At 37.3% G+C, this 144,179-nt stretch overlaps 1 long non-coding RNA gene and 1 pseudogene across 1 annotated transcript; one reads left to right on the top strand and one right to left on the bottom strand.

Annotated features, from left to right (window-relative positions):
- The first annotated feature begins 62,869 nt into the window (after positions 1-62,869).
- On the top strand, positions 62,870-125,589 carry LOC113920827. Its single transcript, XR_003519383.2, has 3 exons — positions 62,870-63,066; positions 84,964-85,124; positions 125,412-125,589. It is a non-coding gene; the product is annotated as an uncharacterized LOC113920827 (long non-coding RNA).
- Positions 118,821-118,953, bottom strand: LOC113921075 (annotated as a pseudogene).
- Positions 125,590-144,179: the final 18,590 nt, after the last annotated feature.

Raw genomic sequence — 144,179 nt, 5'->3', positions numbered from 1 at the left:
TGAGTACAATTGACACACAATGTGACATTGGTTTCAGGTGTACAACTTAGTGATTTGACAATTCTATAAGTTATACTATGCTCACCACAAGAGTAGCTACCATCCTTTGAGGATGTATTCAATTCTTATCTCATGACTTCCATTCTTTCGTAGATAGAACTACTAATAGTACTACTATTAATAATAATTTTGTCATATTGTCACGGTATTTAGTTATATATATATAATATATATATAATATAGTTATATATATATAATATATATACATATATAATATATGTAATCATGTAAATCATATATAAGATCTATATGTATATAAACCATATATTATATATAATGATTAAAGCTTACAACTCCATTTAAAGGTGAGACTTTCCTCTCTAGAGCCTTGGGAAGAACCTGCCTTCAGAAGGAGTAGTGATTGGTTCTGCCTCTTTCTTTCTCCTCTCCTTCCCTACTGACTGGCTGCTATTTCCAACACAGCAGGGAGAACTAGGGGCAGAACTCGGTGGGAAGCAGAGGGATGTCTGCCTTGTCTAAAACAATTTTAGCCAGGTTTGGGCCTTCAGAGCCTGGTAAGTTTCGTTCTCTCTCTCTCTCTCTTTTCTCTCTCTCCCTACTCCCTTGTGCATTCTTTGATGAGCTCTGATCTGATCTTTGGAGCTTCTGACTTGCAATTCTGATCCCGGTGAGTGCCTCCTCTTCAGACTGCTAGTCCATGTGCAGACCCTAGGAATCTTGACGTTCACCTCCAGCTTCTGTGGCAATTAACATCTCTTCTCCAGAAGTCCTTTCTGAGAGAGTCCACTGCAAACACACGTTCTTTCCCTGACCTATCTTAGTGTGGCCATGACTGCTCTGCTGTCTACCCCTGCATCTCTCCCCTCTTTGTATCTGGATTTCCCAGGCAGGGTCAGTTAGGTGTCCACCCTGTCTCATAACCTTAGGGATCATATAAAATCTCCCTGAAGCCAAGGAGAAAATTCTCTTCATTTGAGTTGCAGGGGAAAAACATCTCTTCCCAAAGAAATCCTCTCAAAAATCTTCCTTTTGAATGTATGTCTTCTTAGAACCATAATATGTTGCTGTCCCATATTTGCTTTGAAAGTACAAAAACTGGTCTGGAGTTTCACATCTTTGTGCCTTGGTTTCTCAGAAACTTCTGGTTAATATCTTACTTCATATTATATGTGTGCATGTGTTTATGTCTCTGTATGTATGTGTGCATAATCAAAATTGCAAGTGTCTAAATAAAACAAATTACCTTTCTATTTTATACATTAGTTAAGGAAAAAATTACCTATGCAAAATAAATCCTATTGATAATAGAATAGACATTTCTTATCTAGTTACTGTCTGATTTGTACACAGAGGTCCCATCCCTTCTAGTTCGTAAGTAGAATCACTGGTGAGGTCTTGCAATAAAACTGGTGTGGAGAGAGGCCAATGTTAAAACTGAAGTTTACCCCAATTGTTACAGTTGAAGCAAAAAGAAGAATGAGCTCTTGTTAACCTTCAGCAAATTTTATCTCCGTAGTATTATAGTCTGCGGTAATTCTCATGTTTATTCACAAAAATGTCAAAAATATATATAAAGTGAATATGCACCTTGCATTCCACCATGACCAATATCTTTTAACCTAAATGAAAATATGTTCTCTGCAAAATATACAGATTTCTTTTTAGAAAATCCTGTTTTATTCCAAATACAGCTTTCTGTGTCAAAGTTATATTAATTCAAATTTTTAAGTAGCAGAAATTGTTCTATGATCAGATAAGAATAGGGCTCTTTGTAAGAAATAATGAGGGAAAGTTTAAAAAAAAAAGAACAAAGACAAGGAAAAAAAGGAGAGGAGTAGATGAGAATGTCAAATAGAAACCCTGATTAAGTGATGGAAGATTAAAGATATGTTTAAAAAATATGCAACTACTAACTCTCTTTGGCTGATATTGTAGACATCATTAATGCAAGAGACAAAGAGAGAACAACAGGTTACTAATCCCCATTATTTGTAGTAATTTGTGTAAGTCCATGAACTGACCTCCAAAGGTCTACTGTTCAAGGTCTCTTAGCTTTCTAGTGTCTTTAAGGAAACTGGAATCCAGAGCTTATTGTACAATATTTACAGTTTGCTTTGCTTTGCTTTGTTTCTTTTGTTTCATTTATTTTGAAGTGGAGGGCTGGAGAGAGTGATTTTTAAGAACTCTGTCTGGGTGGAAATCATACTAATATTATGAAACGGTATTTGCCCCATGCAAGTAATCCATAGGTGCCAGATAAAATAGGGGTATTCACTGAAATGTTCTTTTCACCCCAATTTTTTCCCTGCATAGTAGTCCTGGGGAGGACAAAAACAAGTTCTAGGTCAGAAAATATGTCCTTGCTACTGTATTCATGAAAGCTTTTCCAGAACGGGTGGTTCATGTTCTGTCTGGTTGGCCGTCAGAATTGGTCTGTGTATCCTACCTGCATTTTCCACCATGAGGAGGAGTGCTTTTTAAGTCCAAAGAGCAATGTTCTGGAGATCAGAGAAATTGTTTGCTTTTTCAACACTCTGCACAAAGCGTCCTGGGGCATTTAATCAGAGCAGCCTGGCACCGCCAATTTTAGCTGACTGGATACTCCCTTGCTTGACAAAGCTTTTTAACACCTTTGGTTTTAAATCCAGATACGTTTTTCCACAAACACCTGTACTGTAAATGAGAGCATTTTTTTTTTCCCGTAACCGTTTAATAGTCAATGGCTGAGAACACATGAACTAAGATAGATCCTGTATTAAGTGGAGAGGTATATATGACTCTCCCAGTCACCCTTTCGTATGATGGATCTATTTGTGATCTCTGCCATTTTGAGGGGTCAGCATTTGCGAGGAAACGGAGTTTTAACACCAGGAAACGATACTTTTGTATTTTTCCTCAAATATGTGACGTGGAAGCAGGTTTTTGGGTGTTACCATATGTAGTTGTGATTATTTAAGATGACTACCAAAATAGAGGCTGTGTGAAGCACTTTATCGTGGGAGTGATAGTTGGAGAATAAAAAAGCAACTTTTGGGGACTCACAGTGAAAAAAGAATAATAGTTATGAACACCACATCTGGTTCAGTAGGTTTTTCTCATTACAGTAACAAGATATTGAAGGTTGGCTTTTTCCACGGTCCTTCCAATTACTCCAGACTTGATCGTTTTCTAAGATGTGGTTCTATTACAATTTTCGTGGAGATGTCCCGCCTCCAGCCATCTCACTGTGTCTTACCTGAACTCACATTTCTTACTGTAGAGTGTTCACTTAGCAATTAATCTTATTTTGTCTTGTGAATTTATTTTTTATTTGATATCTGGCATTCTGAGTTAATTCCTCCCCACTCCCCAAGCACTTAAGTTTCTTTGTTTGAATCAGAAACGAAGTATTTTTGAGGAGAAGGGCTGTCTTAATAATCCTAAATACCCTTAGTAGTACTTTGCATATGGAAGGATTTTAACAAGGATTGTTTTTTAATGTCACTGATTTGGATAAAAATTAATCATCTGCTGGGCATCTTGTAGATGTATCTTAAAGGAGTCACTTTATTAGCCATTGAGGACATGATAGTTGTTATTTCCAGAATGTGAGAAGTGGACTATGTGTGGAACCAGGAATCACACATAATTTACAAAGTTATTTAATTTAGAGGATGACCATCTGAAAGAAAGTGTTCAGCAAATACAGCTTGTGAATAATCATAGGGAATCAAAGCTACCATTATTTTCACGATATAGGATATACCAGAAGTCCATTAAAGGTATAAAATATACTCAAGAAACTTGCTCTTATAACTCATTCTCAATTGATACAGTTGATCTTTTGCTGATATATATATGTGTGTGTGTGTGTGTGTGTGTGTGTGTGTATCTATGTATATGATATATATGTATATGCAAGTTACTACTTATATATATGTATATATATATATGGTATGTATTATATATATATATATATATATATATATATATATGCAAGTTACTACTCTTTGTGGTGCTCTTTCTGGACCTCTGCAGAGGTTTTGTTTACAATTTTAATAACTTCAATTTAAATTTTCATTGCATTATCAAATTGTAACAAAAGAAACTTGATTTTTACTTCTTATTAATTTAACATGAATACTCTATTTGAAAGAGGACCTAGTTGTCACCTTAACTACCTCAGTCTGTACTTTCTAATTAAATTCTTCTTTGCAGCTTATCTTTTAAGTTAGGCAAAGACCCTGTGGGCAAAGCATCCCATGATGGGAACCAAAGCTACCCCCTCTAGCAATAAGGACTGCTCTGATACCAGCTAGACCCTGCGTGATTGACCTCAGAACAATGATTGGCCTGATCTTTTTCTGCTCTGATGCATGTACCCACATATCTTTGTCCCATTTTCTCCTTATATAAACCTATAAGTATTTTTAGCACTTTGGAGATGGCCTTGGGACACTAGCCCGCTATCTTCCCGGTATTGGTCTCACTGAAATAAATCCCTTTCTTGTTTTGCCACCACTCCTCTCTGCCTTTGGATTTTGTTAGTGGCGAGTGGCCAAACTTCATCTGTTTGGGACCCCTGGAGCCAGGTGCTTGTGTACCCTTGGGCCCCAGTAACATATTTAATCTAATATTTTTCAGGTACCACTAAAAGCACTTCCAAGCAATTATGACTTATTCAGTTTCCAAATAGTATTCTTCATTCACAAAGACCAAGGTATCAAATAAATTCCTAATAAAATATAATTGTATTATTTTGTAAGTCTATGATAAATATTCTTGGCATTCATACCATTTATATATAGTTAACCTAATTTAGAAAATAATCTATTTGAGTTTTAAGTTTACAACAAAATTAATAGGAAGATTCAGAGATTTCTAAAGATTTTTTATTTTTATTTATTTATTTGAGAGAGAGAATGAGATAGAGAGAGAACATGAGAGGGGAGAGGGTCAGAGGGAGAAGCAGACTCCCTGCTGAGCAGGGAGCCCGATGTGGGACTCGATCCCAGGACTCCAGAATCATGACCTGAGCTGAAGGCAGTTGCTTAACCAACTGAGCCACCCAGGCACCCAAGATTCAGAGATTTCTTATATACCACCTACCCCTATACATGCAGAGCCGCCCCATTATCAACATCACTCACCAGAATGCTACATTTTTTTTTTTTTTTACAAAGGATAATCCTACATTGACATATCATAATAACACAAGATCCATAGTTTACCTTGGGGTTCACTCTGGTGTTGTATATTCTATGTATCTAGTTATTTTTGATGCCATCTATCATTTCATAATTCTCTTAACAAAATATTTGAAAATGATCTATTTCTTATATAATAAGAATTTTTACAGTATGACAAACAAAATAATGTTTTACTACAGTTGCTGGTTTATTTGCATGAATTTGGTAGTCCTCAGATATAAATGATTTGATAAAGATGAATGATATGCAATAATAGTCACATTTTCACTTATGCTTGCATAAGGTTCGCCATTCAGGAGTTCTCAAAAAGACAAAAGAAGAAGAAGGGAAACAGCATAAAAAAAAAAAAAAGGTAATCCCTCCAGGGAATTTCTTTGGTGTTGCAGCCACATACAGGTTTTCATTTCAAAGGTACTCATCAGGAACAGGATGTCTCTCTTAAATGCAGATTTAGATGAGTATAACAACTAAAAAAATATCTAGTCACAGTTGTCAATTTGTTATGGAAATGTTTAAACTCTGAAGGGTTTTGAAATTATTGAGTTATGTTATATTGCTATTTACTGTATAAAAATAAGTGAACACATTTAAAATAAAAGGAATGTGAATCAATAAAATGTTGCCAGAAAGAAATTACAGATTTAATCCTAAGGGAGAGAGTTCTAATACTAGGAACATATGGATATCTATCTGGCCATGGAAGTAGTCCTCACACAAATGACTTTTCAAATCAAACAATTTTTTGTGCTTTTTTTTTGATTAATCTATGATATTCTATGAATCAGCTTTACATTCTAAATGTACCTTTTGCTTTCCAGACTCATGAGTATAACACCAGTGAACTCACCCTTTTCTTCTCTTAAGCTTAACTAAGCCTTAAAGGAAACTGAGTAGATGACCCAATAGGAAGTTGATGAAAAAAACATCTATGGAGAAAAGTAGCAGTGAAAACATTCTCATCTGTAATTGAACAATGTAAAATTACTAGGCTAAAATCTATGCTATCTGCTCACCAAATAATTTTCTTTTTCTCCTGGGCACACAGCCAAATTACACTTCTAGTCTCCTTGTAGTGATTTGTGACCATGTGACTGAACACTGACCAATGAATGTGGGCAGTCACCATGTTTGCCACTCTCACTGGGCTCTCCTTCCCACTCTCCATTTGCTCAGTGGATGGCCAGATGCTAACATTCTAGTAGAGGACTCCAGAGTCCTCCAGGATTCTGAGGTCGGGAATGGCAGAGCCATAGAGGGAAGTAGTCTGAAATCCTGAGTCATTTCATGGTGAAAGCTGTCCACAAACACTACTCAAACTAAATAGTCTGCACTGGATGTTTGTGAATAAAAAATAAAAATAGGCTAGTATCCAAAATCTATAAAGAACTTATCAAACTCAACACCCAAAGAACAAATAATCCAATCACGAAATGGGCAGAAGACATGAACAGACATTTTTCCAAAGAAGACATCCAAATGGCCAACAGGCACATGAAAAAGTGCTCAACATCACTTGGCATCAGAGAAATCCAAATCAAAACCTCAATGAAATACCACCTCACACCAGTCAGAATGGCTAAAATTAACAAGTCAGGAAACAACAGATGTTGGCGGGGATGCGGAGAAAGGGGAACCCTCCCACACTGTTGGTGGGAATGGAAGCTGGTGCAACCACTCTGGAAAAAAGTATGGAGGTTCCTCAAGCAGTTGAAAATAGAGCTACCATACGATCCAGCAATTGCACTACTGGGTATTTACCCCAAAGATACAAATGTAGGGATCCGAAGCACCCCAATGTTTATAGCAGCAATGTCCACAATGACCAAACTGTGGAAAGAGCCAAGATGTTCATCGACAGATGAATGGGTAAAGAAGATGTGGTATATGTATACAATGGAATATTACGCAGCCATCAAAAGGAATGAGATCTTGCCATTTGCAACGACATGGATGGAACTGGAGGGTGTTATGCTGAGTGAAATAAGTCAACCAGAGAAAGACATGTATCATATGACCTCACTGATATGAGGAATTGTTAATCTCAGGAAACAAACTGGGGGTTGCTGGAGTGGGGGTGGGGTGGGAGGGATGGGGTGGCTGGGTGATAGACATTGGGGAGGGTATGTGCTATGGTGAGCGCTGTGAATTATGCAAGACTGTTGAATCACAGATCTGTACCTCTGAAACAAATAATGCAACATATGTTAAGAAGAATAAAAAGAAGAAGAAGATAGCAGGAGGGGAAGAATAAAAGGGTGGAAATCGCAGGGGGAGATGAACCATGAAAGATGAAGGACTCTGAGAAACAAACTGAGGGTTCTAGAGGGGAGGGGGGTGGGGGAATGGGTTAGCCTGGTTATGGGTATTAAAGAGGGCACGTTCTGCGTGGAGCACTGGGTGTTATGCACAAACAATGAATCATGGAACACTACATCAAAAACTAATGATGTAATGTATGGTGATTAACATAACAATAAAAAGAAAAAAATTAACACAATGTTAACTGCAAAAATAAAAAATAAAAAAAATAAAAATAAACTATTAACCATGTTAAGTGTTATTGGGTTTGTTACAGGGGTAAGTCAATACAATAGTAGTAATTTCTTTTTGATGTCTTGAAATATTCACAAGAATGGGTCAACTTTAGGAAGAAGGTAGAGGTATGTATTATCTCAAATGGCATGAATGAAATGGGGAGAAATGTACATGTATGTGTATTTTTATTTAATACAAGCCTGCTAGTCTTACAGATCTTCTTCTGAAATCGTTCCTCAACTTTGAAAAGGCTTAGCTTATAAAATGAGACCAGTTTTGGTTTGACACTACAGTTCAATTGTAACTATGTTTACACACTGCTAAATCAGAGTGTCAATAAGGTGCAAAATAGGAGTACTAGTTGGATGACTTAATCAGTTATTTTTAAGGAAGCAGTCTGTGCACTGGTGGAGGTTTATACCCAATTACCAAATAATACAAAGGAACTGCTTCCCTTCTCTATAATTCTATGTCTGCCACAATTTTAAACTATCCTGGCAGTGGCATGGTGATCACTTGAATTAATTAATGAAAGTATCCTAATAAAGTTCTCAAACATTCTAGCATCTGCCACCCATATTTGTAACAATTGTGGCAGAATTCAGTAGATAATAAGCTGCCCACATCATTTCGTGTCTCACAGCAAATAAGATTTGATGTATTTTTCATTTTTAACCACTTAATTCCTAAAATATTTTGTGGTGGCAAGTATGTCTAGGGAAATCCTCTTGTACTGGATACTAGCGATTAGCTCACATGGCTGAGGCTTTATCTATGTGGGGGGCATGGCTCATCTCAAGAAGTGTAGAGCAAGGTTGTTTAAACGTAGGCTTGGGTTTCCTAATAGCAAAACCAGGACTCCTTGGGGAGGGGTTTTTGTGACATATGCTCCCTGAATCCATCAGGGCAACCTTGACTGAGGGGAAATTTCTGGTTGAAATGAATAGCTCTTACGTGGATAATGAATGCAGCTGCTGTGGTCTTTTAGCCCTGGTGGTTGGGGCTCCTCATTCAGTGACTAGGAGTGTAAAACCTGCTGGTCTGGCCACCGTTAGCCTTCAGTGCAGATGTATCATGTTACTGCCTGCCTGGGGACTTCTACAGAGGTCTTGAAGCCAAAGCTGTTACAATCCAATTAGAAGTTAAGGGTGTTATCTCCTTTTCCTTCTGTCTCTTGTTTAAATCACTAAACCACTTCCTTTAAAATATGTTTTTGTATATAATATGCATATAATTTCCCCCTTCATAATTTAACAAGATACTTCACATTTACAATAATTATACATTACCTTATATTGTTACCTTAGCACATCTTTTCTTGTTGGTTAGATTTATAATTCTTTTAGACAAGGAACTATTGTGTGCACATATATATTATATATATGTAATATTATATATTATATTATTATTTGATGATAAATTAATAATTAGTATAGATTCTGATATTGGAGTCCATGTAGCAGAAATAATTAAGAAATTTCCAATTTAAAAGAAATAAAGAATTTGTTTCATCTATCGTATATGAATTTAATACACAGTTTTGAAAAGAGACGAAATACATTTGGTCAGAGCTTAAAGAGAATGGTCATAGATGTTTGGTAGCTTGATAATTAAGTATTCTCTACTCTGATTTTCTTTAATTTCTTTTTTTGAATGCCTAATAGAGAATTTATATCTGAAAAAAAAATTCTTGCTTGCTTTTAGTCAGTTGATGAAGGTGTCAATAGAATCTAAGGATCATATCTAGGAGTAAGGGATTGATATTGAGAAGGACATGTGTGTGTTTTGGAAACCTATTTCTTTTTTTTTTTTAAGATTTTATTTATTTATTTGAGAGGGAGAGAATGAGAGAGAGAGCACGAGAAGGAAGAGGGTCAGAGGTTGAGGCATACCCCCCACTGAGCAGGGAACCTGATGTGGGACTCGATCCCGGGACTCCAGGATAATGACCTGAGCCAAAGGCAGTCGCTTAACCAACTGAGCCACCCAGGTGCCCTGGAAACCTATTTCTATGTAGGATATATGCTTTATATGCTGTAGCCTTCTTTTTAGGTAAGGAAAATATTGTTTAGAAGTGTGCCTGCTAATGTTTAAAAACGTTCAGTCTGAATAAGACTTACCTTATGTCATATAATAGTTTTGCTTTTCTGAATGAAATCAGCAAAACTTCTGTAACCATCCATTGGATACTCCCGAACAAAATACCCTGTCCTTGCCCACTTATTTTCCTATGGTTATACATCTCTTTGCTGTCATTATCCCCTATTGAAAAATTGTTCCCTAAATTTAAGATTTTTAAAAATTAACTAGAGTATTAGCTGTTGCAAAGATTTTAGAAATTATTAATGAAGAAATAAGAGTTTCCTCTATCAAAAAAAATGTTTAAAGTCCACTTAAAACTTCAAGTAGCTCAAGGACTCCCACTTGACTCAACCATTTAAAACACACTCTTCTCTGAGTGAATCATAACTGTACACCATATGTCTTTGCCATTCCTCTCAGTAAGATGACAGTTCCCAGGTCTGGCAAATTCTTTGCATGTAGGGGTAACAGAAGCATGATCCATCAACTTTTAAAAGAATAAACATGAGTCTGAGGGTTTGAGTAAAAAATATCCTTAAAAATCTTAATTAAATGGAGGAAATAATTTTCTACTTTTTTTTAAAACATCCTGATGCAATTTCAACATAAACTTTTCCTTAATTGCCTTAGAGTATGCATGCATGTGTGAATGAAGACATATTTTAAGGTACTCTTAAAACTAGAACTTCCAGAGCAAGGTATAGAATGATTTAAAAAGGAACAAGTGACTATACTTACTGTGGTGATCATTTCTCAATATATGCAAATATTGAATCATCATTTACACATGAAACAAGTATTATATGTCAATTATACCTCATCTTTTTTAAAAAGAGGCAATAGGTAGTCTCTCTTATCTCCAAAAGCTCCTCACCAAAGTAATTCATTGAGATGGATTTTTAACTCATTAATATTCAAGTTTTTGTGACTTCTCCTTCAACAAAGACAAAGCAGATTAGTGACAAGCTGTTTTTCCTCCTATAAAAAAAAAGCAAAAGATTAATTATCAACATCACATTTTGAAACACATTGGAGAGGTGTGAAAACAAAGAAGACTAAGTAGATAAAAGTTTCAGAGAAGGAAGGGTCCTTCCTATTCGTGAACTGAGATTGTTGATTCTGTAATTTGGCTGAGGATTAGGCTTGTCCTAAACAATAGGGCTCTATTAGGGCAAAGCGAAACCAGTGGAGCCTCTGACAATCACACATGCTGGTATTGACAGATCAAAATATAGAGAAGCTTCAAACATAAGACCAATTTTTCTTGTGAGAGTTTTCCTGAGTTTGAGACAGAGTGAGAGATAAAATCTGAGGCAGAAATTCTCAGGCGTGAAACCTCCTGAGGTCTGTCAGTGCTTAAGAGACAAAATCACTCTATAGGAAGGTGTTTGTAACAAGTAAAAGTTAAGTTTCTCCTAAGACAGTTGCCATATTTCAAATCTATGTCAGACAAAATACTAAACAACTAAACTCTGAAGCTTCAAAGAGCAGAAATTTCATAGAGAAATAGAGAGAAAGCCCCTTAAACAAAAAACCTGGAGGGCTGGTCCCAACTATGGGAATGAGCTAAAAAGGCAAAGTGATAGATCTTGGACTTCAGACATTTGGAAAAAAGAATGGAAAGGTTCTAACTAAAGTTATAAGCCAACCCCAACCCCACTTAAAATTCTAACTGAATTTTGATCAACTTTACATTATCTACCTAACAGAGGGAAGAGTGAACTCTCTCTTGGAAAAATATAATATCATTTTAAGTCTGTCTAGTTATACACAAAGTCCAAAATAAAATAAAAATTGACACATACAAAGGGCCAAGAATGTGCTGATAAGAGAAAATGCAAACATTAGAAGCAGACATGCAATGAGGCAAATAAATGTGATTGATAATCAAGAGTAAAAATGGACTTTGAGGCAGATGATCCAAATGTAGAAATCAGCAAACAAGACCTTTATAAATATTTTAAAGAACATAAAGGAAAAATTTAACATATAATGGATTTCAATATAAAATTAAAGTCTATAAAAATAATCAGATGGATATTCTATAATTGAAAATACAATGTTTAAAATTAAAGAAAATAAATTGCTGAAGACAATTTTAAGATCAGAGTTTAAAAGGAAATATTCAGAATGAAACATGGAGAAATAAAAAGACGAAAAATATAAAAGAGAAGGTAAGATTAGATATAAGGCACATTAGTCATGTTTAACATAATTTAATCAAAGTGTCAGGAAGAGAAGAAGAGAGAATATTTGAAGTAATAATGGCTGAAATTGTTCTTGAAATGGGTAATGCATCAACTCACATATATGACTGACCCAAAAGGATTAAAGTAAAGAAAGTCAAACTTATATAGAATTGTTGAATCACTATATTGTACACCAGAAACTAATATAAAACTGTATGTTAATTATATTGGAATTGAAAAAATTAATTAATCATAAAAAAAGAAGGAAAGTCAAAGTTAGACACACCATAGTGAAACAGGAAAAAACCAAGTTAATCAAAAACTCATATGAGCAGCTGGGGAAAAGAATATGACATTTAAAGGAACAATCTTAGAACTCTGTAACAAACAATACTACCTTCACCAATAAAAAGTAAATAAAGACACTTTTTGACAAATAAAACCTATGAGAGCTTGCTGCGAGCAGATCCATGCTAAATAAAATTTTCAAAGTTTTCTTTAGGCAGAAGGAAAATAAAATTCCTGATGAAAGGTAAGATGCAGAAAAGAATGAAGATCAATGAAATGGTATTTATGTGTGTAAAAGGAACATTGATTATTTAAATATTTAAATCAAATACACACAAAAATAGCAATTAAATTTATTTGATGGCAAAGATATTTTAAATATTATAAAGTCTTTGCAGTATCTGGTAAAAGTAATTATGAACATTGATTTTGATAAGTCATGAACACATGCTATAATATTTAAACAATCATTAAAAGAACAGAACAATAAAGGCACAGCACAGGGAATATAGTCAATGCTATTGTAATAGATTTATATGGTGACAGGTGGGAGCTACATTTGTGGAGAACATAGCACAACATATAAAGAAGTTGAATCACTATGTTGTACACCTGAAACTAATGTAAAATTGTGTGTCAACTATATTCCAGTTAAAAAAAATTTTAAGAAAGAAACTAGAAAGTACAGAAGAATAAAACAAGTTAATAAATATGCTATTTATTTTCAATGTGAAAATGGAACAAAGGTAAAGGAAAAGTACTCAAAACTGCCCATGCAAATAGAAAGCATATATGGTATTATAGTAAATTTAAACTCAAATATGTATGTATATATATATATATATACACACACACACACATATGTTATATATGTTTACATATATATGTTATATATAGAAAGAGTGGTAGAGAGATAAAGGGATAATATGTTCTTTGTAATAGGGGTAGAGGGATAATATGCTCATTGTAAAAGACAAAGATTGTCACAATGAATATTTTTTTAATGCCTAGCTACATGATAAGCATATGACAATGTCATCTAATATCTAATTCTAGGGGCGCCTGGGTGGCTCCCGTCCTTAAGCATCTGCTTTCAGGTCAGGTCATGATCCTAGGGTCCTGGGATTGAGCTCCGCATCAGGCTCTCTGCTCAGTGGGGAGCTTGCTTCTCCTCTCACTTCCCTTGCTTGTGTTCCCTCTTTCACTGTGTCTCTCTCTGTCAAATAAATATATAAAATTAAAAAAAAAAGTAATGCTAGAAAGGTTAAAAATAAATAAGAAATATATACCATGCAAATATTGCCCCCCCCAAAAAAACCAAAAAACACTTGTATAATGGTTGTTCCAAAAGAATAGTCTTGAATGCCATAAGCATTAGTAGGGACAAAAAGTGTATTTGCATATTGTAAAAGTTGTATATTTATATGCTCTTAAAAGCAAGGCCTTATAATCTATAAAACATAAAACAAAAAACAGGATTGAATCCACATTTATATTGGGAGATTTTAGTAGATCTCTTTCAAGCATATAATAAAAAATGGTAAGGAGTGAGCAGGTTTTAACATTATGATTAAAATTAACTTACTGGCAGAGGGGAGGAGCAAGATGGTGGAGGAGTAAGAGACCCAAATTTTGTCTATTCCCAGTAATTCAGTTAGATAGGGATCAAAGCATGCTGAACACCTACAAACTCAACAGGAGATCGAAGAAAAGAATAGCAGCAACTCTCTGAACAGAAAAGCGACCACTTTCTGGAAGGTAGGACCTGTGGAGAAGTGAATCCGAGGTGATACTCAGGAAGATAGATGGTGGGGGAGGATGCCTCCATCAGCTACTACCAGCAAGTGATAGAGCAGCGGAGCACAAAATCGGAACTTTTAGAAGTCGGCTCTGCTGAGGGATGTCGCTCCAGTGGCTAAGCGGGGGGTGGAATTCTGGCTGGGACAGTGTGGCCTCGGGACCTTCGGGGTCACAGAAGGACTGGGGGTGCCTGAGAGTGGCAGAGCTCCCAGGTATCGGAGCGGGAAAGCCGGCTGCAGAGACGGAGCCAAGGTGCAGTCTCTCAGCTCGGGTTTGCCATAAACCGTGATCCACAGCACAGTTGGGCTGCTGCTCTTCCAGCAGGGACCCAACAAGCGGCAGACTGGGGGAGACTCCCCTTCCTCCCCCAGGAGGAGTGGCGCGGGAGTGCACCACAGGGATCTGCTGGGTTTGGAGACTCCACACGGGTCGGGTGCCAGAGATAGAAATGCTCGGTCACAGGCCAGGTGAGCATGGAGTGTGGCCAGAGACTGGGGAGATGGGAGTGATTGACTGTTTTTCTCTGGGTGTGCACTGAGGAGTAGCGCCCTGGGTTCTCGGCTACTCTGGGGCAGAGATTGGGGGACCACCATTTTCACTCTTGTCCTCCAAAGCTGTATGGAAAGCTTGCAGGGAAAAAAGCTCCCAAGAGCAAACCCGAGCAGATGACTTAGCCCAGACCAGCAAGGGCAGGGCAATTCCACCTGCAAAGACATTTGAGAACCACGGCAACAGACCCCTCCCCCAGAAGATCAGCAAGAACAGTTTACCGATCAATGAGAACGGCAGAACTCCAGTGCTAGGTGAATACAGCACATAGAATTCATGGCTTTTTCCCCCATGATTCTTTAGTCCTCAAAGTTAACTTTTTTAATTTTCTTTTTTTTTAATTTTTCTTTTTCCCTTTTTCAACCAACATCTTATCAATCCTTTTATAAAAATCTTTTTTATTTTTCATTTTTAGAGTCATATTCTATCCCTTCATAGTAGTTAACCTTATTTTTGGTATATATATAAGTTGTCCTCTCTTTAAAATTTTGGGATACAGTTTCTTCTAACAGACCAAAATATACCCTAAATCTCTAGTGTATGGCTTTGTTCTAGTTTCCTGCCTGATCACATTCTCTTCCCCCCCCTTTTTTTTTAATTTCTCTTCTTTCTTTTTTCAACCATCTTCTTATCAATTCCTTTTATAAAATCTTTTATAATTTTCATCTTTGCAGTCATATTCCATCCCTTCATCATATTTACCCTTATCTTTGTACATATATAAGCTTTTCTTTCTTTAAAATTTTGGGAGGCAGTTTCTCCTAACAGACCAAAATACGCCCAAAATCTAGTGTGTGGCACTGATCTATTCACCAGCCTAATCATATTTGATCATATTCTTTTTTTTTCAATCCTTTTCTTTTTCTTTTTTCTTTCTTTCCCTTTCTTTTGCCCTGATTTGTTTAGTGCATATTTTTCTGGGGTGGTTGTTACCCTGTTAACATTTTATTCTCTCATTCATCTATTCTTCTGTGGACAAAATGACAAGATGGAAAAACTCACCTCAGAAAAAAGAACAAGAGGCAGTACCAACTGCCAGGGACTCAATCAATACACACATTAGTAAGATGTCAGAACTAGAGTTCAAAATGACGATTTTAAAGATACTAGCTGGGCTTGAAAAAAGCATGGAAGTTATTAGAGAAACCCTTTCTGGAGAAATAAAAGAACTAAAATCTAACCATGTCGAAATCAAAAAGGCTATTAATGAGGTGCAATCGAAAATGGGGGCACTAACTGCTAGGATAAATGAGGAAGAGAGAATTAGTGATATAGAAGACCAAGTGATGGAGAATAAAGAAGCTGAGAAAAAGAGATAAACAACTACTGGATCACGAGGGAAGAATTCGAGAGATAAGTTATACCATAAGATGAAACAATATTGGAATAATTGGGATCCCAGAAGAAGAAGAAAGAGAGAGAGGGGCAGAAGGTATATTGCAGCAAATTATAGCAGAGAACTTCGCTAATTTGGGGAAGGAAACAGGCATCAAAATCCAGGAGGCACAGAGAACCCCCCTCAAAATCAATAAAAATAGGTCAATACCCCGACATCTAATGTAAAACTTACCAGTCTCAGAGACAAAGAGGAAATCCTGAAAGCAGCTCGGCACAAGAGATCTGTAAACTACAATGGTAGAAACATTAGATTGGCAACAGACCCATTCACAGAGACCTGGCAAGAAAGAAAGGACTGGCATGATATATTCAGAGCACTAAATGAGAAAAATATGCAGCCATGAATACTAGCTAGGCTGTCATTGAAATAGAAGGAGAGATAAAAAGGTTCCAGGACAAACAGAAACTAAAAGAATTTGCAAACACGAAACCAGCCCTCCAAGAAATATTGAAAGGGGTCCTCTAAGCAAAGAGAGACCCTGAAAGTAACATAGACCAGAAAGGAACAGAGACAATATACAGTAAGAGTTACCTTACAGGCAATACAATGGCACTAAACTCATATCTTTCAATAGTTACCCTGAATTTAAATGGGCTAAATGATCCAATCAAAAGACATAGGTATTAGATTGGATAAAAAAAAACAAGACCCATTGATATAGTGTCTGCAAGAGACTCATTTTAGACCCAAAGACATCTCCAGATTGAAAGTGAGGGGGTGGAAAACAATTTACCATGCTAATGGACATCAAAAGAAAGCTGGGTGGCAATCCTTATATCAGACAAATTAGATTTTAAACCACAGAGTGTAATAAGAGATGAAGAAGGACACTATATCATCCTTAAAGCGTCTATCCAACAAGAAGATCTAACAATTATAAATATCTATGCCCCTAACATGGGCGCAGCCAATTATATGAGGCAATTAATAATAAAAGGAATGAAACACATCGACAGCAATACAATAATAGTGGGAGACTTTAATACCCCCCCTCACCGAAATGGACAGATCATCTAAGCAAAACATCAGCAAGTAAATAAAGACTTTAAATGACACACTGGACCAAATGGTCTTCACAGATATATTCAGAACATTCCATCCCAAAGCAACGGAATACACATTCTTCTCTAGGGCCCATGGAACATTCTCCAGAATAGATCACATCCTAGGTCACAAATCAGGTCTCACCCGGTACCAAAGGATTGGGATCATTCCCTGCATATTTTTGGATCACAATGCTTTGAAACTAGAACTTAATCACAAGAGGAAAGTCAGAAAGAACTCAAATACATGAAGCTAAAGAGCATCCTACTGAAGAATGAATAGGTCAACCAGGAAATTAAAGCAGAATTTAAAAAATTCATGGAAACAAATGAAAAGGAAAACACAACTGCTCAAAATTTTGGGGATGCAGCAAAGGCAGTTTAAGAGGAAAGTATATAGCAATACAAGCCTTTCTCAAGAAACAAGAAAGGTCTCAAATACACAACCTAACCTTACACCTAAAGGAAGTGGAGAAAGAACAGCAAATAAAGCCTAAACCCAGCAGGAGAAGAGAAATAATAAAGATCAGAGCAGAAATCAATGAAATAGAAACCAAAAGAACAGTAGAACAGATACACGAAACTAGGAGCTGGTTCTTTGAAAGAATTAACAAGATTGATAAACCCCTGGCCAGACTTACCAAAAAGAAAAGAGAAATGACCCAAATAAACGAAATTATGAATGAAAGAGGAGAGATCACAACCAACACCAAAGTAATACAAACAATTATAAGAACATATTATGAGCAACTATATGCCACCAAATTAGATAATCTGGAAGAAATGGATGCATTCCTAGAGATGTATAAAATACCAAAACTGAACCAGGAAGAAACAGAAAACCTGAACAAACCCATAACCACTAAGGAAATTGAAGCAGTAATCAAAAATCTCCCAACAAACAAGAGCCCAGGGCCAGATGGCTTCCCAGGGGAATTCTACCAAACATTTCAAGAAGAATTAATACCTATTCTTCTGAAACTGTTCTAAAAAATAGAAATGGAAGGAAAACTTCCAAACTCATTTTATGAGGCCACCATTACTTTGATCCCAAAATCAAACAAAGACCCCATCAAAAAGGAGAATTACAGACCGATATCCTTGATGAATATGGATGCAAAAAATCTCATCAACATACTAGCCAATAGGATCCAACAGTACATTAAAAGCATTATTCACCATGACCGAGTGAGATTTATCCCTGGGCTACAAGGTTGGTTCAACATCCACAAATCAATCAATATTAAACAATACATTAATAAAAGAAAAAACAAGAACCATATGATCCTCTCAATAGATGCAGAAAAAGCATTTGACAAAGTACAGCATCGTTTCTTGATCAAAACTCTTCAGAGTATAGGGATAGACCATACATACCTCAATATCATAAAAGCCATCTATGAAAAACCCACAGAGAATATTCTCAATGGGGAAAAACTGAGAGATTTCCCCCCAAGGTCAGGAACATGGCAGGGATGTCTACTATCACTACTGCTATTCAACATAGTATTAAAAGTCCTAGCCACAGCAATCAGACAACAAAAAGAAAGAAAAGGCATGTGAATCAGCAACGAAGAAGTCAAACCCTCACTCTTTGCAGATGATATCATGCTTTATGTGGAAAACCCAAAAGACTCCACCCCAAAACTGCTAGAACTCATACAGGAATTCAGTAAATTGGCAGGATATAAAATCAATGCACAGAAATCAGTGGCATTCCTATACACCAACAACAAGACAGAAGAGAGAGAAATTAAGGAGTCGATCCCATTTACAATTGCACCCAAAACCATAAGATACCTAGGAATAAATCTCACCAAAGAGGCAAAGGATCTGTACTCAGAAAACTATAAAATACTCATGAAAGCAATTGAAGAAGACACAAAGAAATGGAAAAATGTTCCATGCTCATGGATTGGAAGAACAAATATTGTGAAGATGTCAATGCTACCTAGAGCAATCTACACATTTACTGAAATCCCTATCAAAATACCACCAAGTTTTCTCAAAAAGATGGAGCAAATAATCCTAAAATTTGTATGGAACCAGAAAAGACCCCAAATACCCAGAGGAATGTTGAAAAAGAAAAGCAAAGCTGGGGGCATCACAATTCCGGACTTCAAGATGTATTACAAACCTGTTATCATCAAGACAGTATGGCCCTAGTACAAAAACAGACAGATCAATGGAACAGAATAGAGAGCCCAGAAATGGACCCTCACCTCTATGGTCAACTAATATTTGACAAAGAAGGTAAGAATGTCCAATGGAGAGAAGACAGTCTCTTCAACAAATGGTGTTGGGGAAATTGGATAGCCACATGCAGAAGAATGAAACTGGACCATTTCCTTACACCACACACAAAAATAGAGTCAAAATCAATGAAAGACCTAAATATGAGACAGGAGTCCATCAAAATCCTAGAGGAGAACACAGGCAGCAACTTCTTCGACCTCAGTCTCAGCAACTTTTTCCTAGGAACATCGCCAAAGGCAAGGGAAGCAAGGGCATAAATGAACTATTGGGACTTCATCGAGATACAAAGCTCTTGCACAGCAAAGGAAACAGTCAACAAAACCAAAAGACAACCGCCAGAATGGGAAAAGATATTTGCAAATGACATATCAGATAAAGGGCTAGTATCCAAAATCTATAAAGAACTTATCAAACTCAACACCCAAAGAACAAATAATCCAATCACGAAATGGGCAGAAGACATGAACAGATATTTTTCCATTGAAGACATCCAAATGGCCAGCAGACACATGAAAAAGTGCTCAACATCGCCTGGCATCAGGGAAATCCAAATCAAAACCTCAGTGAGATACCACCTCACACCAGTCAGAATGGCTAAAATTAACAAGTCAGGAAAGGACAGATTTTGGCGAGGATGTGGAGAAAGGTGAACCCTCCTACACTGTTGGTGGGAATACAAGCTTGTGCAGTGACTCTGGGAAACAGTATGGAGGTTCCTCAAAAAGTTGAAAATAGACCTGCCGTATGATCCAGCAATTGCAGTACTGGGTATTTACCCCAAAGATACAAATGTAGTGATCCAAAGGGGTATGTGCACCCCAATGTTTATAGCACAATGTCCACAATAGCCAAACTATGGAAAGAGCCAAGATGTCCATCGACAGACAAATGGATAAAGAAGATGTGGTATATATATATACAATGGAATATCATCCAGCCATCAGAAAAAAACGATATCTTGCCATTTGCAACGACTTGGATGGAACTAGAGGGTATTATGCTAAGCGAAATAAGTCAATCAGAGAAGGACATATATCATATGATCTCACTGATATGAGGAATTCTTAATCTCAGGAATCAAAATGAGGGTTGCTGGAGTGGTGGGGGTGGGAGGTTTGGAGTGGCTGCGTGATAGACATTGGGGAGGTTATGTGCTATGGTGAGCACTGTGAATTTTGTAAGACTGTTGAATCACAGACCTATACCTCTGAAACAAATAATACATTACATGTTAAAAAAAAAAAAGAAGATAATAGGATGGGAAAAATGAAGCGGGGGAGGGGGAGAGGAACCATGAGAGACTATGGACTCTGAGAAACAAACTGAATGTTCTAGAGGGGAGGGGTGTGGAGGGATGGGTTAGCCTGGTGATGGTTATTAAAGAGGGCACGTATTGAATGGAGCACTGGGTGTTATATGCAAACAATGTATCATGGAACACTACATCAAAAACTAATGATGTAATGTATGATGATTAACATAACATAATCAAATTTAAAAAAAAGAAACTAGAAGCAGTGACTTAAAAAATAAAAATTAACTTACTGGCCTTTTATAATACCACGCACCAAAATGTGTAATCCACATTTTTTTCCCCAAGTATACCCAATTTAAAAAATTATCTGTCTTTTGTGTGCTAAACTCCCTCCAAATTTCACAAAATTGAAACCATATAGATTAAATTCTTTGATCATGATTTAAGTATACTCCAAATTTATAACAAAAAGATAATTAGACAATATCCATATTCCTGTCAAATGAGAAATGTACTATTTAGAACCCAGGTATCAGGAGAGATTGACAGATTTAGGATCTCCACTGTCTGCTCCCCAGTGAACCTTGTGAAAACAATTTTTAAAAAAGAACCAATATTTAAAATCTCTGGAAATTGTCCTAAATTTAATAACAAATTAAGAAACATCTGCAAAATTCAGGAAGAAAGGTAAGACTCAATGGCATTTAAACAAATACTGCTCCCTCCTTCTACTTTTTCAGCTCAGTTAGGTGGGAATTCCACCCCAGACTGCTCTAGCAAAGGCTTCCCTCTCTCCCTAGCTCTGAGCAGGGGCTTTCTTCCTAGAAGGAGAAGGGTGCCAGTGGTTTTCAGCCTCTCTCTAGCTACCTGTTGTGTAGTCCTGGATGAGTGTCATTGTGGAGGTGGAGAAGTGGAGGCTTGCTGCAGCCTCCTGCAGCCTCCACTTACAGAATGGTGGCTCTATCCTGGGTGTAACGTGCAGGGAGTACTGCAGCCCTGATCACCCTTTTTCAGGCTGATGAGGTAGTAGGTGTCCACAGGAGAGGTAAGCAGAGAGGATCCCAGAGAAGGTGCAGAAGATATATTCAAAGAAATGATGGTTGAGAATTTCCTCAATTTTTGAAAGATAACAAATTACACATCCAGGAAGCTCACAGAACTCCCCGTAAGAGAAACACAAAGAAGCCTATCAACAGACAGATAAAAGTGAAAAATACTGACAGTCAAAAACAAGGAAGAAATCTTGGAAGCAGCAAGAGAAAAATTAATTATTACTTACAAAGGAACTCCAGTAAGATTAACAGCTGACTTCTCAGCACAAACAATGGAGTCAGAATAGAGTTGGATAACATAGTCAAAGTACTCAAAGAAAAACAACTATCAACCATGAATTCTATATCCATCAAAGTTATCTTTCTAAAAAAAAAGTGGGAAATAAAGCCTTTCCCAGATAAACAAATATTGCAAGAATTTATTGCTGGCAGATCTACCTTACAAGTAATACTAAAGGAAATTCTTCAGGGTTAAAGCAAGTTACCAGAGACATTAATTCAAACCCACACGAAAACACAAAGAGCACCAGTAAGTTAATTATATAATTATCAAAGACAACAAAAATGCACATTTTCCTTCTTTCTTCTCTTTATTTTTAAAAGCAATTATATACTATAATATGTATATAATGTGTTATTGGGCCCATAACATATAGAAATGTAATATATGTGTAACATTTTCAAATAACTGTAAAAAAGCAGTATACACTGTTTTGGGCTATGGAAATAACTATAGGTGGTAAAAATAATAATTATGATAATACATTGTTTGATTTATAACATCAATAGATAATAGATAGAAGAGGAAAAAGGGGATAAATCTATGTAGAAGCAAAATCAAGAATTGGATGCCTAATTGACTGAGCCACCCAGGTGCCCCTTTGCTTTTATTTTTCAAATGAGGGACTACATCCATATAGAAAAGTATATAAAGTGGACTATTCTTCATTATATAGCTAGATGGGTTTTTAAAATTTGTATAGTCTCATGTAAACATAACATGACCAGAATATAAAACATTTATTTACTATAGAAAGTCCTTTTGCTCCTTCTCAATCAATATCCATGTCTGCAAAAGTAACAGTATTTTGCTCTCTACACCATCAATTAATTTGCCTGTAATTGACCTTTCTATAAATGAACACTTTTCATTATGTATTGTATCAGTTAAGATTCAATTAGAGAAGCAGAATCAGGGTGTTGGCAGGATTGTTTCTCATACCTACAGGACTGAGGTCCCTCTTTCCTGGCTGCTGGCTGGAGGCCATGCTCATCTTTTTTTTTTCTTAAATTTTTTATAAGTAAATTTAAATTTATTATGGACTATATGAAAAATTCTTCCTGTCCACTTGAAATGTTTTGCTAGTAGAATATGACAATATCATTCTTGATAAATATACTAAATATCACTTTTTTAATAGCATTTTATGTCAGACTCTATTATAATTATCAATAATTAGCATATACAAACATAACACCATAATTCCATGACTTTAATCAAGTCCCTACTTGTGGCCCACCCAATAGCCACTTTAAAACAAACTTCCTCCATCTTAAAAAATCATGTGTTTTATTTTATTTTTTCTGGCATATAAGATTTATTTTATTTTTTAATTTTTTAATTTTTAAATAATTAACATAAAATGTATTATTTGTTTCAGGGGTACAGGGCTGTGATCATCAGTCTTACACAATATGCACTGCTCACCACAATGCATACCCTCCCCAATGTCCATCACCCAGCCACCCCATTCTCCTACTCCCCTCCCCTCCAGCAGGCTATGCTCATCTTTTAAAGACCATATATGTTCCTCACCCTGTGGCATTCTCCTCTTCATATCCTTCACATGCCTCTACTGTCTCCACTTCTTTCCTGCCACCAGCCTGAAAAAACTGCTAGCTTTTCACAGTATCATTGATTGGGTTGTACCCACCCCAAAATCTCCATATTTTATGGAAGAGAAATGCTTGCATTACATCTGCAATATCCTCTCAAAGTGGTACCCAGATTAGTGCTTGACTGGAAGGTATGGGGAGCTTGGGAGCTATCTCTAAAATTCTGCCTAACATGGATAGGAAAAATCACTTTTTCAGAGAAATATATTTAAAGAAGATGCAACTATTAAGTTTTCACCACAAGAATCTCTAAAGGTTATAATCTTCAGGAAAAAGAAAACTAAACCCAGTTGGGAGCCTGGAGGTAAAAGCAAGGCGGATGAACAAAGAAACAGGGAAACAGGAGTAAATTTAAATAAGCAAGGACTAAATGAAACAATAAAAAAATAATAACATTAACTAATTGATGAAGGGAATAAAAAATAGTGAAAGTGAATTAATGGATAAAAATAATATGTAAGAGAAGATAGTGGTGAAGAGATGAAAAGCATTTTAAATACTTTGTGTAGGAGGAAGATAGAGATATTAATTATCTTTGGACTCAGGAAATCAATGATGCATGTTAAAAAAATTTAGGATTAGTCTGTAAAATAATAGAATTAAAATATATAACTTCCCTAAAAATAATTATAATAGCAATATAAAAGTTCAATGAATCCAAAAGAAGGTAGGAAAAGAGCTGGAAGGGCCTAGAAATAGAAAGATAAAAAAAGAGCATTAAAATGTGTGTAAAAATTATCACTGATATATGAAGAATTTCAATAAATGTATGTAGACCCAACTCCTAAGCCAGAAGACAAAAATTTATTGCAGTAGATTTATAAAAATGCATCTATATGTTGTTTTCAAGAGAGCCACTTAAAACAGAGAAACTAAAAATAAGTGGTGGTGGTTACATTGATCTATGCATGTATTAATATAGACAGATTATTGATAGAACAGTATCACAAAAGAAAAAGTCAATTTTACCGTATGATCATTTAAGCATAATGTAAAAAAATATTTAAAGGACTAAAACAGAAAAAGAGAGACAGCAAGAGAGAATGAAAAGGCAAAAATAAAAAGGAAAAGGGCCCAAATTATATATCAGAAAATACAAATAAGCTTATATAACCATATCAATATTAGATAACAATCTTTAATGCAAAAAATATTCCATGAAGGATAAAAAAAAGTCATTGCATAATGGTAAATCATCATAATCATCCCAGTTTAAATCACCAGGAAATTTTCACATACTATCCTAGAATGTATATCATTATACAGCTTAAAAATATATAAAATAAAATAGAATTAAGGAGATACTAACAAATCCACTATACACCTGGGATACAGAGTAAGACAAAAATTAGGAAGGATACAGAATATTTATATTATATGATTAACAAGCTTTAGCTTATGTGAATGTACAAAATACTTGAAAATATCATTAGAAAAATATCCTTAGAAAATATCATTAGAATGCTTATCTGGAAAGACTTTAGTGGAGACTCATCAGTGGGTTTTATTTCTTAAGTCAATGTTGGGTCATCAGGGGTTTATCAGTTCATTCTCTGACTCTCTTTTTCTCAGTTTTGTTCATGGCGTCTTTTATACGACAGATATTTGCAAATTTATATAGTTTAATTTTATCCTTATGGTAACTAGGTTTTGTGGGAAGCATAATAATTTACTCTTTTTAATAATTTTAAGGACTTTTAGTATTTCATTTGATTATGAAATTTCCAGAATTGGGAAATCTCTGAAGTATCAGCTGGTTATGTGCATCTGTACATGTATTAATATTTACAGTATTGATGGGACAGTATGACCAAAAGTAGTCAATTTTACTATATAATTTAAACACAGAATAAAAACTAAATTAAAAGGATCAAAATTATATGCCAGAACATACAAAAACAGTTTAGATAGCCATATTAATACTTAATTCTATTAAAGAGATATTAATAGGATTATTAGGAGAAGAGATTATGAAATATGTTTCAAATATATATTTCAAATATTTCATAATCTAATGAAACATTAAAGGTCCTTAAAACTATTAAATGAGTAAATTATTATATTTTGCATAAAACCCAGTAACATAAGGATAAAATTAAGCTATGTAAATTTTCAAATAGAAAGAGACACTATGAACAAAATTAAATAGAGAGAAATATTATCTGGGAAAGAAAAGTTTGTTTATTCATTTTAAATACAGATCTTGGATACAAGACAATGATAATAAAATCATAGCTAATGTGAACATGTATTCAGTGTTTATTTTGCACCTCCATTTTGTATAGATGTTATTTAATCCTGATTCCAATCCAATGAAATAAGTAATACTTATATTCTGTTTTTTAGAAGAGCAATTGGAGGTTAAGAAAGATCAAGGTCATGAAAGTAGCAAGGGACAGAGGTTGAATTCAAACCGTATAATTCTGATTCCAGGGTCCCTGCAGCATAAGACCTCTACACTATATGTCCTTTCTGGGGGGGAAAGAAAGGAAAAATGCAATTCAAAAATTAAAAACCAAACAAAAAAGGTACAAGAAACAATATAGGAAATGTAAATAGGAAATGTTTAAACACATGCTCAAAGTCACTAGCAAATAAAATGCATATTAAAACAAAAAGGATGCATTTTTATTCACCAGACTTAAAACAAGTCACTAGATGTCCAGTGTTGGTGACACTGAGGGGAAGTAGATACTTTCAGGTACTTTTGGTGAAAATTTTGTATAGCTTTTTAGAGTGCAATTTGGCACTGTTTATGAAAATACATAATGATTAACTCTTTATCTCATCAAACTATTAGCAAGGATTCAGGAAAATAATATTAGGAGGATGGTTATTGCAATGTTGTTTAAACTGAAATATTCCCCCAAGTTGGGGATAGAACACCGGTAAAGTAGCTCAATGTTTGGAAGAGGGATTGGAAGAAAGCTTTGGAAGTTACAAAATTCAAAGGAGCCTACTTCACAGCTTTGAGGACCATGCAGAATCACATAATCTTTCTCCAAATGTCACTAAAATGGCAATATGGAGACAGATGAACTCTCCATGCATGCCTATTTTCAAGAATTTCTAGAAGTGTATCTGCCTTACCATCAAAGTTTTTCCCTTAGAAGTGTTTGCCTAGCCTTCAGGGGGTAATCTTTACAGACACTAATCAAAACTCTGATAATGATTTCCTAAGAGAAGTTTTCAATTTATATGCACATCTTAGCAACCATTATTCATTGTAATTCTAGTTTCTTTCTTTAGAAGCACGACTGTGTAGATTAAAATCTGGCAGAGGTACCGATGATGTTAGGTCAGAGTGGTGACACAGTGACCTCACCTTGGCCATGTAGATCATCTTTACATTATTCAACATCTTTATACTGCTGTTTGTGTAAATAAATGATACCCATGTCCTGACATAAGTAAGCAGGGCAGAAGTTTTCCTTTAGTACAGGTGATGATTTGTCCCCTATTCCTACTTCCTAATGACCATGTGCACAAATATGAGATTGCTTGGTGCAACCAGCTGCCATTTGTGGCCATGTAGCTGTACACATCTGACAGATGCAGATGTGGTTTGCCCACAAAGTTCTGGTCTTATAATTCTACCCTCCCATCAGTTGAACCAGCCAACAAGAAATAACTTGTTTGAGCCAAATATCTAGAAATTTTTCATTTTGATAACATACATTCCTGAAGGAGGAGCCACAGATACTCTTAAATACAAATAAAAATAAAATAAAATTTGAGCTGTCAAATTTCATATAAGCTTTCCCAGAAGGAAAATGGACTTTAAGTCTCAAAATAAATGCTATCTCAGGAGATATATTATTGGACCACAAAATAGGTGAAATTGGATTATAACAAAGTTTTGTTGACTCAAAAAGTAATTTGAGTAGAGCTTCCAAATTTAAATCTTTTATGCTGAATTGTGCTTTATAATCACATGTAGAAAAACAAAGTGATTTTGACAAACCAGTTCTTAATTTGGAACCCTTTTTTATCATGTACTGTTCTTGTTAGGCTCTTTTTGGATGTTGGAGAGTTTAAAAGACAGGTAGCAAAGGCACAGCAGAACGTATGGAGAAGTGGTATTTTCCAGGTGAAACTCTACCCTATAGGGGTAAAGTCTGTGATACTGTGAATTTTTCATGGAATTTTCTAATAATGAACATGTTTTTCATTCTTAAAATTGTAGTGACTACGCAGGAATTTCCCCCTTAATTACAGTGTAAGAGCACGCTATTTCCTGATAGTACTGTAGATAGAACTGTTGGCATGCTAATACACTGAAACTCTCTGCCAGATACCTACACAATAAATGAATTGTAATAACAGAAAGATTACATTATTTTATATTTTGGAGAGTTACAAGGAGAGCTGAAAATGTCAGGTAACATGGTAATTACGTTTAAAGTAACTTGATAATTAAAAAAAATACTACTAAGTAATCTGCTGAAACATGCAGTTATTATATGGCTGCATGTCCCTTTCCATTATGTTAGCACCAAATTATGGGTTGGGGTTCCTATATCTATCTTTTTTGCTCTTTCAACAAAAGATGGGACAGTTGAAATGCTGATGAGGAAGGTGAGGAGTTTTTTTTTTTCTTACTACAGTTGACAAGAGAATGAAAGTTTCAAGCACAATATAACATATAATCTCTTTCAAGTTTCTTCTTAAGCCAACATCTAAGCAGAGCCACAAGGCTCTCTGGAAGACTATTTTTTCTCATTTGGAAGCTGGCTTCATATTCTGCTGATGGAAGAAGAAAACAAGAGAAAATGTCCTTCAAGGCACTCTTTGTAATGGCCATCTGGGACTTCATCTGAGTGGATGCAGGAATAAAATTCTCTGGCCATCCCAAATGATTCCAGTTATGGACACTTGAAGAGTCTCTAAGTCATGAAGAGATGTAAGTTAAGATTATTGTAAAGTGTGATCACACCAGTTAAGGGGGTGAATCAGAATTGCATTTGGGAAGGATGATTCAAAAGAATAAATACATGTCATCAATGATACCAAGGTTTGTTGCTGAGAAATCATGTGGAAGGGCAGGCAGGTGAAGTCCTAATAAGGATTTGTGTCTTACTATGACAGGGCAGAAAGGAGTGTAAACTATAAGCACTACACAAATGCTTGGTACCACTATTGTTGTCATTTCTAGAGTCTCAACAGGCTGGGAAAATTGGGTCATCTGTTCAATATACAATTTCTGATTGGAATGGAATGTGACATGAAGCTCATTAAAGAGAAAGGTAAATCAGTGTGGAGGACTTACATCAAGAGAATTAAAGAATCAAAACAGAGGGATGAGTAAACCAGAGGGCAAGAGCCATTACTCTGGGATAAATGAGAAAGGAATATTCAAATAATACTCCCTAGGTTTTTCAGAGTTTCTGTCGCTTACTATTTGTTCCTGATTTTCTATGAAGTGGTCCTTTGATAGTTTGAGAAAAGAAAGAAAGAATTGAAATTATTTTGCATTTATACATCTCACAGATTTAAAAGGTCAGATTAATTACAATTTTCCCAAATATTTTAGGTATTTCTCAAAAGTCATTATGTCTAAAGGTTATCCATACACAAAAACACTGGGTTATTCATGTCCTTTGGGCCAACATTTGGCCAACAGGAAATTGGGTAGATGTGGTTACTGATACCTTCTTCGGATTTCCCTGCTATTGTTTATAGTTGTTACCACGCCATTTTCCATTGTGATTAGTGCAGTGTATTTTTGCCTCAACTTTAGTTATATGAATCAATGGCTTAAAACTGGTCATTGTGGCATAAAGCTTTTTCTAAGAAATATTTTTTGAGTGTCTATTTCTTGCCAGCTACATTTTTAAATTATTTTATTTTTAGTTTTTGCTCTGGAGATATGGCAGTGAGGAAGACAGAGCAGGTACCTACACTCAGGCACTCTTGTTCCATGATAGGAGACAGACAATAAGTTACAAACAAATAATAGAAAAAATCAGCTGGTAGTATGTGTCATGGAAAGAAAAAAATGTTAAGGCATTTAAGTTTTTAAGTTAGTGGGCTACAGTAGAATGAGTGGTCAGAGAGGTCAACTCTGAGGAGAAGAACTGCAGTCTAGATAATAAGGAATGAGCAATGGTAAAGTCCAGGGAAAAGCATACCTTGCAGAGGGAATGGCAAGAGTGAGGACTCAGAGTCAGGATCAAGGTAATACTACCACTTGGAATTAGGCTGTAAGTATCAATAATGAAGAGGACTCTAGCAGAAATTGGGATGTGAAACTTTATTTAAATCTGTTAGTGAGAGATTTTGCAAAAAAAATTTTTAAAGGAAAAGTAAAATAAAAAGGCAACGTTCTGAAATGTGTTTTTTATTGCATTATTTATTTCTAGACTCCAGTGTGTTTTCTGTTATGAAACGTGATAACAATATTTAATCATTAACTTAAAAATATTTATTAATTTTACTATGAAGTAAGTTTATTACATTGGACTTACAATGTCTATTAAAACCACTTTTAAAACTAAATATCTTCCCTTAAAAAACTTCATGTTATATACATTGATTGAATGAAACAATAGAATATTTGCTAAATATCTGTTGAAATGCTTACTAATTATAATGATCTAAAAACTAAAATCAGCATGAATGGAATAACTATTCTTGGTACATATTCATATTTCTTGCAGTTTTGCAACTATCTCTTTAGCACTGGTGTATTTCTGATGAATGCACTTACTTTTACAGTGATATTGCCTCTCACCAGTTACATTTCCTTTGTGGCTAAGAACTCTGAAATTGCTGACTTTTCAACTAATTCTTCTCTGTAGACTATCTGCATGGTTGAGAAAATGCTCTCCTACCAATGCTGAGATGCCTGGAAACTTGGCACAAATTCTGCAAAAAAAAAAAAAAAAATCCTATTTTAAGTCCTTTTTTTTTTAAATACAAATAATTGGAGCACCTGGGTGGCTCAGAAGGTTAAACGTCTGCCTTCCGCTCGGGTCATGATCTCGGGGTCCTGGAATCGAGCCCCACATCAGGCTCCCTGCTCAGCGGGGAGTCTGCTTCTCCCTCTCTCTCTGCTGTTCCCCCTGCTTGTGCTCTCTCTCTCTGTCAAAAATAAATTAAATCTTTAAAAATAAATAAATAAAATACAAATAATTTGCTCACACATTTTCACAGGTTCTGTGTTTTTGCTTCAACTCAGAACACCTACATCCAATAAAAATCTTATTGTGAGGGCGTCTGCCTTCGGCTCAGGTCATGATCCTGGAATCCTGGGATCAAGTCCCGCGGTCAGGCTCCCTGCTCCTTGGGAGCCTGCTTCTCCTAATCTCTCTCTCTCTCTCTCTGTCTCTCATCAATAAATAAATACAATCTTTATGTGACGAAAATTCATCAAATAAATTATCTTTAGCTATTACATTTTTGAACATCTTGCCAAATTTAGGCTTTCAATGATGTAGATCTTCTCAATTTCATTCCATTCCAAATATGGAGCACATCATTGGCTGATTAAAAATATGACCCCCACCAAAAAAAAAAAAAAAAACATCAAGTAAAAGTACTCTATTTTTTTGAAGTATTCTAAAGAAGACCTTTAGAAAATTGTAAAATTGGTGAATTTTATATATTATTTGAGCTCTTTATCATGTAATTTAGTTAGTCTTCCCCAAACTTTTGGGGGAATATATTTCAGTATCTCTTTTTTACTGGTTTTCTTTTCAAGAATTACAACTTTTTAAAAGTTTAACATGTTGAAGTTTTAGATACTCCATTGAAATCTTCTGATGAAATATTTTCAAGTGATTTTGTAAAAAATGCAATAGAAATCTAAAGAGATCACACTTACCATGATGAGCACTGAAATGTTGAATCACTATATTGTAAACCTGAAAATATTATAACACTGTATGTTAACTATAATGGAATTAAAATTAAAAAAATTAAAAAAAAGAAATCTAAAGACATCATTTAAGAAAAATGTAATGCCCTAAGAAAGTTTGGTTAATCTAAAAGTAATTGTCTAAAAGCCAAAACATTTCTAAAATCTAGTTAATGAAGGAAGGAAAAAAGAAGCGTGGTGATATATTCTTCACTATGTAGCTGAGTCTGCATGTGATGGCATGAACAACATAACTAGTTCTCTGAATTAACTTCCATATAGAATATCTTGCAAGGTAAAAGAGTAAAATATGCTAGTTTGAAGCATACGTATACACTTGTATTACTAAAATGCAACAGTAATTGTAGAAATTATTTAGAACTTTAATCTAAAGGGGTAGAAGTGTTCTATCATTGGCATTGTTCAGAATGGCAGGGTCATGATGGTAAAGAGGAACTGATTTGGGGATGACTGTATTGTTTTCGATTTGTGGCATATAACGCACCCTTTTGTCACTAATACCGGGGCAGACTGCTCTTACTGCCCAGTCTGTCCACGCTGCCTCAGTCAATTCCGAGAGTACTTATGTTCCATAGTTTTCTTAATGTAACAAGAACATTGGTTTAACTATGATACAATACTCCAACAACATTTGCATCTCAACTATGACTCTCCTGTCCCCACACATTTATCTTTAAAGGTGACCTTTTAAATTAGATTTACAATAGCATTTGCCAAAAATGTTTGAATTTTTATTTTTGACATAATGAAGATAAAGCTTTAGTTTAATTCTATGAATTAGGGAAAATAGAATCATTGCTGAAATTTACTTAACTGATTTTCTATTTAAATCACCAGATGATACTGATATAACACTTGCATTTATACAATTACTCTTCAAATAGAGTCAACACAAGAAACAACCATCAGTTAATGTTTTGCACATTTGCAAAAATTACATTAGAAAATTAATTAAGGAGACCAGCTATTTGGTATAAATGACAAATCTCATTTTATAAAATAATATATAAACACAGCAGCACGTGATAAATTGTCATTTTTTGAGCAAAGTCTTTGTAAAATTAGATATTAATTTTGAAGCTAATGCCGATGCTTTGCCAGGAGTTTTGTTTTCTGCCATTTGTGTGAATATTGATATTGCCACCGCTCCCATAGCAAATGGCAAATATTAATGAATACATTGTATAAATTCATCACTATCTTTCTGAGAAATCAAAATTCAGTACTTTTAAAACAATTATTAAGCATTCATTCTTTTTTTAGCTCACTACTGCCAAATGAGTTTATTGCAAGACATCAAAGCATTACCAGATCATAAAATAAATACATACATGCTTATAGCTTCCCATGTCCTTGTGTGGTGCCCTCCCACACTAAACCTGAACTTGCTCTGAGTTTTGCTTTAACCAGTAGAAAGTGGTGAAAGTGATGCTGTGCTATGTCGTTTTAAGGTGTAATTCTTGAACAGGCTTGGCAACATCCTCTGCTGCCCTGTTGGGTTCTGGTCTGTCTGTCTAGAGAGAAAAGCCATGTGGAGAGGCCCCTGAAGAAGGGGACACCATGTGGAGAGGCTGTATGTAGGAGCACAGAGGCTCCAGACCTGTGGGTGGGATATCCATCTTTGATATAGCAACCTCCATTCACTTACATGTAATCATGTAAGATACCAGAAGAGAGATGAACAGAAGAACCACGAGCTAATCCTCAGCCAACTCATATAATAACGGGACAGGATAAAATCGTCATTGTTTTAAGCCATTAAGGTTTGGGATAATTTGTTATGCAGCTTTAGATTACTAAAACAGAAATTGGAACTCAGAAATTGGAAACCTCAGATTCAGGTTGGGGTTGGCATAACAAAAATCTAAAATACATAGTATTGGTGTAGGGACTGGATGGCAGGTGGAAGCTAGAAGAGGCTCAAGGAAACTGTTATTACAAGCTGGAAGGACAGGCAAGAATTATAGGAGGGAAGAAGCAATTGGTTTCATACTGTGGTGGGAAGTTTGGAAATAGTGTAATCTCTGTTAATATGGAAGGAAGATAGGGCGCCTGGGTGCCTCAGTTGGTTAAGCGACTGCCTTTGGCTCAGGTCATGATCCTGGAGTCCCTGGATCGAGTCCTGCATCGGGCTCCCTGCTCGGCAGGGAATCTGCTTCTCCCTCTGACGCTACTCCCCTCCATGTGCTTTCTCTCTCTCTCATTCTCTCTCTCTCAAATAAATAAAATCTTTAAAAAAATATGGAAGGAAGATAGAAATTACTTTAATGAAAATATGGATCAAGCTAAGTTTTCCAGACATAAATCTCCTTCCAGGCTTCTGTTATTGGCTTATAATAAAGCATGGAAGTAGGGAGATGAGTAGAAGAAACTGTTTCATTTGCAAGCAAAATTTAAAGAGAATATAAAGTGACTGAAACTTGCTGTGTTTAAAAATAAAACTGTTATCTTTAGTATTTCTCAGCAGACAATACTCAAAGTAAGAAATGGCCTCAGGACCATGACCAAATCTTGAGTGCTGTCAGTGAGGTGTGGCTTTAAGGTCGAACCCTCATGGGTGTGTCTCTAAGAAACATTCGTAAGACCTCAGAATTATTTCAGTGATCCTCACTAGACAAAATTACTTCTAAGAATCTGGCCAGCATCTTAAGGGATTGACTCACAGCAGTCTAAGGTAGAGAGGGGCCCATCTTAAAGAGTATAGGAATGTAAGTTTTGTCTATTGGAATGGACTTATAATTTGATGCATAGGAAACCCACACAATTTCAAAAGACATTGTAATTTCTTGGGTTGCAAGGGACAGAGTCCATTGAAAATGAGGATGACTCTGAACCCTCCAACTTTGATGTGCAGGAAATGGTTTAAGAAAGCTCCTCAACTGCAAAATTGGCTTATTTCTTATGGAAAAGAAAGGGTGTGTAGGAGGGAAGAGTCCAATTTCCAGAGGATGAAGCCAACAACCATGGAAAAAACACTCCCAGATTCCAGGACTGAATCCTACTCTAACTCTTGGATAGAGGTACCAGTCAGAATTCAGAATTTCTATGGGCCTTTCACTACTGTAATCCTTCTGTCCCCTTCTTTTGAGTGTGTCAATTGCTGTTCTTCTGCTGCTGACTCACCATTACATATTTGGTTTGGTGGGGGGAATGGGTTGGGGCAGATAACTTGTCTTTTTATTATACAGGTTTTCAGATTAAGAGGTGCCTCCCTCAAGAAGCTTCATCTCCACCTTTACGTTCAGATGATGAAATCTTAGGCATCTAACACAAGCTTGATGCCATAATGGGATAAAATTCGGGGGTACTGGGGAAGCATAATTGTACTTTACATGTAGGATGAATGTAAAGTTGAGGACAAATGGAAGGAATGCAATAACTTCATACTGATGTCCCTCAATGACCCACACCTTTCAGGGTTCACATCCTCTTCCAGCGGCTTCCCACAGTAAGCCTAGATTGGCCTTTGACTCACTTTAACAAATAGAACATGGTAGAAGTGATGTGTTATTTACCAGCCTATACTTTAAAGAGAGCTAGCACATCCACCTCTGTGCCTTTGTTACCCTGCCATGCATACCTTGTGAAATGCCCTATCTTTGCTGCTGAAGAGAGATGCCATTTGGAAAAACCCTAGAGCACAAGGCACTGCATGGATGGTGATCCTCATAGAGAAGCACTGAGATGAACATGTGCAAGAAGAGACACCATCTTGGATGGTTTGGCCCTGGCCACTGTCTAAACACAGTGTCAGGAGGTCAGGAGAGGCCTGAAACAAGTTCAGCTGATAAACCACCCAGGGCTAGCATTGCTTGGTATTCATATTTCATCATCATTACACAAGACTCTCACACGCTACCAAACAAGAACATGGCAGAAACTGAAAGATGAAAGACAAGTTCTAAAAAGTTGAAATGGATAGGATGCCACAATAAGTATAAAGTTAGACTATTTTAGGATATATATACATATATATGGATATATATTTAGTCACAGTGGTTATAAATTTTCACAACTGATAGCATGAAGTAATATTTGCATGCCATTTTCAAAATCTGTGACTTTTCTCAGTAAGCATAATCATTCCAGAAAAAATTATGCTTTTTAAATAATAATTATTTTTTTAAAAATTAGTGGAGACAGTAAAACTATGGAAGTATGAGTTTTAAGTGCAAAACCAGGCACATGACAATTTTTTTGAGAAATATGAAAAATCAGACATGAAGCTAAAATCAAATATATTCAGGGAAAAGTAAAAAAAAAAAGAGAGAGAGAGAAAGAAAAAGAAAAACAAGAACTATTGATGAAATTCCTTATCAAATTATTATGTTGGATATCCACAATAACATGACGTATAATAAGACTAACAATTGAACAATTGCTATGGTGTATGAATGCTACCATATATTTTGCTTTAAAGTCTACTAAAACTACTAACATGCAATACATAAATAGCTCAATATATGCAAGGAACATGTATAAAGAAAAAGTTCTTTACTACTTTTTGTTAGGTTAATCACTTCTAAAACATATTACTAAAGAGGCTTTCCTATTGGGTGATGACTTTTGTGAGCCATATTATATACTGTAAAGGGGCATCATGACCAGGATAGTGATACATCGAGTGAGTGTGAATGAAAACATGCATCTGAATGATAGTTTCTATCTTGCTTTACCCTAACAGAAAAGTTTGGAGTAAATTGCCTGGTTTTGATTTAATACTGAAGGGGATGATAAAATACTGAACTTGACAGACTTTTGGGTTTTATTACCAAAAGTGGGAGGTTGTTATCCTTGTCCTCAAAACAGGTAAAAGGCTAGACAAACTGAAAAATCAATGACTTTTCTCAGATTTGTCACAGAACTGAGGTCACAGGACACATCTTCATCCCCAAATCTGGAGAGCCAGGCATACCCAGATAGATACAGCACTTGAGATTTGCTTTCCTGGAACAGAGGACCCCATATGCCACAAGCTAGTAGGAACACTTTGCTAGTAATTTGACTGCAGGCTAAATGCAGACAAGTGTGTTAACAAAAAGCTCCTGGAGGCCACAGTTATAGAAGGGCCCACAGATTGCAGGCTCTTCTGCCAGGAACCCTACCAGATCCTCCATGGAAAGATCTGAGAAAGCTCCCCACATGGCCTGGGCAGGGAATGGAAAAGTATAAGCCAGCATTGAACTCCACTCTACCCTAAGACTTCCCCCTAACAAAGCCTTAACTCCCTGGGAGAAGAGATTTCATCAATGCAAAACTGAGACCTTCTAACTCACTCCAGCCAACTCTAGCCTTCCTGTCTCATCTAAGGAAAAAATAAATAAATAAAAACATCAGTCAACTGGGAGTAGGGCTTTAAGGTATTAGGCTGGAGAGCTGTGGTGGGGAATGGACTGGGACAGGGGTGAGGGGAAGTCATGCCCCTGGAGGAAGTTCACACTTACTTTGAAGACCACACCTCTGAGACACAAGCCCACTCAAATACTGAGACTTAATTAGAAGATCAGAGGATGGTCCATTCCCTCTACATCCTACAATTATACTAATAAGCCTCCAGTAATAATAGTGGATTGGAGCTGAAAGAACTACCAGACACAGACTCTCTCTGAGGAATAGTACAAAGGGAAGCTCCAAAGTCATGGTGGGGGTGGGGGCAGTGAAAACAAGGACATTAGAGGAACCTGAAGCTGCTGGTCCCTATAAGTACATCAAACATTAAACATGGCCCAAATCTTTGCCATATTAACATAAATCCTTACATTAAAGTCTATTTGCCTCATATCTATTACCTTTTGCCACACATCTGCTTTCAGAAAGCAAGCAAGCAAGCAAGCAAGCAAGCAAGAGAAAAAGAAATGACAAGGAATGCCAAAGGCAAGAGAAACACAGTCTGAAGAGACAGCAATGATCAGTGCAAAACTCAGATATGACACAGATGTTGGAAGTATCACAAAGCGAATTTAAAATAACTATAGTTAATATGTTAATGACTTTAATGGAAAAAGTAAACAACATGCAAGAGCAGATGGGTAATGCCAGCAGGAGGGTGGAAATATAAGAAAGAATCAAAACAAGATGTTAGAAATTAAAAAAAACAAAAAACATAGTAACAGAAATGAAAAGTGCCTTCAAGGGGCTCATCAGTAGATTAAATATAACCAAGGAAAGAATCAGTGGGTTTGTAGATCAACAGAAACTTCCAAAACTCAAACACAAAAATAAAAGTAAAAAAGAGCATCCAAGAACTGTGTGGCAATATCAAATATAACGCATGCATATTTGGAAAAGGAAACAAGGAGGAAGAAATATTTGAAGAAATTATGGCTAGGAAGTTGCCAAAATTCATGGCAGATACCAAATGATAGTTCCAAAAACCTCAGAGACCTTTCAAGCAGGATAAATACAAAACAACAACAACACAGCTAGACATGCATATTCAAATTGCAGAAAACCAAAGAGAAAATCTTGAAGGAAACCAGAGGGGAAAGAAAACTTATCTACAGAGAGAACATGCTGAATTTAGCCAAATTATGTCCAATTTATTGGAAATGAAATATAGGAAATTAAACCTACTGGATAAAGAACTTGAGCTACAGCTCAAACGACTTGCCATCAAGCTTTGAGGACACTTTGACATATTACAAATCAAATCATCTAATGTATAATAGAATAATTTTAAATTAATAATGTATTATTTTATTTTTATTTCTTAGTGGTTATGATTTTTAATAATTTACCTGCTTTGTTGATCTGAAGTTTTAGAGGTACTATAGTGTTTATATTTTTTAAGTCTTAGGAAAAATTATTTGACACTGTCTTATAGAGTTGCAAGTGATTAAACCATACCCAAAGAACATTTCAACAGGAGGGGTCCTTAATGGCAGTTTTATTGCTGGTTATACCCAGGTGAATCTGTGACCTCAGTGAAGAGTAGTTATTATTTAGCTTGTACAAGCTGAGAGAAATTGCTATTAGCATAAGAGATAGAATCGAGCATAACAAAGAGTAGAATGCTGGGTTGAGATAAGAAGCAGGGATACAGTCCTGCATTTGTCTTCCAAAATGTGTATTTATTCAGGGAATGGGAAAATCAGGTTGTCCAGCTGTTCTTGTGTGTGTGTTGGATGAGAAGGGGGGCAAAACAGCATCTTGGATTTTTAGTCCCTCATAAACTTAAAAACAATGAACATAATGCCATTTCTTTTAAATGTAGTAATAGTCTTTGATTGTGAGCTCTAGATCAAGGAAGGTCTCCCAGCACTGTTTTTCAGCGCTGGTCAGACACTGGGACACAGTGTTCATTTCTGGGCAACACCATTTCAAAGGGCTGTTTATAAAATAGTGTGAAGGATCTGGAAATTAAAAACACCATGTGGGGGAACAATTAATAAATTTTTTAGCCAGGATAAAACAAGTCTCATGGTAGACATTGTGGATGGCTTTTAAATATCTGAAGTTCTGTCATGTTGAATATGTAGTGGACTTATTTAGCTTTGCTCCTGGAAGGTGGAACTGTGAACAACTGTCAAAAGTTGCAAAAGATAGCCAGCTGGCTTGATGTGAAATGGATGTTTCCAAACGTTAGTGCCCCGTTAACTACTTCAGAGTAGTGTAGAAGGTATTCCTCTTGGAGTAGGAGTTTGGAACCATGGAATTTTCTTCTTATTCTGAGCGAGTGGTTTGAAATTGTCTCTGCTTAGTAGTATAAGTAAAATTTTGTAGTAAATTTGTTAAGTAAAAATTCCTGTAGTTACAAACTAAAAATAGTGACTCCTTGCTTCTTCAAATGGGTTCACATCAGCTTGGTTAATTGTGATAAAATATATTTCCACAGGTGTTGGCATAGGTCACAAGTCTTCTAATATTAAGTCTTCTAATATATTCTTTTTGAAGTGACTACCTAAAAACAAAATAATCTGATGTGAGGCAATATTTTATTAAAATTCACCATTTTGAACAAACATGCAGATATTTCTTTGAAGTATTAAAAAACAGCATAAAAATTATATCCATGAGCTTATGAAAGCTGTAACCACAGCATTATTTGCTCACAGAAGTGGGAGCGAGGTGGGGGAGGCGAGAGGGGGGCAGGGGGAAGCAAACATTCTCATGTGCAGCCCTTCCCCTTTTGTCCCACCCCTTCTCTCTCCTCTCCCTTCCCCATCAGCATCTTGTGCATGCTGTCTTTTACTCCATCCCAGTATGTCTGACACTTCTATACTCTCACCTTCCTACGCAGGACCTCTGGCTTCTGTATTTCTTCGTCTGCCCTAGTTGTCTTCCTTCTTATTGAGATTCTGTTCAGGTGGAGTCCTTCCATCCTTTCTCCTAGTTCAGAAGGGCTTGTGGAGCATAAGCAGGCAGATCCTAAATGCACAGTGTGCCAGGGAAGGCCATGGATACTCCCGCTGAATCATTTTCATCCAGTCAGAGAAGGAATGTAGCAGTTGAGGTGGGTACGCTCACACATTGCTTTTATGGAAATCTTTGTACATGCTGCCTGATTGACCTACCAGGTTATGGACCATACGACATGGGTTCAATGTCCCAGAGTCTCCATTAACTAGCGCTTGTCCAGGTCTAACCACTCAGGGGCCAGGTCCCCTCATTTATCTGTAAAGATTGTTTTATAGTAACAACTTCCCCAAATGATCACATGAGTTAAATGAGAAATCAAAACTGAAACCTACTTTGTGAATTATAAAACACATCTGGTGGTTATTTATTTTTTTTATAACTGCCCTGCTTCAAATCATTGGCCATTTCAATTTTCCCTTCCAGTACCCAATGTAACCTATTATCCATGATCTCTCATTATTTTCCTTTCTGAGTATGTGAGCAAAGCTGAAAAATATGAAATTTCAAAGTAAAAGAATAGACAATAAAGAAGCTAAAGCCATCAAAATCATCAAGATAATGCTAAGAGATTTGGGGTCAATATAGCATATTGAGAAGGTAAAAAATAGGCGGGCATCATCCATTTACTCATTATTTATCCAACAAACTATAAGTGCTGATTAAAAACCAGGCACTCTGTGGAAAGAGGATCTCCTTACTATTCCCTGTGTTTCCATTGGGAGGGACTTCAATTTGAGTAATTTATAACTTCTCTCATCTCAGTGCCTTACCAGATTGCCTGAAGCAAATTTTTCTCCTCTTGTCTGTGCACTCTTTACTTTTGGGAAGAGCTGTGACTAGCTGGGAAAATTCAATCCAGAGGGATAGTATTAACCAGCTCAGTTAGCTAACAGACCTGAAGTTAAGCTCTTTAATCTAAGTTTTATCAGAAGTTAAGGTATATTTTAGTCTCCATTTGTTTGACTCATATGGTTCTCCTAAATGTGCATGGGGGAAAGGGGTGATTTTATTATGTACCCCTCACACTGCAACAGCTACTATGCTAGATGGCTATGCCATGATCTGGCCTTAAAATATTTTCCAGTAGAAAGATGAAAGAATGAATACAGAGGAAACTTAAAATAATGAATCAGAAATCTTGGGTTGTGAGTCTCAACTTTACCATTTACTAGCCGTGTGTTTTGGGGTAAAGTTGGCTTAATCTCTTTGATATTCCATTTCTTCATTTGTAGAAAGAGAGTAATAAACCCTCCCTCATAGGAATGATATAAGATCAAAGATAAAATTGATGTGCAAATTTTTGTGAACTGTAGTGCTAAACTGTGTCCAAAATTGTCTCCCTTATAACAACCTCCCCCACACTCACCTGCCACCACCAGCCCACTATCTACTTAGCATACCACAATATTTTTCTTGTCTCCAAACATGGATTGGGTCCATAGTCCTGAAATCCAATCCCCAAATTTGAAATTACCAAAAACTAGTGTCAGTCCTAGATTTCATGTATAAACTGTTATATGTTGCTATCCTCAGATTGTTTTGCTCTTTGTCATTGACCATGTCCTGCCTAGATTTCTGCCTCTAGCTAATTGTTCTATTTCCCTTGCTTTGTGCTTTCCAAGTCTTCCTAAACATATGCCTGTAGATATAAACATGCCAATAGTGTCCAAAAGGTAGAATGTTGAGTTTCTTTTTTCTTCTTTTCTTTTCCAATAGGTGATATATGATGGTTGAATTCAACCCCTGTAGTATGAGTTAGCGCCAAATAAAAATTCATGACCTTAAAACCTTATAATCCAAGTCACTCTTGGTAAAAGCAGCTGAAAGTTCCATTTATAGAACTTATTTAGAGATTTTCCAGATAATAAGTGTTGAACAGAAACACCAAAGACTGCCCCAGAATAGCAACTAGGGCATTTCCTTTGACAGCTGCTGGAGATATAATGGAACTTGAAATCAGTCTCAAAACTGAATTGAGGCTCTGAAACTTGACGAGCTTGCTAACAATAGTGTATGGTGCTGAGTAATTGCTAAGGGGGAAAAACACATAAAAGAGAAAAAATCAGACACCATGTTACTCATATTATTTGATGGTACCCCTGAGTCATTAGAAGGAAAATTCATCAGAAAACACACAATATTACTCATATCATCTCCCATCTAGTTGAGGAAAATAGTGATTCTATTATTTCTGAAAGTGATGCAAGGGTAGATATGTTTTGGTCTGGAACTACCCTTTCTCTGAAACTCTTTTGGATAAACATACTCGTGGCCCAACTACATGAGGTCAGTTATTCCACCTTTACTGTATAATTTGGCTCCGACATCATGTCTCCTTTGTCTTGTTAGCAGAGTGTGGGCTGCTATTATTGATGACAGAGTGATAACCATCTCTGAGATCTAATGTGGAAAGAGATTCCGTCCTTGACCTTGGTAACATATGCCAAGATTTATCAACCCTTGGTGCCAAGTTTTCCAGCCAATTCCTTTGGTTTGTCCTCAGGCAAGATGGAAGCTGGTTAAATCCCACCCGAGGAGAGGAGCCCTGAATCCCCAAGCAGATTTCCAGAGATATACATGGGCTCCACCAAGTGGAGGAGCTGTCTGGGCAGTATGTGGGCAGTGTCAGTTTGGGAATATGAGGCTGTATGCAGAGTCATCCTTGTTAAAGCAGACTCCAGTACTAATGCCTCTGGGTTTTTGGAGTCTTTGAGTTAGTCGTAGTACAGATGGCTCTGGGTTCATTTAATTTTCAAAATATGGCAGAAGAAAATACAGGGACGTGTTTGTGATTCTGGGCTTTAGAAAGCCTTCTGAAGAAGGTTCAATACTCAGATGATTTAAAGGAAATGACAGGTTTATCAACATCATGCATAAAAACTTATGGTTGGGGAAAATACCGCAAATAACATTAAGACTTAAGAGGCACTCTAGAAGAAAATCTTTGCAACACAGAATAGACGTAGGATTCATATACTAATATACAAACAGCTACGAAAATTCAACGAGATAAAAATAAACTACTCAATAAAGGTGACAAGATATGAACAAATAATAGTACATAAAATAAAAATACTTAATGTAATAAGGCATAAAGACAGTGATTATCATCAGAAGCAAATTAATATCATTTTTATCTCCCACAGTTCCCAAGGAAACACATATAATGTAACCACTGAGGTTACCAAGGAGATGGAGAAACAGAGTATAGGACAGTGTCAGTGGGGCTGTATTTTGGCACAACTTCTTTAGAAGGTCATTTGGACGTATTTAACAAACAACAAACAGATGCTATGATTCAGCAATTTCGGTTCTTGACAGTGATCCCCAGAAATGCTTACTCATATGTATAATGATACATAAACAAGGGTGTCCAATCCATATCCTCTCTAAGGACAAATGGAAACAATCTAAGTAATAATAGCATATTTTCTAAATTATCACAGCGTACCTGTACAATATTACCATATGGCCATTAGCAAGGGCCATGCCAATTTCTCACTGTAAATTTTTAAGTACAAAAAGCAAGTTACATAACAATAGGATACTGTGTTTACAAATAAATTCTGTGTGGGTGTGTATGTGCACATAGACAGAAGAAGTTGAAATAATATCCATTAAACTTCTAATGATAGTAACCTCGATCACTGAATTAGATGTCATATACCTCTCCCTCTCTCTCGCTCCCTGTCTGAATATATTTAAAATATGAGATATTTTGACATTTTCTTGTGTTTCTCACATATGCAATAAATTCACCTCAAATGTATAAAACATGATTATGAAACTATGAGTTTTTAAAAATTGTGTTCTAGCATTATAACGGCATAGAAAAAGAATCTTAATAATGAAGTTTCTACTTTCAGGAAGTGCATTAAATGTTAAGTCAACAGCCATTAAGATAAATAAGGAATTTCCGCGGAGAGGGGGCGGAGCAAGATGGCGGAGGAGTAGGAGACCTGGATTTCATCTGGTCCCAGGAATTCAGCTGGATAGGGATCAAACCATTCTGAACACCTACGAACTCAACAGGAGATCAAAGAAAAGAATAGCAACAACTCTCTGAACAGAGAAGCGACCACTTTCTGGAAGGCAGGACATGTGGAGAAGTGAATCCAAGGCTATATTCAGGAGGATAGACGGCGGGGAGGGGGCCTCCATCAGCTGATACCAGCAAGTGATAGAGCAGCGGAGCACAAAATCGGAACTTTTAGAAGTCGGCTCCGCTGAGGGACGTTGCTCCAGTGACTAAGCGGGGGGTGAGAATGTCGCAGGATGGTGTGGTCTCAGGACCCTCGGGGTCACAGAAAGACCAGGGGTGCCTGAGTGCGGCAGAGCTCCCAGGTATCGGAGCAGGGAAGCTGGCTGCAGAGATGGAGCCAAGGCACGGGCTCTCAGCTCGGGGTTGCCATAAACCGTGATCCGCGGCACGGTCTGGCCACTACTCCTCCAACAGGGACCCAAAAAGCGGCAGAGCCGGGGAGACTCCCCTTCCTCCCCCAGGAGGAGCGGCGCGGGAGCGCACCGCAGGGATCTGCTGGGTTTGGAGACTCCACACGGGGTCGGGTGCCAGAGATAGAAAGGATCAGTCACAGGCCAGGTGAACACGGAGTGCGGCCGGAGACCGGGGAGACGGGTCTTTGGGGCGCACTGAGGAGCGGGGCCCCGAGTTCTCAGCTCCTCCGGGGCAGAGATTGGGAGGCCGCCATTTTCACTCTCGTCCTCCAAAGCTGTACGGAAAGCTTGTAGGGAACAAAAGCTCCCGAGAGCAAACCCAAGCAGATTACTTAGCCCAGCCCGGCAAGGGCGGGGCAATTCCGCCTCCAGCAAAGACATTTGGGAACCATGGCAACAGGCCCCTCCCCCAGATCAGCACGAACAGCCAGCCAAGACCAAGTTTACTGATCAATGAGAACGGGAGAACTCCAGCGCTAGGGGAATACTGCACATAGAATTCATGGCATTTTTTTTTGACCATGATTCTTTATTCTTTCAAAGTTAATTTTTTAACTGTCTTTTTTTTTGTTTTTTGAATTTTTCTTTTTCCCGTTTTCAACCAACATCTTATCAATCCCTTTTTAAGAAATATTTTTTATTTTTCATTTTTAGAGTCATATTCTATCCCTTCATGGTAGTTACACTTATTTTTGGCATATATATATATATATAAGTTGTTCTCTCTTTAAAATTTTGAGATACAGGGCGCCTGGGTGGCTCAGTTGGTTAAGCGACTGCCTTCGGCTCAGGTCATGATCCTGGAGTCCCGGGATCGAGTCCCACATCGGGCTCCCTGCTCGGCGGGGAGTCTGCTTCTCCCTCTGACCCCCTTCCCCCTCGTGCTTTCTGTCTTTCATTCTCTCTCTCTGAAATAAATAAATAAAATCTTTAAAAAAAATAAAAAAAATAAAATTTTGAGATACAGTTTCTTCTAACAGATCAAAACGTACCCTAAATCTCTAGTGTATGACTTTGTTCTAGGCTCCTGCCTGATCACATTCTCTCCCTTTTCTTTTCTTCTTTTTTTAAATCCTCTTCTTTTTTTTTTCAAACAACTTCTTATCTTATCAATTCCTTTTATAAAATTTTTTATACTTTTCATCTTTACATTCATATTCCATCCCTTCATCGTACTACCCCCCTTTTTTTTTACATATATAAGTTTTTCATTCTTTAAAATTTTGGGAGGAACGTTCTTCTAACAGACCAAAGTACACCCAAAATCTAGTGTGTGGGACTGATCTATGTACCAGCCTGATCGAATGTGAACATATTCTGTTTTTTTTTGTTTTGTTCTATTTTTGTTTGTTTTTATCTTTTTCTTTTTCCTTTTTCTTTTACCCCAGTTTCAGGTCTTTTCTGATTTGTTTAGAGTATATTTTCTGGGGACGTTTTTACCCTGTTAGCATTTTGTTCTTTCATTCATCTTTTCTCCTCTGGACAAAATGACAAGATGAAAAAAATCACCTCAACAAAAGGAACAAGAGGCAGTATGCCTGCCAGGGACATACTCAATATGGACCTTAGTACAATGTTGGAATTAGAGTTCAGAATGATGATTTTAAAGATAATAGCTGGGCTTGAAAAAAGCTTGGAAGTTATTAAAGAAACCCTTTCTGGAGAAAAAAAACTAAAATCTAACCAAGTTGAAATCAAAAAGGCTATTAACGAGGTGCAATCAAAAATGGAGGCTCTAACTGCTAGGATAAATGGGGCAGAAAAGAGAATTAGTGATATAGAAGACCAAATGATGGAAAATAAAGAAGCCGAGAAAAAGAGAGATAAACAACTACTGGAGCACGAGGGCAGAATTCGAGAGATAAGCAATACCATAAGACGAAACAACATTATAATAATTGGGATCCCAGAAGAAGAAGAAAGAGAGAGAGGGGCAGAAGGTATATTGGAGCAAATTATAGCAGAGAACTTCCCTAATGTGGGGAAGGAAACAGGCATCAAAATCCAGGAGGCACAGAGAACCCCTCTCAAAATCAATAAAAATAGGTCATCACCCCAACATCTAATAGTAGAACTTATGAGTCTCAGAGACAAAGGGAAAATCCTGAAAGCAGCTCGGGAGAAGAGATATGTAACCTACAATGGTAGAAACATTAGATTGGCAACAAACCTATCCACAGAGACCTGGCAGGCTGGAAAGGACTGGCATGACATATTCAGAGCACTAAACGAGAAAAATATGCAGCCAAGAATACTATAACCAGCTAGGCTGTCACTGAAATAGAAGGAGAGATAAAAATCTTCTGGGACAAACAAAAACTAAAGGAATTTGCAAACACGAAACCAGCCCTCCAAGAAATATTGAAAGGGGTCCTCTAAGCAAAGAGAGAGCCTAAAAGCAACATAGACCAGAAAGGAACACAGACAATATACAGTAACAGTCACCTGACAGGCAATACAATGGCACTAAATTCCTATCTTTCAATAGTCACCCTGAATGTAAATGGGCTAAATGTGTCAGAAGACACAGACTATCAGATTGGATTAAAAAGCCAGACCCATCGATGTGCTGTCTGCAAGAGACTCATTTTAGACCCAAAGACACCCTCAGATTGAAAGTGAGGGGGTGGAAAACCATTTACCATGCTAATGGACATCAAAAGAAAGTTGGGGTGGCAATCCTTCTATCAGACAAATTAGATTTTAAACCAAAGACTGTAATAAGAGATGAGGAAGGACACTATATCCTACTTAAAGGGTCTATCCAACAGAAGATCTAACAATTGTGAATATGTATGCCCATAACATGGGAGCAGCCAATTATATAAGCCCATTAATAACAAAAGCAAAGAAACACATTGACAACAATACAATAATAGTGGGGGACTTTAACACCGCCCTCACTGAAATGGACAGATCATCTAAGCAAAAGATCAACAAGGAAATAAAGACTTGAAATGACACACTGGACGAAATGGACTTCACAGATATGTTCAGAACATTCCATCCCAAAGCAACAGAATACACATTCTTCTCTAGTGCCCATGGAACATTCTCCAGAATAGATCACATCCTAGGTCACAAGTCAGGTCTCACCCAGTACCAAAGGATTGGGATCATTCCCTGCATATTTTCAGACCACAATGCTTTGAAACTAGAACTCAATCACAAGTGGAAAATCAGAGAGAACTCATATACATGGAGGCTAAAGAGCATCCTACTAAGGAATGAATGGGTCAACCAGGAAACTAAAGAAGAGTTAAAAAAATTCATGGAAACCAATGAAAATGAAAACACAACTGTTCAAAATCTTTGCCATACAGTAAACGCAGTCCTAAGAGGAAAGTATATAGCAGTACAAGCCTTTCTTAAGAAACAAGAAAGGTCTCAAATACACAACCTAATGCTACACCTAAAGGAACTGGAGAAAGAAGAGCAAATAAAGCCTAAACCCAGCAGGAGAAGAGAAATAATAAAGATCAGAGCAGAAATCAATGAAATAGAAACCAAAAGAATAGTAGAACAGATCAACAAAACTAGGAGCTGGTTCTTGAAAGAATTAACAAGATTGATAAACCCTGGCCCGACTTACCAAAAAGAAAAGAGAAATGACCCAATTCAATAAAATCATGAATGAAAGAGGAGAGATCACAACCAACACCAAAGAAATAACAATTATAAAAACATATTAGGAGCAACTATATGCCAGCAAATTAGATAACCCAGAAGAAATGGATGAATTCCTAGAGATGTATCAACTACCAAAACTGAATCAGGAAGAAATAGAAAACGTGAACAGACCTATAACCACTAAGGAAATTGAAGCAGTTATCAAAAATCTCCCAACAAACAAAAGCCCAGGGCCAGATGGCTTCCCAGGGGAATTCTACCAAACATTTAAAGAATTAACACCTATTCTTCTGAAACTGTTCCAAAAAATAGAAATGGAAGGAGAACTTCCATACTCATCTTATGAGGCAACCATTACCTTGATCCCAAACCAGACAAAGAACCCATCAAAAAGGAGAATTACAGACCGATATCCTTGATGAACATGGATGCAAAAATTCTCACCAAAATACTAGCCAATAAGATCCAACAGTACATTAAAAGGATTATTCACCACAACCAAGTGGGATTTATCCGTGGGCTGCAAGGTTGGTTCAACATTTGCAAATCAATCAACATGATACAATACATTAACAAAAGAAAGAAGAAGAATCATATGATCCTCTCAATAGATGCAGAAAAAGCATTTGACAAAGTACAGCATCCTTTCTTGATCAAAACTCTTCAGAAGATAGGGATAGAGGGTACATACCTCAATATCATAAAAATCCATCTATGAAAAACCCACAGTGAAAATCATTCTCAATGGGGAAAAACTGAGAGCTTCCCCCTACGGTCAGGAACCTGGCAGGGATGTCCACTATCACCATTGCTATTCAACATAGTATTAGAAGTCCTTGCCACAGCAATCAGACAACAAAAAGAAATCAAAGGCATCCAAATTGGCAAAGAAGAAGTCAAACTCTCACTCTTTGCAGATGATATGATACTTTAAGTGGAAAATCCAAAAGACTCCCCCCCCAAAAAAAACTGCTAGAACTCATACAGGAATTCAGTGAATTGGCAGGATATAAAATCAATGCACAGAAATCAGTGGCTTTCCTATACACCAACAAGACAGAAGAGAGAGAAATTAAGGAGTCAATCCCATTTACAATTGCACCCAAAACCATTAGATACCTAGGAATAAATCTAACCAAAGAGGCAAAGGATCTGTACTCAGAAAAGTATAAAATACTCATGAAAAAATTGAGGAAGACACAAAGAAATGGAGAAAAGTTTCCATGATCATGGATGGGAAGAACAAATATTGTGAAGATGTCAATGCTACCTAGAACAATCTACACATTCAATGCAATCCCCATCAAAATACCATCCACTTTTTTCAAAGAAGTGGAACAAAGAATCCTAAAATTTGTATGGAACCAGAAAAGACCCCAAATACCCAGAGGAATGTTGAAAAAGAAAAGCAAAGCTGGCGGCATCCCAATTCCGGACTTCAAGCTCTATTACAAAGCTGTCATCATCAAGACAGTATGGTACTGGCACAAAAACAGACACACAGATCAGTGGAACAGAATAGAGCGCCCAGAAATGGACCCTCACCTCTATGGTCAACTAATCTTCAACAAAGCAGGAAAGAATGTCCAATGGAAAAAAGACAGTCTCTTCAACAAATGGTGTTGGGAAAATTGGACAGCCACATGCAGAAGAATGAACCTGGACCATTTCCTTATAGCACACACAAAAATAGAGTCAAAATGGATGAAAGACCTAAACGTGAGACAGGAATCCATCAAAATCCTTGAGGAGAAACAGGCAGCAACCTCTTCGACCTCAGCCTCAGGAACTTCTTCCTAAAAACATCACCAAAGGCAAGGGAAGCAAGGGGCAAAATGAACAATTGGGACTTCATCAAGATAAAAAGCTTTTGCACAGCAAAAGAAACAGTCAACCAAACCAAAAGACAACCGACAGAATGGGAGAAAATATTTGCAAATGACATATCAGATAAAGGGCTAGTATCCAAAATCCATAAAGAACTTCTTAAACTCAACACCCAAAGAACAAATAATCCAAACAAGAAATGGGCAGAAGACATGAACAGGCATTTTTCTAAAGAAGACATCCAAATGGCCAAAAGACATATGAAAAATTGTTCAACGTCACCTGGCATCAGGGAAATCCAAATCAAAACCTTAATGAGATACCACCTCACACCCGTCAGAATGGCTAAAATTACCAAGTCAGGAATCGACAGATGTTGGTGGGGATGCGGAGAAAGGGGAACCCTCCTACACCTTTGGTGGGAATGCAAGCTGGTGCAGCCACTCTGGAAAACAGTATGGAGGTTCCTCAAAAAGTTGAAAATAGAGCTACCATACGATCCAGCAACTGCACTACTGGGTATTTACCCCAAAGATACAAATGTAGGGATCCGAAGGGGTATGTGCACCCCGATGTTTATAGCAGCAATGTCCACAATAGCCAAAGTATGGAAAGAGCCAAGATGTCCATTGACAGAAGAATCGATAAAGAAGTTGTGGTACATATATACAATGGAATATTATGCAGCCATCAAAAGGAATGAGATCTTGCCATTTGCAATGACGTGGATGGAACTGGAGGGTGTTATGCTGAGTGAAATAAGTCAATCAGAGAAAGACATATATCATATGACCTCACTGATATGAGGAATTCTTAATCTCAGGAAACAAACTGAGGTTTGCTGGAGTGGTGGGGGGTAGGACGGTTGGGGTGGCTGGGTGATAGACATTGTGGAGGGTATTAGCTATGGTGAGTGTTGTGAATTGTGCAAGCCTGTTGAATCACAGATCTGTACCTCTGAAACAAATAATACAATATATGTTAAAAAAAAAGACGATAGCAGGAGGGGAAGAATGAAGGGGCGAAATCTGAGGGGGAGACGGACCATGAGAGACGATGGACTCTAAAAAACAAACTGAGGGTTCTAGAGGGGACGGGGGTGGAGGGATGGGTTAGCCTGGTGATGGGTATTAAAGAGGGCACGTATTGCATGGAGCACTGGGTGTTATACAGAAACAATGAGTCATGGAACACTACATCAAAAACTAATGATGTAATATATGGTGATTAACATAACAATAAAAAATTAAAAGAAAAGACAAGGAATTTCCACTGCCAGTATATTAGACATCATCTATATAGAACCTATATCTCATAAAATAAGCCAGATGGTGTGTTATGAGACATTTTAAGGAAAATATTCTGGAATCAGAAAAATCAAATTGAAAACAAAGGTTAGAAATTTCTTGGAGAGGAAAATTTTTCATTTTGAATAACAACACTAATGCTTTTGGTATAACCTTGTTAAGAACCTTTAAAAAACGTGTCAAAGATGTTCTTTTGTGACCTCTAAGTTTTAAACAAGCATGGAAACAAAACCTCACAGTTTAGCAGTTCAGAAGAAACTTTTTATGTACCTCTGCCTTATTTTATTTAAATCAAGGAAATGGAGGTGGAAGGATTCTCAGTGAGGGCATAACCTAATGCCTCATTTTGCCAATGAGAAATATGAGGTCCAGAGACAAGAAATAATCACCAAGGATCACACTCTGTTAGAAGTCCTCCAGAAGAGAATCCTGCCTGAAACCAGTGTCAAGGATGGGAACGGTTGTTGGCCTCCCTGCTCCCGTGAGACAGAGTAGGGCAATAAGAATAGAAGGAAATGAATTAAAGAGGTAGGAATGTATGACATGATGCGTTGTGTTAAAGGCATGCTGGGATTAGGCATGCACATGTGTCATATGAGATTAAGAAAGAAACTGTGCTGTGCTGGAAGAGTCTGAGGACCATCTAAAAGGCTACATGGCAACCAGGGAGACAGGTATCTTCAACAGCAGAAAGAGACCAGATCCATAGCTAATATATGAACAATATCAGAAACATGAGTACTGAAATTATCTTTTTTTGAAAAAATATTTATTTATTTGAGAGGCAGCGTGGGCAAGCGAGAGTGAGGGAGCATGAGCAGGAGAGGAGCAGAGGAAGAGGGAGAAGCAGATTCCCTACTGAGCAGGAAGCCCAATGTGGGGTCGGATCCCTGGACTCTAGGATCATGATCTGAGCCAAAGGCAGATGCTAAGAGCCACCCAGGCACCTCTGAAATTATCTTAATAGAATTAGCATCTATGAAGACAATTACAATAGGAAATTTTTAGAAAGTGCTTGATGTGTGCCCAGCATTTATTCTCTGTGCTTCAAATGTATTAGTTCTCTTAATTTTCCTAAACTGGTAGTTATAGTTATAGGCAATTAACTATGTCCAAAATAATGCTATGTAACAGACACCCACTAAATTTCATCAGCATATAGCAGCAAACATTTCTGCAGCTTCCCAGTGCTTTGGGAGGGCTGTCCTTGGCAGGCTGACTACCTTGTCTGAAAATATGCTGATCTAGCTTGAACTCAGCTGAGGTTTCTCTGGTCTGCTTCTGTGTCTCTCTCATTCTTCTCTTGGGTCTAGCAGGTTAGCGCCACCATGTTCTTCTCATGCTGATGGCAGATGTGAAAGATAGAAGCCCAGTTGCAGGGAACTTTCCAGCCTTTAGTCATTCATCCTCATTAACTGGAAAAAAAAAAGTCACAGAGCCAAACCCAAGTCAAGGGGTAGGTAAGCCACTCTGACCCATGGAAGGAGGAGGTGGGGATACAATAAATATTTCTGAACCAATAATCTAAATTTCCACAGGTTGGTACTTCTGCTGTCTCCATAATATAAATTATTATTTATAACTAGTTTCTCAAGGACAGAGAACTAATAAGCAGATGAAATAGTATCAAAGACAGATAGTGAAGTGTCCATGCTTTTATCCCTGAGATACACACGATGAGCACTCTTACAGGGACATCACAATTATGGAAGGGCTAAATTGGAACATAGTGTTATTGTGCAAAAAGTAATCACAAAACAGATTGAACTCAAGGGCATCTGTGTATGTTTGAGGGCTCTGATAATGGGTAAAATTGGATGGTCAGTTTGTACTGAGAAAAGTAGAACTCATTTGAAATTAGGTTGATATTTAGTTCCACACAGAGAACGGTTCTTTCCTTATTGTCAGAGGAGGTGCCAAGGAAGTGGTTTATAGAATACAATATTCTTTTTTTAAAAAAGATTTTATGTATTTATTTATTTTAGAGAGAGAGAGAGAGCAAGGGGAGGGGGAAAGGGAGATGGAGAGAGAATCTTGAGCAGACTCTGCACTGAGGGGGGAGCCCCACATGAGGCTTGAACTCATAACCCTGAGATCATGACTTGAGCTGAAACCAAGAGTCTGATGCTTAACTGACTGAGCCACCCAGGCGCCCCTAGAGTACAGCATTCTTAAAAAGCTTTAGAAACATGCTATAGGGCTATTTTAACATTCATTACTTTAGAGGACATGTAATAAACGTATTTTGTACAAAATCCCATGGGTACTAAACAGAATAGAGTGAAATAATCCTCCCACCACCCATAACTTCAGACACCCAGTTTCTCTCCCTGAGCTCAGCCACCATTGCAGGTCTGTCCCAGACACTTTCAGGAATGTTTTATGTATATGCAAACCACATTTGGATACATGTTCCTTCTTTATTATAGATGGCGAATCCCTGTGGTTCTGCACTTTTACTTTGTTCTCTTCCAAGAGCTTCAAGACTATTCTAAACCAGCTACCTCTTCCTTTCTAATGGCTTCATAAAATGCCATTTACAGATATGCTATTTTTCCTTTCTTTAACAAGTCCCCTATTGATGAATATTTAGCTTGTTTCCAATCTTTCGATATTAAAAAAAACACTGTTGTTGATTTTTCTTGGGTGAATGTTATGAGGACTATCTCAGTAGCACAGATTTTGGGAGGTAGAATTCTCTGGTCACAGAGAATGCACATTTTGAATTTTAGGAGCTGTATCCAAAGTGTACTTCTCACAGAGGCTGTGTTTTTCTCTTCACATTGGCAGTGAATGGAAGGCTCAATCTTCCCCTGTCCTTGTATATCAATTTTTTTGTATTTTGCTAATCTGAAAATAACATTATGTCACAGTTCTAATTTGTGTTTCTTCTCTTCTGAGGGAAGTTGATAATCTTTTTATATCTTTGAGCCATTTGTATTTCTCTTTTTGTAATCTCTCGGTTACGTTCTTTGTTTTTCTCTCGGGCCTTGCTTGTTTAAAAAACAATTAATTTATAGGAGCTTTTTCACGAAGGAAATTAAAACCATATCTTGTCTCACCAGATTTTTGGTATAGTTAATACTTCATTAGTGGCGTTGTGTCATACAGATTTTTTAATTTTAATGTTTTCTATGGCTTCTGGATTTGTGTCATGTTTATAAAAGCTTCCCTTTCCAAGATTATAAAAAATTCCTTTATGATTTATTTTAGCACTTTTATGGTTCATGTTTAAATGCTTAAAGATTCATCTGGACTTTATTTTGATGAGGGAGTGACATGGCCAATACCATTTTTTGAATAAGCCAGGTTTTCCCCACTGGCATTAAATGTCCCCTTTATCAAATACAGGTTATTCCTTGTTATTTAGTTCTGGTTCTGGGTTCTTTATTTTGTTCCATTTGAGAATATTTTAATTTCTGTAGCTTTGTGATGTAGTTTGCTATCTGGTGGGGCTAGTCTCCCCATTTCTCTGGAGTTTTCCTGGCAGTTACTGGGCACAGTAAGGTTCTTCTCTAAGCCTGCTGTGGTTGGAGAGGCTGCCTATTGTCTTCTCAACACCCAAGTTGCTATGGACCTCTGTGGTTTAAAATACTATACCCCTACTCCTAATAAAGCAGTATTGGTGGGGGGCGGGGGGGTGATCCTTTTATGTTTGAGTAAGAAGGCTCATAGAGAGAGGAATCATGGGAACAGGATCTGAGGGGTCCACAGCAGTCTGAGGGCCATAGGTCTGAGGGGTTCACTGGGCTGGGCTGGTACTGGATATTCAGTGGCCATCTGGCTTACTAGAGACTTGGTTTTCTTCACTGACACATGAAATCCTGGGAAGTGAGGAAAATATGGGCTGAAGACCAACTATTCACTGCTACATGCTTGAAGAATATTCCCTACCCTGTGCAAAAAAGCGAACTGAAATTTGGGAGCTATCTGATTTAACCCATATTTATATTCATAATTCATGTAAGAACTCATTTATTCACAAAACAGAATTTTCCTGAGATGAATATATTAGCATACAAATAAGGCTTACAATTAAAAAGGACTTGAACTTTCTGTCATGGGTCATTTAGCTGATGGGCAATATGAAAAAAATGTTTTCTTTTCTACATTGTGCACACAAGTGTTCTTTGCTTTATTGTCATTTGCTCTTATTTAAAAAGGAAGAAAAAATGAATTCACCCCGTTCCTTGTGTTTTGAGTCCAATAGGTCTACCACCCTTACTCTCATTTTATCATTGTGTTTTAATTTCCAAAGTTATGTCATTCATCTTTATTGAACACATACTTTTCCTGTTTTTCTTCTTATACTATAGTCATTCTATGCAGCTTACCTTATTGCCGTTAGGAAATATTTTACTGTCATGCAAAAAAATCATATCCAACTTAAATTGATCTTCTAGTGAATGTAAGGGACTGTGTGAGACTCTTTCATATATTTTGTATCATTGAACAATTAAAATTATGTAAGATAGATATCATGACTTTCAAGACAGAAAAAAAAATGAGTCTCCCAGAGAGTAACTATATTTCCCAAACTCCAATAACTAGTTAATGTGGAAGCAAGAAATTTCAGGTGATTCTGAGTGAATCATTACAAAGCTCTACGTGAGTTGTACCTTACTTGCCCTCTGCTTCACTTCACATTACTTTCCTCTTTCTATGCTAAGCTCTAAGCATAATGGCTTCACTCTGTTTCTCCCACTGTTTCTCCTTGTAAGGACTTTAACTGAACTCCCCCTCTCTGCCTGATATGCTCTTTGCAACAATGTGCACACATGTGGGCCCTTCTTGTCCCTCCCAATCCACTGTAAATACCACCACCTCCAAGAGTTCTTTCCAGTCTAGGGTAAGCCACTCTCCTATCGCCTTATTTTAAATCTCAGCACAGCCCTGGGAAACATCCACTGCACTCCCTGCCTACTCAGTTGTTTGTTCCCAGTTCCCACTCATGGAAATAGAATCTCCACAAGAGCACAAACACTGCCCTGTTGTGTCCCAGCACCTACAACATCTCCTAGAAGGTATCCAACAAGGATTTGATGGATGACTACGTGGCTGTCTCTAACTTGCTGGGACAGAGCTAAATATAGGGGAGGGTCAGGGTAGTAGAATAATAAAAAGCCTGGTCTTTGCCCTCAGAACTTGTAATCCAGCACCTGGCATGTCTTCATGTGGAAAGGGTATATGGGACTAAAATTAGATTAAGACTGTGGAGCTAGATTTAGCAGCTACTAAAAATAAGTATCAGTATATAAATTTGGATGTCAGCAAACTTTAATTTTACAAGTGGACATAAACTTATAGTATGCTGTCTTTAAAAATGCCACATATCAAGGAGGTATCTGTAAAGTAAGTTTGGAAGAATGCTGTGCCCCCACTTTAAAGCCATTCTTGATAACAGAAAATTATGAATTAGTGAGATGCCTAGAAGAAGCCTTAAAGAGTTCCAACAAACAGATACAGAGAGAAAGAGAGAGAAAGGAAGAGACAGAGAGAGACAGAGAGAGAGGAAAAGAGAGAAGGAGGAAGTGGAGAGAGAGAGGGAAGGGAGAGAGAGAGAGGAGAGAGAGGAGAGAGAGGGAATGAGAAAGAGGAAGATCAAAGGACAGATGACAGAGATCTCAGGGAGCTAGACCCATATCCCCTTGACAATAGGGATTCCTATGGGTGCTTCTGATTGTGTGCACCTGGTTCCCACCGTATCATTTGCCACAGACAACAAACACGTATCTGTTGAGTGAGAGGCTATCAGATTTAAATCTAAAGGTGATGGCATGATCAGAGCATCAATTCCAAACATTAAGTCCTGGTACTCTCCAGAGCTGGCCAGAGCCTGTTATGGGGGTAGCTCTACAGACCTGCTAATGCTCCATTATAGGCATTTGCTTTCCTTAGAGTGAGTTGATGGTACTAAAGTTGTACTTTGATAATCTTAACATGAATCCAAAGACTAGTGTGAAATTCTCAGTATCATAATATACTTTATTAATCAACATTACAGGAAAAATGTAAGATAAAAGCCATCTTTTTACATATTTTATGTAAAATATTTTTAAAAATTTAAATATTAAATATTAGAATTTTCAAATATTTTCACTATATAAAATATAAAAATATTTGCCTATTCCATTAGGGTATAATTGTTGGGTTTACAAATTTCTGTGGGTTTTTTATGATGTTTTAAAAAATTTTATTTCCCCAATTATTATAATCATGAAAAACAGAAATAATCACTATATTTTCACCACCTGAGGAAAACAACTGTAAATACCTTGCTGTTATTTCTTAACAGAACTCTTCCACATATTTAAAAATCATTATGACTATATTGTTTATTGAATTTTGTGTACTGCTATCAAGTAAATTTGAACATATATGTTCACAGTTTTTTAATGAATGCAGAATATTATTCCATGTAGGAGGAGATAAAATTTACTTAGCTACTTTGTCAACACTGAACACAAATTTCCATCTTCCCCCTTTTTTTACAATAAAGCTCTTTTGTGTTTTAGATTATTTGTGAGCTGAATATTATATGTGTAGTAAATTCAAATTTTGATTACAAATTATGCTCATATTTCTAAGAGTCAAAAAAGGCAAGAAAAATTTAAGTTTCTTGATATTTATTTTCAGAATGTTTTCAAAAGTTTGTGAAAACTATTGCCTCAGCAATATACAAATAAGATTCTTATTTCATCATTCACCCATCAGCATGTAATATTATCTTTAAAATACAACTTTGAGTTTTACAAGTGAAAAGAACAGGTTTCCTCCTGAATTTGAATATCTTTGTTTACATAGTGAGGTAAAATATTTTCACTGTGTGTTTTGACTCTTTCCTCTTTTGTTAGGAGTTACTTGTTCTCTTGAAGATATGGTATCATTGCAGCTGTTATTATAGTATGATTCTATTTCTACCATTGGTCTCAGGACTTAAAGTTTCAGGAGCTCTGAATCATTCAAACCTGTGACAGAACCCAGTAGCAAAGACAGAAATGAACTATGCAATTTCACATTATAGTTTGGCTATACTTAGGCAAAATTTTACAAGTCTTTACTTTTTTTAAAAGGAGAAATATTCAAAGATTTGAAATAATCTGTCCATAGTAAAACATCTAATAATTAACATAATTAGAATTTTAAGACTTCGTAATTTCAAAATTTCACACTACTCTGATGGTACTCACCAATGCATGCCAGTCACCAGTGAGAGGCAGCCTCAGTGGGATTGTGAGCTTTTGCAGCAATCACTCAAGTTTCCCATCTACACATTTCAATATATGGATTTTCATCAGATCACCCAAAACTGTACACCAGAGGAAAAAATATAACCATAGGTTTCATTACCTTTCACTGAAGAGGCTCGTTGGACTTACCAGCAAAGACACTTTTCAATTTACCATTCTTTTTTTTTTAAGATTTTATTTATTTATTTGACACACACACACACACACACACACACAGAGCATAAGCAGGGGGAGTGGCAGGCAGAGGGAAAGGGAGAAGCAGGCTTCCTGCCGAGGAGGGAGCCCGATGTGGGGCTCAATCCCAGGACCCCGGGATCATGACCTGAGCCGAAGCAGGCACTTAACGACTGAGCCACCCAAGCGCCCTTCAGTTGCCAAATGGAACCTAACATGCTTCTTAACAGAGAAGCTCATGTATAAGATTTCTTTCTCCTTCAGTCCTTTTATCTGTCTCTAAGCGCAGAATGCCATCTCCTGCTGATCTCTGCTTTCCAAGCTGGCATTTGCTGCACATGTTTCGAATGTACATGGTATTGGAAAAATGATCCCTCACCTGGACAAGGCTTGGAGAGAGCTCATTTCACAGGATGCACACAAAACTAGGGCTGCAACATAGAGCTAAGAGGCACAGGAAGACAGCAGATGGTCTTGGGTATCTGATATGATCAAACCAGCCAGTGGGCATCTTTGAATGCTGCCATGACTTAGCTTTTGCTCTACCCTGCTTGGGCTGCCCCTTGACATTCTCCAATTGAATGAGCAATTTGCCCTACTTATAACTTCATGTGTCTTGAGGTGTAGACATTTGTGAAATTTAAACATTTCAAAATTAACTGTGTGTCAAAGCCCTCCAACGTTTATAACATTATCAGACAAAAAATTTTCCATAGTCACTCACAAATATGCTGACCTCTTCTCACTAACATTTTCTGGAAGTCCTGATTTTGAAATGGAAATTATTATGTCAAGAATACCAAGTTCATTTCTCTCAAAGCAGTAGGAATGGATCTCAGGGCCCATGGGCCCCAAGACTGTCTGTCTGATTGATAAAGCACATGGAGAAGGATGGTCCATGACATAGAGCCCTCTTTCTCTTTATCTGTCCTTCATATTTAACACCCATTTTCCTGCATTATCTTAAGGTCTGGATTGAATGGGAACTCTTCTGTCTTGGCCAAGACAATAAGGCATCCTTATTGGATTGCTGTTTATTTAACACTTTTATTGATGGGTATGGAGGGGAGACTGGGAGATAATGCTAATAAAAAGAAGTGAAATTTCTTTAAAACAGGTACTTTTAATGTTCTTAAATCTCTTCCATCCTTCCTACCCTCATTCCCTCCTTTACCTCCTTCCTTCAAATTCCTTGCTTCATAGGTGTTTGTGTAGGATGAGAAAACAAACGACTTATGTTTGTGGGTGATAGTATTGGCCAACCAACAAGCAAGAGTATTTTTAACAAGCAGGGCCTGATTACGTGAGGGTTGTGAGCCCGATTCTTTCAGTACAGGAGTGGATCCTGTCTTTATTTAAAATTTGGACTTTTGGTTCATTATTTATGATTTTTTTGCATTAATTTTCATTTTTTATTTTTATTTTTTATTTTTTTTAAAGATTTTATTTATTTATTTGAGAGAGAGAGAAACAGCATGAGAGGCGAGAATGTCAGAGGGAGAAGAAGGCTCCCCGCTGAGCTGGGAGCCTGATGTGGGACTCGATCCCAGGACTCCGGGATCATGACCTGAGCCGAAGGCATTCGCTTAACCAACTGAGTCACCCAGGCGCCCAATTTTCATTTTTTAAAATATCGCATTGAAATATGTACCTTGATTACTGTATTTATTTGCATCACTTAAATCTTGTGCTAGAGGCAGGTGCCTTACTTGCCTCACCCTGGGACTCTCCAGAAACAAATGCAATAGATGAAGGCTTAAGAAAACCTCTACTCAGAAATTAAACTTACAAGCCATTTGTAAAAAGCTACCAGAGACAAAGCTAAAACCCAATTCTACGAAAGCCACCTAAGGTCATGAGAAGAAGTGACAAGACGCAGCTCAACAGCTAACACTTTAGCAAAATAATTATATTTGTGCTCATCTGTTATTTAACAAGTTCTGTGCTTTTATTTTTTTATTTTTTTAAAATCTTTTTTTTTTAAGATTTTATGTATTTATTCATGGGAGACAGAGGGGGAGAGAGAGAGAGAAGCAGAGGGAGAAGCAGGCTCCCAAGGAGCAGGGAGCCCAATGCGGGACTTGATCCCAGGACCCTGGGATCATGACCTGAGCTGAAGGCAGACGCTTAACCATCTGAGCCACCCAGGCGCCCCAAGTTCTGTGCTTTTAAATGAGAAAATACTATTTATTCTGAAGGAACAGATTAAATTACTTTTCTATTTAAGAGATTTTTTTTTGAAATGCGGGATTTATGGGTTTTTGTCAAGGACATCTTTATTTTATATCGTCTTTTTAGTATTTTCCAATTGCCTTGTTACTTTTCAGAATCCTTGACTTCTTTTAGTCACATTTATTTCAGAAATAGTTGTGATTTATCCAAAGCATTTTTCTTGTTAGCTGTGTGAAGTTTGGGAAATAAATAGCATGATTCCTATCTATTCTGCTTAGTTAGTTATCAGTTTTCACTGTGTATTTTTATAACTCTTCACAGTGGGTTTAGTTGGTGGCATGATTACCAGGTGGGGGGCGGGGGTGGGGGTTTAAATAATTCCACATCACACTAAGCCTAACACCGCATACCTGCTATCACAATTGCAAACATCTGAAAGGAGAGGTTTCGTGAGGCTAAGTCTCTCCGTAGCTGGTGTTTCTCTTATTTCAGAGATTTTCCGTAATCGCTACACAAGTGCGTCCCTGGTAAAGAAGATATTCACTTAATCAGAGCAACTTGTTTCTCAGTCTCAGACCCCTGTTGATCTCTAATACTCTTACATTTATTCTGCACTTTTCTGTTGAAAATGCAAAGAGTGCCCAGTATAATTAAATATTCTTGTGATCCCCAGTGCTAGGAAAATGGGAAGAAAGAAAGAGTCCTTCTAAACAAAGAAACAAAGACCTAGATGAGTCTGTGCTTCTTTTCATGCAACAGTTCAAGGTATCTATTTTTCTTCAGGGTCTATACATTTGTTAGTTTCCTCACCATTCTACCGTTAATTTAAAGAAGTCCCATGTAGAAATCTGCAGAGAAGTGAGCCTGAATTGCCTTCCTACCAGAGGGGCACGCCTCTGTCTTTGATCAAGCTCAGAATTAGATCAGCTAAGGCCGGGGTGAAAAAAGGTGATGTAGATGATAAGTTGAAAGCAGCACCGAGGTTTTGGATGAGGGAAGGGAAAAGAACAGCAACCCGTAAGCAAAAATCCATACCAAGGCCTGAGGTTTACACATCCCAGGTCCCTCTCTCATGGCCCAGCCAAGAATGTTCACAGAGTCTGTCTCCATTCATCACACGTGCCCTGGCAGCTCCACTTTGAGCCTCAGATCACAAATGTGTGTCACCTCCTCATGGAGCTACACCTGCATCCGCCTGGGTCTTCCCCAGCAGAGGGCACATCCATCACCCCTGGGAGGTACATGTATTGGAGCAGCTGCCGGCTGCACACTGCACAGAAGGACTGAAGGGCCTGCTGGCTCCTTTGCCTGCTTGGGCTGCTTTGAGGTAATAAACCTAAGGAATGTCTAAACCTGGAGCTGTCAAAAAGAAGAAGGTTGTTTTTGCTGGAATGTCCGCGGTTTTATTCCCTTTCCCCATGATTCCCATTTCAGAAGCTTTAACTTTTATGGGTATTTTTTAAATAATAAAATGGGGAGTTTTTAAATGTGGTTCTAAGATGCAGAACCCCCCTAGAAGTCTAGATTTGGTTCACCCGGAAAACCCAAGCCAAGCGCCTTGAACTTAATCTGAACTTCTCTTTCCCCACCCCCACCACAATGGCAACATTTTCCACTCATAACATCACTACACTGTAACTTTGCTCTCTGGCAACTGTGTCATTGGTGATTAGTAAAACACTCTGAAACAATGACATCATGTCTATAAAATAATCACAAAAATGCTAAATATTAATGACTAAGTTTCAGAATGGAATTTGAGCAACGCCAGTGGTGGCTAGGTTCACTTTATATATTCTGATTTTGTGAAATTTAAATAGATTTGATTTCCACCCCACCCCACCCCCGCACCCCCAACCCTTGCCTAATTTCGGCCATCCCCTCATTTCTCCACTTTCCTGGCCCCTTCTCTTTCCCAAGGAGTTTGGAGTAAGAAGACCTGTTAAGTTTCAAAATCACCCAATTTGCCCTCTGATCTTTGTTGGAAGCTTTTCTTCATTTTCAAGCAGAAGCATAGCTCTGTAGATTCAGGTACCTTTTGCGCTCCAGACACTTCACAGTTCACAAGCTGTGGTAGAGCTATGGAAATTTTAAAGCACACATATTGTCCAGATGAATGCAAATAAAAATCTGTCTTGCCTTCTTGGAGAGTGGAAACCGGGAATATGGATCACAAAAGCAGTGGAATGTTAGAAGCTCACAAAGCAATGGAATGTTAGAATTGAAATTCAGCCCAACACCCTCACCGATAGTCTTGAACATTTTTAAAACACAGTAGGCTTTTAAGCTTAAGCCAGAGTGAATGGTAAAGGAAATACCATCCATGTGGTGAAACATCATCCCAAACGCCCTGCAACATTTACTAACTCACTGGCTCTGTGAACTCATTATTGTTGCTAGATCTGCCATTAATTTTCAAGTCCATGTTTTGGAGAGAAAACGCATTTACACAATTACAAGGTAAATATTAAGACATTTTGCCCTTGTCATATGCTTATAGGTTCATGATGCTACTTTCTCACCATTAGTACGGTAATTACTTTAAGGGGCATTTTTTTCTTTGAGGGGTATTTCTTTCCTTCGCATTCCCTTCCCTCCTTTCTTTCTTTTAAGAAGTGGCTTAGCATCCATGTTCTTGTCCAGGAAATTTTTGAGTGTGACATGAAGCCCAAGTGGTGGTACAATTACACTTCCAGGCCTATCAGGGAGACCTCCCATCTCTCTTTATTTCATAGCAACTCACTTGTGTATCTGTTTGGATATAAATTTCTAAAAGATGCACTCTTCTGATGCACCATCCTATTTCCCATGCAGAGTAGATGTTTAGTAAATATTTGTTAGAGTGAATGAATGAGGGGCGCCTGGGTGGCTCAGATGGCTAAGCGTTAGACTTGGTTCAACTCAGGTTGTGATCTCAGGGTCAGGAGCCCCTGTTAGGTTCTGTGCTAAGCATGGAGTCTGCTTAAGACTCTCTTCCTCTCCCTCTGTCCCTCCCCACCTGATCAGGTGTGTGCTCTCTCTCTCAAATAAATCCTAAAAAAATAAAAAGAATGAATGAACGAACACATGCATGCTGTTCTTTATAACACTTTATTTGGGAAAACAAAACAAAACTAAACTAAAGCTTGAAAATTACTATCATCCTTGCCATTCTCTACCTCTGGGAAGCCTTTACATGCTGGCTAGAAATGGCTGGCTTTGAACTCAACTAACTCGCCGGTGTGGTTTCTGCACATGGAGAACCAGTACCAAGGCTCAAAGCAGCCTCATTCTTACTCCACCGACTGTGCTGGTTGGCATCAGTGACTCCAGCTACAGAGATCCTTGAGCTAGTGGTGATTTTAATGAGGCAAATAGATTCTAAACCTCCAAATTAAGCACCTAGAAAAGACCCAAACTGGGTAGCCACTTTAACAAGACTTCTCTGTGCAGTAGTGCATTCGGCGTCAGGAACTTTCTGTGAACTCTAGAAGTGACCTCTTTCCTTTCTTTGCTTCCACTTAATCAGATTGCATGTGACCTTTGGGAGCCTAGTGCTTGGATGTTGAAAAGAGTACATGAAAGGATAAAAAACACACACACACTTTTGGGGTACGCTGCCTTTGGAGGCATATTAAGATCCCTTTGAATGCTGTTGTTTTTTTCTCATTGAAAATATCAAGTCTGTTTTCTATATAAACAGGCATTTTCTTTTATCTTGGAGATATTGTTTTACATTCCAACCTTATGGCTTAAATATTTTATTTGTCTCAAAATCATTTTTTTTTTAACATGGGCTGATTATTTGAAACAATCTCACTCATGTTGGAAAAGAATTGTTAGTGACCTTTCTTTCAACTGAGGAGGAAAACAAACATACAAATAGTATTTTTCTCCTGTATTATTTGCAATGGTTAGTCATACATAATTTCTCTGAGTTAGCATAACCTGCAATTGAAAGAGATGTACGAAAACGACTTTTCTGAGTATTCACCCCATAAAGCGTTTGCATGAAGACTCTTGCCTAGCTCACCATCGTGAGGGGAAAAGAAGTAATTTCAGCTTTTGGAGACTAGGAAAATGATTATATTTACTTCATATCTTAAGTGAAAGTTAATCAGATAAAAGCATGAGAAGGACTATAAATGGAAGACAATCTGTATTTGTGAACTGGGTTTACTGATCCAGGGTGAAATTACAGAGCAGGAACGACATCTGTCTTTGTTGTCACTGGGGTCCTCGATCTCTCGTCTTGTCCCTGTCCTCCTTCGAGCTCTTCCACCCCCTCCCCAATGTCCCACTCTGGAGGGATTCCCTCTCGTATCTTGGCCAATTATAATACACAGCAGAGGTTGGCAAACTTTTTCTGGAAAGGCCAAGATAGAATGCACTGCTATCGAGGCTCCTCTTGTCCCCACTTCTGCTTGCGGTATTTTACTGTTAGAGTCTACACCTCCCCAAATACAATGCCTCACCATGAATCTGCTTCTGCTCTCAGCTGCAAGCTGTGATCTTGAACAGAGGAGGGAGGAAAAATACTGGTGGAGGTGGGAGAATTTCGGTGCTCTGGAGGCCTGGCCGCATCCCTCCGTGCCAGATTCACAACCCGCAGCACAGGGGCAATCCTGGGGCCTCTCTTATATTTCTGAACCAGAGGGCTGACTGCCTACCTTCTGGCAGCCACATTCTACTGGTTTTTGACAGCTGGGTGCTTTGGCACCATCTATCTTCTGGTTTTTCGGCATTTCTCCTAGGTTCTGGAATAAATTTAATTGCTGGCCCTCATATTTGGTCAGTGGTGTTAGAAATATACACTTACTCTGTGCCTTTCCAGCTACACTGCTGGGAAGTAGGGAGAGGAGCTGTTAATCACGTTTCGAATATAATCCTGGATCATATTTCTTGCTCATGGCATGCCTTCCTGTACTAAATAGCCCAGCCCAGGGAAGAGAGTGGAGCACCCTCACCAACAGCAGGCACTCATGGGACAGCACTGTGTGGTCTTTCCAGACCTTGAGGTGCACGATATAATGGTAGTTCAGCAAATATAAATGGAATGATAACAATACATTTTAAATGAAGAATTAGCTCTGAAGTATTAAGATGTTGCCACAGTGATGTCATTTACCTCAATATTTGGAGGATTTATAAAAACTGAGTGTAGGGGCACCTGGGTGGCTCAGTTGGTTAAGCATCTGCCTTTGACTCAGGTCATGATCCTAGGGTCCTGGGATTGAGCCCCGAGTCAGGCTTCCTGTTCAGCCGGGAGTCTGCTTCTCCCTCTCCCTCTGCCCTTCTCTCCCCCTCATGTGCACACTTGCTCTCTCTCTCTCTCTCTCTTCAAGAAATAAATAAATAATCTAAAAAACATAAAGAATAAAAACTGAATGTATTTGAAAAGCGGTTTTATCCTCTAAATGGGATGTGCACAACCTAACTTTTATCATTAGATACCCGGAAACTCTGAATGTTCATGGTGGATTAAGAGGCAAGCGAATCCGTTGGAAGGTGGGTAGTGGAATCCTGGCCTTAAGCTCAGCCAGACCCTCTCACTAATAAAACTTGGTGCACTGGTCAACTTGGTTTAGAGATTACTCACAAATTTGGTTGTAGACATTGAAGGTGAGGAACAGAAGGACAAAGTAAAGAGACTTTTCTGAGCTCACAAGTTATTATCAGAGATTGGACTAGGTCCTAGGTGAACCAGGTACCCTTTGTCCTTTCCCATGTCCACAGCATCTAAATTTGACCCATCTGTCTCTCATATAACCCACTCACTAAAGGAACTTTGTCTCATACATCTTTGTATGTCCTCACAGAGCCAAGCACAGAGCCTTGGCCATAATGACTGCTCAAACAATATTTGCTGAGGAAGTTAGATATAGCAGAAGTGTTTCCTGACCTCCAGCATCTCATACTCCTTTGTTTGCTCTTGTACCTGTGTCAAGGCAAGACATTATGTCTCTTGATTATCCCCAACAATTTTCTGCACAATACAAGCTGTCGAGGTCAATTATGTGTCACTAGGTGTTTTAATCTTAGCACAGAAATGTTATTTTTCTTGCCATCCTGGAAGAATTTCACAAGAATTTCAGAGACTGACTAAATGATTGCAGAATTTCTGCATTTCTGCCAAATTGCGTTGAATAATAACAACAAAAATAAACAGCATTAGTCCGAAAGTCATGCAGGAGCAGGTTTAGGCAGAGAACAAAGCATGACATGTGTGAATTGGCCAACTAACATGGTTCTCACAACACTGGCTCTATTGTCAGCAATGATAAAACCTGAGAAAAGGCCTTGGCAAGTATGCTGTACATTTATTTGTTTTTGAGCTTTGATAATAGGTTGGCGTGATGTGATCTTTATTACACCGTGCAATGTAAAATGCAGCTTGTTTTTAAAAGCCATTGCCAATGACTGACAGATATTTATTTCAATGGCATCCAGTGATCTGAACGTCTCATGTCATTCTGTACTTGCTCACTTTTCCATGAATAACTTACCATGTAAAGAGGCATGTTTGGACTTACTTGAACTCATTATATAACCCCAGGTTAGTGAGGGATGTCTTGGAAGGCTAGAGAAGAACTGTTGTGTCTCTAAGACAATTAACTGTGTTTCCGTTCTTGATTTAACTCTTACTGTAAGCGACGGCCAAAGCACTTCACTTAGCCAGAAATATCCAACAGACCAGCATTCACAAGTTTGTTCTGAGGCATTTTTGCCTAAGGTCAACCAATTGTAATGGATTCTTCAGTTGTAGGAGGTTTTATGTATTATTTTGTTGGTAAAAGGAGAAGTATAAAGACATCCAGTTTTGTAAAAACATACAGGGCTAAACATATCAAAGCCAGAATAGCAGATTGCTTACGGATTATTTCCCCCTGGAGAGTCAGAGAAGTTACATTTTTGTGGCGTTTTAACAGAAACCCTCCTGGGAAAATCAAGAGTAATGGGTCATTTCCAATTTCATGGGCTTTCATTTAATTAGATCACATTAATCTTTAACATTTAGTTTATATTATTGCACTGGGGGATTACAAATTGACAGGGAAGAGAGGAAAGGCAGTCGTCAGGAGAATAATGCATTATTTAGGGGGAATGAAGTGGTGGGGAAAGAGAGGCTGAGCAAGGCGTGGTCCGATGACATTGAAAGACTAGAGAGGGCTGAGTCATTGGTCCTGTTCTTATTTCTGCAGACAACAGGAGGCTCTATTCCATGACTCAAGACTAGTAGCCATGTTTTCTTAGACTAGCAAGTATTTAAGAAAATTTGAGTTGGAATGCATTTAAGTGGGACATGCACTGGTGCTGCAGTTTCAGACAGTATGTGAATAGCCCATGAAAAATTTAGAAAATGAAGGTGAGTCTAGAGAAAGTATATTGATGTCCAAGAATTCATTCTAAGCTGCTGCTCCTTTTTTTTTTAAGATTTCATTTATTTATTTGAGAGAGAGAAAGAGAGTGAGAGAGAGAGAGAGAATAAGCAGGGTGAGGAGCAGAGGGAGAAGCAGACTCCTCGCTGAGCAGGGAGCTGGATGTGGGGCTCGATCCTGGGACCAGGACTCTGCATGACCTGAGCTGAAGGCAGGCGCTTCACCAACTGAGCCACTCAGGCGCCCCTCATTCTAAACTTCTGCGGGTCAGTGAAGGAATTAGCAAGTCCACAGCTGTGTTCACCTTCAAGGTTATGGTCCTTTACCACAGACCTTCTGCAGTTAAGCCACATTTCTTCTCCCTTCTCTTCTCACCCTTCACACCATGTCCTTTTCGTCCACCTTTCATCAAACCAGCTTTTCCCTCCGCCATTCCTCTTCCTTGTCACAAATATTTACTATGATATAAATATGTTTTTTAAATCACAAAATCTAAGCAGAATTTCAAATAAATTCTATTTTTTAAAATTTCCTAAAGTTTAGTGGGTACTCAGCAGCTAGAAATACCCATTGCCCTGAAATTCAAGATTGTACATTTATACATACACCACACCCACATTCACAGGTAAGCTGCATTGGGGCAGGGTCCATGTGTCTGGTTCATTTTTTAAAATCTCTATCTCCTAGTTCTAGAGCCCAATAGGCAAGTTATATTTGTTGAATGAATGAATGAATGAATGAATGAATACACAAAGCCCTCTTAATGCTTAAAATCCCACTTTTAGTGTTTCATTTCTTTTAGTTTACAGCTTTGATTTATTTTTAAGATAGAAAATTACTGTAAGAGTGGAAATATTTGAGCTCTTAAAATTTTCCTATAACTTCTTAGGTATGAAGGATTGAGTTTGGAGGGCATTAGACATTTGAACAAAAGAAGTAAGGGGACACTGTTTTGGGGGGTAAGCAAAAAGAGCAGTTAAGAGAAGAATGAAGAAAGCCAATCTTGCAATTCCAAAAACCATCTATTTCATCTGAGGGTGACCTTGATATAGCTCCAGTTCACCATAGATACTCCATTTATTTTGGAGGACTAAATGAGTAAATGAAAATGTAAATGAATATGCATATATAACACATCATGATTGATCTCTTCTCTGGAGTCAGTATAGCCCATTTACTCAGTCATAGAACAAAAGAAGCCACCCTCATGGACCAGACCACCTCTAAAGTAACTAAAACTGCCACTTTGCTTCTTTTGCTGGTTTGGAGAGAAAACAGGATCCAGCCATATGTCGTGAAGACAGGCTTGTCCACCATGCTTCAGAGCCAGTGCCAGCTTGAGTATGTGTGTGCCTTTTGAAAAAGATTTCTTCTTTGCTTTAATTTCTATAGCACGCTGATCTATGTTTTTGCAAAGGATAGAGAATTGATCTCTTACTTCATTAGAAAATGAAATCCACTGGTTTCTTTCAGATATTTTCTAGTATTGAGGTTTTGTAAAACAACAGCTTTATTTAGATCTAATTTGCATACTATACAATCCACCCACTTAACCATTAGATGGTTTTTAGTATATTCACAGAGCTGTATAATCATCAACATGGTCAACTTTTAGAGCATTCTTGGCACCATGGAAAGAAATCCCAATCCCTTAGCACTTAGTCACTCCTCCTTTCTCCCCAAATCCTCTAGTCCCAGGCAGCCAGTAATTTACTTTTGTCTCTGTAGATTTGGCTATAATTTCATACAAATTATATAATTCATATAATTCCATATAAATGGAATCATACTACATGTGGTCTTTTGTAATTGGCTCGCTTAGCATAATGTTTACAAAGTATCCATGTTGTAGCGTGTAGCCATACTTCATTTCTTTTTAGTGAGAAAATACTGTCCCGTTGCATGGATATGCCACATTTGTTTTTCCATTCATTAGTAATGAACATTTGGGTGGTTTCTACTTTTTGACTATTATGAATACAGTTGTTGTAAACATTCATATAAATTTTTTTGTGTGTGGATTTATGTTATATCTCTCTTGGGTTTACACCTAAGAGTGGCATTGATGGGTCATATGGTAACTCTATGTTTAACATTTGAGGAATGTTTTCTTTATTATATTCTTTTTTTTTTAAAGATTTTGTGAGGAATGTTTTCTAAAGCGACTGCATTTTGTATTTCTATTAGCAGTGTGTGAATGCTGCAATTTCTCACATCCTCACCAACACTTCTTATTATCTGTCTTTAGTGATCTCTTTTGTGGTTTTGAATTGAAAATCCTGAGGTTGAGCCTCTTCTCATTTGCTTATTGGTCATGTCTTTGAAAAGAAGTTTATTCAGATCCTTTGCCCACTTTTAAATTGGGTTATCTGGTGTTTTTTGTTACTGAGTGGTAAGAATTCCTTTTATATTAAAATATAATCTCTTATCATATATACATGATTTGCAAATATTATCTTCCATTCTTGAGAATGTGTTGGCTTTTCTCTTTCTTGATGATATTTGTTGAAACACAAAGTTTTTAATTTTGTTGAAGTCTAATTTATTTTGTTTTTTGTTTCTTTGTATGTTTGTGCTTTTGGTGTCATATCTAAGAAACTATCACCTAATCCAAGGTCACAAAAATTTATTCCTATTTTTTTTTCTAAGATTTCTGTAGTTTTAGCTCTTACATTCAGGTCTTTAATTCATTTTTGAATTTTTATATGTGGTGTGAGGCAGGGGTTCAACTTTCTTCTTTTCCAGGTGGACATCCAATTTTCCAGCGTCATTTGTTGCATTAATTTTTGAAAAATTTTATTTATTTATTTCAGAGAGAGTATGACACAGAGCTTGGGTTGGGGCTGGCAAAGGGAAGAGAGGGAGAAACAGGCTCCCTGATGAGCAGGGAGCCCAACTCTGGCTTGATCCCAGGACCCTGGGATCATGACTGGAGCCAAAGGCAGTCACTCAACCAACTGAGCCACCCAGGTGCCCCCATTTGTTGCATTATTATTCACTATTATTGAATTGTTTTGGCAACCTTGTCTAAAATAAATTTACCACAAGTGTGGAAGTTTGTTTCTGTTTCATACTTTTGGGGTTCTCTTGTTAGGTGCATATAATTGTTATATGTCTTCTTGATAGATCGTTCCTTTTATCATTATATAATGTCCTTCATTGTCTCTTACAAGAATTTTTGTTTTGTTTAAATTTTATTTTTTCAATATTAATATAACCACTCCAGCTCTTTTTTTGGCTATTTTTTGTACAAAACATCTCTTTTCATCTTTTTATATCACTTTGTGTCTTTAAATCTAAAGTGAGTTTCTTGTAGACAGCATATGGTTTGATCACTTTAAAAATTCATTCTAATAATCTCTGCTTTTTAATTGAAGAGCTTAATCCATTTACATTTAATGTAATTACTAATAAGGGGCTATTAACTTCTGTCATTTTGTTCCTTGTTTTCCCTATATCATATATATTTTTTGGTCCTCTGTTTCTCCATTATTGGCTTCTGTTACATTAATTAGATATTTTCTTGTATCTTATTTTAAGTCTTTTGTCATTTTTTTACCATAAGTTTTGAGTAACTTTCTTGGTAATAACATCTTAATTATATTATTCCAGTTGAAATTAATAACAACTTAGTTTTAATAGTATACTAAAATTACTCTTATAAATAGCTCTGTTTCCATAGTCATGCTATTGTTGTCACTAATCTGTATTCATTGTGTGCCTATCAACTTAGATTTTAATTATTGGTTTATTCGATTGTCTTTTTGTAAATCATATGGGAAAAATGATAAGTGATAGACCAAAATACATTAATACTGAATTTTGTATTTACCCATGTATTTGCTGGTACTCTCTTTCTTCATGTGGATTAGAGTTACTGTCTAGTGTCCTTTCATTTCTACCAAAAGAACTTCCTTTAGCATTTCTTCTAGGGCAAATCTACTAGCAATAAACTTTCTTGGTTTTTGTTTATCTGGGGATATCTTAACTTGTCCTTCATTTTTAAAAGATAGTTTTCCTGATAGATATAAAACTAATGGTTGACAAATTTTCTACTTCAGCACTTTGTATATCTCATTCTTCTTCTATCTGCTCAAACTTGCCATTGAGCCTCTCCAGTACAAATTTCACTCATTATTGTGCTTTTCAAATTCAGTATTTCTGTTTCCTTTTCATAATTTCTTTTTCTTTATTGATTTTTTTTCTTTTTTGTGAGATATTATCCTCATGATTTCCTTAATTCTTGTACATGGTTTTCCTCGGTTCTTTGAGATTATTTAAAACAGTGGATTTAAAGTCTGTCTAATTTTTCATGGACAGTTTCTATTAATTTCCTTTTTAAAAATCTTATGTATGGGCCATATTTTCTTTCTCATTTGCATGCTTTACAATTATTTATTGAAAAATGGTCCTTTGAATTTTATAATATGGCAACTCTGAAAATTAGATTCTTTCCTATCTTTGTCTGCCAAGCTTTTGGATTAGTTTTTTTGTTTGTTTGTTTTGTTTGTTATTTTATCATTTTACCCAACTGTTATCTCTTTCTCAGATATCACAAAGTAATGCATTTGCCTCTAAATGTTTAAATGTCCCCAAGGTAGCAACCTCAGTCCTTGGAGAGTTCCAGGTTAGGTGAAATAAAGAGAACCTCTTTGAGTTGGTTTCTCAGGAAGCCACCAAATAGACTGAAACAACAACAACAACAAAATCCCACAATTCTCTGAAAATAAGGTCTTTTCTTCTTCCTTTCTTAACAGGCAAATGTACTGGGATAAGGGCTATTATTTTCAAGGCTGCTGCCAAGCTGAGAGATGGAAGATGGGGCCAGTGTAGTTTTAAACACTGCAAAGCTCTCTTTCAAGATTCAGCTGGTTTCTTGATCAAGCCATTCCTTGGTTGTTATAAACTTTTGGTTAATCCTTATAGTTCTGAAAAAAAAAATGGATTCCAACAGTTTGTTTGCCAGTTTATTTGTTGCTTTTTGTGTGTGTGTGTGTGGAGGGACATACATGAAATTCACTAGTTCACAATTTTCACTGATGTCATTCAAGTTTATTTCTGGACTCTTAATTCTGTTCAGTTGATTTAAATATCTATTATTGTATGAGAGCTGACAACTGTCTTTATCACTGTAGCCTTGTAATAAGTTTTGAAACTAGAAAATAAGAGTTCTACAGAAGATTTTTGTTCTTTTTCAAGCTTGTTTTGGCTATTACCTTGAATTTCCATATGAATTTTAGTATCAACTTTTCAAATTCTGCAAAGAAGACAGTTTGGATTTTGATAGAAATTGTGTTCAATCTGTAGATCAGTTTAGGGAGTATTGCCATCTTAACAGTATTAAATTTTCTGATCCATGAACATGAGATGTCTTTCCATTTATTTAGGTCCACTTTAATTTCTTTCAACAAAGTTTTGAAGTTTGCAGAGTATGTGTTCCACTATTTCATTAAACTTATTCCTAAATATTTTATCCTTTTCTATACAACTATAAAATGTTATTGTTAATTTTGGTTTAGGATTGTTCATTGCAAAGGTACATAAATTCACTTGATTACTCTATGAAAGAAGTTGGTAAAAATACAAATGTGATCATGCAGTGTCTCTGTTTAGATCCTTTTGATGGCTTCTCATCGGGCTTAGAAGAGTAACAAAAATTCCTAATATAACATGGAAATGCCTTAATGTTCTGATTTCGGCTCACTTCTCTTGCCCCATCTGAATCTGCTCCTTCCCTCACTATCTGAGTTGTGCTGGCATGTTTTCAATCCTCCTAATCCAACATGATCCCTTCCAACATAAGGTCTTTGCACATGCTATTTCCTATACCTGAAAAGTTCTCTCCTTCTCATGTCACAAAACAAACCAAAAAAGCTCTTTATCTAGTTAATGCCTATTACATCTTCAGATCTTGGCTCAAATACCTCCTCTTCAGGAAAGCCTTATGGATAACCAGTCTAAGTCAGCTTCTTCTGCCATCTGTCTATGGAGCACACCTTTCCTTTTCTTTAGAATCCTTATGATACTTTTTAATTATACATTCGTTAATTAAAGTGATTCTTTGATTAAGAATGCATACATTATTCAGTACACTGTAAGCTTTTTAAGAGAAAGGCCTGTCTTGTATTTGCTAGCTGTTGCTTTCACTCTCTGTTTAGTGCAGTATGTACTGAGTACTCAAATTTTCACTTATTGAAGCAATTAATGAGAGAATGACCTGTCAAGAAGGTTTACGTATTATGTCATTCAATCATTCATCCTTTTAGGTAAGTAATATCCTCTCCAAGATAGAGTTGGGAAAAATGAGGTTCAGAAAGATTAAATATCAATACCTTGTCCAAATTAAAACAACTACTCATGTAGAGTCAGGATTCAAATCCAGGTCTCTTATGATGAACTTATGTTTTCAACTGCACTGTCACACTACTTTATCCTATTCAGGGTGAATCTGTACTCTATTTAAGGGAAGCTCTGAGCGGAAATAGCTAGCTAATATAGCAAAGAGGAGACAAGTTTGTGATTCATGAGGGAAATGCAGGTTGAGGTATGAAGGGGATGTCACAAACCCACTCAGGGTGATAGAAGGATTTAGAGCAGAGGGTAAGGCTATGAACCATTTTCCCAACTTGTTAATAAAGGAAAGAAATGGCTCAAAGGCTGGTGGATGACATTAATGAGAAGGGGAAAGAGGCAAATGGTACGGATCTCTAAATAGAGTGGTTTGGGAAGTGAATGAGTGTTGGTCTGAGTGAGGTGCCAGGAAGTAAAGACCACTATGGAAACTGACTGACAAAGAGAAATCAGGGCCCTAATGAATTTTGTCCTACTGCCCTTTTTGAGGTCACTGGGTACAGAGTAGTAGGCAGAGGACTTGGCTCATTTGCCTTGAAGGATGATGAGAGTTCTGAGCTTATTTGTCCTGGGAAGGTACAACTCTAGGACCTTTAGTATGATAACATAGCCTGGGTGGTGGTGAGCCAGGGGGTACACAAACATACAAGTAGTGAGAATGTATGACAACTGGGATGGCTGCAATCCTACAAACATTTTAAGTGTATTTAAATCCAAACTATACCTATCTAATGCACAGAGCTTCCAAAAAGAATTTATTTTTCCTATTGTTAAGATGTGCATTCTCTTAAGAAACTGGAGGATGGTGAGATAAGTGCAAATTGATTTTTGTGAATACTAGTATGGGAATATAGGGGACTGCAGAAAATAGAATGACATCTCCAAGACAAATGGCCAGTTATAGATGTATTTGTTAAGCCAGGAGGAAGAGCCCAGTAAAGAGGAATTCAGGAAGGCAGAAATGTGGTGACAGGGAAAGCTGAGACATAGAACGGCCAACTGAGAGAAAATCGAAGAGTTTCAATTGACTGACTCAACCTTTGTGGAAAAAGTTGATGATAACTGACAAATTCTTTCATTTGTGTATTACAATCCTCTTTTAGTGGAGAGATTCAATTTCCTTATTATATCCATATTTCAGATGTGACTTGGAATCCAGTGCAACAATTTTTATAGCCATTTTCATCCCTCACATGTAATTAAACAATTTAGCTCAATCCTCGATGTGAAACTGTCTAATTTATCCTACTTTCAAATTAAACAACAACAACAACAACCAAAACCTTCCTTCCCCCTCCCACTGCCTCAAATTCTAGTGGAAAATTTTCATTGTTGACATCTACTCTGTATCCTATCAGTCGGAAGATTAAAGGTAATGGGTATTGTTTGGGAAACACATTATGTTTCCCAGTTAACTTTATGATATTTAAATTTTAAAATTTAAAGAATTTTATTTGGTCACTGTGTGTGTTGTGTGTAGTGGGAAATTTCTGTTTATACTCTCTCCTTTCAAAGAATAAAGAAAGGTAATAACAGTCATAAGACATTGAAAAAAGCTACAATTCACTTTGATTCAACCCCATGACCCATAATGTACCACACAGGGTCATAGAGTGGAAAAAATAAACCCCATTTCCCACTCCCACAACAATTGGAAGATAAATTCTCCTATTACTAGGTAAACTTAAAGAATATTTAGCCCTGTAGGTTTATGATCAGCAGAATGGGTTCTAGAATAGTTTAAAATTGAGATCATGTCTACAAATCCAAAGCATCAAATACTGCTGTCAGGCATATAGTGGTAAAAGCAAAGAAAAAATGTTCCCAGCTCCCTTTACTGATCATGGCAGCCAACTATAAATTCCCTGGTCCCTTTCTTGTCTGTTCATTTTCCCCAACATACTGCATTTTAATCCTGTAAGAACTTGTTCCATTTAAATCCTAATTCTAGGCATAGTCCTTTGTCATTCTCAAATCTCATGATGTGAGGAATACTACCCCATTGAAACGATCCTCATTAAGGTATAATAGCTCCACTTTTCAACTGTACAGGAAGTGATTATAAATATATTTGAGTATGACTAAAGTGAAGTTTGTGGTATGAAGTTTTAACTTTATACTTAATTCAAATAGTTTTTACACACATACAGCAAGTGCTTTTGAGCTGTGAAAAAAAGCATTCCTGGAAGAAAGTTCCAGTTTAGCTAATTTTTGCTAACATAAAAAGACGAGATTCGAAACTTAACTTTTAAGATGTCATCAAAAACAAAAAATACATAATTTTTTTCAGTCTACAATGTTGCACAGCTAAAATATGCTTTCCAATTTAAATAGTAATTAATAACAGCTTAATTTATTATTTATGTATTAGACCATGCCAAATGGAAAATTAAAGGAAAAATAAACAGTATCCATGCAAACTATTTGAAATGGCAAAGTGATACATTTCTTGTTCCATTTCCATCAAGATTTTATTATCAATTTCCATTATCTCTAGTTGACTTGTTCAGACTCAGACTCTAAGCTCAATGATCTAAATTTATTGACTGTTAGTCCTACTCCAGTGTTGCAAGACTTCTTGACACTACACTAGAATGTGGATACCAGATGTTAGAAATGAACTGAAGAATTAATTTATCCTTAATAATAGCCACAGTTTATTTGATCACTTTTGATAAATGGGCCTCAGTCCTTCCTTCGTATGTGATGAGTAGTTACTATGCTGGAACCATAGGTGAGATTAACCTGTAACTTGTCCCAGGCTGTCGCTTCATCAGCCCAGCTGCAAGCAATCTATATACTCAGATTAACTAATAAGCCCTGAATCATATTTTCTCCTCCTGCTCTGGCCTTGTTCTCCATGCTGAGAATGGAATGAACCACTGGAAGCTTTTGAACATGCCATACATCCTCTGATCTTTCTCTATGGTACTCCCTCTGTCCCCCAGTGTTACATTTTTTTCTCACACTGACCTTTGTTTTTGTTTGTTTGGTTGGTTGGTCTTGCTTTTTATCCCTCACGCTGCTCTCGGATTCCTCCACTTCCTGTCTCCCCTCTTCCTAATTTCTCATCTTTCACCTGTGCTCTCTCAGAGCCCATTTCAACAAATTCCTACCCTATCCTCCCAAACATTCTCAGAATGTTCCCTCCATCCCTTAAAGAAACCCAGGCTCTACCCTGAATTTTTTTTTCTTTTATGCTGCCCTCAAAGTAAACGTTTGCTGACCTACTCAAGGACCAGGAGGGGGAATGGCATTCCTTGAGCTCTCCAATGCCACTTCCAAAAGAATTGTTCTTGTGTCTTTATATAAAACTTCATTCTCTCTAAGTTAATATTATCAAACTTTTCCAGTCTTTCATCCTTCTCATTATCCTGAAACTATCCTTATTTAGTCATCCTGCTACAATTACTAAAGACATTAGCACATAGGCTACAATAATCTTCTATAGCCCATGTTGTACCATTAAACTGGCCGATTTCAATATTCCTATGGCCAAAATAACCAACAACAAGTCAGCATCTAGGTTCTTGGGCATCGTCAGGACTCTTGACCTTGACCTTTGCTTTCTTTCAACCCCCTAAATTCTTTGACCCCTTATGTCACAAAACTTAAACTTTTCTATGACTATTTCCTGTCCTTCTGTCTCATATTCTAATGTTCACTCTACTTGCTCATTGTCCTTTGGAGGCCTCCAGTTTCTTTATTTTTCAATTATCCCTACTCTATCAATGTATTATTATATACTTAGACTACCTCATTTCCTTCCTTCTTGACTCAACACAGTGGATATTTGAATACTTCCTCATTTAGCTCTCTTGCATTCTAGTCCTTTCATTTCATACCACTCAGGAACACTAATCCAGGCAACTGAGGCCTTCTGATGTGAACTATGCCCAATCTCTTTTCTCCCCAATAGAGGTCATCATAGCTACAACTAGTATTATCTCATTTATCCCTTGTCATCTTAAGACCAGCATTTTCTCCTATAATTGTGACCCCGTTCCCTGTTGTTTCTTCAGGATCTTATCCCATCAGTCAGGCATCTTTTCTATTATATAGCTGATCTTTCCTTTTCTCCCGACTCTTTTTCTATTCTTATTTTCAGTAAATGATGCCACTATTTTCAGTCACTGAAGTTATAATTCAGGAGCCATTCTGCATGTTTTTATCTTTTCTGCCCGTAGCTACTTAATAATAATAGTAGTAATGACATCCAGTTATAGAGTGACTGCTATGTGCTAACCACTGTTCTAAGTGCTCTACGTGTTTTGTTTCAGTTCATCCTTACAATTCTACAAATTGGCTATTACTTTTATCACCATCTTGCAGATGAAGGCACTGAGGTATGATGAAGTTAAGTATCCTCTGCAAGGAAACACTGCTATTAAGTGGTAGAGCAGAGATGAAGGACCCGTGCTGTTTGTATCTCTAAACATATCATGAATTTTCCTACTATGCTAATATTCCAGGCTGTTGACAGCTCTCATCTCAGCAGCAATAGTCCCCCAAATGGCCTTGCTGGCTCTTATCTTGTACTCCCCAGATTCTTATTCTGTAGTGTTTTCCCCACAGGTTTGTCTATCATGAATATTAATTTAACTCCATTGTTTAAAGCTATGAGTGTTTGGATTAGAAGTGATGATTGTTCTGTTTGAATCAATCCTGTTACTTTTTAAAGAAAATTTACATTGATGATTTGTAAATGTTTGAATTGGGCTGCAGAAAGCTTATGGAAATAGTTAATCTGAGATTGAAACTAAGGGATTCAAATCCTGACTCCAACATTTATGAGCTATTGGATTTGGGGCAAGTCACTTAACCTCTCTGTGCATTAGTTCTCTGCCTTTAACATGGGAATCATAATAGTACCTGTATCGTAGTGTGATTGTTAGGAATAGACCAAATTAGTTAACACATATAAACTGTTTTCAAGGACACCTGGTGTAGAGTGAATTGCTGTATCAATGTTACCTATTATTATCCACATGTGGAAGCTTTGTATGCTGGTTGAAGATCAGGCTTGAATTCAAAATAGTCTTGATAAACTATCATACTATTCATTAAGAGACAATATAGCTTGCTTGCTGGAATTCATTATAATAAGTATCTGTGATGAGCTGCATAACATTGCTTTGTGGTGGAGATCTTGCACCTTGGGTGACTGAATCATGTTGAAGCCTGTCTTCTAGTATTTGAAGTTGCCCTCCTTGATTTGGAAGCAGGAATAAAGGCTATTGCCAAAGTAATTCCATATAGACATGTATCCTCTTCCAAACAAGTGTAAAATTTCTTTTAGAAAAGCATAAGGGTTATAATCCGCATGACATAATTTTCAAGATACTATGTTAGCACCCCAGTAAGCCAGGAAATCAATCTTCCAGCCACCACAACCCTCTAGGAAACATCTGTTGGACCATTTGCCATGAGAAAGAATGAAAGTAGGCCTGGGGCCCCTGGCTTAGCAGGGGGAGCTCCATCTGGAAGGGTTGATGGAGGCAGCCTGGGAGCTTGGGAATGGTAGCTCTCTCCAGGTTTTTGACAGCATAGAAGGGACACAGAAGGTGGTTTGGACAATGGTAGTGGCTCACGTTGACCAGTCCTCCAAATCATCCAACTACTGGAAATATTTATCATTTAAAGCCTATCTATTGAGCTAATAAGGCCCTACTCCACATTTTTTGAGCTCTGAAGGACCCAGTCTTGTCCATTGAACGTGTGATTTTGTACAAAATTTTATCCCAATTATTTAGAGTCCAATAATTGATCTTCTAAGTTAAAACTGGACATACTCAGCTGTCAGGTACCTGAAGCAATGCTAGATTATGAAGTGTGTGATGAAGAAAGAAAACTAAAGATGGATTCATCCTGACCTTGGAAGTAAGTGAGTAACTCACAAAAAGGGGAGGGTTCCTGGGAACCAAAAGAGACAGCTTGACAGCAGACAGAAAACGATTTAACACTCAGACAGGGAAGAAAATTGAGATCCATAACTATGGCCAAAAGATACAACCCAAAAGAAATGCTTCGAAATGAGAGCTACAGGACAGGCTGGATTACATAGACTTTTCCCATCACAAGATGTAAGCTAATCTACTTTGCTAAAAACAAACACATTTCACCCCTGAGAGTGTATTAAGTGCTCTGAAAAGGGTCTGGGACTTAATTTGTAAGACACATTTCATCAGATATTTAGAATTTTCTCTGTAGAATTCCTGGCCTTTAGTGTTTTTTATTTTCTGATTCCTGAGAGATAATCAGAACCATATTCACTCAGAGAGTAAGTTGCAGCCTAACATTTTCCTAACCCTTATATTGCTCAATAAGTAAACTCTCATGTATCAACATTTTTTTCTAAATAAAAGCTTCAAGGAATTTAACAACAAACCACCCCCAGAATACTGTTTTATAAATTAAAAAAATGGTCTAAACAAGCTAGAAATCCCTTTATCCATCGCCCTTTGTGAGGTGTAAGTGATAACAATTGCACCTGTTTTTCTGCAACGGTACTATTTATATTTTCAACTTTAAAACTCTGAAGAATATCTTAATTGTACAACAAATCTTTATTGAACACTGACTGTGTAGCCAGCCACTGTGTTGATATAACATAACATATCTATACCTTGTTTAGTTGTGTAGATCATTTGTGTCTGTTAAAACAGAAACAAAGAAAAAGAATTGTATGTTCACAATATTGTTTTAAATAACTTAACAGAAAATACATTTTTCTCTGTGCTCCACAATCAGAAGACACAGTGATTAGAATGATAGTTAACTGAGAATCAACTATTTGACTACTTGGCTTATACTGACTTGGGTATTAAAATATTTTGAGGAAGAAAATCAGATTATCTCATACACCTGTGGTTAAAAGATGATAAACGTTGGAGATAGATTAGTGGATAAATGAAGTCATGTTAATTTGAGTGGTATTTAAAATGAAATAATACACATGCCATTTAAAACTGAAAGACATATGACTTACTACTCTGAGCTTTATCTCAAAGGCCTGTTGTTGAAACCTTAAAAGAGAGCTCAAATAGAATGGGGAATTTGGGAAGTTGCCTGTTTCTCTAATTTTTAAGTCATTCCTCTTCATCAATATTGTTATTTCTAGAAATCCTTTCTCTTGGTTCATCTCTTTCCTCTTCATTCGTCCTTCTACTGTCAAGGTCAAGCCCTCATGCTTGACAAGTGCAGTAGCTTTCAAGCTGCTCAGTAATCCCCCAAGCTATATTTACAGGCCTACCTAAACCCTGAAATGACCACATCATTTTCTTGCTTAATAATCTCTCGGTGGTTTTCTAGACCCCAGGGATTGAACCTACCCTGGACCAAAAGCACAGACATCTCCCCAAAACTGGAGCTAAGATGGAAATATAAGACAAAGGATAATGGATACATAAGGAGTTAGGGCTGGAAGGTTGGGTACATTGAAGACTTGAATACAAAACTAAGGTATCCTACTCAATTTGATAGGCAACAGGTGTTTATCAGAGAGTTTTTATGTCAGGGGTATATGCTTTAGGAAAATCAGTCTCACTGTGGTATTTAGCATGAATTAGACAAGAAAGCACCTGGAACCACATTGGACAAAAGCCCAATGACTTAGTTATTGCAATGATTTTAAGTAAATAAATAGTGAGGTCCCAAATCAGGATAATGGCAGTGAAAATGGAAAAAGAAGGGAGAGGTGTCAGTGGGGGTTTTTGTAGGTGGTCAGTAGAGAATCAGGGAAGAAAGAGAAATATAGGGTCAAGCATACACAGTCATTGCTTGTAGTAATCTTTCATTGCTTAGTTTTATTGGCAAAGATTTAGAAGTATCTGTTCAGTTCTTCTAGGATAAAAGTGATTATCAGATTGATTTTCAAATGCGTCAAGCAGAGTAAAGAAAGGTGTTCAGCAATACACTGGCTACAGTCAGAAAGAAACTATGGGTGTTCTGGCTGCTAACTTCTGTGACTTCTTTGCAACCCAGTCCTATGACCTGTTTGCCATCTCCTAAAGAAGTGCCAGCAATGTCATTCCTTATGAGAAAGTTCTTACTTAACTGTCTAAAAGGGTCATATCTATCACGATATTAAAATAGTGGTTTTAGCCAAGAAAAGGCAAAGAATTCTCATGCATTAGCCATAGTGGGCTGGGGGGTTTCCACATTATAATGAGTACCCATAATCAGGACAGATGGGCTTTAGCAATCTCGAAGCCCCTTGTTTTGGGGAGGACACTGCAGGTTACCTTACCAGCTGCACATTCCTGTACTGTAATTGCATAATTCCCATAGGACAATCTCCCAGGCTACTACTGCCCTATCCCATGTTTCTACCAGTACAATAAATATCATAAATAAATTCCACAGCACATTTAGTTTGCTGGGGTTTAAGGGCTTTCAGCTGGGAAAGGACCTGTGACCTTTGTACAGCTGTTCATATGTTATTTCTAGCTGGATGTGAAGCACTGAGTTCTGGAAATCTCAGAAGACTGCCCCCATCACCCCAGACTATGCTCAAGTCCACCTACCACTTTATATAAATGCTATTGAACTACTTTTGTAGGCAGAAAGGAGCTGCTGGTTGGGATGAGCAACCAAAACTTTCCAACTGTTTCCACTCACAGCCTAAATATGCTTTGCTGGGTTCACAGTTTAGCAGCCAGTCCCTAAGGCACTTAATGGGAATGATTAAGTTGGGAGAGAGGAAAGACTAGCAGATTCTGGCTTTCTATCTTCCTCTCCCATTTTAGACTCAAAGAAATACCATGCATGTGGTGGCTGGAGCAGGTCAGGTGCCAAGCCCAATGGCACTTATGATAGAAGAGGCCATTCTCTGGGAATCTTAAAGGCCAAAATGCTGTTTTTAGAAGGAAAATACTTCCAGGATGATACTGTGGCCTTTAACTTAATTAGTCAATTAAAGAAAGAAAGTCTCTCAAAAGAATCATGCAAATAAAAGGAAGCTGCCCAAGGCTGCTTCCAGGGAAAGAAAAGAATCTTTTGCCATGCTGAGGCCAGAGGTGTGGGTGTCATGTTTTCCAAGGAGGATTGTGAAGCTTTCAAAAATTCATAAGAGGTTCTTGATGGGCTCTTGCCTGGGGATCTGCAGGCAGGTTCCTGAATCATAGACTTTGGAGGTGGTATCTCAGAAAGGGTCTTACTAGAGACAAAAACATTTCATTTCAAAACTTAATTTTTGGTGATATTAAAAAGCAACATATTTAACAATGCCATCTGGGGTTATTTTATTCTATTAGAGTGATGTGAAATTTAAAATATTGAAATATAAAATATTTTCAATAAAATTTAAGGATTCTCTTTAAAATTGAAATCTTTGCTTTTAAGATGGTACTTATCAAATGTGGGGATTCCAAAATAATTCTAATTAGTTCTAAAATTCCTCAACTTGACTGGATTTACGTATAGGCTCTAAACATACCATGGCTCAGGGGATACCTTTAATTGAGAAACTTTTTCTAATAATGATACATACTTCTCTTCTAGCCTTTGCTTTCATAGAAGTCATATTCTAGTAGAGGAAGACAGCAAATAAATACCCAAATATATAATATGTCTGTGATTTTTGCTTTGGAAAACTATAAAGCAGGGTAAGGAGTATAGGGTGTATGTGTAATGGGGGCAATAGGACATGTCATAATGACTGATGCATAATACAGAAGTAACAAAATTCAATTCATAAAATGTGTCAGGTTATTATCGGAATTACTCAGGCTTTTAAACACCTGCTAATGTGAAAATGGAAGGCAGTTTATCTTCCACTTTGGTTTTCTTCAAAGGTTTAATTCTTGAGATTACACACTTTTCATTTTACTTGGTCTCATGTGATCTTATAACTTTAGTTTCTTCAGGCAAATAGAGAGTGGTGACAACATTTTGTTTAGAAAGCATTTCCTAATGTTTGGAAGAACATGTTATTCCCACTTAGAAGGTATTTTAATGTGAGGTCATCAAATTCTCCCTTGCCTAATAAATTTTATATACTCATTGTGTCCTTCAGTCTTATTAAATTCACTTATGTATGTACGCTATGAGAAAAAATAAACCAAGAGAAATAGTGAGGGCTGGGGCAAAAGAGATGAGCTGGAGCAGGAAGGATCAGCTCTGGTACAAAAGTTCCTCTAATCTCACGGTCACACCAGATGGGCAGCACTGACAATAGAGTGGATATTTTCTGCTTTGTGGGGTACTGATAACTCACGTTTTGGTAGGATTTATCTTTATTTTAGATGGGGTGCTATAAAGAACCTTTTCCTATGTAAAAGTAAGGTACTGAGTCTATAGTTGAATGGAGAGGCTGAAACTAATTATGGCTATACTGTTTTGCGTACTATTGTACAAGGTCAGTAGGACAGTGGCTCTAGAGCAATTATTACGATGTTACATAATTTATGTTACATCTTTGTAGAGTGGGGCCAGGAAAAGGCAGAGGAAGCTGGGGCTATAAGACCTTGGGGAGAAGTAAGATGAGAGAGGGGGTTCTGGTCAGAAGAGCTCAGGAAAAGAGTTGCCAGTGGGGGAATCCCTGGGCAAATAGTCTTTTCATTGGCTTTTACTAAGGGCCCTCTTGACATCCCGTTGTAATTGTGCTCTGAATTGTGCTATTCTTATATTATTGTGCTATTATTCCCAGATTTTCAGTAAACCTTTGGGAAACTGCCGTGGTCTGGTCACATCTCTGCTGTGAGGTTGCTTTTGTCTTCTGAGACCTGAGTTTACAGGAATCACTGGTTCAAGAGAGAGTGGGACCCTGAGAGAGCAGAACTTGCTGAAGGAGCTTGATGCACAGGAGAGGTTAGCAAGGTGCCTAGATAAGCTCTGCAGATTCTTGGTGGGAGATGGAGAAGCTGTGAATACTAAGGGAAAGGAACCCTCATTGAATGATTTCACATAGGATGGAAGTCTTGAATTATTGCTATGTGAAAGTCGACTGACTAATCATGGAAGATTTCACATGTATGTTCTCTAGAAAGATATTAACTAGCTTTTACCTTGGCATTCATTTTCCCCTAACATACCAAGAAATTTGTTTGTGAAATAATAAAATACCTCCAGTATTTTCATAAACATTGATATTCTATTATTAGTAAATTTAAGTATATCTGCCCCATGCTAGTAAATACTCATACACATTTGTTAATAATTGAATTCATATTGTTCTTAACTATATGGTTGTGACATTAATTGAGGCATTATACTCATAATGTAGATACAGGTTTTTAAAAGATTTTTTTTAGATACTGGGAAGCTGATGGGCTTCTTAGAGGTTATCTGGTCCAGGCTTCCAGTTGTGGAATAAATAAATCATGGGAATAAAAGACACAGGACAGAAAGACATGTATCATATGACCTCACTGATAGGAGGAATTCTTAACGTCAGGAAACACACTGAGGGTTGCTGGAGTGGTGGGGGGCTGGGAGGGCTGGGGTGGCTGGGTGATGGACATTGGGGAGGGTATGTGCTATGGTGAGCGCTGTGAATTGTGTAAGACTGCTGAATCACAGACCTGTACCTCTGAAACAAATAATACATTATATGTTAAAAAAAAGAAGAAGATAGCAGGAAGGGAAAAATGAAGGGCGGAGGGGGGGACGAACCATGAGAGACGATGGACTCTGAGAAACAAACTGGAAGTTCTAGAGGGTGGGGTGGGGGCATGGGTTAGCCTGGTGATGGGTATTAAGGAGGGCACGTACTGCATGGAGCACTGGGTGTTATATGCAAACAATGAATCATGGATCACTACATCAAAAACTAATGATGTAATGTATGGTGATTAACATAACATAATAAAATTTAAAAAAGACAGCATACAGAATATAGTCAATGATATTGTAATGCTGTTGCATGGTGACAGAAGGTAGCTGCACGTCTAGTGAGCACAGCATAAAGTATAAATTTACAGAGTCACTATGTTGTACACCTGAAACTAATGTAGCATTGTGTCAACTGTACTCAAATTAAAAAAATACAAAGAAAGAAAGAAAGAGTTATTAGGTTCCAAAACTAAGTGAAAGCAGAGACCCAGGAAAGCAAGCTGAGTGCTGAAACAGCCTTTACCTGAGGGCAATTACTGACACAGGTGAATTCAAGTTTTGTTGTGAGGGTCTCTTGCGGTGATGAAAATATGGATCAAAATCCGGAGCCTCTCCATCATGTTCGGTCTAACAGGAAAGCTGGCTCTCCAAAGGGAGCCTCTCCATCATGTTCGGTCTAACAGGAAAGCTGGCTCTCCAAAGGGACGATTTTCCCAAAACTAAGACTCAGGGAAAAGATGAACTAAATCTAAGCAGATCCTGATTCTACCTGTAGGGGACATTCCAGGAGGGTGCCGTGGCATGGTACCAGTGGTTGGAGAAGGGTGCAGAGCAGATGGGAGAAACTGCACTGCAGTCTGCCCAGTGTGCATGCTCACATCATCATGACCTCAGGTATTCTGGAAGAGATGAAAATAGTGATGGCTAGAACAGCACACAAGCCAGTATGCATGAGTGTGCATTGTTTTAAGCTCCTTGTATTATCATCTGGTTGAAGATGAAAAGAATTTCTATTTTGTCAGATCCACATATTTTAATTTTTAAGGTTGCAACTGATAGGAAAGAAATTAACCATTGCGTAGGTAGGGAGAAAAACACATAAGTACAAAAAGCAATTAGGAAAAATGGTCGAAAAAGGAGAGAAAGTCATAAAAATGGAGAGAAATACAGAAATCAGAAAGTATGACAATTTAAATAATTTAAACCAATTATTTCATTAAATGTAATATGGTAATTACATTAACTATGAAGAAACTAAGTACTTTAAGACAAATGCTTTCAGAGTATGTTTTTAAAAATTCAATTAAAATAGTTATAGGAGACACATCAAAAATATACCTAAATTATAAGGATATAGAAAAAGATGGAGAAAGGGGGCGGAGCAAGATGGCGGAGGAGTAGGAGACCTAGATTTCGTCTGGTCTCAGGAATTCAGCTGAATAGGGATCAAACCATTCTGAACACCTACGAACTCAACAGGAGATCGAACAGGAGAGTAGCAACAACTCTCTGAACAGAGAAGCGACCACTTACTGGAAGGTAGGGCTTGCGGAGAAGTGAATCCGAGGCGATATTCGGGAGGATAGACGGCGGGGGAGGGGCCTCCGTCGGCCGCTTCTGGCAAGTGCTAGAGCCGCGGAGCACAAAATCGGACCTTTTAGAAGTCGGCTCCGCTGAGGGACGTCGCTGCAGTGGCTAAGCGGGGGGTGGAACCCTCGCGGGACAGTGTGGACTCAGGACCCTTGGGGTCACAGAGATACCGGGGTGCCTGAGTGCAGCAGAGCTCCCAGGTATCAGAGCAGGGAAACCGGCTGCAGATACGGAGCAGAGTCGCGGGTTCTCAGCTCGGGGTTGCCATAAACTGTGATCTGCGGCCCAGTCGGGGCACGGCTCCCCCAGCAGGGACCCAACAAGCAGCAGATCCGGGGACACTCCCCTTCCTTCCCGGGGAGGAGCGGTGCGGGAACGCACTGCAGGGATCTGCTGGGTTTGGAGACTCCGCGCGGGGTCGGGTGCCAGAGAGAGCAACGCTCGGTCACAGGCCGGGTGAGCACGGAGTGCGGCCAGAGACCGGGGACACGGAAGTGACTGCTTTTCTCTGGGGGCACACTGAGGAGCGGGGCCCCGAGTTCTCAGCTCCTTCAAGTGGAGATTGGGAGGCCACCATTTCTGCCCTGGGCCTCCAAAGCTGTACCGAGAGCTTGCAGGGAACAAAAGCTCCTGAGAGCAAACCGGAGCAGCTTCCTTAACCCGGACCGACAAGGGCGGGGCAACTCCGCCTCCGGCAAAGACATTTGGGAACCACGGCAACAGGCCCCTCCCCCCAGAAGATCAGCACAAACAGCCAGCAAGCCAAGACCAAGTTGATCGATCAAGGAGAATAGGAGAACTCCAGCGCTAGGGGAATACTGCACATAGATTCATGGCTTTTTTTTTTTTTTTTTTTTTTTTTACCATGATTCATTATTTCATCAAAGTTAATTTTTGTTGACTGTTTTTTTTTTTATTTTTCTTTTTCCCTTTTTCAACCAACATCTTATAAATCCCTTTTAAAAAAAAAAAAAAAAAAACATTTTTTATTTTTCATTTTTAGAGTCATATTTTATCCCTTTATAGTAGTTACCCTTATTTTTGGCATATATATATAAGTTGTTCTCTCTTTAAAATTTTGAGGTACAGTTTCTTCTAACAGATCAAAATATACCCTAAATCACTAGTGTATGGCTTTGTTCTAGTCTCCTGCCTGATCACATTCTCTCCCTTTTTCCTTTTTTTTTTTCTTCTTAAATCTTCTTTCTTTTTTCAAACAACTTATCTTACCAAGTCCTTTTATAAAATCTTTTATAATTTTCATCTTTACAGTCATCTTCCATCCCTTCATTGTATCAACCCTTATTTTGTACATATATGTCTTTCTTCCTTTAAAATTTTAGGAGGCACTTTTTTCTAACAGACCAAAATACGCCCAAAATCTAGTGTGTGGCACTGATCTATGCACTAGCCTGATCATATTTGATCATATTCTGCCTTTTTTGTATTGTTTTGTTTTTGTTTTTATCTTTTTTCTCTTTTTTTTTCTTTTTCTCTTTCTTTTTTCTTTCTTTCCCTTTCTTTTCCCCTGGTTTCAGGTCTTTTCTGATTTGTATACAGTATATTTGCTGGGGACGTTGTTAACCTGTTAGCATTTTGTTCTCACATTCATCTATTCTCCTCTGGACAAAATGACAAGACGAAAGAAATCACCTCAGCAAAAAGAACAAGAGGTAGTACCGTCAGCCAGGGACCTACTCAACACCGATATTAGTACGATGTCGGACCTAGAGTTCAGAATCATGATTTTAAAGATACTAGCTGGGCTTGAAAAAAGCGTGGAAGTTATTAGAGAAACCCTTTCTGGAGAAATAAAAGAACTAAAATCTAACCAAATCGAAATCAAAAAGGCTATTGATGAGGTGCAATCAAAAATGGGGGCACTAAATGCTAGGATAAATGAGGCAGAAGAGAGAATCAGCGATATAGAAGACCAAATGATGGAAAATAAAGAGGCTGAGAAAAAGAGAGAGAAACAACTACAGGATCACGAGGGCAGAATTCGAGAGATAAGTGATATGATAAGACGAAACAACATTAGAATAATTGGGATCCCAGAAGAAGAAGAGAGAGAGAGAGGGGCAGAAGGTATATTGGAGCAAATTATAGCAGAGAACTTCCCTAATGTGAGGAAGGAAACAGGCATTAAAATCCAGGAGGCACAAAGAACCCCTCTCAAAATCAATAATAATAGGTCAACACCCCGACATCTAATAGTAAAACTTACGAGTCTCAGAGACAAAGAGAAAATCCTGAAAGCAGCTCGGGAGAAGAGATATGTAACCTACAATGGTAGAAACATTAGATTGGCAACAGACCTATCCACAGAGACCTGGCAGGCCAGAAAGGACTGGCAAGATATCTTCAGAGCACTAAACGAGAAAAATATGCAGCCAAGAATACTATATCCAGCTAGGCTATCATTGAAAATAGAAGGAGAGATCAAAAGCTTCCAGAACAAACAAAAACTAAAGGAATTTGCAAACACGAAACCAGCCCTCCAAGAAATATTGAGAGGGGTCCTCTAAGCAAAGAAAGAACCTAAAAGCAGCAAAGAGCAGAAACGAACACAGACAACAGACAGTTAACAGTCACCTTACAGGTAATACAATGACACTAAATTCATACCTTTCAATAGTTACCCTGAATGTAAATGGGCTAAATGCCCCAATCAAAAGACACAGGCTATCAGATTGGATTAAAAAACAAGACCCATCAATATGCTGTCTGCAAGAGACTCATTTTAGACCCAAAGACACCCCCAGATTGAAAGTGAGGGGGTGGAAAACCATTTACCATGCTAATGGACACCAAAAGAAAGCTGGGGTGGCAATCCTTATATCAGACAAATTAGATTTTAAAACAAAGACTGTAATAAGAGATGAGGAAGGACACTATATCCTACTTAAAGGGTCTATCCAACAAGAAGATCTAACAATTGTAAATATCTATGCCCCGAACATGGGAGCAGCCAATTATATAAGGCAATTAATAACAAAAGCAAAGAAACACATTGATAACAATACAATAATAGTGGGGGACTTTAACACCCCCCTGACTGAAATGGACAGATCATCTAAGCAAAAGATCAACAAGGAAATAAAGACTTTAAATGACACACTGGACCAAATGCACTTCACAGACATATTCAGAACATTCCATCCCAAAGCAAAGGAATACACATTCTTCTCTAGTGCCCATGGAACATTCTCCAGAATTGATCACATCCTAGGTCACAAATCAGGTCTCAATCGGTACCAAAAGATTGGGATCATTCCCTGCATATTTTCAGACCACAATGCTTTGAAACTAGAACTCAACCACAAGAGGAAAGTCGGAAAGAACTCAAATACATGGAGGCTAAAGAGCATCCTACTAAAGAATGAATGGGTCAACCAAGAAATCAAAGAAGAATTAAAAAAATTCCTGGAAACCAATGAAAATGAAAACACAACTGTTCAAAATCTTTGGGATACAGCAAAGGCAGTCCTGAGAGGAAAGTATATAGCAATACAAGCCTTTCTCAAGAAACAAGAGAGGTCTCAAATACACAACCTAACCCTACACCTAAAGGAGCTGGAGAAAGAACAGCAAATAAAGCCTAAACCCAGCAGGAGAAGAGAAATAATAAAGATCAGAGCAGAAATCAATGAACTAGAAACCAAAAGAACAGTAGAACAGATCAACGAAACTAGGAGCTGGTTCTTTGAAAGAATTAACAAGATTGATAAACCCTTAGCCAGACTGATCAAAAAGAAAAGAGAAATGACCCAAATCAACAAAATCATGAATGAAAGAGGAGAGATCACAACCAACACCAAAGAAATACAAACAATTATAAGAACATATTATGAGCAACTCTATGCCAACAAATTAGATAACCTGGAAGAAATGGGTGCATTCCTAGAGACATATCAACTACCAAAATTGAACCAGGAAGAAATAGAAAACCTGAACAGACCTATAACCACTAAGGAAATTGAAACAGTCATCAAAAATCTCCCAAGAAACAAAAGCCCAGGGCCAGATGGCTTCCCAGGGGAATTCTATCAGACATTTCAAGAAGAATTAATACCTATTCTCCTGAAACTGTTCCAAAAAATAGAAATGGAAGGGAAACTTCCAAACTCATTTTATGAGGCCAGCATTACCTTGATCCCAAAACCAGACAAAGACCCCATCAAAAAAGAGAATTACAGACCAATATCCTTGATGAACATGGATGCAAAAATTCTCACCAAAATACTAGCCAATAGGATCCAACAGTACATTAAAAGGATTATTCACCAGGACCAAGTGGGATTTATTCCTGGGCTGCAAGGCTGGTTCAACATCCGCAAATCAATCAATGTGATACAATACATTAACAAAAGAAAGAGCAAGAATCATATGATCCTCTCAATAGATGCAGAAAAAGCATTTGACAAAGTACAACATCCTTTCTTGATCAAAACTCTTCAGAGTATAGGGATAGAGGGTACATACCTCAATATCATAAAAGCCATCTATGAAAAACCTACAGCGAATATCATTCTCAATGGGGAAAGGCTGAGAGCTTTTCCCCTAAGGTCAGGAACGCGGCAGGGATGTCCACTATCACCACTGCTATTCAACATAGTATTAGAAGTCCTAGCCACAGCAATCAGACAACAAAAAGAAATCAAAGGCATCCAAATCGGCAAAGAGGAAGTCAAACTCTCACTCTTTGCAGATGATATGATACTGTATGTGGAAAACCCAAAAGACTCCACCCCAAAACTGCTAGAACTCATACAGGAATTCAGTAAAGTAGCAGGATATAAAATCAATGCACAGAAATCAGTGGCATTCCTATACACCAACAACAAGACAGAAGAGAGACAAATCAAGGAGTCGATCCCATTTACAATTGCACCCAAAACCATTAGATACCTAGGAATAAATCTAACCAAAGAGGCAAAGGATCTGTACTCAGAAAACTATAAAATACTCATGAAAGAAATCGAAGAAGACACAAAGAAATGGAAAAACGTTCCATGCTCATGGATTGGGAGAATCAACATTGTGAAGATGTCAATGCTACCTAGAGCAATCTACACATTCAATGCAATCCCCATCAAAATACCATCCACCTTTTTCAAAGAAATGGAACAAATAATCCTAAAATTTGTATGGAACCAGAAGAGACCCAGAATAGCCAGAGGAATACTGAAAAAGAAAAGCAAAGCTGGCGGCATCACAATTCCGGACTTCCAGCTCTATTACAAAGCTGTCATCATCAAGACAGTATGGTACTGGCACAAAAACAGACACATAGATCAATGGAACAGAATCGAGAGCCCAGAAATGGACCCTCAACTCTATGGTCAACTTATCTTTGACAAAGCAGGAAAGAATGTCCAATGGCAAAAAAACAGTCTCTTCAACAAATGGTGTTGGGAAAATTGGACAGCCACATGCAGAAGAATGAAACTGGACCATTTCCTTACACCACACACAAAAATAGACTCCAAATGGTTGAAAGACCTAAACGTGAGACAGGAGTCCATCAAAATCCTAAAGGAGAACACAGGTAGCAACCTTTTCGACCTTAGCCGCAGCAACTTCTTCCTAGAAACATCGCCAAAGGCACGGGAAGCCAGGGCAAAAATGAACTATTGGGATTTCATCAAGATAAAAAGCTTTTGCACAGCAAAAGAAACAGTCCACAAAACCAAAAGACAACCAACAGAATGGGAGAAAATATTTGCAAATGACATATCAGATAAAGGGCTAGTATCCAAAATCTATAAAGAACTTATCAAACTCAACACCCAAAGAACAAATAATCCAATCAAGAAATGGGCAGAAGACATGAACAGACATTTCTCCAAAGAAGACATCCAAATGGCCAACAGGCACATGAAAAAGTGCTCAACATCGCTCGGCATCAGGGAAATCCAAATCAAAACCTCAATGAGATACCACCTCACACCCGTCAGAATGGCTAAAATTAACAAGTCAGGGAACGACAGATGTTGGCGGGGATGTGGAGAAAGGGGAACCCTCCTACACTGTTGGTGGGAATGCAAGCTGGTGCAACCCCTCTGGAAAACAGTATGGAGGTTCCTCAAACAGTTGAAATTAGAGCTACCGTTCGATCCAGCAATTGCACTACTGGGTATTTACCACAAAGACACAAATGTAGGGACCCGAAGGGGTACGTGTACCCCAATGTTTATAGCGGCAATGTCCACCATAGCCAAACTGTGGAAAGAGCCACGATGCCCATCGACAGATGAATGGATAAAGAAGATGTGGTATATATACACAATGGAATATTATGCAGCCATCAAAAGGAATGAGATCTTGCCATTTGCAACGACGTGGATGGAACTGGAGGGTGTTATGCTGAGTGAAATAAGTCAATCAGAGAAAGACATGTATCACATGACCTCACTGATATGAGGAATTCTTAATCTCAGGAAAGAAACTGAGTGTTACTGGAGTGGTTGGGGGGTGGGAGGGATGGGGTGGCTGGGTGATAGATATTGGGGAGGGTATGTGCTACGGTGAGCGCTGTGAATTGTGCAAGACTGTTGAATCACAGTTCTGTACTTCTGAAACAAATAACGCAACATATTTTAAGAAAAAAGAAAAAGAAGAAGATAACAGGAGAGGAAGAAAAGGGGAGTATGTCAGAGGGGGAGACGAACCATGAGAGATGATGGACTCTGAAAAACAAACTGAGGGTTCTAGAGGGGAGGGGGGTAGGGGGATGGGTTAGCCTGGTGATGGGTATTGAGGAGGGCACGTTCTGCATGGAGCACTGGGTGTTATGAACAAACAATGAATCATGGAACACTGCACCAAAAACTAATGATGTAATATATGGTGATTAACATAACAATAAAAAAATTAAAAAAAAAAAAAAAAAAAAAAGAAAAAGATGGAGAAAGATATACCACATAAATATGAACCAGTTTTATAGATGTAATAGAATATCATATATAGTAATTTACTGCTACAATGATAATATACATTGATATCAACTACATTAATATCAGACAAATAGAACTTAAAGTGAAAGGCATTTCTAGAGATGAACATCACTTTATAATGATAAATGGTTCCATGTGCTAGAAGAGAACACTGTTCATATTGCACATTATAACCTACCCTAAAAATACGGATGTAAAATCTCTTGTTCACAATGATGAAATCAACGAAGCTTTGAAAACTGAAAGCTTTGCATGTTTGCTGCCAAAACTTGAGCTTATTTGACAGGATATCATTTATGATCTTTATTTATCCACTGTGGTGGCTTTGTTTTAGAATATTAATATGTTTTAAATATAAGATACTGCTGTGCCCTTGCTCTAAGTGGTACATAACGTATGGTACATGCTTTGTTTCCAAAACTGATTTTTTCCTCCAAGGCAGAGAGACAGAGGTGGTGGAGGGAGAGAAAAATCTGCAAGAAGAAACAAAGAAAAAATTCATAATCATAATCATAGTACAGATTTTTAACTCATCTCCCTGAGTAATTGATAGAACCTGCAGACAAAATTGTGATTAACAAACTTGGTCAAATAGATATAGAAATGGCACCGTGTCCAACTATTGTAAAAAAAAATTATTTTAAGTGCACATGGACCATTTTTAAAAAGTTGGATACATATTGGATGTAAATTAAATTTTAACAAATTTCAGAAGATTGTAAGCATACAGAACATGTTTCAAAATGCAAATATAGGTTATAAAATTATAAAAAAAAGAAAGGAACTAATTATCAAAATTTGGGCTGGTGGTCTGGATGCTAGAAAGGGATTTGTGTTTGGAAAGAAACATCCAAGTACTTCTGCTGTATTGATAAAAACAAAACACAAAAAAAACAAACAACCAAAAAAACTGAGAAAGCATGGCCTGGATCCCAGGATTGTTATACTCTGTAAGATAAGACATAAAAGAAACACTGGTTATATCTGCGTTAGGTGTTTGCTTGAATCAATAATGTAACATGTAGTATATGTTAATAGGAGATTGTGGAATACAAAAATCACTTAGAAGCAACTTTTGATTATAAGATACCACCGTGTAGAGTTGGTGACTCTCCAGCAGTGAATCCAAAAACATTATTAACACTATGTTCATAGTCCTGCACCAGATTCTTTTATATATATATATATATATATATATATATATATATATATATACACAAGTCATTTCCTTAAGAAGCACACACCTTAAGAGGGAATAGACATCAAAAGATAACCAAGCAAGGAATGCAATCATAAAAGCTGTTTAATAAATAATGCAGCCCCTACTCTTTTCCAGAACAGTGAGGCACAGTTGATCACATGAGCTAAACTAATAGAGACAGAGTAATTTAAGGAGCACTAGAACTTTCGCTGGACATTAGGAACAGGAGAATTTGTGCAGACAGAAATGAAATGACAAAGGACAGCTCACATCGGCAAAAATAATTGGTGAGCAAATGCGGGAAACAGAAACCTCAAAGGTCTCCATGGTGTAGGAATTCATGTTAGGGGTAATGAAGAAAGAAAACAAATTGTTGACTTTTAAGTCAGTTACATATAAATATATTTTTAAGGACTGGAAAATAATCTAGATTGATATAGATGTTACAGTATCTACTAAGAAACACTAATATCCTTTTCAGATGCATAATTCTATAGTATGACCAAAAAGCAAATAAATAAATAAATAAAGCAACTAATAATTTAATTTTTCTGATTTCTGCTTCATATGAAGGAAATATTAATAACCCAGAATTTTGCAGCTTTCTAGGTATTTCTAGAACCAGGCAACAAATTAAAGAGAGTTGTGTAACTCTCCCAAAAGTTACCCTTTGCATCATTTTATTAGTATTTATGGGGTTAGTATTAACAAAAGTAAACAGAAGGAAAACAAAAAATCACAAGGAGAGAGAAATAACTGAATTCCCCTTTTTTATTTCTTATGAATCCTGTGGGGTTGCCAACACTTTAAGCAACCCCCCAAAGGGCACGATTTAGACCTTTTATAGCAGTTCCAGGAATCCTCAGGGAATCTCAGGTCAGCTCATCCCGTCAAGACTTGCTAATGTCATTTCCTAGCCATGTGCTCTTTAGAACTCATTCAGCTTCCCTGAAACACGTTTTTTTCCCCCACAGACTTTTTCACGTTTCTGTGCATAGATTGCCCCATTTCAAATCCCACCTCTTTCCCTTGTTAGCTGAATGACCAAGAGCATGTTTGCTCTTCTGCAAAATGGGAATAGTAATACCACCTGCTTCTTAGACTTGTTGAAAAACTTGAATAGTGTTAGTATATGGTAAGTGCTGTTTACATTTTAGCCTTTACCTTTAGGAAGATTATGGGGGAAAAAAAGATTATGGGTAACACCTGACAGAATTCTTGTGAGTAAGTTAAGATGTAACTTATGCACTCAACAAAACAAGTTTGTTTGTTTGTGTTTGTTTTTTAATTAACCATCAGGACAACCAAGGAATTTCTGTAGTTATGAACAATCCCCAAACTGAGTGACTTAAATAATAATGTTTATTTCTGGCTCACCACCTAGGACCAAAGCTGGGTTACTGGTGATTGGGAGGAACTCTGCCCCACCTGGTGTCCCCTTAGTATGAGGATGCTGACATCACAGCCTGAGGCTTCAGGGTTGAGCTCAGTACAAAGAGCCCAACAAGATGGTCAACAGCTCAAAAATATTGTTCTGCCCACATTTCCTTAACCAAAGTAAGTCACATGATGAGGGCCCCTAACATCAGGGGTATTAGGAAACACCATTTGCCAGATGTGGTCAAGGGAGTGGGGTGAGAAGAGTGAAAATATTTGTGATAACTAAGAAAGTCTTCCATAATTATCACAGAGGCTATGGGCCAGATATACTGGGGTCTCACACCTGATTTTCTTACTTAATCATAATAAAATACAACTCATGACTTTTTAGATAACTTTTTCCAAATTGCAATCAACTACTTGGTAAACATTGGAAATATGCTGGTAGTTTTTGTAACTTTGGGATAGGGGATTGTACCAAGAGAGTCAAAGAGTACCTGAATTCTTTGCTTACTCTCTGTTATAGTCAAATGTGGGAATCACTGAAGTTTAGAGTAAGAATCCCACTAATGCAGATGTGGGTTAATTGGAAGTTTGGAATCAGATTTCACAAATTCAGAATTCATATCTGCCACTTAATAATTGTGATTCTAGGTGTTTACTTTCCTCTCCCTGAAAGAACTTCTACAGTGGAGGTAGTGTATACCCACATAGAATGTTAGGAGGATAAAATGAGTTGGTCTTTGTAAAGCGCTTAGTAAATTGTCCCAGTGGAAACACAATAAATATTACCTGTTACTACTACCACTATGAAGCAAGTGAAAATAGAAAAGTCATCCTTTTTAGAGAAGATTTCTTTTTTATGTAAAAAATAGAAAATGGTATGATCAAATGATGCTCTGGGATTTGAAGATGCTGGGTTTTCAGAGATAAGTCATTTCAGAAATAATATAGTATAGTCAGTCACCTCCTAGAGAGACCCATGAGGAGGCGAGTGGGATTAGGAACAGGGGAAAGGAGCATTGCTACAAATGTGTGTGCATGTATATGCATGTTTGGACATATGTGTATAGATTTCCATATTAAATGAATTGACATAAAGAATATGTTTATATTACTTATATAATAAAAATAATTTAAGTGTTATAAAAGTTAATAGCATGCTGTAGATAATGCATCAAAAAATGGAAAGAATTTTTCAGAATAGGCATCATGATATACTTTTTAGTTGACAAATGATAGAAAATTGTATAATCTTGCTTATGTTATTTGCTTAGCAATTACTTCTTAAAATCTTCTGGGGAACAACATATGAGACTTAGTAAAGTTACAATAAGGAAATAGGCGAAGTTGAAAAAACACAAGTAGGTAATCTACTCAGGATCAAATATAATTTTGAAGCCCAATTTGTATAGATGAAAATCCATGAAAACTCATTTCATGCTTCTGTAAAACTGCTTTCAATTATTTTCAAGGATTAGTAAACATTAGGGAAGGTGAATAGAGCAGCCTGGTGCAACAAAGATTTAACAGGATGGCTAAAATTAGCCTTTAAAATGAATACTGCATTTTTAAATTAAGAAATTGGACAAAGTCCTACTGAGGCTTATCTGGGTTTGGCTCTGAGCCTGCAAAAGTACTTATTATGGTCAATGTCTGCTACTGAAACATTTATTACAGTTGGATGGAGACAGACTTGGTCAAGGAGAAAGATGCTTCTAATTGCCTTCACATATGATGTCTTTGCTTTTCACTATATTTCAATTCAAAATAGTCTTTCACATTAGGCTGGATTTCTCATCCCCTTGCCCATTTGGAATTTTTTAAGCAAAATTTTTATGGAGGAGGTGTAGAGCTTGATTAAGCTTAGAAAAGGGACATTTTTTTATGTACCAACTCTCAGATCAAGAAATAGATCAGACATTACACCACAATTACTCCTAAAGCCCCACCCTTCTTGCTACCCCCAAAATAACCACTATCATGATTTATAACATGATACATTAATTTTACCTGTTTTATAACTTTGTGGAAATGGAATTGTATGTATATTTTTTTGTTTTGACATTATGTTTTGCAATCCAAACATTGCTTTGCAATGTAGTGATGGTTTGTTGGTACTTATTCCTGTATATCTCATCTCATGAATATACCACAATTTATTTGCCTAATCTAATATTCATGGGCATTGGAATTCCAGGTGTGGGTTGTTTTGCATAGTTCCAGGATGAATTCTTAAGTACATTTTAATGAACATCTGTATGTCTCTCCGTTCTTCATCATATAGAACATATTGTAGAACTGAAATTTGTGGATCATAAGGTATATACCTATGTTCAGTTTGAGTAGATGCCATGTTTCCCAAAGAGATCTTAACAATATACGCTCTTGCCAAGCAGAGTATGAAGTATGATGAGTTCCTGTTATTTAAATACTTGCCGACAGCTGGTACTCTCTCTTTTTTCTTTCATTTTAACCATATATGTCCTTCAGCTTTCTTTTTCTTTCTCAAAACTGCCTTGATTATCCTTTGCTTTTGGATGTCCAGCTAATTTATAATTAGTTTGCCAATTTTCACAAAATCTGCTGAGATACAGATTGGAATTGTATTAAATCTATATATCAATTTGGGGAGAATTAACACCCTCACAATAATAAGCCTTCAAATTAATAAATGTGGCATATCTTTCCAGATATATTTAGGTCTTTTAAAAGTGCTCTTCATAACGTTTTATTTCAGCACAGTTCCTGCATGTCTTTTATTAGATTATTCCAAATAATTATTTTTATGCTAAACAATATTTTAAAATTTCATTTTCTATTTGTTTGTTCCTAATAAATATAAATGCCATTGATTTTTTTACCTTTTATCTTGTGATTTTGCCAAACTCCCTTATCAATTTTAATATTTTATCTATAGATTTTTGAGGGATTTTCAATATATACAACAATCTTAACTCTGAATAATGATGTCTTTTTATTCTTCCTTTTAAATCTTTTTTATAATTTTCCTTATTACACCATCTGTCCTGTAACATGATGAATAGAAGGGGGCAAGTAAAATCCTTGCCTTGTTCTTATTTACAGGAAGAAAGCTTTCTTCACCATTTGGAATTCTTCACCATTTGAAATTCATCATTTAATGTAGGGTTTTTGTTGTTGTTGTATTACTATTAAATCAAAGAAATTTCCTTCTTTTTTTTTTAAAGATTTTATTTATTTGACAGAGAGAGACACAGTGAGAGAGGGAACACAAGCAGGGGGAGTGGGAGAGGGAGAAGCAGGCTTCCCATTGAGCAGGGAGCCCAATGTGGGGCTTGATCCCAGGACCCTGGAATCATGACCTGAGCCGAAGGCAGATGCTTAACGACTGAGCCACCCAGGCGCCCCAAGAAATTTCCTTCTAATCCTAATTTACGAAAAGCTTTTATGGATTGTATCTATTGAATTTTATCAAATGTGTTATTCAGCCAATGCTGAGACTATCTGGTGATTTTCTCTTTGTTCTCTGGTAATATGGTGAATTACATTGATTGACTACCCAGTGTGTAAACAGTTTTGCTCTTTTGGTATAAACTCCACTATTGTCGCAATGTATTTTCCTTTTCTTAGTACTGCTGAATTAGTTTTGTTAATGTTTTAAGTTTTTCACTTCTATTTTCATGAGAGTATTGGTCTATAATTCTCTTTTCTTCTTATGTATCTGCTTTAGGTCTCATATCAAGATTAAACTAGCCTCATAAAATACATTTATAAGTATTCTCTCCTTTTCTATTTTCTGGAAGAATTTGTGTAAGATTGACATTGTTCCTTTTTTTTTAATATTTAGAGGAGTCACTAATAAAGCTTTCTGTGTCAGGAGTTGTTTTTCTTTTTTTTCTTTTAATCACTGATTCATTTTCTCTAGGAATATTCAGATTTTCAAAATTTCTTCTCAAGCCCATTTGATTGGTTGTGCTTTTGAAGAAATTTGTCCATATTCTCTAAAATACTCTTATCATCCTTTAAATATAGAATCTGTAGTGATGTCTTCTTTCTTATTCCTGGTAATTGTTTCTTCGTTCTTGCCCTCTTTTATTAATTGATAAACATTCACTATTTTATCATTCATTTATAAAACAATTATTTGGCTGTGCTGATTTTCTCCATTATACTTTTGTTTTTCACTTGATTGATTTCTTCTGTATTTCTTATATTTTCTATAAATCTGCTTCACAGAATTATATGAATTCTTTCCTTTTACTTTCTTTGGAAATGATTTAACATTCTCTAAGTTCTTCAAATGGAAACTTAAATTATTGATTTTCTTTCTTCTTTTGTACTATAGTCCTTCACAACTATATTTTTCCCTTTTAGTACTGCTTTATCTGTATCCTACATATTTTGATATTATGTTATCAGTGAAAAACATGATTTAACTTCCAATTTGAATTCAACCTTGACAGAGAAGGCATTGGAAAGTTTCTTCTTTATTCTGTAAATAGTGGAGATATTATATTTATTATTTTATTATTGATTTCTGCCTTAGTTACAATGTGAGGAGAGAACATACTTTGAATTATATAAATCTTGTGAAATTTATTAATAGTTGCCTTGTGACTCAGAGTGTGATCAATTTTGGTAAATTTACACGTGTTGTTGAAAGTTTTATTCCATCATTGTTCGTTGTATTGTTCTACATATAACATTAGACTAAGTTTATTAATGTTATCTAGTCTTTTTTGTCTGTCACCTATTGAAAGAAGTGTGTGAAACTCTCCCAATATGAGTGTTGTTTTGCCTGTTATTTCCTTCCATTTCAATCTATCTGTACTTCATATTTATATTGTATTTCATTTAATTTATATCACTTATTATTTATTTGTATGATACATATTTTATATATTTAAAATATTAATTGGTACATGAATATATATGTAATTATATTTTACTGTTTATAATAATAAAATACCCTTCTTTATCTTTATGCTCTCCTAATATTTTTTAACATCTGCTTTCCCTGATACTATATCAGTACATGAGTTTCCCTTTAGTTGATGGTTAAGCAGTACATCCTTTCCTTCTCCTTTACTTTCAAACTGCCATGTATCTATTACAGTAATTCTTCAGTAAGCAAAGATAGAAGTTAGCTTTTGTTTTTCTTATCTCTTCTAAAAATCTTGGACTTTTAATTGTCAGATTTAGTCCATTCACATTTAATCCAATTGCTGATATATTTGGGTTCATATGTGTCATTTTATTTTTCATTTTCCTATTTGACCCCACTGTATTTTTGTTGTTATACTTTTTTTTCTCCTTTCTTGTTTTCCTTTGTGTAAATCAAGTATTTCTAAATATCCCTTTTCCCTCTAAGTTTTTAAATTTTCTTTCATTATTCTCTGATGATCACTTTTCTCAGACTAGAGACTACATGATGTATCTTTGACTTTTTACCAGCTCGTAGAATTTAATACCTTTACCTTCCTCTGTCCTTTTCACATTATTTTGCATTTTAACTTCTTTTTTTTTTCTTAAACAACAGAAGACATTAATACTTTATTATTGTTTTTTAAGATAAATGTTTATATTTACCCACAATATACTCTCTAGATTACTCCTTATTAGTTTTTGCATTTCCATGTTCCCATTCAGGGCAATTTTTCTTCTTCCTAAAAAATCATGTTAGCATTTGGTGCAGGTCTAGTCTCTCTATTTTGGTTTCTCTGAAAATGTCTTTATTTTGCCTCTATTTTTGAAAGATTTTTTTTGTTGGATATAGAATTCTAGATTATAAGTTATTTTATTTCAACACTTAAAGTACTGGCAGTTTTAAAAATACTGAAAGGAAAGTCTTCTTGTAGTTTGTTGTTTGCTTCTTTAAAGAAATTGTGTCTTTTTTTTCTGGTTGCTTTAAAAGTTTTTCTACTCTGTCTTCTTTGGTTTTCAGCACCTTGCTGAGATCTGCCTTAGTGTACCTTCCTTTTACTTATTCTATTTACCTTCCCTCCACTTCTTGAATCTATAAGTTGATGTCATTAATCACTTGGGGAACATTCTTAGTATTTAGCTCTACAAATATTGTTTTATCTTTTTTCTCTTTCTGGAACTGCAGTTACACATATATTAAAACGTTTCACTGTATCTCGTACACATTTTTTTTTCTTTTCCTCTCTATGTTTCAGTTTAGATATTTTCTATAAATCTGCATCACAGAATTAATCCTCTCATCTCTAGTTATATGAAACTATTAACTTATTAATTGCATTTTTTCATTTTTAAAATTTCTACTCAATTTTTATTATAGATGCCAATATTCTATTAAAGTTTTACAGCCTCAGGGCACCTGGATGGCTCAGTTGGTTAGGCAGCTGCCTTTGGCTCAGGTCATGATCCTGGGGTCCTGGGATCAAGCCCCATGTCAGGCTCCCTGCTCTGTGGAGCCTGCTTCTCCCTCTCCTTCTGCCTGCCACTCCTCCTACTTGTGCTCTCTCTCTCTCTAAATAAATAAAATCTTAAAAAATAATAAAATAATTTTATAGCCTTTAATGCCCTTCTCCATCTTTCTCCTTTTTTCTTTATCATAGTCACCAGAAATATTTTAAAGTCTGTGTCTCCACCTCCAATATCTGAGTCACTAGGTCTATTTCTTTTGCTTAAGTTTTCTATTATATGTTGTCATAGGGCTCCCTTTCTTAGATTTTCTAGAATTTGTTTATTGAACATGAAATAGTATGTTTAAAACTTTTAGTCTCCTGTTTTTGTTTTTTTCTTCAGAGAACATTCATTCTTTTCTCTGCAAGGTAGTTTGAGTAGAGGATGATCGTTTTTACTTAACTCAATTAGAGATTGAACTGACTCCCAACTGGTCTGCAGACTTGTAAGATTTCGCCTACTTCTGACTTGATCTTGCTCCTGAGCAGAACATTTTAAGGACTTCCAACTCAGAGACTGGTGAATTTACAAAGTTTCCTTTCTCCTGCTGAGATGAGACCTCTATTATAATTCTTAGATCTGCACTATTGAGATCTCTCTTCTGCTTCTCAGAAGTTCTTTGCTTAGCTTTTTAACTTTGATACATCAGAATTCCTCAAAGACTTGGGGTGGGGAACATTGTGGCAGGCTCATTCTTGATCCTCTTTCTCACTGTCATATTGACTCTTCAAGTCTCCAGATTTGTCTCTCCAGCTTTATTGGACTACCGAAAACTCTGCTGGTTCTTCCATGTTCAGCAGCTGTCCTGTGCCAGGGAAATTTCTGCATTTCACCTCTTTCCTTTACCTGGAGTAGGCAAATACCTCTGGAATAAAAATGCACAGAACATCCTTGGGTTAGTCTTGTTGTGTTGCCCACTCTGGGGTCTTAATCCCTTTAGCCATGTCTGATTTAGTACCTCTTCCATGGTTTTAAACAGATTTATTCATGTGTATTTTATCCAATTTTTAAAATTTTGCTTTTCTTGTAAGGAGCATAGGTTTCCCTTAAGCAACTCTATAATGTCTGAGGGTGGAATGTCCCCAAAACCCCACCAAATGATTTTATTATTTAACACAGAGATCTGTTATAAAACTTTTGTTCTTCATGGGTTAAAGTTTGTTTGTATCAAGAAGACATGTTTATCAGTTTAACATCAGATTTCCTTTATAATTTTACCCATATAAATAAGCTACAGATAAACACTTCTCTTCCTGAACAACTAAGAATGAGTTATAAAGGATATAAAAAGCAGTCATAAATTAAAAATATTTGGTAAAATTAACGTTTAAATATTGTTGATATAGATTTCAGCACTAAAGTAATAGTTTCTATAGTGGATCTTGTAACTTTCACACACTAATGTTCATATGTTCCAGAGGCTTAACTATTGAGAAATAAATAATGAATCCTGATTGAATTCTTAAAAATGTCTTTAGAAATTTGTTTTTCTATATTGCTTAAGGTTAGAAAAATAGATTATGACCATCAAATAAAAACAAACCCATAGATATGAAATAAAATGAATACAGTATTTTGGTTCTGTGATATTCTGATTTATTATAAAAAATATATATTTAGTCTTCATCCTGATTCTTGGAACAAAGATCCTAAAACCCTTGAAATGTCCTGTTATGAGTGTGACACATTCTGCTACGTTAATGAGGTGGCTTTTGGAAAGTACCTACAACGGGAGGCTGGTTGCCAGTGGAGCCAACCATGTCATTAGAAGGGAATTTTCAGTCCCACCCTCACCCCCGACTTTGGGGGGCTTGAGGTGGGACTGAAAATTCCATCACTGATGACCAGTGATCTAATCAAGCTTGTTTACCTAATGAAGCCTCCATAAAAACCCACATGGGCAGGGTTTGGAGAGCTTCTGGGTTGGTGAACACGTGGAGATGTGGGGAGAGTAGTGCCCAGAAAGGACATGGACACTTGTGCTCTCTCTCTCTCTCTAAATAAATAAAATCTTAAAAAATTTCACTTACTTTCTACGGTAATCTAGAAAGCAAAATGTTTCTCTGAGTTCTGTGAGCCATCTAACAATTAATTGAATCCGAGGAGGAGGAGGTGGTGGGAACTTCGATCTATAACCAGTCAGTTAGAAGCACAGGTGACAACCTGGACTTGTGATTGGTGTCTGAAGGTGAGGGGGCAGACTTGTAAAACTGAGCCTTTAATCTGTGGGATCTCAATTCCAGGAGATAGTGGTAGAATTAAGTTGAATTGTAGAGCCCCCATCTGCTGTCTGAGAATTTCTTAATGTCACGGGTGGGGGGGTGGCAGTGAACCCACACATTGTAATTGGAGTCACAATCTTAGGTTGTAAGATTACAAAAGATTATAAAAGTTGAAAATAGAGCTACCCTACGACCCAGCAATTGCACTACTGGGTATTTACCCCAGAGATACAAATGTAGTGATCTGAAGGGGCAAATGCACCCCAAAGTTTATAGCAGCAATGTCCACAATAGCCAAACCATGGAAAGAGCCTAGATGTCCATCAACAGATGAATAGTAAAGAAGATGTGGTGTGTATACACACACACACACACACACACACACACACACACACAAACACACACACACACAGGAATATTATGCAGCCATCAAAAATGAAATCTTGCCATTTGCAATGATGTGGTTAGAACTAAAGGGTATTATGCTAAGCGAAATAAGTCAATCAGAGAAAGACAAGTATCATATCATCTCACTGATATGAGGAATTTGAGAAACAAGACAGAGGATCATAGGGGAAGGGAGGGAAAAATGTAACAAGATGGCACCAGAGAGGGAGACAAACCATAAGAGACTCTTAATCTCAGGAAACAAACTGAGGGTTGCTGGAGTGGAGGGGGGTGGGAAGGATGGCGTGGCTGGGTGATGGACACTGGGGAGGGTATGTGTTATGGTGAGTGCTGTGTGTTGTGTAAGACTGATGAATCACAGACCTGTACCCCTGAAACAAATGATACATTATATGTTAATAAAAAATAAATAAATGATTGAATAAATAAATGGGAGAAAGTAGACAAACATTCTGTGTAGAATTCCAAATACTTATGCAGATATTCCCCACTTAAGTAGGAGAAATATTACCTCCATCCCTCAAGTGTGGGCTTCAGAGAGTGACATTTTTCCAAAGAGTAAAAGGGTACACTATAGAAATGGGGAAAAAAAAGTAACCTTGCAGTAGAAAGAAACCTGACAAACCAGGTGATCAAGGTTACCACCTTGATCAAGGTCATCTATAGTAATAAGTCATACTGATAATATGCACTCTTGATAGGATGTGATGGGAAGGGCACTTCACCTCTGTGGCCTTCCTCCCCAAAACACATGACCCAAGTCTAATTACAAGAAATACATCAGATGCACCACATCAGAGGGACATTCTACAAAATACCTGAATAATACTCCCCTAAACTTTCAAGGACATCAAGACCAAGAAGTGTCTGAGAAACTGTCAGAGTCTAGAGGAGCCTCAAGAGACATGATAACTAAATATTAATATAGTAACCTGGGTGAGATTTTGGAACAGAAAAGAACATTAGGAAAAACTAAGGAAATCTGAATAAAGTATGACTTTAATGAATATGCATGAATATTGTTTCATTACTTGTACCAAACATATTATAGTCATGTGTTATGTTAACAATAGGGGAAACTGTATGTGAGGTGCATAGGAATCCTCTGTACTAGCTTTGCAACATTTTTTTGTGAACTGAAGCTAAAATAAAAAGGTTATTTAAAAAATAATTCGGCTTCTCATACCTTTTGAAGGAGGAAGTTCAAAGATAAAATAATGACATATCATGTCTATTTACCCTGTTCCTAATACACAGAGCCTGGCATAAATTATCACATAGCTAGTTGCCAGGCTTGAGTTTTTCATTACATGTTGACTTAATATTTTGCTACTCATAGGCAAATGTGAATAGATGATGTGCACCAAAATTATACCACACCAAAGCCAAACATCATTAATTGTATTTGCGCTTAAAAATTTAACAAATAATTTCACCAAATATGCTTCATAGACTTAGTATGTGGGCAATTTAATAACAGTGATAATACATAGGTTGAGGGAAAATTTATTGAAATGTGCTAAGTACACAAATATTTTTAATCAAGTTCTAACTACATGGTACTTCAAGTTTGGCAGTTCCTCCTTCCACATAGAATCCTTTCATAGTATAACTTTTGCTAAATAGAATGTATCAGTATATTTTTATAAAATCCTTTGCTTTGTCTTTACAAATGTATATTATACTTCAATAATAAAATCTAAGTATTAGCCTGGTTTTTCATTTGTTTACTAGGACAATGTTGCTTTTAATTAATCACTCATCTGACAGTTTTGTAACTCTGGAAATTTCAACACTGATGTTCTTAACCTTATCACTTATTTTAATCATCATTAAGTTACTTCCTTGTCCAGTTAATTTTTATTCATCTTTGTCATTTTAAAATAACTCATTTCATGAAAGACCATAAAACTATTTATATTGAAAGTAAATGTTTACATTAAAAACAAGGGCAATATTAATAATGTTCACCTCCCGTGCAAACTGCATGGGGGGAGCCGAGTTAATCCGGGGTTTCCTTTGCTGTGTGGGCAGTCATTTTTCTCTAGACTTTCCTGTCATTCTGCCTCCTTACAGTTTAACCTTAAGATGTCATCAAATTAAATTTCTGTGTAGTGTGAATAACCCAATTTATCAAAATCTAGTCATGGGGAAAACCAACTCAGCACCTTCCATGGAGCCATTAATTTAAAACTTTCCAGATAATATCTTTATTGCCAGGCCACATCCCTCCATCTTTTGTGGGCCACTCACAGAATGATTTACTAAAGGACCTTGAGGCAGTGTGTTTTTTTTTTTTTGTCCTCCAGAAAAAGAATCCTAAAAAAGATTCCCCTGAGAGCACTAGACACCAAGATGTTGACATGTTATGCCTCCAAGCCGTGTAATTTAATACGAGGGAGAAACGCCCAGTGTTGGTTTCTGACCATCAATATTTCTGAAAAAAAAATATATAGCCTTTACAACAAAACAGCTTACTTGCTTAGTTTAGATTATCAAATAAAAAGAGTGGAGTGAGCTATTATGCAGCCTCTAGCATCTTACATCAGAAATAGAAATAACCTAGATTCAAAATAACTTGCAGCCTCATCAGTCAATCAAGTAAGGGCACTACTGAGAGAAAGATCTAAATATCTCAGTCACAACAAAGACGACTATTTTCAGGGAGGGCATTGCGGACGAAAACTGTTTGCAGCTGCAGCCCAGCTCCGAGCAGGCTGCAGATGGGGGGTTGGGAGAAGGATGGAAAGCATGAACAAAACACACCCAGCAGCCCAGCTCTCCAGTGAGAAAGGAAGGCAATGCAGGCCATTTTTAGCCACCACAGTTGTGCAGTGCAGGGAGTCTCAGGGCATCAAAGGTGGTACAACTGCCCCCTTGGATAAATGCATATTTGGGTTAGTGCCATGCATGTACGCAATTGGTTTTTCTCCAAAGCCCCACATGTTGCCTACTAGAAATAGGAAATAAAGCAAGGGTAAGTGGTGGGCCCAGCAGAAGAGGAGAAGAATCCGTCTCAGGGTCTCAGAGCACAAGCCATGAAGCTGCCTACTGGAATTGTGAACATCCATAAAGATCCCACCTCCCCTTGTCTGCTTGAGAAAACTTTTAGTGCACACTGATGAGAAGTGGGGAGACCATGCTGGCTGGGAGGGGCAAGGGGTGTAATCCGGAGAAGATGAGTGAGCTCTGCATCATGTCAACATGTCAAGTGGCTTCAGTGCACAGCCTAGTTTAAAGGCCCGTAAGTCACCGTACACTGTTCCTGGCTACGGTGACAGGCTCTACGTGAGCTGGTAGTGGAGTTGCATTACTTAAGGTAATATTTTTTTAATTTTATTTTATTATGTTGTGTTAATCACCATACATTACATCGTTAGTTTTTTTTTAATTTTTTTATTGTTATGTTAATCACCATATATTACATAATTTGTTTTGGTGTAGTGTTCCATGATTCATTGTTTGTTCATAACACCCAGTGCTCCATGCAGAACGTGCCCTCTTTAATACCCATCACCAGGCTAACCTATCCCCCACACCTCTCCCCTCTAGAAATTGGGAAAACAACAGATTCCATTTCACTTTAAAGTAAAATAATATTGCAAAATGATTTTGGTTCTTAAATATGTAAAATGAGTATTGATGTTTGCAATTTGAACCAAAGAATTTGATAGCAAAAAGTGACAGGACTGTATATGCCATCAGTCACTGTGGCACAGGGGCAGTTTTGGAGGACGACACAGAGGAGAAGGAAGAGCCCATGCTGCTCCCTTCACTGGTGCTCCCGGACCATAAACAACTGGCAGTGGGAGGAATCAGAAGCATGGCACTGATCTGACCCCAGTGCAGTATCTGTGACAGGCCGGCTCCTCTGTTTTCATATGCCCATGAGTGAGCTAGCTCTGAGGCTGGGAAACCCTAGTTTGGACCCCACTCCCACCTTCCTAAAACTGTGAATAAGTGAATAAGTTTCTGAGGATATTTATAAGTTACAGATATATTTTCAGTACCATGTGCCAGAGGACTCTATTAAATGACCTACCATCACTTAACTATGACAGTTCTGTAGATTAGTTACTCACTTGCTCATTTACTTATTTCTCTGATGTCTAGTACTTAATTGCAATGTATCAGACCTTAATTTCAGCTTTATGGAAAAACAGAACATAGGCCTGAAGTCTGCCGTCCATGTATGATAAAGCAAACATAAAAAGAGATCAGTAGAATATAACTGTCATTTGGAGGGTGAGCCATGAGAGTCACCAGCCAATCCAGTCTAACGTTAGCTTTGCCACCCCAGTAGCGAAAGTTCATAAGATAAATCCTCCTTAAAGACATATCAATTGAGCAAAGGTCTTAAATGTTTCAATTCCTGAAACTCCTGAGAACCAGTTCATGAAACCTCTATAGATTCCTTTGCAAAGCCAGGTGTGGGTTCTGAGTAGTAGAAGTATTTTACAGTTATCAGTTCACTTGCCCATGTACTTTTTACCCCCATCCCATGTCATTCCCTGTAGGGTACAGGAAATATGATAGCTCTTAAGGTCATACAATGGAAAAGGTAATAAAAAGCAACTCTGAAAATGTATATAACTAAATACATATTTGTTTGCTCTGTCAGCTAAAAGGGTCTAGAAGCAGTGATGCCCCTGTAGCAATGAGCACACCTACTGCCCAGATCCTGGCTTCTAATGCCATTTTCTAATCAAAGGAACCTGAGCCCTTTGCAGAATAGCCGATTCTCTTATGGCTGAGGCAGGAAATAGTGAAGATAAGCCAGGGCATCTTGTAGTGTCCGTAAGTAAAGAATTCCTTAAAATAAAAACAAAAACAAAAGTCCACCTGCCAATCATGGGGGTATGTCCAAGAGATACAGGAGCCAATTGAAAGAGCTCCAAAGACCAAATCAAGGGCAATTTGAGCAACTAAATCACAGTATTATATTGCAATTCAAATTTTAGAATAAATAGTGTTATGCTCATACTGATATTGATTAATGATTGATTGAATAAACAAATGGAAGAAAATAGATAAATCTGTACAGAGTAATTTCATATAATTTATGCAAATACTCTGCTTCACCCCTTAAGTGTAGGTTGTGCATGGTGACATCACTCCAAAAAGTACAGTGAGAAAGGGCTGGGGGAAAGTAACTGCAGGGGAGAAACTCGACAGACACGACCTCTACCAGATGCTCAAGTCAACATCAACAGTGATGAATCATGGGATGCCTGGGTGGCTCAGTCAGTTAAGTGTCTGTCTTCGGCTCAGGTCATGATCCCAGGGTCCTGGGATCGAGTCCCACGGTCCTGGGATCGAGTCCCACATCGGGCTCCCTGCTCAGTGGGGAATCTGCTTCTCCCTCTGCCTACCGCTCCCTCTGCTTGTGCTCTTTCTCTCCCTCTCTCTCTGACAAATAAATAAATAAAATCTTAAAAAAAACATGATGAATCATATTGATACCATGCATCCTTGAGATCATGGGAATAGAAGGACTCTTCACCTCTGTGGTCTTCCTCCAAAAACCCAGAATGTCAGTCTCACCATGAGAAAACCATCACAAAAACACAAATTGAGAGACATTCTACAAAGCACCTGACCAGTACTCCTCAAAACTGTCAAGGTCATCAAAAACAGAGCAAGCCTGAGAAATTGTCACAGCCCAGAAGAGCCTAGGGAGATAGGAGAACTAAATGTAATGAGGTTTCTGGGGTGGAATTCTGGAATAGAAAAAGGATATTGGGTAAAAATTAAGAAAATCTGAATAAGGTATGGACTTTCTTCATTAATAATGTATCAGTATTGCTTAATTGGAGTTTAATCATTAATAATGTTTTAGCATCGGCTCATTGGTTGTGACAAATAGAACATAGTAATATAAGATGTTGACAATAAGGGAAAGTGAGGATGGGGTTTATGGGAACACTTTATATCTTTGCAACTTCTTTTGTAAATCTGTAACTGTCCTCAAATAAAATATTTATTTAAAAAGGGATACAAATGTATGGTTCCTTTCCAGTTGACTCTCTGGTCTCCCCTCCATCACAAAGCTGAGAAGAGCAGGATCTTTTAGGTAACAAGAGAGAATGGACAGTAAATGCTCTCCTCTTTCCAAGGGACCATCCTTCCTTTTGTAAGAGGCGAGAGGGTCAGCGGTACCCCTGTCTGACAGGCCCTTGAACTCTGGAGACAGAAGTGGATATTCAGAAGGGGCAAAGAGTCAGAAGAGAGACAGTGAATAAGTTCTCAAGACCTGGGATGGCTGGTTACTGTAATGATTGCACTGAAATTACTTTCCATCTAGAATCAAAGTGAAACTTATTTTTAAATCACCCTTTGCTCTGTATGAGTACACAGTGACGACATAGTCATAGTCATAAAAATATAGCAAAAGTAAGAGAGACATATCATCTTTTGTCCACACTTAGACAAACAATGAACATTTAGAAAATTTTAGGTTGCTGCTCTCAAGTACTAACACCACCATCTATACAAGCTGCGGCAACCCAAGGCTGAACCCGAAAATGGAACCTCTCTGAGTCAGGGTCTCTGCCCACTGAACCAGCCTGAAGGTTAGCCAAGGTCAAGGAGCAGCTGCAGGGAATGAATCACCGGCTTCCTCCTCTCTAGAAGAGGCATCCTGCCTCCTCACTGGGTGCAATGCCAGCAACACCGTCTGATTTTTACCCTGTGGACCTGATTTCCAGTCTTCAGCTGTGTGTGTGCGCCAGCCCCTACCTGAGTTCACCCTTTGACATAAAGTGTAATTTTTGTCCTGGCAAATTAACCTCATAGGGCCTGATTCCTATACCCTCTGTTACTAAGTACTGTGGCCTGTTACAATGGTCTCTTTATTTCAAGTAGATTCAGGCCCTTTTCAGGATGCTGGACAGATCCGTAGGGCCTAGAAGGCAAGTGCCCATACTCAAGGGATAATTGCTTGGGAAGCCAGTAATCCTTACTGCACTCTGGAGGGTTGGGGGCACATGGGGTTTGGCAGAGAGAAATTAGAATCATCCAGAGTGCTTTCTCATACTTCCTACACATACTCCTGGAAATAATGCTACCCTCTCTCCCTGACGGGGGTGTCCAACCTCCCACAAGAAACCACTCTGGATATGAGTCACTGTTACTGGTGAGAATGGAGTGCCGGGCCACATTCAGTGGTGCAGCACTGTGAAATATTGCAGTTCTTTGTAATAACTGGCAGCTGGTCACTCTTCCAAGCCTCTGTGACTAGATGCTCCACCCACCAGGCTTTGTATCACCCATTCCTCAGCATGATTCCTAAAAATGATCTATCCTTAAAGATAGATTCAGGGTGATTGTTTTTAACGTTACCTATTGAAAAAAAAAAAGAAGAAAAAAGTAAACCTAATAAGTGAGGTACTGATAGCCAAGTGAATAAATAATAATCTGATACTTCAATCATACCAGTTCTTTCTCTCCATTCATGTATTCTTTTGATGATCACTTGCTGATCACCTACTATGTTCTATGGGAAGAGTCTGGGAATATGATGAATGCGTGCTGGGGACACTGTTTGGTGTATAAGGGCAAACATTCCTTACTTTTACAAGGATGATCGAGAGCAGGCTTTCACAAGAAGTGACCCAGGATTCAGGCTGCAGCAAAGCAGTCAATCAGCACAATGGAGGTTGTTGAGAACGAGGGTGGAAAGCAAGAAGGAAAGAAAGAGAATCAGCCTTCCCAGCAAAGGGAGAAGCATATACACAGTAAGGGGTAGGGAGCCTGTGGGGTTTGGGGGAGGGTGTTGGGGGAATATGGGGACAGTGGTGTTAAGAGATAATCAGATCATACATGCCTCCTGCTCATGCTAAGAGACTAGGCTATTATACTGAGGGTGATAGAGAGTTACAAAGCAAAGTAAGTAGTGGGAAGGCCTGATTAGCTTTGGGTTTTGCCATGCTCACTTCAGTGGCTGTAAAGAAGGTTGATCTGAGGAGAGTAAGAGCCTGGGAGGTCTACCTTCTGCATGGGGTTACACACTGGGAAGGATCTTCGTGTGGTGGTTAAAAACAGGGACTCTGAAGCCCAATTGACTTGCTTTGAATTAACACCTTGGGTGATCTGGATTATGTTACTTCACCTCTCCATGCTTCTGCTTGTCTAATCTATAAAACAGGAAAAATAATAGCGGCCACTCCATAGGGTTGTAGTTCACCCATTCATGAGGGCACCACTAGCATGACAAAATCACCACCCAAAGGCCCCATTTCCTAACACCAACACACATTGGTTTAGGATTTCAACATATGAATTGGGAGACAGGGCCACAAGAATTCAGTCTATATAGCAGGAGGCAGACATTGCTTAGAAATAATGGAAAGGTTGCCTGTTAAGTCTTTTCCATATACCTTTGGAAAGATGAGCAGTGCGTAATATTAACACACCTGAAAAACATCCCTCAGTAAATGATTTTGCAAATTATGTCATCACTGCAACACACAATGTCATTTCCTCATGCTGGACTGAGGCAGGACTGGTCCATCCCTTGCACCACTGCAGAGATTCCTAAATCTGACATCTGATGTTTTCACCCTCTTGCTTTAAAACAAAGCAAAACACAGTTTCTATGACTCTCATTACCTTACATCAATGCATCACAGGGCCCATCATCCTCTGGCTCAAACCTACTTCCCCCAGAGGGTCAGTTAATCTCCTTCCATTGAATGCCGACTTCTGTACATCTTCCATTTCAGCAACACTGAACAACTAGCCATTCCCAGAAAATTCCACATTTTACCATATCTTTGTATCTTTGTCCAGCGTGTTTCTTTTGCCTGGGAATGCCTATCTTTGACTTTTGCTTTACTCAGCCTATATTTCACTTCATCTCTGAAAACTCGTACATTTCTTCACTTCTTCTCTGAGCTTGCTTAGCAAAATTCAGGCTACCATTACTTTATCCTGTAATATTTATTTAACTACCCTTTTTTCCCACTACTGTGAGCTTCCTGAAGGTAGGGGCTGTCTGCCCATTCTGTAGTGCCCAGTCAGAACAGATGCTCAGCACATACTTGCTGAATAAATGAAGTAGTCTGTGGAAGTTGATATTTTGCTCTGGCCTCCCTTGGGTTTTTTATAATAATTCAAATGAACAAAGAATAATCCGGCCTCATCACCCTGTGTCACAAAATAACTTAAAATTTTCTCATAGCTTTTGGACCCTCTGACCTAGTTCTGTTCTTTCTGCCTACAACAATGTTTGAACTCTCCAAAGGCCAGTGTTGGCTCACAGACCAGTCTGTCGATGTGGTCAACATGTGGTGTCTGCCATGTTTACACACTCCCACTGGAGCTTCATGAGTGCCACCACTGATGGTGCCCTTCAGGCCTTGTTGAAATCCAAGAGCCAAATGTATCAGGGCACCAGGGGTACAGCTTCTGAGCAGAGGGGGCCATGGCCCCAGTGACCCTCTTCTAGAGTGAGTTACCCATGCCTCATGGCAGGTCTTCTTGTGTTCAGGATCCCACAAACCTCTCATAAACATAGTCTTTAGCTCTCTTATTCCTTGCTCCCAATCCAAAGTTTACTGCAAAATCATGAGTTCTTCTGTGTTCTAGCATCATTCATCGTTTGACTCCAAAGCCCGTGTTCTCTCCACCACCACCTACTGCTTTATAAATCTATGGAGGTGATGATGCACACATCTTCCTAAATACAAACATGATTTTTGTTTGTTTGGCCTGAGAACATGTTGGGTAATCAGAGACCAAGTTATATACTTGCTTGAGAGAGTCCATGTGGATTGTCTACCCACAAACTGTAGGCATGATGGTCAGAGCTCTGATGGTTTAGGGAACTGCAGTCAAGCCATCCCTAGAGTCTTACTAACACACCAATACTGCTTTCGTCATGGTTGTTGATTACTTTCGTGTGGCTCATCCAATGGGTACTGAAGTCCTCCTCTCACGGCCTCATGCCACAGCACCCAGTGCAAATGTCCATGCCCTTTTCCTCAGTACACTTCCTTCTCTGATACCATAGCCGCATGTTTTTCCCCTTTTATTGATCTTACCTCCTCAGCTCCATTACATACCTCTCAGGACCTTTTCTGCTGCATTTCTAATAAAAATTAGACTCCTTGGGATGATCTGTGCCCCCTATGTCTTGCTTATCCTTCCAACCTCACTTCAGCTTACTCTTTCATCCACACACTCTATCCTCTTTTCGAGCTACACCAACATGCTAATGACCTTGACCAACTTTTCCTGCCTTAAAAAGTTTGCATGTGCTATTCTTTCTGCCAAGAATGCTTTGCCTTTGCTCCTCACATGCTGTTTTCCTTGAAACTTCACCTAAATGGGATCAATGCATGACCCTTCATTATTGTTTTACCTAAGCATGGCCTTCACAGCACATTCCTAAGTCTGTAATTTCATACTTATTTTCATATTTATTTGTTTGCCTATTTATTATCTGTCTTCCTCTATTAATCTTTCTGCTTTCTGATTCTGGAGATAGGTCCCATGTTCATTTTGCTGTGCATTATTTATCTATGCCTTGTACAGAGCTTGCATGGTTGACTTTTTAATAGATATTTGTGCTTAAACTATGTTGGCTGTCAGCATACGAATAGATATATATTGCATAGGGAAAGGATACTGGATTCATTCCCATTAATAACAGGAATAAATAATGAATGTCCATTGTTATTATTATCATTTAAATTACTCTGGAAATACCAAACAAAGCAAATTGAGCATAAGTACATTAGTAAGTATAAATATTATCAAAGAGGAAATAAACATTGGTTTTTGCTGATGTTGCTGATGATATGACTACTATAAAAATCCAAGGAACTGAGGAAAATTATACATATATTAGAATTCAGCAGAATCCATAGGCTGAAAAAATAGTTTTTTAAAGTATCCAAATCAATTAGACAATCATAAACATCCAAAAATGTGACATAAAAAGACTCATGCACCAAATCAAAAATTAAGATGTTGAGGGGTAAACTTAATGAGAAATTATAGTACCTATGTGGAGAAAATCATAACTTATATATGGAAAATAAAAGAAAATGCTCTCCAATGTCTCCTGAGATTAAGAATTCCTCATATCAGTGAGGTCATATGATACATGTCTTTGATTGACTTATTTTGCTCAGCACTCTGAATTGTGTAAGACTGTTGAATCACAGACCTGTGCCTCTGAAACAAATAATACATTATATGTTTAAAAAAAAAGAAGATGATAGCAGGAAGGGAAAAATGAAGGGGGGGAATCGGAGGGGGAGACGAACCATGAGAGACTATGAACACTGAGAAACAAACTGAGGGTTCTAGAGGGGAGGGGGTGGGGGGATGGGTTAGCCTGGTGATGGTATTAAAGAGGGCACATACTGAATGGAGCACTGGGTGTTATATGCAAACAATGAATCATGGAACACTACATCAAAAACTAATGATGTAATGTATGGTGATTAACATAACACAATAAAAAAAACAATACAGTTAGAAAGAATGCTTAGAAAGAATACAGTTAATGCTATTTTTCTACTCTACTTTTATTTTGCTTATCAAAAATAATAATCCTATAGTTAGTACTTGCTCATTTTATTATGACAAAGCTTTATAATAAATTTCTAAAATACAAAAAAAAAAGAAAATGCTATAATTAGAGAGGGCTACCACTGTTTTGGATGGGAAAATGTAGCATTTAACCTATTGGTTCTCTACAAATTAAAATTCATTTCATCTATTTTCAATTAAAGCCTCAGCAAAATAATTTTGAACAATGACAGAGCTTTGTAAAATGTATTGGAAAAAGTAAACACTTTGTAATATTGGACAAATTCTAACAACAAGACAGATATGGGGAAAGAAGCCTTACTCTGTATTAATATGTGTTGTTTAATATGTGGTAAAATGGAATTAATGTAGCATTAGAAATATAAATTAATGTAACAGAATAGAGAATACAGAAACAGACTCAAGCATTTATTGGAATTTACCATAAAGATGTTACAAAATAATTATATTTGAAAAGGCAATAAGCGCATAACCCAAAAAGTTGTGTAATGAACAGTAAGTGACTTTCTGTCCCAGCTCCCTAGCTATTCAATGCTTTCTCCCAAAGGCAATCGCTCTTCCCAGGTTCTGTTTATCTCTCCACATTTAATTCCCATATATGTAAGTATAGATGCTGAATGTTCTTGTTGTTTGTACACATGGTCCCAAAGTAGATGCTATGCCTCTGTACTGCCCTCCCCTTCCTTTTTCTTACTTTAGTAAAGTATCTTAGAGATTTAGTACACTTAGTAATTACTTAGTAATAGTATCTTAAATACTATTCCACATCAGTACTTAGAATTAATTATCTCATTGTTTCTATTGTTACGTAGCCTCCCATTGACTGAATGGCCTGTAAGTGACTCAACTAGTCTATGAATGCTTTTGCATATTTCAGTAGATGTCCCGTCATACACACAGTTTCTCTCGTGGATGAAACAGCTATAGGATACATCCTAGGCGTGACTGGGTTTTAATGCATTTTGCCAAATTCTTCTCCCTAGTGATTCATATTCTTAACAATGAATTCTTACTACACCACACCCTGCCAAAACTGTAATGTAATAAACTTTTTGAATTTTTTGATCTGATAGGTTAAAAATAGTGTCTTATAATATTAGTATTCATTTCTCTTAATATGGCTGAGGCTGTGCATATTTTGTGATTTTTAAGAAGCTATATTTTACACATATATTTTCCTTATGGATTTGGATGAGTCTTTATGTGGTAAGGGACTTAGTCCTTTATGTTTTATGAGTTACAATTATTTTTCCCAGCTTATTATTGGTCTTTGAGATAGTTTTTTTTTTCAATTAGCAATAATTGTGCCTCGGATAAACCTCATTGGCTATAATACAGCCATGTGCAAAGCTGACATAGGGTTTATTTTTTTATTGATCCTTTTTTTTTAAATTAACATGTAATGTATTATTTGTTTCAAGGGTACAGGTCTGTGATTCATCAGTCTTACACAATTCACAGAGCTCACCAGAGTACAAACCCTCCCCAATGTCCATCACACAGCCACCTCATCCCTCCCACCCCCCTCCACTCTAGCAAACCTCAGTTTATTTCCTGAGATTAAGAGTCTCTTATGGTTTGTCTCCTTCTCTAGTTTCATTTTGTTTCATTTTTCCCTCCCTTCCCCTATGATCCTCTGTCTTGTTTCTCAAATTCCTCATATCAGTGAGATGATATGATACTTGTTTTTCTCTGATTGACTTATTTCGCTTAGCATAATACCTTCTAGTTCCATCCACGTTGTTGCAAATGGCAAGATTTCAAAATGCCAAATTTCATTTTTTTGATGGCTGCATAATATTCCATTATATATACCAGCTCTTCTTTATCTATTCATCTGTTGATGGACATCTAGGCTCTTTCCATAGTTTGGCTATTGTGGACATTACTGCTATAAACATGGGGGTGCATGTGCCCCTTCGGATCACTACATTTGTATCTTCACGGTAAATACCCAGTAGTGCAATTGCTGGGTTGTAGGGTAGCTCTATTTTCAACTTTTTGAGGGATCTCTATACTATTTTCCAGAGTGGCTACACCAGCTTGCATTCCCACCAACAGTGTAGGAGGGTTCCCCTTTCTCCGCATCCTTGCCAACCTCTGTCATTTCCTGACTTGTTAATTTTAGCCATTCTGACTGGTGTGAGGTGGTATCTCATTGAGGTTTTGATTTGGATTTCCCTGATGCCGAGCGATGTTGAACACTTTTTCATGTGTCTGTTGGCCATTTGGATGTCTTCTTTGGAAAATGTCTGTTCATGTCTTCTGCCCATTTCTTGATTGGATTATTTGTTCTTTGGGTGTTGCGTTTGATAAGTTCTTTATAGATTTTGGATACTAGCCCTTTATCTGATATGTCATTTGCAAATATCTTTTCCCATTCTGGCGGTTGTCTTTTGGTTTTGTTGACTGTTTCCTTTGCTGTGCAAAAACTTTTTATCTTGATGAAGTCCCAATAGTTCATTTATGCCCTTGCTTCCCTTGCCTTTGGCGATGTTTCTAGGAAGAAGTTGCTGCGGCTGAGGTCGAAGAGGTTGCTGCCTGTGTTCTCCTCAAGGATTTTGATGGATTCCTGTCTCACATTTAGGTCTTTCATCCATTTTGACTCTATTTTTGTGTGTGCTATAAGGAAATGGTCCAGGTTCATTCTTCTGCATGTGGCTGTCCAATTTTCCCAACACCATTTGTTGAAGAGACTGTCTTTTTTCCATTGGACATTCTTTCTTGCTTTGTCGAAGATTAGTTGACCATAGAGTTGAGGGTCCATTTCTGGGCTCTCTATTCTGTTCCATTGATCTATGTGTCTGTTTTTGTGCCAGTACCATACTGTCTTGATGATTACAGCTTTGTAATAGACCTTGAAGTCCAGAATTCTGATACCACCAGCTTCGCTTTTCTTTTTCAATATTCCTCTGGCTATTAGGGGTCTTTTCTGGTTCCATACAACTTTTAGGATTATTTGTCCATTTCTTTGAAAAAAGTTGATGGTACTTTGATAGGGATTGCATTAAATGCATAGATTGCTGTAGGTAGCATAAACGGTATTTTTTTAATATGCATATTTAAAAATCATTGAATATATTTTTGAGTCTATCAGTCTCTTCTTTTTGGGATCTGGGGTTTTATATCATATTTGAAAATCTTTCTAATTTAAGATTATAAAAACATGTTCCTTGTTTCTTTCAATTTTATTTATCTGTTTACATTTAAATGTTGATTTTTTCCAAAATTTTTCCAAAATTTATTCTGATGTAAATTTTGAGGTAAGAATCTCCTCCCACCCCAGGTACCTAGCACATTTTTTATTTTGAAAAAAATAGTTTGTCAGTGTTTTGAAATGTAAATATAGCATTTTGTTTTATTTATTTATTTATTTAGAGACTGAAAATAGATACAATTTTATTTATTTATTTACTTATCTTAAAGTATTTTTTATTACGTTCAGCTAGCCACTGTTTAGTACATCATTAGTTTTTGATACAGTGTTCAAGGATTCATTAGTTATGTTTAGATGGCATTTTAAATCACTAGATAAATATATTAGAAACCACTATGGGGATACTCAAAAGTATTTGAATGTCTACATATTTTAGACTTAAAAATCCCCCCACCCATGTGAAAACAGCAACAGATTTATTACATTGCAATGTTTTAGTTTCATATGGTGAAAACACTATAAACAAAATTGAAGGACAAATAAGGAATAATTAATATGCAACAAATATAGCAGAAGTTAAACATTTACCAAGTATTTACGCACTTATATAAAATATGAGCGCTTCAAAAGAAGAATAAGCCAAAGATAAAAGAGACAATCATATGTATTCAAATGTTCAACCCCACTAGTAACAAAAGAACTGCAAAACAAATGCAGAGCAGTATCATTCCCCCCCCATTAGACTTGTAGGGTAAAAATCATATTAAATATATTGAAGTATATTTGTGTTAAATATGTGTCAAAATGGGCAGTTACAAATGATATTGGCAGTAGAATAAATGCATATAGTCTTCTTGGAAGGGAATCTGGCCATATGTCTTGAAATTTTATATTTTCCTATCTGTTTATATTTATATAAATTTATATAAATTTATCAAAGGAAACAAGCAGCTGATTGGGCCATAATGCATGTATAAACATGTTCTTTCAGCATAACACACATTCTAGAAAGAACTAAAAATATAGTATTGTTCCATAATAGGGGCCAATTACTATCATTAGTCATGATCATATCAGGACATTATCCATTTAAAAAGATGTAAGAATCTGAGAATTGACAATCAAAAATGTTCACAGAATATGGTTACTGAGAAGCAGGTTATAAAACATATTTAACTTGATCCTATTTACCTATCTACCTAATTTATCCATCTTTCTATCTATCTATGCATCCCTACATCCATCCACTTACTGAGCTACCTGCCTATCTATAAGGTTTTTATATATAATTTTAAGTAATTTAATAATTACATGTCATAGAATAATAGCATTATTATTATATGATATCATGTAATATGATAGATATAGTGGACCTTGCAGTGGCCTCACCACAACATATTTTACTTCCTTCAGTAAATTTCATCCAACTATTTAGACCTTCTTCATTCCAGTCTGTGAGTTTGGGAGAAGTTAACTCCACCTGTGGCCCTCGGACTGGTGTGGTTGTTTAAGGCCTACATTGATCAGTGTAATGCCATCGTCTGGATACAGTTATTGAATCAGATATGGACCAGTGATTCCTCTCAGGAGAGTGCCATGGGAGAATATGTTTGCTGAAAACTTGTAGTGATGACAGTCTTTGCTCTCCTGAAAGAGCTTCCAGAAATGGCTCCCAGTCCCTCTCCTCAGATATGGACATGTGCACATCTATTCCCCTTAGTGTTTGGCACCCACCTTGATATCATAAGAGAAAGGGACAGCATTGATGAGGCTGATACCATGGAAAATGGAGTGGACAAACAGAACACAAACAGATCTTCGATGACATCACTGAGCCACTGCATTAGTCAACCCTGAAAACCATCCTACCTCTGGACTCAGATCCACAAAGACTCACTATCCTCTTCATCGCTTAAATCAGTTTATTTTAGTGGGCTTTTGTCAACCCAAATACAACTAAATGTACCATAAGTGTGTGTGTGTGTGTGTGTGTGTGTGTGTGTGTGTGTGTGTATGAATGCACATGCATTGGCAGGTAGATACACATACACATAAAGGAGAAAAGAAATTGAAGTGATATTCACCAGAATATAACAGAGGTGCATTCTGGGATAGAATTATAATCGATTTTGAGTTCATATTTGTGAAAAACCTTCATACTTTTTTCACAACAAACCTGAATTATTTACTTAATCAGAGGAAAACAAAAACAAAAGCAACAATTTAGAAAACAAAATCAAGCAGTTGTATTTGAAGGAAAAAGATTGATTTCAGAATGTAGTAGAAAGGATGTGTGTGTGTGTGTGTGTGTGTGTGTGAGACTCTCATGATTTTCTGTGAGCACAAGTACCAAACGAGCCAAAAATATGTATCAGCCAAAAATTACATATGAACCTAATGCAAACTTTGGTTTTTTAAATAGAACAGTGTCAAGATCAAGGGTGTTAATAATCCCACTGTTCTCTGCTCAGGTCAGACCACACTTGAAGTATTGTTTTCAATTCCCTATTCCTACAAGAATTTAGGCACTAACTGACATATTCCAGGGATACTGGGGAAGGATTTATGCATTTGGAAAGAGATGGAATTTTAAGACTTTTGAGATTTTTCCACATTTACAAGTCTATAGTTCTCCGATTTTACATGTTATTCTTGGACATTAAAAAAACAATCATATTCTATACAAAGAAACCAAGGTTCAGAGAGTTACAATGGCATGCTCAAGGCCATACAACTCATGAACAGCAGAATTTTGTCTCCAAGACACATTAAAAAGGATATAGTCAGACTGACATATGTTAAGAGGAGAGTGACATGGATTATTAAGGCAGAATCATTTAGTTTCAATCAAGACTCATGATTAAAGAAACAGATGACTTTTTGAGAGTGAGAGGACATGACACTCTTTTTAAAAACAGTCGTCCTAGGGAAGAGGAAGTTCACTTGTGATTAGCTAAAGATGTCCAATGGCACAGAGAACCAGTGGAGGTCTCTCATTGGTTCTTCTTTCATCATGTAAGTAAGAATTTTCTAATGTGAAGAACCATCTAAGGACAGTCTAAGGTGACTCAGGAGAAAGGGAAGGTTCAAAGACTTCTTATTGTTTCCTGGCATCTCTTCCTCCTCCCCTCCTTCGTACAACACCCGGGCCTTCAGCTGGGCATCTGGTGGCCCAGATGGGGACTGCATTGCCCTGCCCCTTGGCAGCATGGTGAAGCCTGTTACTTCCCCATCTACAAAATACCTCATCCTTTTACAAACTTGCTACAGGTTGGTGACTCTGTGTCATCACAATCTAATAGCCATGTATTGCAAAGATTTTGTATGATTCAGGAAGCAGAAGCCGGGATGGACTGCCAAAGCCTCACGTTTGAATTGCTTGTAACTTAGACATACAGCATTGTTAGCGCTCTGTTATTAGAAGCTTGAGTGATGGCTGAAAGTGTTATCACAGAGAGTTTTAGGAAGGGCAAGTTAACAAGCCAGCACAAAGGTAACTGACAAAGGAATCAACCTAGAACCAGGACTTTGTTGGAACTTGAGGCAAGTTCAATCTTCATCTGCCATTATAGTGAGTTAATAAGTAAGGGGTAAAATAGATTAATATAATATAGTAAATTGATTAATCAAGAATGAAGGATAAGGGAAGTTCAGATTTTTAGAGAAATGGAGGTCACTGCCAGAAGTTGCCAACAAAGCTAAAAGTGGTTGCCTCTTTAGGAGTGGTGCTGGGTGGGGTGTGCAGGAGGCTGGGCATCCTTGCTTTCAATTTTAAGCACTTGTATTATTTTATTTTTAAATATGAGCACACATTTTACTTCAGTAAAAATGCACACACACACGGCTCTGGCTCTGGTTCTGAGTGATGCTAAATGATTTTCCAATGTGGGTAGAGGCTGCAAAACAATCTGCAGATGGGGCACCAATACATAATGGACATATTTCTACCCAGAGGCTAGAGCGTTCATAATAGTCAGACATTTATGCTGCCTTCGGTCTGTTCCATCTCTGCCTGTGCCAGGGGCGGGGTGGGGGGAGAGTACTCCTCTTCAATTCAGCTCTTACTCTGACTGTAGCCAAGTACGCTACTTCAGCCTACTATCCTCGGGTTTCCTTGTAAAAAGTTATTGGAGCTTTCAGCATATTAGAACATGAACTTATTATACAAAGACATCACTGAACAAAGGTTTTTAAAAGGACGTGTATTTTTTATTTGAAAAATTTCTTGTAGTACGGCATTTTACTCCCCAAGAGGTAGCATGTTGGATGTTAAAAAATGAAAACAAAAGCAAAAAATAAAACCAAAACCCCTAGTCAATAATAGCGCTAGACCATAGGAGAATGAACTGCTAGCAGCTCGTGTGAAAGTTTCCTACTGGTGTTTTTCTCTAGATCTTTCTGAAATTAAAAAATCACAGAAAAAGAAATAAACGTTCCTTTTAACGCTACAAGACCTTACCCATGGTAGGTAAGCACGTCAATACGTCGTGTCTTCAAAATCATTTCCTTAAGCACTCTTCCTTTTGTATTGGATGAGTCACAAATTGACTTTTTTCTGTTAAACATCAGAGTCACAGTTTTTCTCCTATTACTGACAAACTGAAGGTACAGTGTAGCAAAATAACATGTTTTGTTTTGTTTTTTTTTTTACAGCGAGCTCTCTGAAGAGCAGAGGGTCATCTTGCTTCAAGTTCCAGAAGAACATGTTTCCTCCCATGGAAGTGAACTAAAGAGCACCATCCAGAAGAAATCAGGACTCATTGGTGGGAGGTTCCAGGGCTCAAAGACATTTGGCAGCATTGTCAATAAAGACGTTCAAGTCAGAAGACTAGATCTTGGCTTAGCTTCAAGGAGAGTGAGGTCTTTGTTGTGCTCCGATGGAAACTGGCAGGGTTCTTTGATAGGTGTTAGGGTTTTAAGGGAATGAGATAGTGACATTAAATTTGCAACAGTTATTTTACAAAATCTTCAAATCCATATAAATAGCCCTATATCTGCTACAAAATGAGTTTTGGACAAGTCATGTATTACCTTTGCATTATTTTTACATTTGTGTCCTTATATTTGTTTTTTTCCTTTTCCCAGCTGGGTTTCTGGTTTTCACTGGGGGTTCAATTTTAGGTGGCCATAAAAGGTCAAATCCTCAGTGAATAATTTTCAGAATGTTCAGTACCCTGGAACTTCTAATATGGAGATCTTTTTTTGGTAACATTCATCAGCAATACTTTAATATTCCAAAAGAGGGAGGTTATATTCATCTAAGCTCTGGGAATCTCATTTTCACACACGTAAATAAAGAAATCCCAAATATCGTGTTAGTGTGTTTTTTTGCCAATAAGAATCTTATCTTACGGAGTTATGAAGGAAGGCATGAGCTATATTATTACATTCTGAGACTTAATCTGTAGAAGTCAAAATGTTACTGTTAGTAATTTCCACAGGTCTTTGAAGGCTCCACCTAGACTTGATTCTGTGCCAAGATAATACAACCCATTTTCTTTTTCCTAAGGGAATTTGGTATTTCTTTCTGGATCCACATTTTCTATGTTACTCTGACTCTTACATCTGCCTCCAGCTAGGACTACGCCTAACACATTGCTGCCACATTTCCAAAAAGAATTCACTGAGTCTGAAAACATAGATGTAGTCAAGTTCTATGTATTGTTTATGAATCATCCAGTTATTGTAATGAATGCTATCCACAACAGTACTTGCTCTTACAGCCTCACCAAACCATAGAGACCCAAGTATTTTTGTCCCTACTGATTTGGTCTCCCTGCTATTTTATATTAACGAAGCTCTAGAAGAAATTTGCACAAAAGTTGAGGGGTGGTGGTGGGAGATCCACAGCAATAGTACAGATTTTATCATTGCATATTTACTATTTCTTAGGAGCCTACAACAAATTTTTGGTACATTCTACACACCTCAAATAAAAAGTAATGGTGCAACACTATTTTCTCTTGCTCTAGAGTATTTTCTAAACATAAAATTTTCTTTACAACTTGAGGTCTCAATTATGCATACCATTTATTATGTTGCATTTGATGCGTTGATACTCTGAGTCTATTGAGGTAGTAGGCTGTTTCTTTCAACCTAAAGGGAGAGTTGCTAAACCTTTTGAAAATTGTCTCAATTTTCTCTTTCCCCCTTTCCCTCCTATCTATTTTTCCTACAATTTTAAGTCTCCCAGTTTGTTACTGTCAATCTTGTGTAGATATAGAAACAATCAACACTTGCTAGAATTATTTGTAAAGTAAGAATATAATGAATATGATCAAAGAATTTTCTAATAGTTCCATGGACTCTGTGATGTCCCTTTGGTTTCCTAGGAATCCCCCCCTCCCTTTTATTTTGTATATTTCCCTATTCTTGGCTACATGCTAGATCAAAGGCTTGTAAATTGTGTTCCAGGATTCCATAGAGATGCTAAGGAGCTACCTCAGATGGGAACTAGAGCCCAGCGTTCTCCTGCTCCTCAACCTGCTAGATTGTGGATCTGCATGTGCTTGTGTTTACAAAAAAAAGTTCATGTTAGTTAAACAGTTGAAAACCACAGTTGTAGATAGATGAGGTTATTACACAGTTAAATACATTTAGGTAAGTAAGTAAATCAAACCATAAAGATATAGGCAGCAGATGTACTGAATTCTTTTATTGACAGGTGTATTATCTATTGGTATAATTATAACCAACACAATATCACCCAAACCACAAAATTCTTTAGACAAAGATAAATGGGTAAGATGAAGGGTTACAGAGTATGACTAGTTGGTCTTAAAAATGGGTTTGGCTAGTCTTTAGGGGTTCTGCTGAATGACTTCTCCCTTAATATTAAACCCTTGTGATTTCAAGGAAAATTTAATCCATATGTTTCTGATTCAATTACTCTTAACTCATTAAATTTTTTTAAAAAGCTATTTGAAATTTGAGAAGTCTTTTTATGAGGTTTAGTAATCTTTTGTTCTTTGAATTAGTAAGGAGAATATTGCCAAGAGTTAATGGTACTTGAACCTCAATACACTTGAGGGGATACTAAACTTAGCGAAAGGTCCAGCACCCTGTCATAACCAATGACTCAGGTACTTGCAAACTCTCTGCGACTTGCGACCCCTTCCACATGCCCAATGATGTGGGATCGTTTCTTTTACATGTGGCAATGACCTTTGCATGCAAGATAGCTATTGCTGCTGAAGGACAATAACATCTATGAGTGGAACACACATTCAAGTTATCATCAGTTTTGGGGGGAAGCTAATTAAATAAAAATTGAACACTCTGAGAGGCAGAAGTCACTACTCACTTTTACTTTTTCTTATTGTTATAGGTCAAAATATAAAGATAGTTTAGGTTAACCTTGAGCAGGTATCGTACATTTGAACAAAGGGAATGAAACAATTTGTAATTTAAGGGACACTAAACATCCAAAACTGATATTTACAGAATTGCTCAGAGAACACAGATTTGTTGAGTAATATCAATGGCTTATGCTCTTTTAACGAAAAACAGGTTTACCTGAAGTAGCTCTAGATTTTTGAGACCTGAGCTGCTGTCTGCATATCAAACCTGTCAGTGATGACTCAATTAGCAGTGAAGAAATGTTCCCTTTAGCTCAGGGATGGAAAGAATTTGTCTGTTGACTTTTTATTTGTTTTAGTAAGTTGGATCATAAAACTTCCTAGGAAAAAAGCCATTAAGATACATAGAAGCCACGAACCATGGGGTATAACTATTGAATTTGAAGAATCAGAGTATTAATGGCTTCCTAGGAGCCAGACAAAATGGCTCGTTTGGATCTAAAGTCTCAAATAGCTGATGAGAGAGGAAAAGAAAAGCCAGCACTAGCAGATAAGCATTAGTGATAACTACTATCTTTAAACCCAGGAAGACCCTAATACACTACGTAAGTGTGAGGATATCTCTAATCATCAACATTATCTTCCCATGTAAAAGATCATATGAAAAAGAGTGGAATTATATTGTATACTCTTCTAGGGTAAGGAGGAAGAGCTCCATCTGAGCAGGTTCAGTAATGTTTATCTACCACTGCTCTTTGTGAAGTTTCCTGTATAAGTAGAACAATTTTATGTTCACTGTAGTGACTAAGGGTTTCTAAGCGAAGCAATACAGGACAACTTCAAAGATCAGGAGTTCTAAATTTGTAGAACTAAACTTGAACCTTATGATCTCTTACTTCCATTTGCTTCCAGATAAATAGAAATTTCCTAGTGCATTGGCAATGTTTATTTTATTTGTCTAGTAATTGTAAAAGAAGTTCAAAGATTACTTTTGAATGAAGGTCATGATTGTTTACACAACACAAGCCTCTATTTAGGTAGAACCAAATGTTTCCAAATACAATTTTCTAGACAAATTAATTAAGGATAAGGGTGCGAAAATGTTTTGTGAGAGTATCATAAAACCTCGCATCCCATGACATTAGTTCATAATTAACAAAATCTATTCAATGCCTCTACAATGGATTCCAGTTAGAGTGTTGGTGAAAGAGTTTATATAAAAATATGATAGTCTGTCTGGTAAGCTTGACCTATACGGAACCACTTGAGTTTTTAACTCCAAACCCTACAATAATGGAAAAAATTAGGCCTGAAGATTTTTTAAGTTAATAAAAATATACTCACAAAGGAAGCATTTACAGATGTAGGAATTGTTTTTAAAGAAAAAAAAATAGCTACCCAGCACATATTTACAACTTCTTGTCAGCACTGTATTGTACATGGGCTGTAAAATTATTTGTGGGAAAAAAAGTCTACCAGCAATTTTGCTTCTTTTAACTCTTTTCCCTTTTGCAGTCTTAGCTTGTGACATACACAGTGTAGCAGAACCCACTAAACTACCAGAGGGGGGACGCACACCCACACTCAGCCCAGGAGAATAATGTGGGAAAGATACCCTCTGGCCAAAGAAGCAGACACAGGGAGCTTCCAAAAACAAACAAAAGTTATATTTGTATTTTTTTTTAAATAAGTATCCAATTTTTCACGTCAATATAGATAATCTGCCTAATAAAATATTGAGTTTTGTTATTTTTCTTTTCTTCTTCTCAAACGTAGGAGTTGTACTGAAGTATTTGAGGTATGTGAGGTATTGGAAAAATAAGCCTACATGGAGCAGAGAGGCACAGATGGTTTCTGTGTTTAATGATTTTCCTCCTTCTTCTTCTTTTCATTGTGTTTTAAAGTTTTCTTTTTTCTTTTTTTTTTATTCGTGGTTGCCGCCCTTTGCTGGCCGACACAAGTTCTGGGTCCTGTGGGGACCAGGGTCCTTTAGAGGTCACAGAAACTCCATGGCAGTTCCAGTTCCGGGTAGCAAAACTGAAACCCAGTGACATCCAGGGGGAGACAGCACCAAAAGGCAAATTGGCTCATCTTGATTCTTTGTCTCTGGCAATGATTTTAATTCATTGTTTACTCAGAGAACTCAATTTACCTCAAAGAATTAAAATTAAGTTAGCTTTATGTTTACTTATATATATTTTTGAAATAAATCCCTTGAAAGGACCTATGTAGTGAATTAAAAAAAAGACAACAGAATCAAGAAAAATTTGATATCCTCCTGATTTTATTGTAAGCTGTCACTTTGTTCTTCCCTTTCTCCTTTCTTGTTTGGAAATATACTGACCAGACTCCATATACTGAACAGAACCCAATATACTGACCAAAATCCATATACTGAACAGAATCCAATATACTGACCAGATTCCACATACTGATCAGACTCCAATATACTGACTAGACTCCATGTACTGATCAGACTCCAATATACTGACCAGAGTCCATGTAATGACCAGATTCCAATATACTGAGCAGACTCCCTATACTGAGCAGACTCCATATACTGAGCAGACTCCAATAATAGTTAATAACAAGTCTCAGAACAATCCAATTTAGATAGGACATTTGGTTCCCCACACCTTCAGCCAATCTTTACTGCTAATGTTTATCTTGTTTGTCAGTGAGAAATGGAACTCAATGCAGAGGAATGGAAGGGGATAAAGATATAGTTTATGACAATTTGAATACTTTTATTTACAGGTTCCCATTCATCATTTCCTAGAGGAATGTGCCAGGCACTGTGTAAATCAGAAGAGAAACGAGAATGCGGGAGGCACCAGTGCTACTCATTGGCTTGCAGTTGGGATGTGACAGCACCAGGGGTGCACCATGATGGGATGAGATCAGGACACCTGTGGGGTCCAAATGGCAGTGAGCAGAGCTGGGAGCCCTCTTGGGCAGCAGGGGATGGTCAGGGAAGTCCTTCTGAAGGAGATGTTAGCTAAAGGCATGAATCCAGGTTTCTTTCTGTTGGCACAGCCCCGCCCCTCTTGCCGTTGCACCGCCATGGCCTGAGCTATGGCTCCCCCCCGCCCCTCCTCCCGTCCACTTTCCTCTTCTCTCCAGCTCCTCCTTAGTCTAGGCTTTATTTTGAGACAGCCAACTTTACCCCTTCTAGTCCTTGGGAGTGAGGGAACACATTTATTATTTGTTACAAGGGAAAGAGAGTACAGGAACACACAGGACATAACTAGAAGTAGAATCTGAAAAAAAACAAGTAAAAAATCGGTGCTAAAACACTGAAGTGTTGTGAGTTATCTCCTGGGCAACCAGAACCATGAGAGACACTTTCACAATAATGACCATGCCTTCTGGGGACTTTGTGCTCTTTTATTTCAGGGCTTCCAGGGCCGATAGCTCTTGGCTAATGTATGAGAAAAGTAGGAATAAGCTGACTTTCATAATGCTGCTGTCACCCATAGGATGACATATAAATGGAGAGAGCACATGCGCTAAGACTAGAGCCCAGTTATTACCCAAACTCCTGTGTGTGTGTGTGTGTGTGTGTGTGTGTGTGTGTGTGTGTGTGTGTGTCTGCAAGTGAAAATGGGAGGAGGAATTGGGAATTGGGACCATGAGGATGGATAGTGACGCTGGAGGTTGGGCAGAGGGCTAAGAATCTTCTGTTTCCTTTAGTACCTCATTTGGGCTCATCCTGTGCGTCCTGAAAACCAAGAGACACATCAGCCCTAACATTGATCGCCAGCACCCACCTTATGTGTACCAGCCCCCACCTCTCACATTCTCAGTCTCTGCCTCAGGGTGTCATTGGTAATGTGTCAAGAGCAAAAAAAAGAAACAAAGAGCAATGGCACATCTGCATTTCCTGCTTCACCAAGCTCGCCTAAATCTACACAGAGATGAAACATCCAAGTTGTGTCTCTGAGACCCTGGCCATTCTTTTCTCCATTTTAGAGATCTTTGTCTTTTAATGTGTTCCCAGTTATGATGGGTCCCTTTAGACACAAAGGTTTATTTTAATTTTTCAGTGGTATTCCAGAAATCACAAGATTCAATGTACAGCCTTGATTATGTTCTGGAGGTAACTTCTTACCAGACAGGCCTGAGCCTCAGTGTGTTCAATGGGGGATTTTATGACCTGGTGTGTCCCTGGGCTCATGTACTGGGAAGTGGGTCCTCAGCTCCCGCTGGTCTTAAGAGCAGACCACAAGCCCACCACTCAGAGTGGAGCCTATATAGGTAGTCCCTAGGAAAGGAAATGCATGCAAAATGGAAATAGTTCAGGCATGACCAGTAAAAATCTCCACGACTTCCATTGGGGAAGCATTTATATATCAGACCTTTGTTGTCCAATATGGTAGTCTGTAGTCATATGTAACCCTTAAAATTAAAACTAATCACATTAGCCACAATTCAAGTGCTCGATACCCACATATGGCTAATAACTACCATTTGGAGAGTATAGATACAAAACCCTCCCAGCAATGAAGAAAGTTCTCTAGTGGTCACTGCCATTTAGAGAGTTCCCATTGAAGGTGACTATGGACTCTTGCTTTACCTATGGGGTTGTCTTCCAGATAGAACCCAGAGTCCTATCAAGAAATTATTCTTTTTTTATTATGTTCAATTAGCCAACATATAGTACATCATTAGTTTTTGATGTAGTGTTCAACAATTCATTAGTTGCATATAATTATGCAACTTACTTTGAGAAGAGTTTAGTTCTTTTTTCAATTTGATGGCAAGGTGAGAGGCTATTTGTTTTGTTTTGTTTGTTTATTTTAATCTGCTTCTGTACTTGAAATTCCTTTAACCTTTAGAATGTTGATGTCACAATGAGACCCGCAGTGGCTTAGGTTATCTATATCTGTACAGGACCCCTGCTGTGTGAACAGTTACAACCTGTGCTTCCTACATTGAACTATCACTGTCTACACTTCCGTATTGAGAAAAATGAGATAGACATTTTTATGGTATGCCATCAACAATAAGCTAATAACACTTTATGTTCAGACAAAAATACTTTCTACATCCTAGTTTTGATAGAGTTTATATTGTGGCTTATATGTGAACATTAAATACTGTATAAATATTTCTGAGCAAATACTTCAGCTCAGTGCTGAATGTCCATCTGGTCTTGGAATGGCTGGTCTTCAAAAGGAGGAAGGTAGGAGGTAGGAAACATTCACATTCCGTTCAGATAGCTCCACAGGGAGCAAATAGGTGTGAGAAAGGCAAGGAAAGCTGAATATGGAAGTGCCAACAGTTGAGTGAGTTTTAAATGATTTCATTTCAGGGAAGCTCATACACAACTCATGATAAATCTGAATGACAAAGTAGGTAAGACACCTGGCTTTGGACACAGACACACCTGAGATGGGGTCCTGAATGTCTCTAAAACCTGGTGTCCATGGGCAAGTGGCAGGATTTTCTGCTCTTTGGACTCTGAATAAACACTTGAATATACCTCATTTGTTGGAGGATTCAATGAGATAAAAGGATTTAATAACCCTAAGTACAGTGCCTGGCATGTTGTAAATGCTCAATAGCTGTGATGATGATGACTTAAAATATTAAAAATTAAAAAAAAATCAATGAAACCATGGCTACACATGACAGGTACTCAATATGTTCAGTGAATGAAACCATGTGGAGAGAATATTTTCTAATTTACCTCTATAGGCTGGGTTTCTGTGTTTATTGTCTTTATAAAAATTGATTATATAAATTCATCTTTAAAGGAAAAAGGTAGAGAGGAAGTTTGGCTTAACACCCACCCACCCCAAATCCCTGAAAACCACCTTATAGTGATATAACAATTATAATTTGCAGTCTCAAAAAAGCTACCTAAGAGCAACTGGAGTTGCAGTGTCTTTCTGACATAGGGTGTCTTCCTTTATGGATTAGGAGTGCATCTATATTCAGTGTGAAATCTCTCTGAAACATTCACATATGTCTTATTTGTCTCAACAGTAGCCTTTTGTTTCTTCTGTGACTTGTCACTCCAACTTTCAGGTTTGAAAAATGTTGTTGATAAAATATGGCCAGTAAATGAGTAAACCAAACACATTAGTGTTAACAAGAAAACTATAAGGAAGTGTGATTGTATTTTTAGAAACAAGTATAGTGGAAACCATGTAAGTGGATGAGTTCTTTAAGAAAATTTATTCTCCCCATTCAAAATGTTATCAATATAATTCTGATCAGGTATTCAATAATCCTTCTGAGTGAGAAGAAAACTATAAAGAGCATTAAGAGTTATTGCAGTCAGGACAACAAAAAGCAAACAAACAAAAACAACCACAATGGAAAGCATTCATTTAAAAATAGGGTCTAAGTACTAAAATATGATGCTTAGGACTCTACCATGAAGTGGTATTAATTTATAAGAACATAGATCAATTATTCTATCAGAAATCATACAGATTGATGAAATTATACTTTTTGGGTTTGTATGTGAATGGGAAATACAGAGCTGAAAAACAAAACCAACAATTCGTAGAGGACTTATAAAGAAATCAGATTATTATTTTATCATAGGATTTCCTTTTAATATTACATTGTATAAATATCTTTCTATAAATATGGATTTCAGCCAAGGTCCCCAACTGATTTTAAATTAACTGGCAATTTCAAACAATTGTAGAATGCTAATTATGCCAACGGTAAACTTTCTGCTAATTGAAGGTGTCTTCATGTTAGAAACAGATGTTAAAGGTAGAAATTGCTTTGTGTGTGTGTGTGTGTGTGTGTGTGTGTGTGTGTGTGTGTGTGTGTGTGAACATGTTATAGCTAGTAGAAACTAATGTTTACATAGGGGAGTATATTTCCCAAAGTCCTGAGTTAAGGAGTGATTTTTCCTTTGGATTTGAGGTGAGTTTTAAGAATCTGTTTTCTCATAGGGGCTGGTTCACCTGTGAGCAGGACTGAGTGTTGTCAGATGGACAATGATGCCTTACCCTGCGTGGTCTAAACAACCAAACAGAGTTAGCCAAGAACGCAGTTATTTTTCTTTGGATCACATTGTAAATGATATGAAATCTACGATCCTAAACAATAAAGCAAATGTTAAGACATTATATTAGTAGATTTAGATTCGTGAAAATTCAGAGCAAGAATTAAAGAAAAATGCCTGTACTGGTGAAAGATAATTGAATTTAGGCTTCTTAAGAATTATTAATTACTACTTACAATAACTCTAGTGATAGTTTTGTTTTGAATGAAATTGAAAGACTATAAATCTTTTATCCAGAAGGAAAACCTTTTCAGAATGTGTGGAGAGATTTAGAACATTGAACTTCACAAGTCATATAAATCTCTCACATGTCATATGCCTTTAGTATTTGATCTTCTCTCTAAAACCAGAAGCAAGACACACTTTCCATTTATCAAATTGCAAAAGCCATACTGATACCCACAACCACAATTCCTACCTGCCTCCTTTTCATTGGAAAGAAAGTGAAAATGAATATCTGTAATATCTTGAGTTTTGCCAGTGTGAGAAACCAACTGTTTCCAATTTTAAAAATATCTGATGACACCAAAACATGACCCTAAAAGAAAAAAATGATAAATTGAACTTCAGCAGCATTAAAAATATTTGCTCTATGAAAGACTTTGTTAAGAGGATGAAAAACTAAACAACAGAGTGGGAGAAAATATCTATAAGCTATATAGCCAACAAAGGACCTGCACATAAAATATGTAGAGAGCTCTCAAAACTCAACATTACAAAGGAAATAATCCAAGTAGAAAATGGGTAAGTGACACGAGGAGACATTTTACTAAAGACAATATATAGATGACAAATAAGCACATAAGAATCAATCCACAAATAGATATCATCATAGTTATCAGTTACTTGTCAAGTGGCTAAAATTAAAAATAGTGATAGCACCAAATGCTGGGAAGGATGTGGAGAACTTAATCTCTCACACATTGCTGGAGGGAAAGTAAATGGTACAGGTGTTCTGGAAGACAGTTTAGCACTTTCTTATAATGCTGAATACTAAGTAAAATTAAACTATACTTACCATAAGACTCAGGAATTGCACCCTTGGTCATTTATCCCAGAAAACTGAAAACTTATGTTCACATAAGATAGTCCACAAGTGTGCACTGCAGCTTTACTTTTCATTGTCAAAACATAGAAAAAACAAAAAAAACATCCTTCCCTGGGTGAATGGTTAAACACCTGTGGTACATCTATACTATGGAATACTGCTCAGCAATAAAAATGAACAAATTATTGATACACACAAAAACACTTGGATGAATCTCAAAGAAATTAGGCTGAGTGAAAAATGCCAATTGTAAAAGGTAATATACTCTATGATTCTATTTATATAACATTCTTGAAATGACAAAAGTATAGACACAGAGTATAGTCTAGTGTTTTCAGGGTCTAGGGGGGTTGTGGGGGGGCTGGCAATAGAGGGGTAACATTGGGAATCTTAGTGGCAATGGCACCATTCTTCTTCTTGCTTGCCCTAGTGTTTACACACTCTACATGTGTGATAAGATTTCAGAAAACTACACATACACACATACGCTGACATATACAAATGAGTCTATTAATAATGATATCTGAATAATATCTGTGGATTGTACCAATGCCAATTTCCCAGTTTTGATAATGTACTCCTTTTTGCAACTTCATATAAATCATATAATAAATATAAATATAAATACAGTAGTATCAAAATAAAAACTTGAAAACAATTTAACAAAAATTGTCTATGCATTTCTTTATTTCATTTCCAGGAAAGAACCACTATCTATCCATCAGGTAATGATAGAAATTTGTGCACATTAAGACACTAAAAATAACTACAGCACTCCCCCTGCAACATTCACAGCTTGATTTCTACTAAAGCACTTGTCAATCTTTCTTCCACTTGAAAATATCTGAGTGGGATTACAAACTGCTGTTAATAATAGTACTTGTTCTTGCAGTGATTCTAAAAGGTAAGGAATACTCTTGAAAAAAATCCATCGTCCCCCTCCCTACTGCAACTTCCTGGATGAGAAATCCAAATTACAAATAGAAGATTATTAAAAGTCTAAAAAACCCAGGGGCTCCTGGCTGCCTCAGTTGGTTAAGCGTCTGCCTTTCGCTCAGGTAGTGATCTGAGGGTCCTGGGATGGAGCCCCCCGCCCCCGCTACCTGCTCAGCAGGGAGTCTACTTCTCCCTCCCTCCCCCTCCCCCTAGCTCATTCTCTCTCTATGTTGCTCTGCTCTCTCAAAAAAAAAATAAAATCTTAAAAATAAAACTAGTTTAAAAAACCCAAAGCTAATATTAAAAGGACTTTTAAAGACACAAAGTTATAAGAAGTTTCACATTTAGAGAATTAACATAGTTTCTTCCAGATGGGTAAGCATAGTAAGATGTCGAGATATAGTTGACAGCATTCATTGTCATTCATTTATTGATCAAATATCCATTAAGTATGTACATTAGATGACAATAACTCGGGGACCACGTGAAAGAACTTTTTATACTTGGTTACATTAAAATCCATTGGTCTATCTTTAAAAATAAAACTAGTTATCATTTTAGGTTTTGGAAATTAAAAAAAAAACATGGTTATATTTTTCCCATCAAAATGTTACCAATTTAGTGTAAAAGACTGAAAAGCAAGGAAATAAATGAAAATATTAACTGAATCTTGTTATGACATCCAACACTTTTGTAAACACTTGTGGAGATTTAAATACAATGTCTTTAATTGATGAAAATATATGATTAAAAGGAGATAAAACATCTTTGATTAACGAAGTAAATTAATACCCTTGATAATTAAGTGAAGCATTCAAAATAATATGTATAATCATTCCTTGAAAAGTAAACTGGAATTTTGAAAATTGTAGATAATAGAGTTTAGAGTAAGTAAACCATATATGAGGCCTTAGAGAAGACCTCATCATATTTCAGTTTTTCCTCTCTAGGTCCAAATAACTTTTGTCTGAATTTTTTTTCTTTTGTTTTACTTTAAGTACTACATGTTAAATTAGTCCTGGTTACTCCATCCTTTTCCTTTTGTGGTCTACAACCCCTTTTCTGTAAAGAGGATGGCCCAGGGTAACCAACTGAGTGACTATAGGGCAAAAGAAAGATGGGATATGAATTAGCAAGAAGACCAGAAACTCTCAGGCATTCATTCACTCTGCCTTTTGTGCTCAGACAGGAGTTGCATCATCTCCTGGTTCCTCACTTGGGCAGAAGTGACATCAAGAACATGATTTTTTTTTCTGAATTATGATTTCATGATTACAAATTTTATAGTACTGTTCATTTGCTTAGCACTTATTTATTCCTACACTTGGTTCACTCATTTGATCATCAACAGCCTTTTGAGGTGGATGTGACTCTCAATTCAGAGAAAACTGGAACTCAGTGGGTCAAGTAGCACACACACATCAAGTAAAGGAGTGGCCAGATCACAACACCTGATCCAAGTTAGGTCCTTTCCATTGTAGCATATTTTGTTCTAAGTCATTTTACGTTTTGGATTTTTTTTTATTGTTGATCTTAAATATGCCATAGATTATTAGATATCTTCCATCGAGGAGTGGACAGTAGGAATTCTCAGTCACTTCCGCTCTTTGGGGAGTCTGCCACTCTGGGGATGTAGGAGTCTTTCCTAAGTCTTTTTTGGCAGTCACTCTAAAATGTTGGGTTTTAATTATATCACCACCCCACTCTTTCTCTTCTATAATTTCTTTCTTCCAAAACACAGGAACCAAAATTCATGTCTCATATCCACCTGCTAATCTCAGAACCAGCTGTCAAACCTTTGAATCATGGCACTCAAAGGGTATTTTTAAGGAACCCTGTTTTCAAGGCTAAGGTGTTTCAGAATTTTCCTGTTATCCAGGTATCTCCATAGTTACAGAGCTCTCATCCTAGTTTCTGTGAACTTGAGGTTGTAACTATCTCCATAGTTACAGAGCTCTCATCCTGGTTTCTGTGAACTTGAGGCTGAGTTGACCTAGTTGATTTAATACTTGTTTACATTCATAATCCATGCATCTCTCCCAATCTTTGCTACTATCTTCTTCCTTGTGAATACTTCAATTATTAAAAATAATTGTCTGTAGTCCCAATATTATGCTATTTGAATTGTGGGTCACACTTGGGAAGAGTTTTATTTTTTCCCTTGCAGTGAATTGAAAGACCACTAAAAGTTAGTTTTGTCTCATCTCTTTGTAGACACATTTCCTGAATGTTGCTATTCAGCCTATAGTGGTGATCATTTTAATGTTTCTAAAATCCCAGACATTCAAACCAATAGTATTCTTGTTTCAGGACAGAATCTAAGTAAAAAAATTAATACTTTGAAATTATATTATATGAATGCATTTAGAAGGAGAGAAAAGTTACATTTGTCAGTACTGTTAACTACAAAAGGATGGCCATAAGGATCATTTCCAGCCTGTCAGTCTGCACTAGGTGCACTGTATTGAAGGCCAATGTCCAATTATCTTCAGCCAGACTTGGATCAGTATGACTGGGGAGAAACACAAATGCCTGAAATGCACCAGGAGTCTGATTATAGTCAACAGAGAATCAATGCCAAGCCTCCATGGATCCACAAAAACCCGTCCAAATTGGCAGTTCACCTTGCATTTTTCTGCACAGGATAAACCCTTGACTCTGAAATGTTTGATCTGACCTATAGATGAGAAATGCAATCAGCCATTCCTTATCTATGTTAGATTTTGTGTACTATCTATATTGATATATTTCTCCATGATGCCAAAGACATGCCCTCCATTGCATGTTCTGATTACAGTGACAGCTTTGAGCTTGTATGAGTCAATTTGCAAATTTTTATTTGCTTACCTAGCTCATGTGTCAGCTCAGGTAATTTATGTAGACTGATATATTTTACATATAGTACTTTCTTTTCTGTTTTCCCACCTAATGTGGCCTTTAAGAAATGAGTCATTATCTCGTTTGGGCTAAATTATTGCTTTTACGCAGGAAATGTGCTGGCCAATCATCCTGGAGAGAACAATTGGACACATCTCAAAAAAGGATCATGAGTCAGCCTGAGAGTTGGCCACAGAAGCTCATCAAGTGTTACAGCTTACCTAGGGCACTTCTAGGCAGAGGAGTTCAGTTGTCTTTCTTTTCTAATTCCAATGCTGGGTTTTCACTTGGTGCATTTTATCAATTTCATTACAAAAGTTTTTTATATGTACTACTTTGGAACCAACTTATCTTGCTCGTAATGGAAAATACAGACCAGGAGCCAGGACATCTCCACTTGTTTCTCTATTCATTTTCTTTTCCCCATATCAACTTTTCTACTATTGCCCACACTAATACATACTAGGAATTCAGAAGGTAATACACTGTTATAGTTCACTCTTTCCTGAAATTTTATTATATATTCATGGATTGCATCATTTGTTTTACAAATGGAGGGGCTAAAATATTGAATATGGGGACTGCAGATGACCCTATCATATATTGTCAAGAACATATGTCAATAGTAAGACTGCTGTTCAAAAAATACACAACTCAGATTTTAGAAAAAAAATGAAATAATGCATATGGGTTCTGAATAAGAAGTTCAGAGTTTGAAGCCAAAGTAACTTAGTTTTGAAAAACTTAATGGGGATTCTACTTCCAGGGGGAGAAGAAAACAATACTTTCAAACAGGTAGGATTTAATTTGCCTTCAAGGAAAGCACAGACAAATGACGGAAACTTCAGTGTCTAGAAGGCTTAGGGATATGATTCCCAAAAAGGAAAGCTGAGTGTAGGGGAGAAAATAAGGAGAAGGAAAGACAATGAAGTATGGGTCATATTCTTATCTCAAGTTGGAATTTGTGGGCCCTCACTAATGGTGCTATGTGGGAAAATCGGCGCAGAGTTGAGATGTTGTATTTTGTATCTCACTAGAAGCCAAGGATCCAGGTTCATATAATATATCTTTATTTTTATGTTTTTACTACTTACGGTTCTTATTTAAATTCTGTGAGAACCCTAGCTGTCCAGTGGGTTACCACTTTTCACTCTTTGTCATAGAGACATGGAAAATAACATTTTTATTTCTCCTTGCTTTGTTCTATTACTCTTAAATTTCTTATTTGGAAAACATGATGCTCTTTTTCTAGGTTTTCTTCCTCTACTCATCACCCCCGACCTGCCATGATGGAAGTTTTTTGTACATAAAGAATGGATGATCTAAATTCTGAAAATGAGAGGAAGCCTGGTTGTTAATTCTCTTGGAGATGAAATCCATATCCATTTGGAAATTAATGGGACAGAGTCACAGGAATCTTGCTTCTTATTTCCAAATTGATCTCCCCATCTCCCTCTTCTGAGGTTAGTTCTCCCATTAAGATAGAGTAGGGCACAGAAGCTGGGGTAAACAAAGTATACAGAGACTTTCTCTCAAAAAGATTCTTTGCTGTGAAAAGAAGAATATTTGCCCTCTGGAAGCCCTGTTGGTTGAACTCCTGAATTCCCAGTTAAGTCTAGAAAAGAGATCTCATGCATGTCTAAGATTCCTTTACACAAGTTTCTCTCTGTAGCTCATCCTGCTGCTCAAAGACCCTTGACACCAGAACGGACCCAACAATTTTGTTTTTAGACTAGGAGCCCCCAAATGAAGCTGGCACTACTATATATTCAAACATATGTCACTTTAAATTAGATCCCCCTGTAACCTGTAGCACTTGAAGGTGGAAGCTCTCCTTAAAATGAGAAATAAAAGAATCTTGTTTAAATAACCTCTATCTCTAGATGATTTAAAATACTTTGACAGATCTATATTTTTCCTGAAAAAATGAATCAAAAATAATTCAATCAGAAAAGCAACATCTGTTACTAATCAATAGCCTTGCAAGAGAATTAAAATGGTCTTTTTCTCTCCCCTAAAACCTACTGATAATTTTTTTTTTATCCTATGCCATTCATTGAGATCAGATGCACTTACTCTGCATCAGATCTTGGAATTACATAAATAATAAAGTCCTCGAGGCTGATGGCATGGGAACAGTGGAATGTGAAACAATATAATCAGGGGGAAAATCTATATTTAATGTAAAGCATTCTAACACTGTAAAGTAAGATGAATTTTAAACTTCTTTGTTCTTGAGGCCAGGTTGTGCCATAGTTAATGTTTTGTATTAAATCTTGTGTCATTTTATCTGAGGTGATGTCTTATTTTCTTTGTTTATGACTTTGGAAATTATTATAATAAGACACATGAAAGAGATGATGGGGCAAGTACAAATGGATAAAGCAGCATTCACTACCCAAAACAAGTGTAAATGGAGCCAATCATTTCTTAACTTGACAGTCTCTTAATCTTTTCTAGTGAACTCAGTGATGATTTTTCTTGGTTCAAAACCTGTCAAAGCATTCATTTGTGACCATTTTTACTGCTAGGATTCGTAGAGGTCTATCAATTCTAAAACTCCAGTTTGGCCCAACAAATGTCAGCTTTAATCACTAAATGCCAAACAATGCAAGAATTCCAGAGAGTACCTTTGTAGTTATGATTACATTTTAAAACAGCCCTATAGTTCATGGACTGACCTAAGCCTGCAAAAATTCAAAATACAGGAGGTCCCTAAATAGAGGCCATGCCTTTTGTTCTTTCTAAAACCTTTAGCTAAATTATTCACCAGCCCCAAAAGTCAAAATAGAGAGCAGTGGTGTTAAACTTAATCAAGGTGGTTGTGATTCGTATATAAGACCCAGGCCACCTTCATGTGTCCTTGACTTGTCTGGATATGGAAATGTTTACACTGGCACTTCATTATTGAAATCCAGGTTTATTGCTGACATTCAATTTGCACATTTACCAAAGAATCCTATCAGAAATTTCTGCTTGTGCCTAAAGTTGGAGGTGCAGATATCCTCCTGACATATTAAGGAAGGTCATTTGCTAGAGATTTAGAGAGTATGTTAATGCCTTTAAGATCTGCATTTGGATAATGTCAAGAAGAAATGATAGGGTTTGCCCTGTTCTACCCAGGAGGGTTAGTTAGGAATATGAAAGATTCCTCCAGGCCAACGGAAGCTTAAGGGCCTCTGCCCTGTCCTCCCACTCAGCAGAGGAACAGAACTGAGAATATGATTCTAATTGGTAAATCTAGAATGTTTTATGAAAATTCCCAGAAATAATTATCTCCTGAATGAGCTGGAAAACTATAATTGTCTCTGGAAGGTTTAGTGGAAGCATTGCTCCAACACTGGCCACTAGAGGCTCCAGGGAGAATGACCATCAGCTTAGGAGTGCAGGAGAAAGACTTCAGAGACACTGACTTGCCCATAGAGGGAATGATGGGTCCATGTTGGGAGGGGCATGTGGAAGTCAGAAACATATGCTGTACATATGCTCTACAGCTGCTCATGTAGGACACCCAGGGCCAGGTGGGTTTGCCAACCAGCAGGGTCAGAGAGCCACTAGATGCCCAGGCCACCAGAGAGCCCAGAATGCTAGTGACTGGAAAGCAGTGATTGTCTCCCGGATGGTCATACCTCCACCTTAGGGTGGTGTTTCTCCACTCCAACCGCTGAGTTACCTATTTGGCTTTTGAAACAAATGTATACCCCAGCCTTAGTCTTCATGAGTGTTACTCAATGGGTCTAAGATGGGGCTTAGGTATTATTTCTTAAGTTCCAGTGATTATTCTGATACAAGCCAAGTTTCAGAACTATTATCCTAAGACATACAGTCTTAGCAGCATATCGGGTATTAAAACAAAACACAAAAATAAGCTTTAGTGAATAAATCAAAGATAATTCTAGACCAAGTAGGAAAAAGAGGATGAAATGTACACAATTTCCTAGAAAATCAAGCTATGATTAAAAATAAAATCATGGTTTTCAAACATTAGGATCCATAAAACTACCTAGGAAATAGTTTAAAACACAGATTTTTTTTTTGCCACACTTCCACAGATTCTGAATCTGTGGATCTTGGTCTAGTGTCAGGAACCTGATTTTTGAAATAAGTGTCCCAGCTGATTTTAATGCTAGTGGCTATAGTAAAACAACAACAGCAACAAAGCAAAACCCAATCTTAGCACTTTCCTGGTTTTCAAATTGTCAGAGGAGGAATATGTCAATATATAGAAA

The sequence above is a fragment of the Zalophus californianus genome, chromosome 3 (assembly GCF_009762305.2).
Source record: "Zalophus californianus isolate mZalCal1 chromosome 3, mZalCal1.pri.v2, whole genome shotgun sequence".
NCBI classification, from domain to species: domain Eukaryota; kingdom Metazoa; phylum Chordata; class Mammalia; order Carnivora; family Otariidae; genus Zalophus; species Zalophus californianus.
Note: the sequence above shows the minus strand (reverse complement) of the source record. Positions and strands in the feature narration are given on the sequence as shown.